Below are 144179 nucleotides of genomic sequence, written 5' to 3' on the forward strand. Positions count from 1 at the left end.
ACAGTAGTAAAGAGACAAACCCACCAGCATTATAGTAGCCAAATTCTTGTTTGTGGGCTGTATATATAAAATTGACTTGAAAAAGTTGCTGATTTTAGAGTACTGGCACCTTTTTCATTCCAATTCAAGCACTGGCTATATATATATGTGCCATCGGCGAAAACACGTGGGTTTGCTGTCCTGGCTCCAGGATGGTGGAATGAGCTCCCCATTGACATCAGGACGGCAGATAGCTTGCACATCTTCCGGCGCAAACTGAAAACTCATCTCTTTCGACTCCACTTCGAGCGATAGAACTATTAACGAAGCACTTTTATACTAATAAAGGACTGGCTTACCTAAAGCCAGTGGAGTAGCACTTGAAATGTTTTTGCTCTATGAAGCCTGATGTACTTATATGATTCTGTTTTCTTCAAGTTGTATTTTGTTGGTCGAACGCACTTATTGTAAATCGCTTTGGATAAAAGCGTCAGCTAAATGCAATGTAATGTAATGTAATGTAATATTGAGACCAGAGTCACAATCAATTAAACTGTAGTGGCACTAAAAGGCTAAGCAAGAAAACTATGCTGCACTCCTTCCATGCGAGCTTCCTTTGTTCTGTATTAAATTGCAAAATACTTTTATTACCACATTTTCACTTCTGCAGCGAGTTACAAATAGCACTACTGTGAACAACTATTAATCCTAATTGAATCCGTGAAATCGATGGTATCAGATTCTCAATCTCTCAAACAACTATGTATACAGAAATAGTCCTTCAGGTATTGGATGAAAGAAAAAGCATGTTAAATTAATTGGTAAACCTGAATATTTTTTGCAGGGGAAACAAGTTGTGAACACAAAATTGACAGAACAAGGAATTGTCATTAATTTGATGTCATGTTACTGGCAACATGGCAAATGTAAGTAACTCTATTTTAGCTATATGTTGCCAACTGTATCTGTCTGCTTTTTGGTGCACAGCAGGTGGAAAATAGCTTGAGCAATGATAGTGACCGGAAACAGTAACGTTTTGTAAGTGTATATTACAGCTGCATATTAAGTTAATTTAGCTTTACCTGTAATAAATGTATACATTTTTTTAACCCGTGGACAACGGCTGGTTAGCTGTTTATCTCTGCTTTCAGTATGTATGCTTAAACAAGCTAGCCCTCTGCTAACTAGCTGTAGCTTCACATTAACCGTTAGCGAAAGTTAGCTGAACTAGCTAGCTCTGGGCAAAAGGCGAATACAATATTTCCCTAAAAGTCAACAATGATTTTTAAACATAGTTTTTGACTTACACAGCTGTGTCTTTAGGGCGAATTTCTGCATATGCCTATTTACAGTGGTGGAAGAAGTATTCAGATGCTTTACTTGAGTAAAAGTACCAATAGGCTACATCATTGTAAAAGTCCTCCTTGCAAAAGCACAAAAGTATTATCAGCAAGATGTAGGCTACTTAAAGTATACAAAGTTAAAGTAATTATTTTGCAGAAAATTATATTGATGTGACATTTCTAGATAATATCGCTCATCAAGTATCATTTTACTGAAACAAGGTTCTGAAAAAAAGTTAATGTTTTAGAGATGCATTTTGTTAAAAGTAGCTTAAGCTGTTAATTAAATGTAGTGGAATATTTCCCTTTTAAATATAGTGGAGTATAAAGTAGCATTACATGGAAATACAAGTAAAGTACAAGTCCCTAAGTAAATGTAGTTACTTTCAACCTCTGCATATTTACAGTTAGATGTGTGTTTAACCAAGCTTCCACACATGATGATGAACCGTTTGGTGTGTTGCGTAACTGCAGCTATGATTACGCAGGCATTCATTGCAATCCACCTGCTGGTTTTATCCATGTTACATGAACCCTCTTCTCTTTTTCTATACAGAAACAGGTTGTATTCACGTTTCCACAAGCCACATGTGGTCGCTGTTTGCCATTACCAGAGCCAATTTCCCCTCTCTTCTCCTCCCTCTACACAGCGTCTCTCACCGCGCCTTGGATACCGTGTGATCAGCAGCAGCAGCCGCACTGAGAGTGGAGGAGCCGTCCAGCAAACAGCCGACCAGCACAGCCAAAATACAACCCAAACGATGACCTTCCTACAGATACGACAAAAGCAAACAATTATTTGACAACTTCCGACCGCACACCTTGCCTTCGCTGCTCCTTGCTGTAAGCGGTAAGTGCTCTGATTCAGGTTTAATTGCAGTCATATCGCAGTGCTCTTTTTCACAGGGCAGTGAAAGCACCACTGTACTCTGAATATTGCAATTAATAGCAGATGGTCAGTGATAGGAGAAGCATGGCTCAAACTGGGTGCAGTCATGTGCATTTGTCTGTATTGCTAATACATATAGGCCTGTTGTAGAGGCAACAGATTAGAAGATAAGTGTCATTTGGGAAGTCTTGGTTTCCTTTTACACTCGCCTTTTTAGCTTTAGAAGACTCAATGCACAGGTTGCAGTTTCATTCATTTGTCCTACTCTTTTGAACTGTTTAAAGAGATTGATAAAGTCATTCAAGATTATATAGATAATGCAGATTAAGCCTATCAGTAAGGGATTTTATTCTGACCTAAATACTTTTATTTTTACATTTTATAAGCAGGAAAGGCCTAAAGATTTTTAGATATTTAAATAGGCTCCACTGGGAATTTTAACAAAGTCACTGAAGTACATTTTTTGTCTGTTGATTCAGGTATAGGGACAAAGTTCAGCGTGTCAGTGGCCACTGTGTGCTGGTGATCTGTATTATGGTTGTTTGGGATCAAAAGCATAAAGTCACCTAGCTCACCTTTTTGGATGCGTTTGTGCATGTGAGCGAAGGTGATGGTAAAAGTAAGGGGAAGGGAGTGTGGGGCAAAAAGCAAGCATATTTTACGAGAGTGGTACTTTGCCAGCTCTAGGGTCAGGCCAAGTGCGTGCTGAGGTGTGAGATTATATCACAAACACAACAATGTCCAGATCTCAAGCTGTGCTCCCCATCTGTGGATGGAGGCAGAAACATGTGATGGGGCTCGAGATTCAAGTGTCTTTCTCTCAGAGTCTGAAGCTGTTTAATGTTTCTGGCGTGTTATTCATAGTATCTTTCAGTATCTCTTGGTTTCATTCAATCTGGATGCTCAAAGCAACATTGATTCCTGATTCAGTACAAAGGGTGCAGAGTAAAGTCACACTTTATTCATGCTAAAGACTCTTCCACAAGCGATGTTAGTATTTTTCAGTAAGTGTAACAATAACAGGTTACGTTTTTTTGAAAAATGCAATTGCTGCTTTTTACATAAATAACATTTGTAAAATAAGACCAACTGACTTATTTATTTCTCAAAAACTGTACACAAAATAACACTGCACAACTTCAAATGTATGTGTTTCTGTTCATCAGTAGCAATCTCTAGCTTATGTTGTTTTATTTATTTGTTAAATAACCTTTGTGAAGCGATCCATAACCTAAAAAGATAAAAAGGTCGATTCCTATATGAAAACATTTCCCCCACCTGTTAGGCACAAAGTGAGAAGGATAAAGTAAGTCCATCAAGTTGCACTGAAGAAGTGCGCCATCCTTGGCCCGTCTTGAGGAGAAAGAGAATAATTATCCATGTGCTTTACTCTTGAAAAACTTGATCCTCTGAATTATCAATGGAGACAGTGAAAGCTGGAGAGAGACTCAACCTCGTTCTGTTGAAAACCATGTTTCTTTATCTCAATTTAAGAATTACTCAAACATTTGAAAACAGAGGCCATATTACACAGTCTGCACTTGTTACTAGTGGGAAAAAAATCCCATTTGACATATTTAAAAAGCGCCATCACACAGCTCACATGGCTCTTTGTGTCGCAGCTTAGTCCTTTTTTTAGATGGGTGTGGGGCTACCATGCAGATATGAGATGTGCAGCTTCCAAGTTCAAAGGACAGGCAAAACCTTGTCCTTTTGAAATATACATCACCAGGGTGAAATATATGTGTGTGTCTACAAGTATGTGTTTGAGTCAGATTGTACCATATAAGCAAGCCACTCAAAGGGCCAGCCTGAACTATATCTCCTTCCATCAAAGAGTCTCTGCTCACATGCATACACACCACACACTTTTCACATTGACAGCTGGAAAGGGCAAAGGCGAGACCAGTGCTGCACCCACACACACTCACACCGCTCTGATCATACTTAAGATCTGTAGCTGGCAGCTGCTGGCCCTGCTCTTCTTTGAAATGATAATACAATGAAAACAACTAAGGTGAGGGGCTGACAGCCATAGTAATAAGCAGGCTTGTGTGTGTAATAATAATAATAATAATAAATGGTATTTTTATAGCGCTTTTCTCGAACCCAAAGACGCTTAGACGTGTGTGTGTGCGTGTGTGTGTGTGTGTGAGTCTAGGTGCATATTTGTATATGTGCGTGTGTTGCTGTTGCGACCATATGTGGCTGTGTACACTTGTAGACAACCATCTGCCAAGCACAATTCCCTTCTGGACTGGTATGATGAAGGAGAGAAGCGGGGATTGTTAGAAAATGAATGCTTGGTTACTATTCTTCTCTATCTTCTTCTTTAGTTTTTTATGAGATTATTTTTGCCCACTCGGATTTAACCGATGTTTTTAAAGTGCGTCTTTATAAATACAGTCTGGAGATTATCCACTTGAATTCCACTGTACAAATCACCAAGCTATTCCTGACTTTACAACAGCAGTCCTCAGAAAATCAATTCCCCTCAACACCTGATACTGTTGCTCCTGCAGCAGAAAAGGTGACCTTCATCAGATGCGCCAGTTACTCTCTTGTTAACCAACATCTTGTCTGATACAAAAGTCTGCTTTGCTTTCTCCTAAGATAAATTCTACAAAAATAAAAATGATATGTTAATAATTACAAGAATCGTCACAATCTCTAAAGTAAATTCTCAATTTGTTTACGTTGTTTTTCTCAAAATAGACTTGGATTAGGTGGGGTAGGTAATTCACTTCAGAAACACTTGTAGTTATATTCCATGGAATGCTCTTAACATCCCGATAGCAATGAATGTATTAAATGCTTTGACAATAAATACATTAAAAAAAGTCATCTGTGGAAGCCGTGGCACTGTAAAAAGCACGACCAATCATCTGAGCCGGCCCGGCTAAAATAACTGGATGGCCTACCTGCCTGTCAGCCTTCCATCGGGGCACAAACTTATCTCGTGCCCTCATTGGTCATGTGCGCGTGTGTGTTGGAGGAGGGGCTCTGTAAGGAAGTCTGAAGGAAGGGGCAGATTTTTTTCGGCTGCGTACTTTCAAATTCTAGCGCACTCGAGCTGGTTTCTCCATTCTTACCTACCCTACTTTTAACTTCAATAAGAATTTAAAGTGAAGACTTACTGAAGGAAATTTGACTTACTTTTTACTTTGTAATTGTTCATTATTTAGCGGTATCTGCGTTGAAAATGTACAATATGGCTGCAACGATTTTTTTCTTTACTAATTATTTGCTTATTATTTTCTCAATTTATTGTTTGATTTGGCCACGGACAGAAAAGTGAAAAATGTCCATCCAAGATCTCAAAGTGGAAAAAATATGGTGTCTCGAAAGGCATTTTTTGTCAGTAAAAAATCTAAAGCTAAAGGAGAAAAACTGGAAATATAGGCTATACATATTTGCATCATCAATTATCAAAATGGCGATTATTGTTCTGTCCATGAACTACTCGATTATACAACCAATCATTGCAGCTTTAATTTTACAATAAAGAATTAAAAAAAAGCTTCATTACACAGACTAGCTAATATGCTACTGTACCAAAATACCAAGTTTTACAGATCAACCAAACACGTAAGAAACCGTAAGAAACTCCAAAAAACAGGTCATATATAAAAAAAAGATGGGAGATATATGCATTAAAAGCCTATGATATCATTTTTAAAAACACAAGCGAGGGGAGAGATAAATGTACAGCTCTTATCTCGTCCTCCATTAGGATCTATACGTGCAGTGACGTGCTTCAGAGCGTTCTTTGGTTGACCCCTGCTGGCTCCCTACAGGCTTGTTTGACCTCAGCACATGCTCTCTAAGCCATGGTTTGGGGAGTGGGGTTAGATTATGTACATTTCCCGCTCCCGGTCGTCTACAAGCCTCCCAGGTGGGACGGAGAGATGGAGCAGGGTGGTTGAGGGGCAGTGAGAGAGATGTCACTGGCCACATTAGTCACCAGAGCAAGCAGGCCATGAGTCAGGAAAGCTCCCAATCTCATCCATCACGACCCCCTTAACCCACTTTCCTTCCAGTCCAGCCACTCTGGCTTTTTATTTTGCTATTTTCTGCTAGCTCTCCATCCCCCTTGCTGCTGACGGAGTAACTTTCCCCTTTGATGAAAAGGAGCAGAGCGCACAAAGGGAATGCTTCAGTGCCGGACGGGTGGCAGGAAGAGATGAGAGCCAGGAGAGATTAAATGACCACCTTTTGGAGTGCAGCAAGGGACATGGCTAGGATATGGACTTTAAAAGAGATATATTAGAAACATATATGAGTTTGTTTCATTCTAAAACCACCAGACTAAGACTAAGGGACATTTTCATCCCACAGGCCATAAGACTGTTGAACACCTGAACTTTTGAAAGAACATACATAACATTCATCTGTTTGCAACTCACATATATCAATATTCCAGTTACTGTGTATAGTCTATTCTGCACACTTTCTATCATATTCTGTTTCTATTATATTCAATTTGTATTTTATTTACTTGTTTTATTGTGTTGCGCTGTTAGAGGAGCCTGTGACCTAAGATTTTCATTGTCATAACTACACTGTAGCTATGTACACACATGACAATAAAAGCCTTGAAACTTGAAACTTTATCACCGTTTTGGAGACAAAGATGAAATAGTGTTTCTAATTTTCACACAGATTCCCTACAGTGGTGCATAGAGAGAAACACCGTGAGCCGCTGGAGGGTGATATGAGAGGTCACACTTCTCTTAAAGGTTGCTGGCAAAAACATTGTATTGCTGGCTCAGCTTTGGAGGGATTAGTGTGGCGAGGCGAGGAGGTCCTGGGTTGAGTGATTGAACTTTAAAATGATACTCCACAGTGTAGTGATTTATCGATGTGGCTGAGTGCCAAAAGATTTTGTGGTAGTTGTTGTTGTTGGCTTCCCAGATCTCTGAAGTCACTTAAGTGAGTGTAACAGTATTACATATTCAGTTTCTAAACACATGATTGTTTTAATTACCATATGTTAGCATGTTAACCACCACACATGTGTTTATATTAGCATAATAGTTTGGAAACTGCACATGTCTAATGTATGCTAACAAAAGTGAGTTTTATGTATACATTAAACTACCTACTTTTTTTAATGAAAAATATGTTGATCTACTTGTAAATAAATAAATAATTGAATAGGATAACACCAAATAAATGACACAATTAAAATGTCAGCTGTGCTTTGTATTTTAATCATTGCTGAATTATGCAAGTAAACCAATAGTAGTTATTGTGTCACATGTTCTTAAAAATCTGTTATCCATTTTGTTTGAATGACAAATGGTTAACTGTTATTTACCTTCAGATAAGAAGACATTACAGCTTATCTATCTGCTTGTTTACTGCAATCAATGTGTGCTGCAAGATTGAATTAAGCATATCAACATCAGCCTTGCATTTTAATCCCCCCCAGACACACTCATCTGACCGTTCAATTGCAGCTATAATTCGGCTGATTCACCATGATCCAAGCAATTTGTGTGAAAACATGGTGTGACGGATCGAATGTATGTCTGCTGTCACAAGGTGATGTAGAGAGAGAGACTCAATGACTCACCTCATTAAAGACTTTATTGGATAAAACATTTGATTGGGTCAATGGGAGAGGCAACGCTGCTTATGAGTTCCTTTTCTCTTCATTTCACGGCTCTTATCATCCAGAGTGTGTGTGCACCATGCGTACTATTGCTCAGCTAAGTGTGGAATGGGACATTTGTGAATATGTTATAGCGATGTGTCTGGTCAGTTCTTTCCTGATCCACTGCACTCGCTCAGCCAATAATATACAAAATCAATATGTGTCAGAGCAGAGTGTTACAGAACACTTGGATGCCTTTTCCAATCCGAGACCTGGGTGTTAACAGCCCTGTCATTAAAATATTTCCGCTTTTTTCTTCCGTTGCATTCTGGCGTGTGTGTGTGTGTGTGTGTGTGCTCATTAGCCATATGGCGTGTGTTCTGTTTTCTCGCCTTAAGAGACACCTTCTGATCAGACAGATCCATCAGCCCCAAACACAACTCAATGGCAGCGGGTGTGGGGTTACACACACACACACACACACACACACATACACACACACACACACACACACACACACACACACACACACACACACACACACACACACACACACACACACACACACACACACACACACACACACACACACACAGGAAGTGCATTACACTTACTGCCTGTTCTTGTGCACTGCCGGGGTGCTTGTTAATCATAACTTTATTCTTATTTTAAGATATATTTGACTATTGCACTCGATGTGAGGTGCATGTACACGACGTGACGGATATCAAAAGTTAAAGAAGATCTGTTAAATGAATTTTGCAGAAACATAGAAGTACAATTCCCATAACCAATTATATGTGTTAATTGGCCATGTTCTCACAGCCTTTCTTCTGCACAGAGAAAGCTGAGATTTGAGTTTTTACATAGTCATTCTTCTAAATTGGAACAGTATTTAATCTATTGTATTACATAGCTCAGATTTTTATACCAATTACCTGGGAGAAATATAGGAAGCCAACTTGGCCGGCAAATATAAGGTCCTTATTTCAACAAAAAATATGAATAGGGTTGAAAAAGGACAGCTCATATTAAATTAAGAGTTACATACTGGATCTTTTCATTGGTTGAAAGTCAGAAATAACATGGCAACTAAATAAGACTAGACAGATGTAATCCAGTATAATAAGATGCTGAAAATGTTCAATCGTCAAATGTCAAAATTGTAACAAATGACCAGTGTTTTGCTGATGGATACTTTGATTTTCTTATGTTGATTTAGCTTTAATTACCCAGATTAATTGCCCAGTTCACTCTTTACCGTCTTGGCAGCAAAACACAATCATCCCACAGCAAACACACAAAGTAAAACTAATAACACCAAAGGAGATGTATCTGTTGAGTGTTTCAAATTGATGTTGATATATAAGATTTACTCGCCTTGGCCCACTCTTACAGTATATCGTTACCATCTACTTTGCAGCTAAATTGTAGGTTAATTAACTAAGCAGCAGTAACAGTGTGGCTGCATACAGGGCAACTCTAAAGAGACCATTAATGGATCGCGCCGCCATATCTAATTACAGGGTTGCGGCCTTTGTGTTTATGGAGAAACTGAAAGGATAGGTCACATTTTTACTGTTTGATTCTCTGCGGGCGGTAATTATTGGCTGAAGTCCAAGATGTGTGATCTTCTACGCTGTAGCTTGCCAGCAGAGTGTTCTGCTAGAGTTGGTGTTACATTAAACTTTGGAAAGGATCCAACCATTGAGGGCATTTTTTCATTTATATGAAATGCACTGGGGCTTTCCCTTCCCAATTTAATCTGTGAAATATCGATCTACCAGCAGTTATCTGTTGCGTACATTTCTTATCAAAAGTTACTTGAAAGTATGGCATGTCCGTCTTTAAAGACTTGGTTGCAGCTAATGCAAGGCTCCTATGTAAACATTCATTCATATTAAAGGTCTCATATCATGCAAAATGCACTTTTTGATGTCTTTTATACATAAGCATGTGTCCCCGGTGTGTGGGGGAACTCACGCAGCGTCAGAAAATAAAACCCTCTCTCTTTTCCTCCGTACCCAAATCTCTAAAAACGGGGGAACAACGGAGCTGATCCAGATTTACATCCGATATGATGTCATATCAGAAATGTGGACCCACGGCCCAATCAGAAAGTTGCTATCAGAAACAATGCCCGACTGTTTTGGACGTAATATGGTCGGTGTTTACATTAGCATCGCTAACACTCAGAGCTAACCTGTACTGGAGAGAGTATGTGTAAAAAAGCAGGAAATATAAAAAGGAACTCACCTTGTGGTATAACCCGCAAGAGAAAAAGCCTTTGAGCTCCATACTGTTTCAGAGATAATCCTTGATGTGGTTTGGAACATGATATGGCGTTTAATCACGGCAGCATTTATCTCTATCTTTTGATATATCTGAGACCCATAATATATGCCTAATAATAGGAGAGCTTTAAGAGGCCAGATCTTACTCAGCATGGGTCAGAGTTGGGTGGACACCAGTGATGTTGAGCGGTGCTGGGTGTGTCGGGGGGGCCGACTGCTGACGGGAGGAGAAATAAATGAGCTCTGAGATGAGGAGTTAGGGAGCAGAGACACACGGCAGGGGAGCTGTCGTGCACAGAGATGAAGATTGATTGGCTGCGGGATGTTCCTTTAGGTCCAACAGAACACAATGTGGGGACAGGTACATGGTGGCATCTCCAAAGATTGAGAATCGCAGTGCAGTTGTTAGTTTGGGAATTTAGTTTGAATTCCAAGATTATTCATATCCATCATTACCACAAATGTAATACTAATTTTCCTCTAATTTAAGTTATTATGTTCATGGGTACTCCATTCTCTACTTTAATAAAATATTTCATTTTCTTCTGTGGCATTTTGTGTGTGTCCACAGTCTCTAGCTTCATGGTATAGCGTGCGTAGGCTAATAAGCGTGTTGTTGTCCTGTGGGCAAAGCGTATACGCTGTACACTTGAGTTCACCCGGTTTCACTTTTACACGTCTTCAGCCAAAGACACACACACACACACACACACACACACACACACACACACACAGACACAGACACAGACACAGACACACACACACACACACACTCTGAGGATCTCATCATTCAGAGGGGAGGAGGGTGAATGCATGTCTCCATTATTGTCACAATCAATGTCATACTCTTCTTCTTCTCTCATTTTCACTCCATCCTTCCTCACAGATCTGGCCCCGGCTTCCTGCAGGATTTTTCTGTGTGTCCATTCATTATGAAGCATCCTCCCCTCTCTCTCCCTGTCCTTCGCCTCCCTCTCTTGTTCAACCCTGTCCTCATGGCTCTCTAAAAGCAGAATTATTCTGTTTGTCTTCCTTTCTCTTGCAGCCTTCTCGTTCCCTCCCCTACCCTCATTTTATCCTGCTTTGCACGATGTGTGTTCAAAGTACAGACGCCCCCCAGAGAGCGGGACAGAAGTGCGCATGGGCCGCAATAGGAAAGATTGGGTGTGCAGGAAAGAGAGGAGAATAAAAAACGGGCATACGGGCTCATCTGAATTTCCGATTTTAAACCCCTGCCTCCTCTCTCTCCCTCTCTCTCTCCCCTCAGTACCCTTTTGCACACCAAGCAAATGCCACTGCAGTAGCTTTGTACTAAGCATGCATTCTTCCACTTGGCTTTTAGTATACGTTTCTTTCCAAAATGCCAAAATCTGCCCTTTGCTTCATAAGTCAACCGTTCCTCAAGAGCAGCCACTGCTGTTATTGTGGTTTTGCTAAATGAATCCTGACGAAAGGTGCCAGTCAGCAACATGTTTTGGGCTGTAAGCATTATGTCTGTATTGGTGTGACAAGCAGGGACCGATGGTGATTTAAAGAGACATCTGAAGCACAGGGCACTTACAGCCTCATTTGGAACGACGCATTAAGTGCAACTTCCCTGTACTGTATTTGTATTATTAATGACTTCCAGTCATGGGAGTGAGTGTTTCAGTAGCATAAAGAATGTGTGCTCCATTTCCTGCGATTCGTTGCGGATTATGTAAAGATTATGTTTTGAAGTCACGTTAGTTCAATCAGGAGAGACGTGATGTATGAGTACATGTTTATTATCGGGACACATGATATGCGGGAATAGTGATTGACGTATTACAACAAGTAACTGTAATGATGTTTTGGCGATTAGGCCCCGGGTTTGCAGGATGATCATTCAGGAGGGAAAGAACCGCTCTGATGAACCCCCCCCGGGGTCTAGACACTGGTAGTGGTGATAGTAGTTCGGTCCGATCTGAAGGGAGAAGGTTTCAGCTTGGCCCTGTATTAGGAGACAGGAGGCGAAGGGGAGGAGGAGGGTTGTGCGTTGACACCTGAAATGACAACTGACAGGGAGGGGAGAGCAGATTTAAAGGGGTTAGCAGGTGCGATGATTGGCTAGCCGGGGCGTGACGCCCCTGATCACTTATTGAGATAACGTGTGACACCCGATGATATTGTCTTCCTGATTGAACTTACGCTGAGCTACATATCTAGAAGCAGTCTCGGAAGATGGCATTGTTGGACTGCTATGACATTTACAGACATTCATAGTACCCACATGATGAATGCTACATATGTTAGTAATCTTAATTCCTATTCTACCAACATAAGGTTAACATATACAGTTTAAAAATTCTTAGCAACTACCAGATAGATTGCCATGAAGTTTAATCATTTTAAAGTAGGGATGAATTGTGATGACTTTGTTGATCGCATCTCTTTCTTGTGGAACCATCATCAAGTCCACATTTTAGTTTTTTCAATACTTCAGTTTATGACCAACTATCTCATGCAAAACTGAATACATCCCATCGGCCTCAGCGGTATCATCTAATGTTGATTAGCAAATGTTAGCATGCTTGCACACTTTAATAGAAAGCACAACTTGTTCAACAATATACCTGCTAAACGTAAGCATTGTCGTTAGCATGCTGATATTAGCATTTAGCAGCTCTAGGCACTGCTGTGGCCTCACAGAGCTGATAGCGTGTCTTTAGGTTCCTATTGTTGTTAAATGATCATGCATATAACGTGAGGTGAATCTTAGAATCAGCTGAACTGTGCGAGACACTCAACGCACAAAATACTGCATTGCTGTAATTTCTCTTTACACAAAGAAAAAAATGGAGAAATGTTAAAAGAGCCAGCATAATCTACATATTTAACTGCCTCAGTATAATCACTTTGTAAAGGGGAGAGAAGGAAAAGGGTGAAGGAGAGAGATATCGCGTGATAGAGGTGTCGAAAGTCCTTCTTTTCACAAAAGACATCTTGACATGTCACATTAGGAGAAGCACCGGTGCAAATAATACAATTATTTTTGGTTCTTGAGTTTCAGGGTCCTGGTTTTGTTCAAACTATCGCACTGTCAGTCCATTACTACTGAGTTCAATGAAGCCATCACCGAGTTATACGTAACCTGTGACATGTAAAAATACCTGCTGTGAGAATAACGCCTGTTGTGAGACTCTGTGTGCGTCAGTTAGAATAAGGAAGATGACACACACACACATTGATATTCTCCATGGATTCAGCCAACCAGTGATGACTCTGTTGTCATAGCTGTAAAGTTTATCGTGCGTCACTTTATAAGGTCAGACACAGAACAAGATATAAAAAACCCACACAAGAAAAATACCAGCTGACAAGGTCACCTCTCAACAGCAGGTCAGCCCTGACATTTGTGTTAGTGTGTGTTTCTTAACTCACTGGAACAGTCCGCTGCCATCTGCACTGTCCTCACTGGCTGAGCTTTTGGGTTCTTTGTTTTCTATGTTTACAAACTAAGACTGTTTAGAGTTTTCACTTCTGATGTTATGGTATAGGATGTCATTTATGCTGTCTGTGCAATAAGTGGATACCGAACTGTGGTTGAAATGTAAACTATGTGTCCTTCCCCAGCCTCGGGGAGTCACTGCAGCTGTAAGACGAGTGATTATCCTGTATTTCATCACATCAACATGTCATGATACATGAAATGAAATGAAATAAAAACAATTGGAGAGTAGCAACATTATCCTAAAAAGTGTACATAGCCACAGCAGTTTAAGAAGTACTTCACGTTTCTTTTCAACCAGATCGCTCTCATGGATTCCCATTGTTATTTCTTAGCATGTTTATCAAGATGTCCTTTGAGTTGAGCTGCTCTCTTCTCTCCTTCAACCCTCACCTTAAACGTATTTTTTCATCCTCTCTCCTTCTTCAGCCCCGCTCCAACTCTACATCCTTCCCCCCCAGCCTCTCGGCCCTCCAGCAGGACCATGATGCTCAGCAGCTCTGTGGAGGTGCCCAGCCCGGGTGGGATGAACGGTCTCAGCGGCCTCAGCGGTCTGAGCGCGGCGGCTCGTAACGTGGTGCGCTCCTCCAGCATCTCGGGGACGATATACAACGTGGAGAAGAGTCCCGGCGGCGGGGGGGCGGACTCCACTTCAATTGCTGGAAACAAGAAGCGGCGCTCCAGCCTCGGCGCCAAGATGGTGGCCATTGTGGGGTTGTCGCAGTGGAGCAAGAGCACACTGCAGCTCAACCAGCAAGGTCAGTTTACAGTCAGTGTGTTGGATGGGAACTTTTTAGATTAAGTATACTTAAAGGGATAGTGGAAATGGAACCTCAAATAGTTTCGTTTTAACTTATATACAAGCATAATTACGTACCAAAACAATCACACCTGATTAAAAAAATATAATAATTGCCTTACGCATGTTAGAAGCACTTTATTGCAGCTTCCCCGAAGTTTTTTAGAAACGAAATGTTCGACTCAGCCAAACCGGAAGTGACGAAAACTTAGGAAGACGATACGATAACAAACCATGGCGTCTATGCAGAATGAACGTGGAAGGGCAAATATACCAGACAAAGAAGAAGGATTGTACGAGGTATCCAGTGATGATAGCGAGTCAGAAACATCCTCTCGGCTTTCCTACGAAAATGTCGTTTTAGGAACTGAATTTGAATCCGGTTCAGTAAGCGACGATGGTGACAATATTGAGCCAGACGATGGACCATTACGTCCTTATTTGTTCGAGCCCGAGCCCGAGGTGATGGTTCACGGCATGGGCAATGGCGAGGATGACCAGGACCAGGCGCCAGATGATGCACCCCTACGCACAAATAATCTTGACTGGTAGGTCCCTAAGCATAGCTCACGCATCTTAAGATCACCTGTAGCCTTTACAAATATTAATCATTGTTAACCAGTTAAGCCCGAAGGTCCCCCCAGTGGACCCCTCCCACAGTTTTTTTTCTCTCACATGTCTCAGGGCTTCTTAACATTTATGAAACTATTAATGTTTCATACCCTTTTAAAGGTAAGAAACTCCGCTAACTGACAATAAGAACAATTGTTAGCTAGAAAAAACACAAGAGTAATACCAAGCCTTTGAATTAGCATTGAGCGAAACAATGCTAACTAATGCTAACGCTTTTTTACACACAACACACGGTAGAAATGCCCTTATTACTATCTTAACTGCACAAACAAGATATACGATTTAAAGCTGAGACTCCACAGATGTAATGTCATCACTGTAAGACCTCGAATTCCTGGAGGTATCAGCCAGAAAAGAGAAAGTAAACAACATCCGGTTCCAAAAATATTACAATAATTACGTCTTACCTTTTTTGATTTGTGATCAAAAGTTGTGTTCAACGGAATAAAAACGCATCTCAAGGTTAATCCAATGTCGTTGTGTCACGTAGAATTTTTCTGTCGCACTACAGCCATACAAAACACATCTATTCACCATAATAAAGGTCGGCTATTCACATGCAAGTGCTATTGAATGTCCGCCATTGTTTGTGCCCGTCTTCCTGAGCTCTCGTCATCACCCGAAGATTCCCGACGATTCCCGAAGTATTTCGTTTCATTGAGAGGGCGCAGTAAAATTGAAAATAAAATGAAACTAGGCGCATGAAATTAAAAAAAATTGTTTATTATGCTTCTTTTTAATAAAAATACATAAGTTAAACCCAAAATTCGCGGATTTCCACTATCCCTTTAAATAAGATGTTCTAATTTAATTCTCAAGGTCTATTTAACGAGATGCATAAGGGCATTCTGGGAAAGTGTGCTGTAAAAAAGTTGTTGACTCCCCATTTGGTTCTCTTTTGTTTAAATTAAATAATATCTGAGTTTTAATTACTTCCACTTCCAATGTCTCTTGGTAGTAGAAGTTGTTACTTACTTTTCAAATGTTTTCAATGTACTTTTCTAATATTGGGACAACCTCCATAAGTCAATTCATTTAAGTATTCAATTATCATTTGTTATCATTATGCAAAACAGGGTTGCACAACATAATCCAGTTGTACTTTAGGGTGCATTCACACCTACTAGTCCACTTATCTGGTGAGCACCAGACCACAGTTTGTTACATTGTTTCATTTTTCAGAAGGTTCGGTTTGCGATCACACGGGCAAAACGGACTATAAACTTTAAACACAAGTCATGTGCTCGGAAATGCTGGTCAACCATTGGTCAGACATTAAGGGGGTAAAAACGCAAATCCCGGCAATTTCTACCGGAGCCTCCGCCATGGAGCATCGGCAGGTTATTTTCATGCTGCTGTTAATCTGGAGAGCATATCAATGGACTCTAGTGGACGGTGTATGATTATAATCAGATAACGTGCGATAAAAAACATTATAACACATATATTAATGAGAGACGTTCTGCAGTAAGGAGGGGCGTTTCACCGACGGCAGGTGGCTCTGACTTTTATGTATAGTTTTTATTTAGATAGTTGTTTTTACTTTACACGACACTGTTCAACACTTCATTCTGCTTCACTCTTTCGCTAAAGAAATGAAGACACCCGCGTTCTTGTGACTCGTAAATACTACGCTTCCTATGTTTTGGTGCGGACTGCGTTCACACCAGCGATTAACCGCTCCAGAGTTCACTAGCAAGCGTTCCGAGACCACCTATTTTAGCGGACCAGAGTCCGGTTGTTTAGTTCACTTCAGAGGTCTTGGACTGCGTTCACACCGACCCAAACGAACCGCACCAAGCGGCTAAACGCACCAGGGTTCGATTCAACCGGACTAGGGCTGGTGTGAATGCGCCCTTAGTCTCACTCAGACCCGGCGGCAGACATACGGCTCTGGGCGGGCATTTGATTTACCAGGGCGGGCCCATCCGGAAACTTACATTTCCCGGGAAATCTGAATTGTCAACGGGGGGTCTTACACACACAACCACACACACACACACACACACACACACACACACACACACACACACACACACACACACACACACACAACACACAACACACACACACACACACACACACACACACACACACACACACAACACACACACACACACACACACACACACACACACACACACACACACACACACACACATACACATACACATACACATACACACACACACCATGTATACATCACTTCAGGGACATTACATTGACTTACATGCATTTCCTGGAGACTTATCCTAACCATAACCAACACATGCCTTACACACACACACACACACACACACACACACACACACACACACACACACACACACACTCACACTCACACTCACACTCACACCAACACACACACAGAGCCTTATTTTTCTCAGCTGCAGCTCCGCGGATTTCTCAGACAGCAGGACAGGGTAGATAGATATAGGCTACATCCATTGGTTGGTTTAGTGGCACATTTGTAATGCTGTGCCAACTTGGGCAAGCACGCAGGCAAACTTGAGGAGCGCACACAGGGTGGAGAGGTGGGGTGAGGTTGAGCGATGGAGAGAAAGGGAGAGAGAGAGAGATTGAGCGTGTACAGCGGTCTGCTTGCGCACAGAGCAGCAGTTTGTGAGAGAGCCGGCTTGAGTCAATTTCTCTTCAAAATATAATTGATTGCCAGCCTCCCTTGTCCCTGGCTGGCTTGCTAGCTCGTTGGTAACGTAACTGATGTCTTCTAATGTGCCTGCATCTGGCGCTGAGTTGCCATATTCCTTTCATGAACCACTTCCTGATATCCATTGTTTCAGATCAATATAAATGATAATAGCCAAACTAACCTAGCAAGAGTAAATTGACAGGCTGCTGTCAAAAACCCCTCGACTCAACCCAGTCTCGCGCGCAGCCTTTCATTCAGAATTTCATAGCAAAATAAAAATGATATTAAACTAATCTTTCAACATAATTTAAAACAAAAATAAATATTAGGACAAAGCCCTACAAATAACAACAATAAACATAATAATAAAACAATTAAAATGTTGTATTCAGCTCTGATTAAAACAGCGGGCCCAAATCCTGGATGGGCGGGCCCGGCCCCATGGGGCCCGCCCATGACGCCGGGTCTGGTCTCACTGCCAGCAAAAGTGTTGTTTCCTGGATTCTCCACATGACTTTTGAGAACCATTCAAATCCAATTTTTATCGGATTTCCCACATTTAGACCTTTTGACCTAGGTCAGTGTGACTTCTCATTCCTTTTGTACCTTTCCCCATTTAATTCCTCTTCATGCCTCCAGCTTCCATTCTTCTGATTCTCAGCATTCAGTTACCTCCCTTGTTTCTCTTTCTCTTCCCTCCTTGGCCTATGTTTTCTTCGAAACCTCTAACCCAAATTGAAGCCATTTTCAATTTGTGATTTAAAACTGCAAATCAAATTAATTTCTAAATGAAGATTGAATGTTAAGAAGTTAATCGTTCTACTCGGTTGGCTTTCAAAATGTTCCAACTCTGGTCTAACAGGACAGTGATAATCGGTTCAGTTTAAGCACAATAATATTAGCCTAATATACTCCAAAGGGTAGTTGATGCACTGCCTTTATACCTGTAATATCTAATTAAACAAGCTCTCACTGGCTTCACCTTCTGTGGCATTTGGTAATGAGTCTTTTTTAAAACCTGAAGCACCATTGTGTTGCACTCTGAAGTGGGTTTGTATCAGTGGCAGCTTGTTTGAATGGTAGCTGAATAGCAATGATAGTGGCACTATGTCCTACTATGAGTCTCCTGTGATGATAATTGCAGAGCTGCAGCTGAAGTGTTTCTTGCTTTGAAACACAAAGCCAGTGACTCCTGGTGGGATATGGGAAAAACAGGTTGAACTCAAGGCTTGTTAACGGCTGAGAGGCAGGGCCAAAAGGGACAGGGAATGTTTCTCATTTCAATTGAATTATATTATTTCTTTTTTTGTTGATAACGAGTGCTGTGTTCATCTCCCCATATCCTATCAGCAGCACACTAGGTCTCTCCTCCCGAAACATCGAACGAGTCTGCTTTTGTCTTTCTTTGCTTGTTCGATTACAGTTCGTACGTTTGAGGTATCAACAAATATTATTCTTTATTTAAAATGTCATTTCAATGTTTGACATTCATTTGTTCCAGCTTTTCAAAAGTGAATACTTGCTAAGGGTTTTTGTCATCGGTGAGATTACGGGGATTCCTTTGGGTTTCGGACTGTTGGTCAGACAAAGCGAGACATTCGGAGGAAGTCACCTTCCAATAACTTTTTGATGAGCGTTTTTCTTTATTTATGGGACATTTTGCATATTACACTGTTAAGAAATGGGACAAATAATCATTAGTGGCAGCTCGAAATCACACACACAACAGATTCTAACACTGTTTTGGGAAACAAATGCGAATTTATTTGAGAAATATAAGCAAGAGGAAAGAGATCACTTTCAAGGACAGTGTAGAATGTGAGATTACTTCATATGTGACCCGCTCTATCGAAATCAGTCGGAAGTCGCAACGGCTCATTTCAAAATCAACGTGGATTTTCGTTTTTCGGGGTTCGAGTGTTTTGTTTGATTTTAAATAAAAAAAGTCTTGGCTTTCAGAATATGAAACTTTTATTTCCAAAATCACACGATAAATACATTTTTGAAGCTTTTAAAGGGAAGATGACAGCTCTCCCTCGCTCTGCTGTTCCACACGCCGCCCCCCTCCCTCCGGCTGAAGTTATGAATGTAAGGCGTATAGTAATCATAGCTAACACGGCAGGGTCCGTTACAGTTTGTTTTCATCTGATTTCAAATAAACAAAGTCTTGGCTTTCAGAATATTAAACTTGTTTCGACAAATTCAGATGATAAATACAACTTTGAAGCTTTTAACGGCATAATTACAATCGGAGAACGAAGTAACTTGACGTCACAGCAGGCAGAACAACAGCCGGTGTTTGTCGTGAGTGTTTTCCCCGGGAAACAAACACAAAACACACACACATACATACACACATGCACACACTCGCGAGCTTCCCCCAGACCAGTAATCCAAACGAAAATATTTTCCCTCCGTTCTCCTTTGATCATTTGCTCCGCTAATAATCAATCAGATCGATCCAGAGAAGAGGAAACTTTGAAGGCCTTTTTCTCAAAATGATGACTCGGTGACAGTCATTATATAATGTGACATATTTAGCTTAATATTTGGAGTACAACAACAATCCTGATATCATTAGAAAGCTAGGAATCTCCTCTTTCCAACAGTGTATACAACTCAAAATGTGTCCTCGGGTCAATGCGACTGATTTTGATAGAGCAGGTCACATATATGTTCTCATGCCAGCTCTGACATGGTCGCCATATGGCTAATGGGCAGGGGGCACAGGGACACACACATACTCCTTCACACACACACACACACACACACACACACACACACACACACACATACACACACTCACCTAAATCCTGGATCATTATCTTGTAGCTGTACCTGTCGTTGGCTCCCATCCATCAGTGTGAGATGGCTGTTGCACCACACACACACACACACACACACACACACACACACACACACACACACACAGTGCACTGAGGCACAGCTGACACTTGTCTGACGCAGGGAGAGCTGTCAATATTTTATCCACGGGGGCTTTCATGTCTCTGTGTTGGTGGCGATGAGGAGAGCAGAATGGAGGGGAAAGGGTGGATGAGGAGGCTCGGAGGGGCTGACGATGAAGAGAAGAGGAAGGGCAGACGAAGGGTGTGTCTAAATTTAGATGTTCTCAGCCGAGGGAGGAACACAACATCACTCGTGGAACAAAATCACGGAATCATGCACCGCTTCCCTTTGTCTTCCATCTACACCTCGTCTTGGGAGAGAGATATCATCTGCAGCTCGTGGTTGATAGTTTTCTAGTGAGATTTAGTAAAATAAGAAACACTGGTATTGGATCTTGACTTAAAATGTGTGGATTTTTAGTTATGTTGGCTAAAATGTAAGTTCCAATTGATGTCAGGTCTACATTTAATCACAATCCAGTAGGGCTGGGCGATATGGACAAAGTTAGACATCGAAATATCTTTGACCAAATACCTCCATCGATATTGTGACGATAGGGCGGTGGTGGGAAAGTCCGTAGGGACTTGTGTTGGGAACTGGAAGGTCACCAGTTCAAGTAAGTAAGTAAAACTTTATTTATATAGCACCCTTCTCAACACGGATGTACAAAGTGCTTTACAGTATAGTACACAATTCACAGTACAACTATAAAAGGCATAAAACAACAGCAGGTAATACATAGGATAAAACATACGATAAGACAGCTACTAACTCACCTCCTCCGATGACCCAAAGGCCACAGAAAGTCCCGGAAAGACCAAGTGCTACCAAGGCACTGTTTCCTAGGCACTGTAAATACTACTCCTAACACAAGGATGGGACAAATGTCCAGTACCAGTCAAAAGTTTGGACACACCTTCTCATTCAAGGTTTTGTTTTTCAGCATTCTGGAGACAAACACTTCAGAGACATGTTCTGTATATATCTGAGACCTTTAATATATTGATGAAAAACAGTATAATAGGGGACCTTTAAAGTACATCCTGCAGAGTAAGAGACAAACTGTATCTCTTGTGGCCATAGATTCATTGTTGAATAACTTGGTGTTGAATATTAATCTGGTTGCAATGGGAACCTTGACGGAAAAGGACCGAAAGCACTCCGCAAATTGTATTTACTGCTTTAATTCAGTTTTTCGAGACATTATTCTAAATGCATTGCATCTGTTTTATAACTTTTGGGACCAGATCATAAGCAATCTGTTAGTAAGTGATTAAAAGTCAGTTTGTCCTACTCCTAATAATGTGATTTACTGTAGATGATTACACAGAAGGAATTGGGAGGTATAAAGAAAGTGAATAAACATTTAGCCAGCTTATAGAGACACAAATATGTACAAACAACAAAGTGAACTGAGACAGTGGGGGAATAAGTCAGCATCTCACTATTAAAGCGCTATTAGGAACTAATGTGGTTATGGTGTTGTTATTCTGTCAGGGTTCCTGCAGGCTACGTTCTAGCTGTGATCCATTTTGTGAATTGGATCCAGTCAGTTCCCAACAATCAGCAGAATCTGTTTCGGTAAATTCTTATTCAATCAGATAAGTGTAGACGTATCTGGGCCAATAACTGCATGTTTTTAAATATCATGATATCCAAAATGTTGGGGTTATTTGTAGGCTTTAACCTTTCGTCAACTGGCTTGATTATTGTCCGATAATCTGGCATTTTACAGTGGTCCTCATTTGGGGATATAACCAGAATGAAAACAATATATTAAGCACTTGCATAATCACAGCATCAATCTACACTTTCATTTCCCGGTGTACAGTGTGCGCTCAGTTTAAGCGCAAAAACAGAGGAGGAAATGTCTGAACTAATACACAGCATGCTGCTTTCACTGGGCCACACAAAAACGGTTTCTTAACAGCCTACAGCCGTTGTTAACATTTTTAAATAGCAGCTCAGACCTGTCACAGTTCTTACTGTTAACCCTTATGTTGTGTTCGGGTCTCCCGTGACCCGTTTCAAGTTAAAATGATATAATATATTATATATATATTTTTTTATCTGAACAAGGCTTCATGATATCCTCCGCTAAGGCTATATTAACACTACAAAACAGATTTTGACAATTTTAGCCAAGTCTGAAAGTCTCTTAAAAAAAAAAGTGTATCATTTGGGGTCTGGGGTCTGGGGAGACCCAGCAGAATTGTTTTGGGTGACTCGAGGTCAAATTTGGCCCAATCAAGATTCATCTTTGACTTTAGACGCCCCTCCCCCCTTCATCAACTGTAACAATAATTGTTCGCTACATGCACCTGGTCTCCACTCCCTCTGCCCCCCTCCCCCCACGGGAACTCACCCTTCTCACAAAGAATATGTACACTAACACTTGAACCTGAACACACACATGCACGAGTGCAATATGTGGTGTAATGTGTTTTGGGGCCATTCAATAAGATTACAACAGGATTGTATGGTTATGAATGCATTATAAGTTAGTTATGATGTAGTTAAAACAATATTGGATGATAGTAATTTTTTGTGTGTGTTTTGGACTGAAATAAATCATGAGTCAAAATTGACCCGCGAACACCATGAACGGTAACAGCTTTCGAACACAACACAAGGGTTAATGAATGACATAATTGTGCCCCCAAAAATTATAACCAAGATTAAATTAATAATAAATCCATTTGGCGTCTCATATTTTTACACTTTCAGGGTCCCCGCAGATCCTTAAAAAGTCTTAAAAGTCTTACATTGATACATGATATTCAAGGTCTAAAAAGGTCTAGAATTTTAGGAGGGGAGGTATTAAATTGTATCTGGGGCAGAATGAATGAGTGTGCAGGGGGTGACATTGGTTTCCATTGGTTTCCATTGGTCTACTGCCATACATTTTTGTTAATGCGAAGGCAGTCCATCCATCTTCTCCCGCTTATCCGTGGTCGGGTCGCGGGGGTAGCAGTTCCAGCAGAGCCCCAAACTTTCTTTTCCCTTTTTTTGTATTGGTATTATTTTTTCCTTTGAGAGGTCTTAAAAAGGTTTTAAAAGTCATTACATTTGTACTTAAAAAATGTGCAGATACTCTGACTTTCTATTTCGCTTGTCTCAGCAGTAATATCCCAAAGATAACTCTTTGAAAAAAGGTGTCAAAGCCAGGTTGAGTACCGCATCAAAGGATAGAGATGTAGGTGATAGAACAAACCCTATGAACAGCAGGTAGCTCAGAAGAAAAGGTTATATACTTTCCTTCATGTTGTATCGAGGTGCACTTTCACAGAACTGGGGTTTTATTAGAAGGTGTGTTCCCCCTAATAGATCCTTTTGATAAAGGCTATTTTCATGCATTTGTACAATGATTGTGTATTTCATACCGTTCTCGTGTAGTTCCTTTCATAGACTGTCTCATTGCGTCATTATTGACGGTTTTGTAACAGGCGAGAGTTGGGGGTGGCATTTTAGTTCTGTCAGTGCTATTTATTACGTGCTATTATTGGATTGGTACTGGTGAGGAGATAGAACACACGCACGGTTTATTGGGTGAGTCACTCCTCAGTTGAACATGGTCTTATCTCCTGAGCAGGTTTATCCAGGACTGTGAAAACAGGGGTGTGTGTGTGTGTGTGTGTGTGTGTGTGTGTGTGTGTGTGTGTGTGTGTGTGTGTGTGTGTGTGTGTGTGTGTGTGTGTGTGTGTGTGTGTGTGTGTGTGTGTGTGTGTGGTGTGTGTGTGTGTGTGTGTGTGTGTGTGTGTGTGGGTGTGTGTGTGTGTGTGTGTGTGTGTGTGTGTGTGTGTGTGTGTGTGTGTGTGTGTGTGTGTGTGTGTGTGTGTGTGTGTGTGTGTGTCTCCCAGCAAACTGTCAGTCTGCACGGTTGGACGCGGCTTGCCACTCAATCACCTCACCCTTTTCTTCTCTATTTAGATCCCTCATCTCACTCGACACCCATCCTCTTTAGTTTCTCACCCTCACTTTATAACTCCTTTTAAAATATCCTTTGTTTAAATCTTTGTCATCTGCGTGTTTATTTCTGTGGTGCTGTTGGATAGAAACCAGAGACAGAAAAGAAACAAGACACAGAAGGAAAAATGTGACACAGGAAGAGCATACTTGTTAGTTTGCTTATTGAAATGATTCCAACTTTGTTCTGGGACCAATAGCAGCCACATTTCTGCGTGTGCTTTCGTCAGGCGAATCATTTCTGAGTTGGCAAAGTGTGACCGTAGCTCCGACCTGGGAGTGGAGATTTGTGCTGTAGCTTTCAGCATTGCCAGTAATGTTATGAAACCCATTTTCCATTCTTCTGGCTCAGTTTTGTCTCTCGATAAAATTCTTATTTTTCTGTTTGCGTATTTGCCTGGCGTTAAAAACGGCATAATTCAGTTTCACAAACTTCAGTATGGTGCCATGAATTTAGTTTGTTTTTCAAAATACTGTAAAGTTAATCGTGAGCTTTGTCTCTCTTTTAAAAGCTAATTTACCGAATCAAAACTGTTTTTACTTCTACAGAAAAGCCTCCTAAACAGCTTTGAAAACTATGCTTGCAACCCAAAGCATAAAACATGCACGTTTTCTTACAGATATGTTTATAACAGATAAGCTGATACCGAGACAGGACAGAGTTTACTGAACTACAGTGTACATAAAAGCCCTTTGTTGTCATACTTTTCAAAGTGAACATTATGCTCTCCCACACTGAGATAGCTCTGCAGGGCTGGATAATGTTATGTAGATGGTAGATAGCTAGGAAGAGACTCTGTGTCTATCCTAACACTAGAAAGGCATTCGTAGACCTCCTACAAGTCTATTGGTATACTCCAATAGGTGATGACATTTGCAAAGTTTGGGCTTTTAGGTGCGACCAAACTGCTAAAAAATATTTCGTTTTTTATTTCGCAGGACATTTTAAACACGTTTATTCTTGTTCTTGAGTTCAGATGCGTTCAGTTCAGGCACATTTTCCAAGCTCGTTTTTACAATACTACATGAAGACAGCACATGCCTCTTTGGATCCATACCAATATGTAATGGGTTCTTCTTTGACCCATGCTACCCCCAAGCACAGAGTTTCATAAAAATGGGGCATTTGGTTTTTCTATATTCCTGCTAATAGACAAGTAGAGAGCTGTAAACCTATTGGATCTTGATAATGCTGTATCTCAACAATCCTAATATTTGAGTGGCTTTGATATGTAATCATTTGAAATGTATGATGGAGTTTTGTGTGGGTTAGAGAGACACTCAACAATGATACAGCAAAAGGCTACAGACTAGATTGTCCAGTGTTTGGAAACATTTAGCCTCCACTTGTCCCCTGACCAGAGAACAGACCTGGCATTTGAGTAAGCAGGGTGTTTTCTGGGTGACTCACTGTGTTTGTCTGTTTGAGTCACAGCTAGAAATCACACTTCAGGAATTTTTACATTGGAGAGCTTACTGTTATCCGATCCTCCGAGGTCAAATGTACCTCGAAAGAGAAATTCTTACAAATCAAGACAGCTTAGAAAAGTCGAAATAAGATCTGTGGGAAACGTACCTGTTAGATAAATGCACATTTTGTTCTACCCTACTTTTATCATTTTCTAATCATAAATCTATCGATTAGATTTATGATAGACTTTTGAAACTACAAGAAGATAAGGAGGACTTTTACAAAAGTAATAGAGATTTTTGTCCAGAAGGATAGGCAAATGGACTTCATCTTCAAGTCAAGGTAAGACCGCCATTTTATTGAAAATGGGATCTTACTAAGAGAGAACAATTCAATATTTAAATGATAAAATTACATTTTTTGGGCATCCTTTTGTTGAACTTTCTGTTTAAAAGTAATCGAAGCATCAGACAAAAATAGCTTTTGAAAATAATAGAATATTTTGATTTAGGTCCAAATATAATATTTGTAAACCTGAAGAGTCAGTGCCAGTGCCTCACCAGCCATGAACCTCACTGCACGTCACTGCAGAAGCTTATATATAAACATCTAAGTTTTTTGTGCCCCACCACTTTTGTACATATAAAAACGCCACTGAATAGAGAGCAATTGATTCTTAAAATAGCAACAATGGAAGCGGTGAATCACTGCAGCGTCTGACCCGTGGTAACTGTGCTATTTCACAGGGTAACTACACACGACAGCTATTCATATTCACTATGACTCATGGAAAAATCCTCCTTGAGTATTTCGAGCTGCTATTTCAGGTGAGGCGGCTGCTGTGTATCTCCCACCTCTTGCTCCACCACTTGTTTTTTCCTTGGAAGCGTATTGAGTCGCTGGCTCTCCTCGCATACAAACTGAAACCATACTCATGTCTCTAAAAGCTCTCTCCTCCCCACCGGTGCTTAGAGGCTACCAAACACCACCCAAGCTGGCCAGCGATCTTTTTCTCTCCTCTTTCTGTTCCTCATCCCTCCACTTACTCCCTTATCTCCCTCTTTTTGTCTCCCCCAGCTCACTGACATCTCAATTTTCTCTCAATCTCTCCCCCCTATCTTTTTTGCTTTCACTATCATGTTATCCCAATCTCGCCCACCGACTCCTCCATGCTCTATTCTTAGAGAGGCAGATGGGGAACCATTCAGCGGTTACTCTCCCCGTCTTTGTGCTGCTTGTAAACCTGTGTGTGTGTGTGTCTAGCTTATGCCTGTAAAACCCTGCCTTTATAAAAAAGTGTGAACTACTCTCACTTGTAAAATACTGCACCTGTAATCTGATGCAACCCTTAATATTCAAAAGGCATGATTTAACATTTATTGTAAAAATAAATGTTTGTGTGTACGTTCGGGGTTGGGGGGATGTCTGTGTGTAAAAGACCTATAATCAGGCTGATGAGGGTGTCATTACCACTCCTCTCGACATTCAGTGCACTAAACACACACTTACTGAACGTACACATCCTGCTGTGCTCTTATAGAAAAGCTGGACTAGAGAGCTGCTTGTGGTGCATAGGAGCCACACACACACACACACACACACACACACACACACACACACACACACACACACACACACACACACACACACACACACACACACACACACATGTTAAGATTATTTCCTGTATTTTTCTTTTTTTTAAAGTGGAATTGGCTGCATTATTCAGCTTTGAACTAAAGCCATCCTCATCTGAAAAAAATGAATTGGTATCTCTCATCAGACTGGTAGAATGTAATCAATCAAAGTGTATTTATATAGCCCAATATCACACATTTTACATTTGTCTCAGGGGACTTTACAGTTTGTGCAGAATATGAGTACGACTAGGACACCCTCTGTGCTTAGACCCTCACATCAGAGAGGAAACACTCCCAAAGAAACCCCACATTTAATGGGGAAAATGGAAGAAATCTCTGGGAGAGCAACAGAGTCCAAATTAAAATTATTTTTGTTGCAGTGTACAAGATGGTACCGTTATGTTCAGAGCTTAAAATGTAACAGGTGGTTTTAAAAAAATGCTTAATAGTTTTTACTCATCTCTTTCTTCTCTCCTTCAAATCATTCGGCCATCTTGCATCCTTCGCCCATCAGCCGGCTTGTTGAGTAATCAAGAGGAAATTGCATCTGAATTAGATTACTCTTTTCCTCATTGTAATGAATTGTCATTAGACAGGATCCCGTGTGGCATATTAACTCACTGACAGACATCCTGCCATACATGGAGGTTTTTTCGATTTCAAGAAATCATTTCCTTTGCAACATGGTGCTAAAGAGGCTAATCGCCTCTCATTGACCACTCCCTGGTTTCTGTCCCCTCCTCAGCTGTTAATGTGATAATGTCTCACACACACTGCTGCACACATCAAGACGACACAGGAGATTAGTTCTGTTTTCCTCCCTGCATTATCATTAAGGACCCTAACACTTAGCATACTAAGCTACACTTAACTCTCTGCTACACTTATTTGTTTTTGAATGCTCTATTGGAGTTAAATAACGGTCTAAAACACTTGCACACTTGCAATCCACTTTACTGTACACAGAGTTTACTGGCCCCTGGCAAGATTAATGTCAAGCAATGAAAGGTTTTGAGCTATTCCCTAAACTGTTGGCATTATTTTGTATTAGTATAATTCATTGTTTTCTTCAGATTGCCCTCAAAGGATTCGTTTCACATTTTGGGAAATCGTTTTTTTGGCTGCCTTGCAGAGAATTAGATGAAAAGCTTTACCTCAATCATTCTTGTTATTGAATTATTGTTGAGGGCTCTAGTGTGAGAACATTATGGCTTTACAGCAAACCTCTAACACTGAACTGTTGTTACCTTACTGTTAACAATGATACTAGCTTTTAAGAAACTGGACCGGTAGTGACATGGCAGCCTATTAAAGAGGGAATTGCTTATGAATTACTTACTTATCTATACTTCTGTGCCAAGCAATATGTGATAAATATTTCATTTGCGATTTTTGTCAACCAAAGCTAAGAGGGTATTTCATTTATTTATTTGGATGTGTTATTTTATTTTATTTTGTATTTGTATTCTGAAGAATTAATTGCTTTTAGCGTTTAATATGCTATTACTTGATCATGTGTGGCATAAAATGATCAAATAGGATTGTATATCACAATTATCTCTGGAACAATATATCTTCCAGCGATGGTAGCCGTTGAAACAAACCTAACCCTACCTCCATTGTCTCTGTATTTCCCCTCAGGTTAAGAGTCTGGGTGTCATCCTCGACGGCACACTTTCATTCAAATCTCACATCAGTAATATCACTCGGTCTGCCTATTTCCATCTACGCAACATCAACCGCCTCCGGCCGTCCCTTAACCCTAAGACCACCGCCATTCTTGTTCACACCCTGGTCACTTCTCGCATCGACTACTGCAACTCCCTTCTCTTTGGTCTCCCTCTCAAATCCATCCACAGACTTCAACTGGTTCAGAACTCTGCCGCCCGCATCATCACCAGAACCCCCTCCATTAACCACATCACTCCTGTTCTTCAGCAACTTCACTGGCTCCCCGTCAAATCCCGTATCGTTTTTAAGATTCTGCTCCTCACCTTTAAGGCCATCCATAACCTCACTCCTCTGTACCTCTCCGACCTCCTGCACATCAACACACCCATCCGCACACTCAGGTCTTCTGCTTCCCTCAGCCTCACTGCACCCCCCTTCCGTTTAACCACCATGGGGTCTAGAGCCTTCAGCCGCTCTGCACCCCGCCTCTGGAACTCCCTCCCACCTGACATCCGCAACACTGACTCTCTACCCATTTTCAAATCACGCCTCAAAACATATATCTTCACACTCGCTTATCCACGCTGATCATTATCCATCACACATCCTCTGTTTTATTTATTTGATTTGTTGCATTGTCTTGTTTATGTTTCTTATGCTGGTGTTAGGTATTGTGTATCTTGTTTTTTATGTGTTTGTACGGCGACCTTGAGAGCCTTGAAAGGCGCCTATATAAAATAAATGAATTATTATTATTATTATTATTTGCTGATTATTGATGAGCTTTACAGGGAGTTTTACCTTTAAACAGATCAAGGCTGGCTGTTTCCAGTTTTTGGGCTAAACTAAGCTAATCTGTAATGTACAGGAGTGGTATTGATCTTGTCATCTAAGTCTCTGCAAGAAAGACAATTCAGCACATTTCCCAAAATATCACACCTTTTAGCACTTAGTCAACCTGCCTCATCAGGACCCAGTGGGGGGGATTTTGTCAGATTTGATTGACAGTGGTGAAGCAACCTAAGTCATCAGCTTCTGATTCAAATGCTACATCAGGGAAACTCAGCCTGCTCAGGGTCAACTTTTGCAAAAGACAGGAGGCCAGCCAGACTAGCCCGGAAGTACATGGCGTCCATTTTCTCCCGGGTAACACACAGAAACACAGAAACACATAAATCTGTCATGTCAAAATAATAGCTGCATTAACTTTGGTCGAAGGCCACCCAGTTTACTCCTTGGCCCACCCTAAGAAAGCTTCGGTGTAATTTTTTATTATTATTATAAAAAAATGCATTCACCCATTGAGAATATCCAAGGATTCAAAGTGAAATTCAAGTGAACAAATATCGAGTTGAATTAATGTTGTATGTGTTTTATCCTCTGAACCGAACTCATTTACGGTAAAAACTGGTTGTTGGTTCCGGCGCGCCATAGATGAGAGTAACAAATGCGTCACTTCTGGGCAAAAATAACAGCTCCGCCCACTTTTGGGGGAAAACAACGCTGTCAGTTGAACGGCGGGCAATACAAATTCCGAAGTTTTTGCCAATCCGATCAGAAATTTAAGAAAACCGGAGATTTTTGGATCTTCAAAGAGCCCCATTCCAATGGCCAGACAGGTAAACAAATGCATTAAGCCATTAGAAATCGACGATCGGGCTCGATATATGGTTAAATATAGCAGTAGGTTATCGATTTTCATAGATGAGAGTAACATCTACGTGACTTTACGGCCCCGCCCACTTTTGGGGGAAACAACGCTGTCATTTGAACGGCGATCGAGCCTGAAGCCACAGAGCTCTTCTTTTACTGTCCTTTCTTCATAGAGGAAGTACAGAAGCACGTAACTCTGGATTATTTTTAATGTTTGAGGTGCAATAAACGACACAGCAGCTTTTTGGCATGATAAAACTATTATGTTCTGCCTCGCTCATGAGAGTAACAGCTGGAGAAATTACGGCCTCGCCTACTGATTTTAATTTAATCATATATCAAGACCGATTGTCGATTTCCAATGATCGAATGTAATTGTTTGCCTGACTGGCCATCGAAATCGAGCTCTTTGAAGATCCAAAAATCCACGGTTTTCAAACAAATTTGATCGGATTGGCAAAAACTTCAGAATTTGTATTGACCGCCATTCAAATTACAGCGTTGTTTTCCCCCAAAAGTGGACGGGGCCATAATTTTTGCCCGGAAGTGATGTAGGTGTTACTCTCATCTATAGTAACGTGAGAGAGGCAGAGAGCTGCCTGCAGGGATGCGCTTTTCTGTAAAAAGTACAGACATTTCCCCAGCCCAGGAGCTGAAGGTGCATTTACGAGGGATGGATATGTAGACTGGATGCACAGCGTAACTCGTTGGAGAGACATAAAAGCGAGGACCACTGCAAGTCCATGAGCAGGTTTGAATGCTACAACCTATTGTTGCTGTTACATAGTGCAATAAAAGAGTTACATAACGATTGTAAATAACCCAATTTGTGTTCTGTGAAACTGAAAAGGATATTACGTTGTTTTTGTTACTTTCGTTGCAGTTGTAAATATGTCTTAAATGTAATTTAGGTTAACTTCCTGTGTTATTTAGATGCTTTTATTTTGAAGGCGAGTTTACGCTGTTGACAGGAAGTTGTTGTTTCTATGGAAACAACGTGATGGAGAAAAGGAGCGGAGATTAAAGGTGGGGTATGTAATTTTGGAGAAACCAGCTCGAGTGCGCTAGAATTTGAAAATACACAGCCGTAAAAAATCTGCCACTTCCTTACAGAGCCCCTCCTCCAACACACACGAACGCGCACATGACCAATGAGGGCACGAGATAAGTTTGTGCAAAGATGGAAGCATGGGCGTAGGAAGCATCCTCAAAAAAGTGTGGGACAAGTTGACGGGGGGTGTGGGCAGGTGGTGGACCTCACCCCCCTCTAGGGGGGCATGCACCCCCGGGAAGATTTGTTTTAAAATGTTGAAGTTAAATGCATCAATCTGGTGCACTTTGAGAGCAAAGTTAGGGACTAAATCTATGGATACATCTCTCAACACCCATGTGAAACAGTACTGTTTAAAACAGACTTACTTTTTCACTCCCCTTTTAAACTGTATTTTTGTTTACAATTTACTATAGTATGAGTTGGAATTATTTCATACCTGTTATTCTCTTGTTTTTATAATGATCATATAAAAGGTGTGCCTTGGAAATACTTGTTTCCATGAGATAACTTAGACTAAAGTCAACGATCGAAAGACTCAGAGAGTCCTTTACCTCCCTGAGCTGACGTTATAAGATTTGTCTGACAGGAGAGAGCTCTCCTCCTCCTTGTTGTAGAAACAACTCCTTATTTACGTTAGCGCTCTCTCGTTCACTCTCTCTCTCGCTCGCTCACACAAAATGCGCTCGTCGTGCCACACACACAGCCAAGCTATGACACACAAAGACCCAGAATAACTTTTTATGCTCTATCCTATTCTTTTCGATGGCTTTATTGTATGATATGACAGGTGAACAGATCGCCACTGGGCTTACAACTAAAGACACAGCTACGCAAAAAACGCAGCATGTGTACGGCTCTGAGAATCTGCCTTGGTGCAAAGTAGCAGTGAAAACATGGTACGGAATTTAATTGATTCGGGCATTCTCACAATAAGCAAGTGGAATGGATAATGAAGCACTGACACAGCGCTCTACAAAGAGCGAGTGGATAGACCGATGCACGGACTTTCCACATGGTAAAAGTGGGGGGGTCTAAACTAATCATTTTAAAAGGTGGGGGGGACTTGTCCCACCCTCATATAATGGCTGTGACGCCCATGGATGGAAGGCTGAGTACTTAAGATATTCATTGCTATCGGGATGTTAAGAGCATTCCATGGAATATAACAAAAAGTGTATCTCAAGCCGGTTTCTCAAACTTACCTACCCCACCTTTAATCTACATATAAAGACGGAGAAAGTAAAGGATAAAGTTTATGTTTAAGTTTAGCACCCCCCAAAGAGGCACAAAGTTGTTATTAACTATAATATAAACATGTGGGTTGTGTCCTAATTTGTTTATATGCTGTTGTGTAGCTTTGCTGTCTGTTTACAGTTCACTTTTGGTAGTATGCTAAAGTGATTCTAATACGGATGGAGCCTAAATGTATTTGTTATTTTTGTGTCTTTATAGCTCTTATGTTGATATTGGAGATTTCAATGAATTCATATCATCAGTCAAGTCTTCGACCATTATTCGGAGGGAAATGCTACAACAATGCTTGGCAATGGGCATTATTATATATTATAGGCCAGGCGTACCTTAAAGTCATTTTTCCCCCTGGCCCACCCTATTTTCTACAGGCCCGCCCTAAAGTACATTTCTGCGCTACTGCTTTGAGCAAAGCACAGTTACAGTAAGGCTGCTGATTGTTGGCACTTATGTGTTCACAGTGTTATAACATGTCTTAACCAGAGGAATCCTGGATGGAAAAAGCATTGAAATCCATCTGCTTGTTTATTTTATTTGCAAATTGTAACTTCGTAGTACCTGCCGTAGAAAGTGCAGTTAATCTGTTTTAATTTCCCTAAAGCTTTGAATGATAATCATAGTTTAGTACCTAGGTGTATACATATACAAACGATTCAGAAAATGTACCATTTCAATATATTTAACTGCAGTCTTTACATACTGCAACTCACTTTTCTAAACTCTTATGTAACTGTATGATACTTAGCAAGGGTCCGGCGGTGAAGATACCACAACATATATTTCACCTGCTTAGTTACTGTTGCTAGGCATGGCGGATCGTTGCCGTCACCGGTGCATCCAATAGGCATGTCGGCGCAGCCAGGGAGTCTAAAAACAGCTTTCTATATTACAGCGGATAATGAGAAGGGCTTCATCAGTGTTCTCTCCAAATGTCAGAGCAGCTTTAATGATCTACTGAGGAACACACACACACACACACACACACACACACACACACACACACACACACACACACACACACACACACACACACACACACACACACACACACACACACACACACACACACACACACACACACACACACACACACACACACACACACACACACACACACAAGCTATATATCGTGCACCCTGTGACATGACTATGAAACGTGGGGCGTGCATCAAAAGGCTAATTTCAATGATTAACTAGTTATATTTTAACACACAAAAAGAAAGTTCTGACTGAATTATTCCTGGGCTGCATATTCATGTGTGTGTCTTCAGGGACTAGTTATTACTTATCATAGTGCAGCAAACAGCAGACACCCTACACAGCATCGTAGCAGAACAAAGACCAAGACCCCCTCTCTTCAAGCATGCTGAAGCACAAACGCTTATGTAATGTTGTATAAAGAGCATACATGTCAGACTACCTCTAATCATGTCTTACATGGTGTGTGTGTACTGTGTGTGCATTCGATGTTAACACTATACAACAAAGTTAGTTATCACCGTAATAAACCGTATTTAATTTCATCATACTGTACAATACTTAATTTTACATTCTGTTCTTGTATATATCATATTCATATTCATACGTGTAGACTTCTTGCACTATTTTGTATTTGTACTTTTGTATTTTATTATGTGAGTGCATGTATAGGGAAATGAGTATGAGAACGAATTAAAATAGGGTGGGAAACAACGAGAAGAACTAAATGCAAGAAGAGTGTTTTAACATTTGATTTAAATACACTAAGAGAAAAACAAGTGGTGTCTGTTGAAGTATGGAGGCTCGTATAGAGAGGACAATACGAGCGAGTAAAGACAGAGAGAGGGGAAAGGCTTGTGAGCGAACACACCAGCCGGGGCTCTTGGTGCAATGCAGACGGCATTGCCATGGAAACGGATGGAGGGAAAGCGCAGACGAGGAGGAGGGGATTAAATGGGAAGGAAGAGATCACTGCTTCGCACCGTGTGGGGGGGGGGGGGGGAGATTTGATGAGAGGGGATGGGCTGGTTAGAAAATGAGTAACAAGTATGGATGGGAAGTTAGATGAATTAACCACTAGATGTGGATGTCCCACTCTTTAGAGTATTTAAAGAAGATTTACCATCATTATAAACCCATTCGACCGTCATACTAAGAGTGTACACAGCTAATTATGTTTGATTAACTATTTTAAATGATGTATACTTGAGTGTACACACTGTATACTTGACAGGAAAGAGTTCATGTTACTGTTGCTGTGAGGATGTCAGTTCACGTTTCAGACGACAGTTCAAAAGTTTCAGTAACATTTTGCCTCTAAAAATAAGATTTGTGAGAAGAAAAAAAAGTGATGGGTTATGAGCCCGTCGCCATGGCGCCATTTGTCTCAGGTGGCATTGTCTGGGTCCAGATCTGAGGGCGGGTGTTGCCATGGCAGCTGGAGAGCATGGAATTTGTCTGTCTGGGTGTGATGCTACACACACACACACACACACACACACACACACACACACACACACACACACACACCACACACACACACACACACACACACACACACACACACACACACACACTGTCTTGGAAATCTTCTTGACTGCAGGATTATTAATAGAAGGCAGCACCCCTCTCCTCTCTGCCACCCAAAGGACCCCAATCATTCTCATCGTTCTATTCACTTATTTCCCCTCAACACTTGTCCTCTCCCTTCTGTCTTCATCCCTCACTCCTCTTGTCAGATCTCACCCCCCCCCCCCCCAACCCTCCTCCAGTCTCATCAAGTGGCTTTGTTTGCAATCTGTGTATCCTCCGTAGTGATGGTGATGATGTGGGAACAGTGAGGATGCTTAATGAGCTTGGAGTTGCACAATGCTAATGAAGTGGGACGGCTGTACCTGGGTGTGAGCTTCACAGAAAGCAAGATGGAGAAAGTGCTTGTTTAAAGTCTCCTCCCCCCATTTAACTAACCTGGATCCTATAGAGGAGAGACATACAGTACGAGCTCCTACAGCAACAGCTAAATAATGAGCTGTAGGAACAAAGCACTCAAAATCTGTTGGTTTTCTCTTGCTTTGTTAACCGTTGTAAAGTTTATAGATGTTTTATCTTCATGGTCTACTGTATATTTTATATTTTAATACTATTTTGAGATATTTAATTTCTAGAATTGTTTAATTTCTACTCTTTAATTTCTACACATTGTCTTCCTTTATTATTTGCCCCTTTTGTTTGTTTGTTTGTTCACCATGTAAACCGGCCTTGGGTCCCTTGAAAGGCACTATACAAATTTCATCTATTATTATTACTTATGTGGGATGCCTTGTTTTGTTTTTTATGCTGCTGCAACGCGAACATTTCCAGATTTGGGATCAATAAAGTACCTCTTATGTTATCTTATTTTACCAGTGATTTACTTCCAGATTAAAAAACTAAAGGGGTAAAGTTAGAGATGTCTGTAAGAAGGTTTAAAGGTCCCATGTCATGGCCATTTCTACTGATCATAATTCCATTGTTGAGGTCTACTAAAATAAATGTATACTGTGCAATTTTCCAAACTCACATTGGTTTCACATACAGCATCTCTGTATAGTATGTGTATTCACTCTCTGTCCTAAACAGCTTGTTGGAGCTCCTGCTCCCCCCCCTCCCTGTGAACCCAGTGGCCGCAGCCTGGCTGGGAGTTTGTGTGTGTGCCCAGGCTGAGTTCCGCGGTGTCTCGCTGTCTCGCCGACCCCACACCAGTGAGCCAGCTCACAGTGTCCCGCTCCTCGCAGCAGCGAGCCTCGCAATGTCCCACCGAGTGTGTGTGTGTGAGGAAGTCCGAGGATTGGTCCAAACGTAACGGCTCTGCGGATTGGTCAATTTGGACCAATCTGCAGAGCCGTTACGTTATGTCACTATACCCGAAATACGTCACTATACCCATGAAGTAAACAATGGAAAAAGAGAAATCCCCAACGAGGCGTTCTGGGGCAGCACAGACAGGTATTTTCTGTGTTAGAGTTTGACTCGTTACAGGGGGTACTTTGAGGGTTTGTGACTCTGCAGACCGTTTACATGCATAAAAAGCTACATAACACACAAGGGGACGGGTAACAACCAGAAAAGCATGACATGGGACCTTTAAGACATTTTCAAGCGTTTACCCCCTACTGCAGGATTTTAAAAAGCAGCTTAGAAAGCCCCGGTCAAAGGGAAGTCTGGGAAATAAGTACATAAATGTGTAGAGGTCTTTTTAAAGCGACTGAGAGCAGCTCTGTCATCCTCCTGTCAGACTAAACTGTCCTCATGTAGCTCAGACATGTGTTGACACTGTGTGAGAGAGTGTAAACAGAGGTGTGATTGTACAGACACTACTTTCCTAGTGTCAGTGTGGGAATGTGTGCACACGTCTCTGTAGAGCTTTGTGTTAAACAGCTCTGGGAATTTGAAGTTTTTATATTGCTTTATTGTTTCCAGTTGTAGACCTCGGGGTGAATAAGTGTTTCTTTTTTTGTCTTTTACATCTCGTTCCTCTATTATTTGGAGTTTCCATTAATGGTGAGAAGCTGGTAGTAGAACAATTAGCATCTTCTTTTAGTGTTCACAAGCAGTGTGTGTTTACAGTGTGGGTTTTTATTTAATTAATTGTTTTAGATTCAGGTTTTAGAAGATTTTCTTGATCAATTCATTATTTTGTCTTCAGAAAATATTTCGAATTTTCGCAGGATCCAAGATGATGTCTCCTACTCCAATAGTTGTCACTTTTCCTTGCACCAGTTTGAGTCTTTGTGTGACTGTTTGAAGTGATGTGTTTGCCTGCGGACGCTGAGATGTTGCAGTGAGGATAGCAGGACAAAAAACGGGGGTGATATTAAAGGGAAGGTTTTTCTGCTAAATCTGCATCAACGTGCAGTCATACATGTCACAAACCCTTAACCTAAGTGACTTTGACTGTGCCTCACTACTTAAAACTCAGCATGTCAAGACCCACAGAGATACAGTGAGTGTTTAAAGGGGATGATGCCCTTAAAGCTGTGTGTGGGGGTAGCCTCTCGCCTCCTCTGCAGAGCTGTAAAGCCTAAATACTTTCCCCCTCAGCCCCCCTTAGATCTGCCTCCCCACTTTCTCTCTACCCCACTATGCTCACTATTATTAAAGCTACCATTTTGCTTCTACCTCCAGAGACAGGCTCATAAGTCCCCCTAAAAGCTTATTGCACCGTACTCGAAACAGCTATTGTAAAACGTGCTTCCCATATTTGAAATGGGCCGTAGTAATACCTGCGAATTGAACATATTTTCCAATAGTGCGGGAATGTCCCAGTGGAAATTAGGCCAGATTGCCTTCTTGCCCGAGTGGACTTGCATCAAAATAAATATTGGAGAGCTGGGTGTGCTCAAAGCAAACCTGGATTTGTCGTTATTTCTTTTGAGTTTAAAAAAAAACAAAAAACACTGTTGATATTTCTTGTACAGCCAAGTCTCACTGACATAAAAGACATCAATCCTCCGTCTGTTTTCATGCAAACACAGTAACTATGAAACCGCATGACGACTTCTCGCCTGAGGAAACATCTGCTTTTATCATAACCTCTGCAAAACTAAATATGTGAGGATCCATTTATAACATATTTAAAGGTCCCCTATTACACTGTTTTTCATCAATATATCATAGTTCTCAGATATATACAAAACATGTCTCTGAAGTGTTTAGCTCGAAATACCCAACATGCATTGCAGCATCCCATAATCCCCTCTGTTTCAGCCCTGTTTCAAAAGTGCTGATTCTCTGTCTGTTACTTTAGATGAAAATAAGGAGCCCCTCCCCACGCCCCTCTGAGAGAGATTTGGTTACAAAGAACACAATGGTGCTCTAGGAGGAGGTTCAGGTGATAAGGGGGGGGGGGGTTATCTTGGTTGCTGATTGGCTAATGGTTACACAAGCCAAAAAATCGTTATGACATCATAAAGTGGCCAAAATCTGATCAGCTCATTTTCAGACAGGTTTTTATAGAAATGGATCAGGACAAAAAGAGAGAGAATCTTTGTTCCTGAAACTTTCAGAATCTCTTAATGCAGAGGGGACACATGTTGACTTGTTCATGTTGACATGAACAAGTGGATTTTGCATAATAGGTGATGGTAAGGCCACACTGATCCTGTTTAATACCTGTCTTACTTATCAGACTGCTCCACGACTTCATCTGATTATAACGCTAAGAGTATTATCACACTGAATAAAGGAAACTTATTTGGATCTATGAACTCTTTGCAGAAGGTGGGACGAAGAAGCTTCGCAGCACCATCCGACGGAGCACAGAGACCGGCATCGCCGTGGAGATGAGGAACCGAGTGACTCGGCAAGGAAGCAAGGACTCGACCGACGGCAGCACCAACTCCAACAGCTCCGATGGAACGTGAGTATCTACCCATGGGGTTACAGATGGGGTCCAAAACTAGCAAGCCACATGAATGTCTGGGAGCAAATACATTTTATATGCTACACAAATACGGCCAGGATCCGGAATATTGGGTTGCAGATTAGAATCTTCAAAAGGGGGGTTCGTTTAGCATGAAACACTTGAAATAACGAAAGGATAAGTTTAGAAGAAAGTAGAAAGAAAGTGAGGTCAAAGAAAACTATTTCTGCTAAGAAGTGAGCAATGATTGAGAGTCAGACTTAAAGATTTCAGATGTGTGTATCTCACACTGCACTGTCACTTTAATGCATGTACCTTTGATATTCATGTTTTATTATTATCTTTGCTTTTAAATGAGTGTTTTTAAATGCCATTATATAATATGTTTCTTAATGCTCTTAATGTCTTTCATTGTTGCAAGGCACTTTGAATTGCCTTGTGTTGAAAGGTGCTATATAAATAAACTTGCCTTACCCGGCAACTCCTCATGGCACACACGGCATACATATATTCATCATAACTCGTTGCTCTCTCTCAGGTTTGTCTTCCCTACAACACGCCTGGGCCCTGAGAGCCAGTTCAGTGACTTCCTGGATGGACTCGGCCCCGCTCAGATCGTAGGCCGGCAAACGTTAGCTACACCCCCCATGGGTAAGACAAGAAAGATCGATAACGGTGTCTCATTCTCATCTAGTATCGTTTGATTCTTTCTGAGATCTCATGAGATGCTTTGCACTGGGATTCATTCTTTTAACCAATGGAAATTAGACAGTTATAGGTTAATAAAGTTGTGAGACAAGAGTACATTTATGTTGGACTCTACTACGGCGGAGAATCAAATACAAATATCTCCCGCCCTACACCAGCATACTAACTGTTAAATGCACAGCAGCGTCTAAAAGTACTGCACAATACTAGTGTATTCAGCACGGAGGAAGTCATTCTTGCATGAGGTATGAATCTTTCATGCAAAAGGTCATTGCTTGTGAGAATCAACACAATTTGCTCATACCTGGCTGTTCAGGCGCGTTCACAGCTCTGTGTCGCCCTCTGCAGTTACATTCTGGCCATTGCAACCTTAGTGAGATTATGTTCTGGTTCTGATTATACAAGTTTCGGTAACACTTTATATTAAGGTACACATATTCACCATCATTTAGTTGTTAATTAACATGCATATTAGCAGTATATTGGCTGTTTATTAGTCATTATAAAATACTTATTAATGCCTTATTCTACATGACCATATTCTCCCAGTACTAGGCCATTAGTTAAGAGTTTTTCCTCAATAACCCTCTCATAAGTGCTCATTTATTGTAAGTAAGGAAGTTGTTGTACATGAGTTTTGTCCTTAACACAGGGGGTCCGCGGGATCTTGAAAAGTATTAAAAGTTGATAAATCAATTTAGCGAAAATGAAGGCTATTAAACGGTATTTTCCAAGGTATTACATTTTGTAGCTTGTTTTCAATAAGTCTATAAATGGTCCAAAGAGGTTGTATTCTACAGTCTGCCTGAATGTAATCATTGCGTAGGTGTGTAGTGTGATTCTGTGTAGTTTATTTATGGCATCCCGTTGGATCTGACGTCATCTGAACAGGACATCGCACGCTCACTGCTTGATAGCGCGAAGCTCCGTTTATGCCGGTTGTTAAATAACATCGTTATGGGGAAATGCAAGTCTGCGTCCAAATGGTTGGAAGATAAGGAGGAAGGACAATCAATACTGTATATAGGGAATGTGAGGTGAAGTGTGTCGCCAAGGTAACCGGTTAGAACTCAAAGTGGCGATGAGGTCTTAAAATGTATGGAAAGGATCTTAAAAAAGGTCTTAAAAGGTATTACATCTGACTTCAGGATTCCTGCATATACCCTGTAATATGCTCTGCTCAATATGGGCCTAATAAGGCAGCAGTACCACAAGAATATGAATTCTCCCATAATAAAACCAAACAAATATGATCAATTCTTATGTAACAAGAAATGAAACTACAAGTGTTACTTAACAAAAAAATAACAAAAAAACCTGTTGTTTCTAACTCAGAATATGTTCCCTATTTTAAAGTAAAGTCTTGTTCATAACAAATAAGCTAGTAGTTTGTCTCTAATATGTTAATAAACAACTAGTTGATGGTGAATAAGTGTACCTTAATATAAAGTGTTATCCAAGTTTCTATTGGGTTGTTATTGATGGTGTTTTTCCCTCCACAGGGGATGTCCATGTAGGCATGGTGGACAGAGGAGGGCAGCTGGAGGTGGAGGTCAACCAGGCCAGAAGGTTGACCCCTAAGTCGGGCTCCAAGAACACACCAGGTACTCACCTCACCCCCTGCATTCAAATGTATTGACTCCTTTGTCCGAGCTGTGTTCATGTGGGAGTTTCAATGTGTTGTGTTTCTCTGCTGCAGCTACCTACGTGAAGGTGTATCTGCTGGAGAACGGCATGTGCTTGGCCAAAAAGAAAACCAAAGTAGTGAAGAAGAATCTGGACCCCACCTACCAGCAGGCTCTGTTGTTTGATGAGAGTCCTCAGGGCAAAGTCCTACAAGTATGTGACTTCTTTCATTCCCTTCCTTGTTTTTTTAACTCTCGTGAATCCCTCTGTGGTTTCAAATATTATTGGGTTTTAGTATGTTTTCTATCCTCATTTAGTGTAAAATGTCCTAATGCACAGTCTTGCCATGTTCCTCATTACATTTGTATTTTCTCTGCCTGAAAAAGGAATAATGTGTAAGTTTCAAATGACAGGAATCAGGACATGTTATATTTGGTGTATTCAGAAGAAAACAATGTTATACTTTACAGAAAGATACATTTGGAGGTGTGTCGTAAAATATCTTACCATATTATTTATTAAGAATGTATAACTTAAAAAAATATGTGTAGTCGTGGCGCAGTCTTCTCCTTCTTGTGGGAGACTGAAATCTTAGTTACATTACATGTTACTTGTTAGACGCTTTTATCCAAAGCGACTTACGTACTCAATACTGTGGGCAATCCCCACAGGAGCAATTTGGGGTGAAGTGTCTCAGGGACACAACGACATGCTGACTGCAGTGGGGTTTGAACCTGTGACCCCCTGATCCGAACACCCTTCCACTAATCCACTACGCCACACGCCTCCTTAGTCTATGTATAACTTATTCTCACCTCTCCTCAAGGTAATCGTGTGGGGGGATTACGGGCGTATGGACCACAAGTGCTTCATGGGAATGGCCCAGATCCTTCTGGAGGACCTGGACCTGTCTGCCACGGTCAGCGGCTGGTACAAGCTGTTCCCTACCTCCTCTCTGGCAGACCCCAGCATCGGACCGCTCACCAGACGCCTCTCTCAGTCCAGCCTGGAGAGCGCCACCAGCCCCTCGTGCACCTAGACCCCCAGCAGACCCCCAGCATACCCCCAGCAGAACCCCACATGCACGGGCACAGAGTCATGCAGACACGGACACGCGTACTGTAAATACACAACGACTGTATTCCAAGTGCAAGACAGGTAGACACACACACACACACACATATATATATATATATATATATATATACCCATGTGCATCTGTGCAGGAACACACATATAGGTGCAAATACCTGATCGCCATATCCTTCAGTACGTCCATAATCTCACACACACACTGATCAGTATTTTAGTTGAGCAAATCTAACTTGAAGTAGACTTCATTTACCAGAACATGTAGCATTTCCCACCGTTCCCATTATCAACCTTTCCTACCATGACTCAGCAATTCTGCATTCCCAGATTTCATCCCAGGCCCATCCCAATGCCAGTTTCTAAACTCTCTATGCCAAACTAAGGGAAAAAAACACTTTATTTTTTAAAAACCAAAGCAATTGTAATGTTGTTATGATAACTATAAGTCGTAGGTGAAATAGTATATAATATAAAGTATGGAAATGTAGCAGAGTCGATGACTTAGATGTAATGCAAAAAAACACACACATTCTACACACACGAGCTGGGAGCGGCGGGCCACACACACACACCTGGGCAACAGGCTTGGATATTCACATAATGGCTATTATGTGAGGTAGCAACACTGCTATTCTATAATTTTCACACGGCAGAGTTTATATATAGATATAAATATATCATATATATATAAATAGATAGTTATATACTTACTTGTGTTTATGTATGTATGGGCTGCATTCTGCATGTTTGCTTGCAACCTTTTGTAGAGACATTTTAAAGTGCTTCAATATGTTTGATTTTGCTTGCTTCGGCCAATGTAACAGGAGCTGCTTTATTTTGCAATCCGTCCGGAGGAAAAAGCACCGAGTTAGTGAGGAGGGTGGTGATGAGGGGGGGGGGGGGGGGGGGGGGGGGGCGTCGTCACAATCTGCAGGAGAAGAGAACAAATGATTCAGCCAGCTACTCATTAGCTGATGAACAATATGTATGATCCTGCCTTCATCTTTAGAAAGGACTGTTGTACAGCACAAGGCATTCTGGGAAATGTGTCCAGCTCCAGTTTGGGGTTTCTTGTGTTCCACATCCAGGGGGTGCCACTCTCTCTGTATACCAGCAGCCAGACTGTCTGAACTTCCTGTTGATTTCCCCCTTCTGATGTTCCTAATTGATAAGGAGAAGGTGGTGAGCACACACAGCTGGTAACAACAAACCCTTCCTCTCTTCGGTACACACACTCTGTCTCACTACATGTTTCTAAACCTGTTGTGAATGTGTGAACACTTATTGGATCTTCTTTTCGATATCTGACTGTTTATGCCAGAGTTACTTTTCTAAGCAGGTTGATTGTTCACCTGCCATGTGCGCCAGTTTCAGATGTCACTCTTCATATTTCCAGTTTAAGATGGTTCTTTACTGTAATATTATGTTTGATTTACATGCAGTGGTTGACCACCTGTTTATTTATTTTATTTGATCAAACTCCAGTGTACATCTTTGAATCGATTAATTGAATGCCAGCATGGGCATGTAACAGGTCAGTTTCCCACAGATTTTTGACTTAAAGGTCCCATGTCATGGCCATTTCTACTGATCATAATTCCATTGTTGAGGTCTACTAGAATAGATTTAAATTGTGCAATGTTCTAAACTCACATTGGTTTCTCATACAGCATCTCTGTATAGTATGTGTATTCACTCTCTGTCCTAAACGGCTTGTTGGAGCTCCTGCCCCCCCCCCCCCCCTGTGAGCCCAGTGGCCGTCTGCGAGACACAGCCCGAAAGAAAAAGTGAAATCTCCAACGAGGCGTTCTGGGGCAGCATAGACAAGTCTTTTCTGTGTTAGAGTTTTACTCGCTACAGGGTGTACTTTGAGGGTGACCGTTTACATGCAGGAAAAGCTACATAACACACAAGGGGACGGGTAATAACCAGAAAAGCATGACATGGGACCTTTAAATCTGAACAAAAGAATAATGTTTTCTTGATCAACATTGGATTGCTCAAAAGCATTTTTATTTTGTCCGTAGGTAAACTTAAGGGTGTTTCACAAGCCAACTTTTAATACGTTTTAATGATACTAAAGGAAAATCATTTTATATTTGGCACGTGAAACCGAACCGGGCTAATAGAAAATAAACCAAGAGTATCAATCCGCTCTGATTTTGGAATAGCCAAAAGCTCTCTAAAGGGAGAAAGACAGGTCCCAAACACATCTAACAATTTGCTTTTGCATTTGTTTATTAGATATATTTAAAATGACCAAAAAGGACCAATGCCACTTTGTTCTAGTGAACTTTCTTTATAAAAAAAATAGAAGTACAAGTCTGACCTGGTTCAGTTAAGATGTACAATAGTTGAGTCTTCATTGAGGAGTAGCAGGTTCAAAAGGTGTTTACTGTAACATGTCATCATTCCCTTCAGTGTTTCTTCAATCTGTCTGTTTCAGGACCAACTCGGATAGGTTTTTAAGAAGTGTTAAGAGAGATAATAGTCCCAGTTTACAGGCTACTAAAAGCTTGTGCGTGTTTACAATCTCACATTTAGTTTTATCACCACCATATGTTCTATCAGCTGCGAAGAACTGCTCACTCCTCTCTTCCTGCAAAAAGGGAGACTCAGCGCTCACTGAACTTTGGATAAAGGGAACTCTGGCAATCTTGAATTTTTCTTCTGGAGGAGGATGAAATTAAATCTGACCCTCCCTTCATGTACACAAAGGGAGTTTTTTTGTAACCTTTTGCAGCTAGTCCGTGCTGGAGCTGTTACTGTATGTGTAGTAATTGATTTAATGTACCTTTTTTTTAATTTGTATCTATTTATTTTTTCTTAACGACTGTCATGATGTCAAAATGAGGATTATACTCTTGGTATTTGCACACATTTTCTTCAGTGTGAACAAAACAGCTTTGTTTGTGAGATGGAAAATACATGGAAAGAATATTTAAAAAGACATTTATAGACCTGTATAACTTTCCTAAACGTTAAGTAATTGGTGAACTCCTTAAAAATGTTTATTTCCCCATGTGATTCTTAATCTTAAAGGATAACTTATATTTCCCTTTGCTGTTTACTGAGTAGCCCTGAACATAAGCAGTTATTATGAGAGTAAAAGTAAAGTAAGAGACAATGCATTAGGAAGTTGAATTATCCTTTTAGGAGAGTTTTAACGGAGAGCATTGGGTTAGGGTTAGGGTTAGGGTTAGGGTTAACCCACATCTTTTGATTCCTGTAACCAAAGGGAAATGTTTCATACTGCCTTTCTTCAAAGTGTAGTTTGGGTGTGTGTCTTTCAATGCATTTACTGTATTGCGTGATGCTTCATAATGAGCATGTGACGGAGAGATTTAAATGTGTAAATATTTATTAAAAAGCCCCTTGTTAACTCAAGTCGTGGACAACAGTGAGGAGAAGATAAGGATCAGGGTTTTCACATATGACCATTAACACTTAGATTAGAGCTAGTATCACATGATTAAAATGCATCGTCTCATCACGTTTGACTTATGTTGACAACTGTTTTAAGTGAGTTTAAAAAGGGTTGCCTAAAGAGGGTTCACTATGGCAGGGCAGAGTATTAGCAGGTCGTAAGAGAGTATTCGACTTCTGTAAATGTGAATGCAGGCGAGTTGCAATATTGATGGAATGATCAAAGTGTCCATTAAAGACTATAGCGGTTTATTGGAAACAGCGTGGAGCATGTAGAGCTCGATAACGCTGTGTTTCAGATACAGGTAAAGATAGTATTAGCTCGATTTAGACCTTATCTAGCTCATCTAGGGTTTGAATGTAAAGATTGTAATGTACACCCATGATACGCTTGCTTTTTCCCCCTGTAAACCCCACAACTTTTGTCTTGTGCAAAACTTTTCTAATGTATCTTCAATCAACCTGAATTGTCTCTTGAGTGCAATGTTTGGAAATGTATTTTATTTTTGTAAGGAGAGCGTTATTATTCAGAAGAGGAGAGAGAGTCAGAGAGGCACAAACCTGCTTTTCGCGAAAATGAGGGCTTGTTCGGTTTACAATGGCCTTATTTTGTGTAGGAGACATTGCTTCACTATTGTAGCACACAACTGAACGTTTTGACAAATGTATTTTGCTTGAAATATTCTACCGAAGTTATATATGTGTATATGTATAGTTTTATGAATGTATTTCTTAATCCTTACACCAGAACTGAGTGTACTTTGTTGTCATCTTGTTGGCTATACTGTCTCTTTGAGGACTTTCCAGGGATCTCGCCTGCATTGTTTCAGGCTGCCCCTTCTACTGTATACTGTATGTCCTTTTCTTTGTGTGTTCACTTTAAAAGAACAGCTCTGTGGTTGAAACAAGCATGAATTCTACGTGGCGAAAACGCACTTTTGATGTATTTAAAATGCCACGATGGGTTTAAAACAGAAAAGATTGCTATTCCCCTTGTAACTGAAACTCGATTTATCTATCAAGCTGATTGAGTTATCATTTCTGTGCTTTGAACTTGAAAATGTTTGCTGCATGATTAACACTTTTCCTGTATTTAATCTTTATGATGGTCTGATTACGATGAAAATAACTATGATAATGACACATGTTGAGGAAGTCAATTAGACCCAGTACGATGTTAATTCATTGAGATGCAAAAAGAAAATGCTGTATCTTCAAGTAGCATGGTGTTAGCTTTCCACTTTCTGAAATACTTCTTGCAATAACCATTTGGCTGTAGCCTTTTGTCACTCATTAGAGTAAGGTTGTGGGAACCTCAGGCCAAATTTGTATCAGCTCACAACCATAACAAATATTATTTTTAAGTCAGATCACAATTTCAAGCACTAGAAGCAATGTAGACTCAGCAGAGCATGCGTCGCATTGTGAATAACTTTCTGAAAGCCGCCATGAGCAACAAATTCTTTTTTTTAAATTTCCTTTCCTTTCCTAATGAAGCATGCATTCCAAATATCTGTTTACAGATGTAGCAACGGTCAACAAGACATTACTGCTGAGCTGATGGGCAAATGGGTTTGTCTTCATCCACGTCTATAAATGTTGTTGATCACAGCACAAGTCTCCTTAGTAGCCATCCTGTCCTTTTTTAGATATTTGTCAAACTATATTAAGACCACTGTAGCTCCCCTCGCCAGTATTAAGACAACCTTCATCTTAAAGCCCAGCAAAGCACATTTTGAACTTCCAAAACGTAGGGAACAGCTTTGAAGAGCGTTGACTTTAATGGAGCACATATTGTAAAGATGCCTAGAACACAAATCTGAAGCTGCAGGAAAACATTCAGCACAGTTCAAATTGGATTGCGGGTGATGCTGGATGATTGGTTGTCTTTTCTAAACCGGCCTTAACCTTTTCACCGAGGAGTGTTCACAGAGTACATTTTAAAGGGCAACGCATAGCTGACCGTCTATTGAAAGGATGCTTATGAAGAGGAAAAAGGGAGCTGTAATTTTATACCTGTGCTTTGTAAATGTTTTCTATGTGCAGTATTTGATAATGTAAAACTGGTATTTTTGTGGTTTGTACGCTGCAGAATTGATTACTTAAGGTGCACGTAGTTTTGTAAGAAAATAGAATCAAACGGAGAACAAAAAAAAACTATTTCTGAATCAGAAGCCTGTATTTGCATGCCCTTTGACATCTGGACGCAAGGTCAATAAAGTTTATTTGAATCACACATATTTGTCAGCTGTGTATTTTAAGATATTCTGATTAAATAATGTGTTAAATGTATTTTTTTATTAATCTGCCTCATTTCATACATTAACCTTAAAACAATTGGGTCAAACTGAACATCTTTGAAATCTCAACAATATATACAATTGAATCAAAACAATATTTATTTTTAATATTTTCACAGAGACAAGTATCACATATTCTCAAATGAAAGTGACTATCAAATCAAAAAGGGGCAAAGCATGTGGAACAAATGCAGAACTAATATACATCACGTTTATCAATCGTGTTACTTATTATACAGAGACATTCTGATAAAGAATAAACTACACAATATCTTGATTAACAAGTACATCAAAAGATACATTCCTTTTATTTGCTTTTATTTCACAGAAAATATACCAGACAAAAGAAGGAACTGAAGCATACTAAGCCGGTAGCCCACAGGAATGTATTTTTACTGCTTTTTAAGAAGCTTCTCTGACAGATATGCTGTAACATGGCAGATATTGCTCTGAGCAGAGAAAGTGACTGCTGCTCTCACACTGTTGCCTCGACTGCCACCAAATGAGATACAATTGAAAGAAATGCTCGAGGGAATAGACAAAATTCTGAGTTTTTTTAAAGGCTGTACTGCTTTTTTTAGTGGCAGCACTTAATTGTAATCTTGTTACACAAGAGTATATTCATTTAATTCTCTTTAAGCTCTCACATTAGAAGCATTTCTGTGCTTCTACATGACAAAACAGAAAGACATTATTTACACTAATGGCTTCATGCAAGGGTTATTATAAGAATGAACAAAACAGCAAGGACATAGAGATGGCTTAGAAGTGAGTGGTCGTACTATCACTTTTCGCTTCACACTCCCTCGAGTGACCTGATAATGTGTCAGCCTGGTCACAGTTGGATCCTAATTGGACGGCAGGACATTAAACCTTGGTTGGAATTCAACAATTCACCAAAAACAGACAGGACGCTGTTGACCACAGGACATTCAGAAGACACAAGTGTACATTGGTTGACAGTAGAATATCAAAAACAAACACACGCCAGTATTACTGAGGTGTGTATTCAAAATTAGTCAAGTACATTGTGACACATTCAAGACGCGCAGTCGTTTAATCATTTTGTTGGTCTTGGTCGAAGCGGATCAACATGTAGAGAGAAACATTCAGAGAGACACATTCAGATATTTTGAAAAACATACAATCAGAGTTAGATAAACATTGTCCTCATGCAATTCAGTGGAAGAATCTGAAACATGATCTGTACCTTGGTCGTCTTTTGTCTCTGTCCTTCACCTCCTTCTCTCTTATATAACAACAACTTTTGAGGCCTCTATTGTACAAGGTAGATTAACTTGAGGTGTGTGAGTGTTATTTCAACATGTACATGCATGCAAGTGACTTTTTAAGTGTCCCACCCTGTCTGAGGAAATAGCACAGTGAATTGATATGCCCAGATATTCATTGATTAAGAGCAGGTTTGACCAGACTGTTAAAGGATTGCTGACTTAAATGTTCTACTTATCATTAGTTATGTGGCTACAGATGTAACAAAGCATTGCAATACTGTACAACCATAATAAAGCTAGCGTTGATCTTTGGTCTCCCAAAATCCAGTTTAGGACTTTAGACAATGAAGTCGAGTTTCAGTATGTGTTCTCAAAGAAGCCCTCTGTAAATAGAGTAGAAGAGATCATAATAATGGCGTTAGGTTTTGTAGCTGCTATAACTTGTGAGACAAAGGATCTAAAAACCTAAACGATTTTCCTAAATTTGATTATTGTAGGACGACTTGATTGTTTAGGAAGGGGATACAATGTTTTTTGAAAGATTTGAAAAATGTATTTCTTCCTTCGCAAAGCCAAGCTAATTCATTAATGTTTATTTACCCCTCCACGTGCAGCTTGAGGGGTGATAAAATAATAGATTAGCATAGCCTAACCTAGCTTGATTATGTTCTAGTAAGAATCTACTTTTAATCCCTTTGTTACCTTACTTTGAAAATCTTTACCCCTGTGCGCTTGGAAATGGTTGCGGCTAAAGTTAAGCTAATTGTTGGATTCTGATGTGAATTATTTGTTAATACAACGTTAAAACAATAGTTCGACATTTTGGTTTGACATTACCTGAATGCTTATCCTTGCCAAAATGTAGCTTAGAAAATCAATACCATGGTATTTATGAAGCTAACCACAGCAGTCAATTAGCTTAACACCAAGACTGGAAATGTGTCTATTCTCTGTCTATTAAAAGGTAGAACAATCTGCCTAACAGTACATATAAAGCTCACTGTTAAACATATTATATCTCATTTAATTAATGCTTACAAAGTTAAAGTCTTTAGATAAAGCCATGCTTGTTGTTTCCCCTGTCTCTAGTCTTTAGGCTAAGCTAAAACAAGCTAACCAGCTGCTGGGGGTAGCTTCATATTCGTCTCACTCACAGCAAAAAGAGGCAATTAGGCTCATTCCCATGAAAGCAAACTATTTACCAAATGAAACAAAATATTAGCCTTCACTTTTAGTCTTGAAATAATGTATGTCTCCATCCTTTAAGGGAAATGTGTCTTCTTACAAAATAACCTCAATATTCAAGCACATCAACCAATGGATTTAAGCTAGGTACGTTTTGCATTTTCTTCTGATTATGATCAATTGTAAAATAAATCAAATCTGTTCTTTTAAGTCGTGCAGTTGGTTAACACCCACACATAGCTGATGTGTACAACGCTGGCACATAGCCTACAGGCTACAAACAACGATGTGTAGTCCTAACCAGTTAACCTTGAACCCTGTTGTCTTGGACATCATGCCAAAGTGTTCTGAAGGCAAGAATGGGAATATGCAAAACATGGCCATGGATGGAAGAGAGAATAGGAAGCCTGGGCAGAGAGGAGAGAGAAAGAGGTAGTTGTGGTTTTCGAAACCTTCAGCTATTTCACACCTTTCTCCTTCTCCTCCTACTTCATCTTCTTCTTCTTCCCCCTTTCATTCGAAAATGTCTCCTGGAGAGTGATTGAAAGGTTCGTACAACTCAGTCCCCCTCTTTTCCCAGGGTTATTGGCATGACATCACATATTTGATAGATGAGATCATTTCCAAACATGCGCCGTCATGTGCGCTGAGCTTTGAGTTGTCGAGCCCCGCATTTGTTGACTGCTGTATCCTATCTTGCCACTGGTGTTGCTGACATTCACACCGGCCATATGCTGAGTCATCTATAAACCACAAAACACATGTTGTTATTAACAGAACATTTGCTACCTTGAAATTAATTTAGTACAAAGCAAATACACACACACACACACACACACACACACACACACCTGGGTAATGTTCCACTGTAGCTGCTGAGTTTGTTGCCCTCCGTACACCTGCTGTTGAGGTAAACCTCCAACCTGCTGCTGTCCCATCAGCCCATTCTGTTGATGTCCCATCATCCCATTCTGCTGCTGCTGTCCCATCATCCCATTCTGTTGATGTCCCATCATCCCATTCTGCGGCTGCTGTCCCATCATCCTATTCTGCGGCTGCTGTCCCATCAGCCCATTCTGTTGATGTCCCATCATCCCATTCTGCGGCTGCTGTCCCATCATCCCATTTTGTTGATGTATCACCATTGCGCTTTGCTGTCCCATCATACCCTGGGTCATCCCTGTCATATAAGGTGTGCCACTAGGCTGTGCCATGACACCCTGAGCACCCATTGGGCCATTCGGCTGTCCCATCATGGCCATCTGTGATGTCATCATGGGGCCTCCCATTCCACCTGCCTGGGCTAAAGAGTGGTACGATCCATATGGATGTGTCGGGTATCCTATTTGGTTCATGTACAAGCCTGCTGACAGTTATCACAGAGAGAAAGCGGCCATTTTAGCATTGGTAAGCACTCTATAATCGGAATTCTCTAATCCCTTTGATATCAAATGAACACTAAGGAGACAACAACAACTAAGAGAAAGTTTTCCAGTTCTTACCATGAGCAGACATACTGGCGTGTACTGATGGGGCGGAGGCGTACAGGGAGAGAATCGAGTCCTTGGACAGTTTCTTGACAGCGCCCCCCTCTGCTTTTTGTGTCCGATCCAGGAACAGACTGAGGTTTTCAGGCACAGAGGCAGTCACTCTACTCTGGGGCATAGAGCTGGAAACAGGCTGGAGAGGACAGGGGTGGCGGGAATAGAGAGACAGAGAGGATACATGTATCATCAACAGTACAAGGGTGCAATAACCACGGTGTTTCTGTGCAAATATTATCTCGCAAACCACTCAAACTGAGAACATGTCTAGTCTAGAAAGTGTGCCTTTCTATTGTAGCCTTTTACAAAAAAGAAATGCCACCAAAGAAGCGTAGGAATTAGAAAAGGGTTAAGACGGTTTCCTCCAAAAAGAAGCAAGTCCACCTCAAAGCTATAGGTACATCTATATATGTATGTATATTCAGGGTTGGGAGGGTTACTTTGTAAATGTAATCAGTTACTGATTACTGATTACATGGCTCTGAAAGTAATCCGAATACAGTTACAGTTACGTGTCTTAAAAAAGTAACGTAATCAGATTACTTTTAGATTACTTTTGGATTACTTTCTTTTTCCATCACAGATGGGTATGTTTTGGTGTACAGGAGACACAAAAAGCAAAAGGAATGTGTTTTTACTGTTTTAATGGCTTATCAAGAGCACAACTGAAACACAACATCTGAAACGATGTAACAACATAATTAACTTTTTGGGGATGCAGTTTGGGATGTGAGGAGTGAGGGACACGGCTTATAACGAGCGTGTCGCCTTCTGTCCTGCCAGTGTTGGCAGGACATGAATTAAAATGTCAAACTCGGACTTCATTTTAAGGACATTACGGCCAGGGGTGTAGTCGAGCTATATTTGTTTAACCACCAGATTGGCAAAACAGGAGAGTGTGTGCACCAGTCTGCCTTGATCTATGAATTCATGTCCGTGACTCTCACAGTATCTGCTGCCCGCAGCTGTTTTATAGAAGGAACACCTTCTTCACTTCATGAAATCTCTGCAGCACCAGGAGGCAGCGGGAGGGTTAACTCAGCCTCTGAGAAGACGAGCACGCAGTGCCTTTCACGCACCGCCTTCACTGTGTTTACCTTCAGAAATAATCATTAGTAAGGCTAAAGAAAGAGCGACCGCAGGCTGATGTGTTTTAACCACACACACACCCGATTTAAACGCAGACTTGTGTTCCTCCATGTTTCGCTGTTATTGTTTCACTGAGCGGACCCGCGATTTTTTTTCAAACGCTTTTTTGGTCCATCTGCGGCGGTAAAAGGTTTTGTGGGCTGTGATGATTCGGCTGTACCTTTAGTAATGAATATTACATGTTGTGAGGAAATCTTTCCACCAATAATTCCAATAAGTAATCCAAAATGTATTCACTTCAGGTTTACGAAAGTAACTGTAATCAGATTACTCGTTTTTCAAATGTAACGCGAGCTGAATACAGTTACTTGATTTTTGTATTCTGTTTACGTAACGCCGTTACATGTATTCCGTTACAACCCAACCCTGTGTATATTTATACCATACATGTTAAAGAAGTGTCATTTCTCTCTGTCATGGAGTGGGAGGGTGCATTGGCAAGATTATATTTAGGCCTAAAAGTCCATATTCACGCTATCGGCTCTATAAGGCCAAGGGCTCACAACGAAAATGCTAACATCAATGTTTAGCAGCTATGTTCACTTAGTTCAGCATGCTTTTGGGACCATGAATATCTGTACAAAATGTTATGGCATCCATCCAAGAGTAATGGACATTTTTCAGTGTGGACCAATTGCCGTCCCTAGAGGCCCGCTGATAGCAGAAACATTAGGGATTCTGTGAATAGCCCCCTGTGATGTATTTGCAGTGTGTTACCGTGTTTCTTTTAGAGGAAGCAGTGGCCGGTGCTGACAGAGAGCTGAAGAGATCCAGAGCAGAGTGTGCCAGAGCCGGATTGGACACCGCTGGCCTCCCATTACTGTCTGAAACACATCCTCCTCCGTTAGACACTGCAGGACTTGGAGCAGGGGCATCTAAGAAAGGATAGATGGTAGATAGTCTGATTATAAGAGATTATTATCTATGTCTATCTCTTTCTCTTGCTGTAAATGGGTGTTAGTGTGTGCATATGTTTGAGCTGCATTACCTAATCCAAGCAGGTCTGTGACAGCCTGGGTATTTGTCTTGGGGCTGACGTCTTTTTTCTGTCACAACAGAGAAAGCCGATGCAAGTAATGCAATATGTCTGCATGGAAAAAATGAGCTTGAATCAAGAGTCCTTGGTGGTGAAATGACCTTCCTGCTATCGTCTGACCAGCAAAGTTACTCCCAATCTCCCTCTACTGGCTGAAGATTGTTATCCTCATGATGTGCTTCCTGTCGTGGCACCTTCTCCTAACACACTAACATGCTCTTTACTTTTTCTTTAGCACCTAATCTTCCTCTAGGTAAGAATGGAGAAACCAGCTCGAGTAAGCTCGAATTTGAAAGTACACAACCCTTCCTTCAGACTTCCTCACAGAGCCCCTCCTCCAACACACACGAACGCGCACATGACCAATGAGGGCACGAGATGGAAGGCTGACAGGCAGGTATAATAATTGGACTTGATTTTTACAGCGCCACGGCTTCCACAGATGAAATATTTGTATATATTTATTGTCAAAGCATTTAATTTATTCATTGCTATCGGGAATATAACAAAAAGTGTTTCTGAAGTGAATGACCTACCCTACCTTTAATGTTACAAATCTAACAACATAGGGACAACATCAGTTCTCTATCAATGCTGCACTCACCAATTTCATCTTCTCAAACACAACTGGTTCCTTGGGTATATTGTCGCAGCTCTTTTCTTTCTGTACACAGAAACAAATGGTTTTGTTTAGCAAACAGACACTAAAGGTGAAATGGCCTTGCTCAAGAGGGGGTAGATGATGAGGGAAGAGACAAAAGAAGGAATGTAATTCAGGCCTTTTGTAATGATCCTGTCGAAGGCACAGAGCCTTGTTTGTGTGTGTGTGTTAGGACTCACCCTAAGCATCTGGATGTCAATGACTTTATCGATGTACTTCTTCTTTTCATACTTGTCTCTAATAAACATCTCTGCTAAATGGTCTGTCTCGGGGCGCTGGAAGCACTCAGGTAAGAAAGCTTCGTAGAGACGTCTGGCTTTGGCATTTCCCATCTCCTGAACACACTGATGACACCAAATCACAGAAAACATGTTAACATTGTTAATCTCTCTCTGATATAGGCAGAGTCCAGTGTATAAAACAAAGGGAGTTCATATTGTGGATCATGAGACTATAGAAAAACGTCCACAAAAGGGAGATTAATGCTGACTGTCTGGCCCATCAGACCCAGACAAGATGAGCTGCATACTGATGAGAAAGTACTTCCTCTCCTGTATGTGAGCATGCAACATTTAAAAAGCCCCGACAGACACAGCTAAAGCCACCAGAAATGTTTGTTTACTCTGTCGAAAAGAGGAATATATGAATCTCAATATGGATAAAATAACCAGATCCACTGACCAGGCTTTCCGTACACAACAACTATACAACTATAGCAGCTTTCCTGTTTGGGCATTTTACGAAAAGCACTGTCCCAAGCATAGTCTAAAGCATTAGTTTGTATTGTACCTCATCCATAAGTAAAAGCACGTACAATGTCTATCCAAAGCTGGTATATGCTGTGGTCTTATGTTTAACCTGTAATGTCCCTTACTAAATAAATATGTACATGTATCGATCCATTAATGATTGACACATCCCTGATTTATCCAAGATTTTTCCACCTTTTCTACAAGAGCACACTACTTTCAAACTACATGAATCTACCCACGTATCGGTGAGTACGCTATCATTGAGGGATGTAATCAATACATGTGAAATAAGCTTATATTTGACTTTAAAGTTCTGCTTATCGGCGCCTCTAAAGCTAACCAATTAACACATTGTATCCTATTTACTTGAAGCATCTATAATTGTAACGTAAAGGCTTACATTACAGGTAAAGTAAGGTACGTTTATTCATATAGCACATTTTCAGACACAGAGGCAATTCAAAGTGCTTCATCATTAACACTTAATAAGAAGACAACAGAAAGGAATACAATACATAAATATAATGGAATAACAGATTCATAAAAACCATGCATAAAAGAGATACAGAATAGTTTAAAAACAACATTGTAAATACGGTAGGTGCTAAAACAAGTTAAAAGGCTTCTGGGTAAGCAGCTGAAAAAAGTCATGTTTGTCAGACATTAACATATCTTCTCTATTTATTCGTATCTGTAGTGTGACCTCTGACCTGGACCTGCTCCTGTGTCCATTGGTCCAGATTGACCGACTTGACCTTGGAGATGTGGACCCCCAGGTTTCGATGGATACCAGCACAGCGGATACAGATGAAGATGCCCAAATTCCAGGATGACCATCTTGGACCTGGCAGAGAGAGTGAGGTAATGTTTAATATTTAGAGAAAACAGTCTTTAGAGGAGGCTAAAAAAAGTAATTGGGCGGCAGAACAAGAACTAACAAGAGAGATGAAGATGTAGAATCAGTCTAGAAGTACAACAGACAGCTAGAGTAAGCAGGCGAGAGGATTGGATGCAGGATGATGAGAAACACTCTGATTAATTTAAGTCCAATTATAGAGAGACAAGCCTGAAATTCAATAATTAGTTTGAATTCAGCTGGGAATCGGCTAATCCAGTGTAAGTCATGCAGTGACACATAATGCGATCCAATAGGAGAGTTAGCCTACATAACTGAGACTGAGAGGGAATAGAACGGCGCGCACACACACACACACACACACACACACACACACACACACACACACACACACACACACACACACACACACACACACACACACACACACACACACACACACACACACACACACACACACACACACACACACCACCACACACCACACAAATACATGTATACATCACTTCAGGGGACATTAAATTGACTTACATGCATTCCCTGGAGACTTATCCTAACCTTAACCATAACCAACACATGCCTAACCCTAACCCTAACCCTTACCCCAACCCTAATCCTAAACCTAACCAAGTCTTCACCCTAAAATTAATGATTCCCCTCATGGGGACCTCCAATTTGTCCCCATAAGGGAGACGAGTCCCCACACGTGACTGTGTAAACAGATTTAGGTCCCCACAAGTATAGTAATGCTAGGCCACACACACACACACACACACACACACACACACACACACACACACACACACACACACACACACACACACACACACACACACACACACACACACATACACATACACATACACATACACATACACATACACACACACACACTAGATACCTGCAGGGATGATTACTCATATGGTCATGAGTCTGTGTATGTGGGTGTGTGTCATATAAGTGGGCCATTTTGTCTATATTGCTGCCATTTCTGTCTTAACGGTTACATTTTAGTGCCCCTAGGTTTTTATAGGTTTCAAATATATCTTATGTTGTCTGTGCTTTGCTTTCCAGACCACTCCGAGAGGGGGGGAATACAAACAACACCGTCAGGCTATTTTCCTGCTGAAATTATGCAACCGTCCTCTTCTGAGAATACAGTCAGCTTCAAAGAGAATACTGCTGCTTCTCTCCCCGTCTCTCCTTACATCTCACTCTCCTCTTGCCCCCCCTCCTCTTCTCTTTCCTCCATCTCTTCCTGCTCCCCCTCCCTGGATGAACCCAGCCACCCTCTGCCTCATCTCTGTTATGAGTCCTTGCTTGCAACCTTGCTACAAGTTGGTGCACTGTGGCCTTTACACCACTAGATGGAAGAGCAGCTTGCAAGTTGGATCACTCATTGGCCTCTCCTGTCCGCCAAAGTCACCGTGCAGTGTTACGGAAAGGCCATTATATGCAAATGAAAGAGGAAGCTTCAGAAGAGAAAACATGCAAAACCTTCCTCTTAAAGACAGCTGCAGAAACACTGTATCTGGGTGCAAGTGAGTCAAATCATAGCTCCTTGTCTTGGCTGCATCCTGCACTTTAAAGGCTAAAAGGGTTATTCTGTTTGAAGCATTAGAAGGCTATCATAGGCCGTGTTCTGCATGTTTAAGTGTTTCTGGTTTGCAGAGCTTGCAGGCTACATTTTTTTTAAAATGAGTTAAAGGGAAGACATCAAGGGACAATAATGCAAACAAAAGTACAGAAAGCAAGCAATAACAGAGGGTCAGCAGACAGACAGAGGATGTCCATCAGCCTGAGCGTCTGGCTGCAGCATTAGCTCTGACGGCGGCTAATCACAGTAGCATTACTCTGCTCAGTCGCTGTCAACATTGGCACCGACAGAGAGAAAGAGTGAGATTTGCAATTGTGTTAAACTCCCTGTTGTGCTGGAATGAGTTTGTCTTTATTCTAATGCTCCGCTGTGTCCTGGCCACCATTTCTTATCTGTCTCATTCACAAACGCTGCCTCCCTCCTCCTCTCCCCTGCCTGTCCATATCTCTCGCTCACAGTCCAAATTCTCACTTTCTCAGACTTTCCCCACCCTCACTTTCTGGGGTTTTGACTGATTGCTGCCAATGTTTTTTGTTGCATTTTGTGGTAGCTTTTTTTTAAATCTCTTTTGAGCCAGGCAAGTGGCATGGCTCTAGTGCTGGCAAAGTTGGTCTAGTGCTTTTGTCCAGACTGAAGTATCTCAACAGCTATTGGATTTGGTTCAAATATCCATGGTGCCCAGAGGATGAATGCTATTGACTTGGATCACCCCCTTCCTTATCCTCTAGCACCATGAGTTGACATTTTGGGCTAATAGTGAAATAACTTGACAACTATTTGATGAACTGCCCTTAAATCTTGGCGAATCTGTTCATAGTTTGTAGACGATGTATCCAAGGGAACTTTTTGTTTCTCTAGTGCCACCATGAGATTGGCTGTCAAGTCCCATAAACAAATGCTAATGTGACATGAAATTACATATGGTCATATATTTTACTTTCCGAAACCTTGTGTGTCCATGTGTCCAGTGGTGTAAGCATCAATGTAATCTCCTAACAGGGTATTATGGATGTTTGGAGTCCTGGTGCTCAGGAGGGTGGCGACAAGGAACAGCGAGCAGGAGAGAGTTGAAGGCTAGTTTCTTTTAAAGGGAAACACACCTGCACACTGCACCATAGTTCCCTCTTTAGTTCTAATCAATGCAGTGCCTGAGTAAGAAGAACCCATATACAGCATATGTCCAGCATCAATGCACACCTACAGGTACTTTGAACAGACACAGAGAGTAGGAGGAATAGACTTCTAAAAAAAGGAAGGACAGATTGGATGTACAAATCAGATTCTCTACCATGTTGCAATGCACATTCCTCCACAGTTGAGTAAGAGCTGTGAGTAAACGTCCTCTCTTCTTTTGTAATCAAAAGAACACATGCCAACAAACACCTTCTTTTGAGGTATAATTAAACACTTCAGGTTTGACTTATACATCTTTCCACGGTTGTTATAGGGCAAACTCCAAAAGTAGAGGGTTTGAATAGCACATTGATGAATCATCCTGGCGAGTGTGGTTGTCAAACATGCAGCTTGAAGCACATCAGGGGAGGAGAAGGCAGAGGAGCCAAAAAGAGACAAACAAGAGGGGATTTTTATAGTCATCAAATGGTGGACGTTAGCTGTTTGATGGCCTGCTGGGACGAGCAGCGAGTGAGAGCAAACTGAGATCTATAATGAACCTCTCTGTCACTCACCCACACACATTTATCTGTATTTGTAACACTTGTGAGGACCTTTACTCACTACATCCATTTTGTATATAACCCTCCATTACACTTTAATCCATGATGTAACATTTGTATGGCCAGTGTAATTTAGAAGCCCGGCTCCGCATCTTAGAAAGTAACTCAGCTACAGTAAAGCCCATGTTAGCCGGTGCGGACCGGCAAAAGGTAGCTCCTCTTAACCGTCCCCCGGCAACTCCCGAGCAGCAGGGAGACTGGGTGACTGTTCAGAAGGGGCATAACGCGAAAACCCGCAGGTCCCCACCAACCCGTTCACGTATCTAACAGATATTCCCCACTCAGCGAGACACCCGCTGAGAAGCCAACTCTGGTTATTGGTAGCTCTATTATGAGACACGTGAATTTAGAGACCGAAGCCTCCACAGTCACATGCATTCCGGGGGCCAGAGCGGGCGACATTGAGGCGCATCTTAAACTGCTGGCTAAAAATAAACGTAAATACAGTAGGATTGTTATTCACGTCGGTGGTAATGATGTTCGTTTACGCCAATCAGAATGCACCAAACTTAATGTGGAGTCGGTGTGTAGTTATGCTAAAACAATGTCGGACACCGTAATCTTCTCTGGTCCCCTCCCCAATCTGATCAATGATGACATGTATAGCCGCATGTCATTATTTCAGCGCTGGTTGTCTTGGTGGTGCCCAGCAAACAATGTGGGCTTCGTAAATAATTGGACAGCCTTCTGGGGAAAACCTGGTCTGATTAAGAGAGACGGCATTCATTCTACTTTGGAAGGTGCAGATCTCATTTCGGCAAACATTTCAGGGCTTTGTGGACGTTATCCATGACAAACTGGAGTTGAGACCAGGAGGCGGAGTCGCAGTCTTACACGCTTCTCTGCGCTCTCTCCTAGGCAGTCATCCATAGGAATCTCGAACCCAATAAAATACCCAATATTAACGGTGTGTGTGTCTGCCCAAGGACAATTTAAGGTAAAACCTAATAGAGGTGTCATACATAATAACCTAATAAAAGTAAATGTAACAACTACTACAGTGCAACAAAACAGGAAGATTAAATGTGGTCTCTTAAGGCCCTGACACACCAGGCCGATTTCGGCTGTTTTCGTAAGTCGGAAGACGAAGCGTGTCCTGTCGCCCAAACTCAATTTGGTGTGTCCCGCACCGTCGACCGTGACCGTTCTGTTACTAACTGTATATCTGTAGACTTGGTATGTCTTAAATGTCCGGTTAGGATGTATTAGAACGAAATCTAAAATGAAAATTGTAAATAAGGAATCTGTATGTAAAAAACCACCTGTATGTAAATTGTAAATAAGCCATCTGTATGTCAAATATGTCTTATATGTCTTAAATGACATGATGAATTGGAAATGGGGGACCCTGATGTAAACAAGACGAAAGTCTTTCTCTGGTCTGCATCCCCTTAACAATTGTATGTTTTGAGCTGTACTGTACTGTACCCAATATACAAGCTGTTAATACACTTTTCAATCAATCAATCAATCAACACGCCTTATTTGGACTGCCAGACCAAACAATCACTCTGATTGGCTGTTCAGCTAGCGAATCAGTGCATGAGAAGCGAAACGGAAGTGAGGGACGTAAACAAACGATTTAAGAAGGCACACACAGACTGATATTCATTTTCATCTCATCATGGCGATCTGGAATGACGCAAACGAAGACCTGCTCATCACCTTGATCCAGGAGAGGCCAGCTCTGTACGACATCACAGAGAAAAGGTACTCGAACCGAGTAGTGAAAACCGGACTCTGGCGAGAGATTGAAACGCAACTTGGTTTCTCGGGTAAGATTATCTTTTTCATCAATTGAGCTCTTTAGCAGATATTGTTGGCTTTTTATTGTTTGCCAGCGTACAGTGGCGTTAATGTGAAATGTAATTTGTTATTTCAACCTTGTGTTTTGTTGTTATCTTGTTGCTAGAAGGTACAGGAGACTTGCCCCTTCGGGTAGTTGTGGAGCACCAAAGACGGGCAGACAGCAGTGGATCATAACCAGGCTGCAGTTTGCACACGCTATTTGTTGTTGTTTATATCACGCAGTCTGTTCTTCTTCTCTGTCTTCCGGTTGTTGCCTATTTTTAATGACGAATACACACTACCGCCGCCTGCTGGTAAGGAGAGTTATTGCCACTCACGCACTGAAGTCTTTGCGGTGTGTTCCCGTGCGACACATGGCCAAGACGCAGGAGAACACCGCAACGCAACAGCCGACGTCGGCGTCGGCGAGTCCTCTGGTGACTGCTTGGTGTGTCAGGGCCTTTAAACATAAGATCTCTAGCATCTAAAGCAATATTGGTAAATGATTTAATATCAGATTATAATATTGATATCTGCTGTCTCACTGAAACTTGGTTGAGACATGAAGAATATGTCAGCATAAATGAGGCCACTCCACCCAGCCATATCAACACTCATATTGCCCGAGGCACGGGCCGAGGAGGTGGAGTTGCAGCAATCTTTGACTCAAGTTTACTTATCAATACTACACCAACATTTAATTATACCTCCTTTGAAAGCCTCGTTTTTAGTCTTACGCATCCGACCTGGAAAACTTTGCAGCCAATCTTATTTGTTACAGTGTACCGTGCACCAGGTCCTTATTCAGAATTCTTATCAGAATTCTCTGAGTTTTTATCAACTTTGGTTCTTAAAACAGATAAAGTAATTATCGTAGGTGACTTTAATATTCATGTTGACGATGATAAAAATAGCCTTACTGTTGCATTTAACTCTATATTAGATTCTGTTGGTTTTTGTCAGAGTGTAAATAAACCAACCCACTGCTATAATCACTCTCGACCTTGTTCTGACTTATGGTATTGAAATTGAGCAACTATTAGTCGAACCGCACAATCCTGCTTTATCCGACCATTTCTTAGTAACTTTTGAAGTACTGTTACTAGACTACAAAGCATTAGTCAAAAGCTCCAGCAGCAGAAACCTATCTGTTAGTGCTATAGCCAAATTTAAGGAAGAGATTCCACCAATACTTAACTCGATAGCATGTCTGCATGTAGGGGAGGAAACTTATACAAAATGTACACCACCCCAAATTGATCATGTTGTTGATAGTGCTACAGATGCGCTGCGAATAAAATTAGACTCTGTTGCTCCTTTGAAAAAGAAGAAAATGAAACAACATAGATTAGCTCCATGGCATAATGCCGAAACCCGCAAAATAAAGCAAAAGTCGAGACAACTTGAAAGGATATGGCGTTCCACTAAACTTGAAGAATCTTGTTTAATTTGGCATATTACTCTCAATGAATATAAGAAAGCACTGCGTAAAGCGAGAGCAGCTTACTACTCTTCATTAATAGATGAGAATAAGAATAATGCAAGATTTTTTTTCAGCACTCTAGCCAGGCTGACAGAGAGCCACAGCTCGATTGAGCCTTCTATTCCCATAGCACTCAGTAGTAATGATTTTATGTGCTTTTTTAACGATACAATTGTTACTCTTAGAAACAAAATTAATGACCTCTTGCCTTTGACCAGTATAGTGTTATCAACAGCTCCCGGAAACGTAAGTTCTAATATTACACTAGATAGTAAACTAGAATGCTTTTCAGCCATTAACCTTGAACAATTAAATTCAATGATTCTCTCTTCTAAACCATCAACGTGTATGTTAGACCCAATTCCAACTAAGCTGTTGAAGGAAGTTTTTCCATTAATTAGCACTTCTTTATTAAATATTATGAATATGTCTTTATTATCAGGCTATGTTCCACAATCATTCAAAGTAGCAGTGATAAAACCGCTTTTTAAAAATCACAACCTCGATCCAGAGGTTTTAGCCAACTATAGACCTATTTCTAATCTTCCGTTCTTCTAAAAAATTCTTGAGAAAGCGGTCGCAAAACAGCTGTGTGATTACTTAAAAAACAATGGTTTATTTGAAGATTTTCAGTCTGGCTTTAGAACACATCATAGCACAGAGACAGCTCTGGTTAAAGTCACAAATGACATTCTAATAGCCTCAGACAAGGGACTTGTCTCTATTCTTGTTTTGCTCGATCTCAGTGCTGCATTTGATACTATCGACCATGATATCCTATTGCAAAGATTAGAGCACTTAGTTGGCATAAAGGGAACTGCTTTAGGCTGGTTTAGGTCCTATCTATCTGAACGCTCTCAGTTTGTACGTGTCAACGATGAATCTTCCACGCAAACCTAAGTTAGCCATGGAGTGCCACAGGGCTCAGTGCTCGGACCTATTTTGTTCACATTATATATGCTTCCGTTAGGCAATATTATAAGGAATCATTCTGTAAACTTTCATTGTTATGCGGATGATACTCAACTATATTTATCAATCAAGCCTGATGAAATTAATCATCTAAATAAAATTCAAGACTGCCTTAAGGACATAAAAACGTGGATGACCTTACATTTTTTGATGTTAAACACGACCAAAACTGAAGTTATTGTACTTGGCCCGAAGAATCTACGAAACAAATTATCTAAAGATATACTAACTATGGATGGCATTAATTTGGCCTCCAGTGAGACTGTAAGGAATCTTGGTGTTATATTTGATCAGGATTTATCCTTTAACGCCCACATAAAATCAATTTCAAGGACCGCCTACTTCCATCTACGAAACATTGCAAAAATCAGGCATATCTTGCCTCAAAACGATGCAGAGAAACTAGTCCATGCATTTGTTACTTCAAGGCTGGATTATTGTAACTCCTTATTATCAGGGTGTACCAAGAAGTCAGTCAAGTCGCTTCAGCTGATTCAAAATGCTGCAGCTTGTGTACTAACCAGAGTTAGGAAAAGGGACCACATTACTCCTGTTCTGGCTGCAGACGGCAGACACCCTATCCGTTTTTAAGAGTGCGCTTAAGACCTTCCTTTTTGATAAAGCTTATAGTTAGGGCTGATTAGATTCAGCCCCTAGTTTTGCTGATATAGGCTTAGTTTGTCGGGGGACATCTTACTTCTTCCTTCTCTCTGTCTATACCTGTGTACCCTCATGTTCCGATTAACCCAGCTTCCCCAAATTTCTTTCTTTTTGGTGTCTATATACGCCGGGATCCGGAGTCATGGATGATCCTGCGGTCCTGTGTCCTGGATCGCGAGCCCTGGATCTTGAGTCGTGGCTGTGGTCCTGGATCATAGGTCCTGGATGGATATCCTCGTGGATTCATCTTCCTATTATACACACATGCATTTCCAAACATTTGGACTACCTATGTTGCAAATGTATTATCTTTTCAATTACACACGGCATCTATTGCACGTCTGTCCGTCCTGGGAGAGGGATCCCTCCTCTGTTGCTCTCCCTGAGGTTTCTCCCATTTTCCCCTTTAAACTGTGGGTTTTCTCCGGAAGTTTTTCCTTGTACGATGTGAGGGTCTGAGGACAGAGGGTGTCGTATTGTCATACTGATATTCTGTACAAACTGTGAAGTCCACTGAGACAAATGTAACATTTGTGATATTGGGCTATATAAATAAACATTGATTGATTGATTTACATTTTTATTGATATTGCATTTTGATTGCATGTTATCCACCTTCATGGTTTCGATTAATTCCCATCATTTTTTCCATTTAGTTAATCACCATTAACTCTTGAATATATATAACTATAACTTGTGTAATCCACCATGGTAAATGTTAAATCTGCATACTTTTTGGTCGATGTAAAACTGGAAATAGGAACAGTGAACTTAAATACTTCATAATGACAATGTCACCTTGTCCAAAAAATAAAACAGACTAACTGTTCACACTGGTAAATTATACAACTAAAGCAAATTGCAACAGCCTGATAATAGATTTTTACCATTTTTGATTATACACGGAAATAAATTACCTAAACCGGGAAGCATTTATCTAATTACACAAATGTGCATTAACACACACACACACACACACACACACACACACAATATATCGTGTGCATGCAGTGTCAGTGTGTGGCTCTTTTCGGCATTGTTGGCGTTTTCAGTAATCCCACCTTTCTTTATTCCCACTCATGCTTTTAATTCTCTCCACTGAAGCTATTCATTCTTTCCATCCCCATCACGTTTCTCATTGTAATCCTCTTCCCTGTGACTCAATCTGCACATGCCTTTAAATGTCTGGAAAAACAACAAATGCCAAAAGTTCCAACAGTTCAATTCAGAGTTGTACATACTATTATTGGAGAGAAGCTGCAAAATTTGTCAAACACCAATTTGGTAATCTGCCTATCATCCCAACCCAGGACCACATGGAAATAACTTGCCTGTCATTATTGTGCATTAAGTGAGATTGTTGTTGTTGGATGTAAATAAGAGAATCCTACAATATTGCACACATATAATTAGCATGAGCTCTCTGACTCCGACTCTGACAATTATGATGACACATAGGACTGCAAATGTCACACAGTAACATACGTATTCATGCACACAGCCATTGACATCCACACACACACAAGCAGGTGCATATGGCTCATTAGCCTATATCCCACATGGATAACAGCCTCTCTGCTGCATCTAGTTAAATCCCACAGAGCCTCAGTCATCGGCGAATCCTACGCCCTCCTACACCAGCACACAAACACACACTCATCTTAACACACACTTGTCCCATGCTCAAGCCCCTCAGCATCTAAAACAATCCAGAAACCCTGAGGCCAAACAGTGACCCAGAACCAGTCAGAGCTACGCAGATGGACCCTATTGATAATTTACTAATACACACCCACCATCTGTGTTACAATGGCAGTGTCATGACTGTGATCCTGCAGGTGAGTCACTGAGGTTTGAATTGCTCATACATGAAAAGATGAGTAAAACACGCCGTCACTGTAAGCTTTAAATCACATTTTTAGACATGATTTTATGCTTCATTTAATCAGTTTACTGACATTATTGTTATTTTAATCTCTGTAGTTATTTTATTGCTTGGTTAAAGACAGAGCATTCTTGTATTGAATATACATTTTGAACAACTCTCAGAGAACTTTGTAATAAAAATGTTTTATTATAACTATCCTTTACCTTGATCTATAAACATTAAAGATTAAATAATTCAATGCCCAACTTCAACTAAAACACTACCCACAGTACTCTATATACTTTTTAAAACTCTGTTTTTCGCTTTACTGCCACTGACACCAAAAGGGAACAATATAATAATAGGTGTATTGTTGTTGTTTACATTTCACTGTAAGACAACCCTTAATGTGAGATTGAACGAGGTACTTATCATTTGCAATATATTCAATTGCATTCGACATTGTGCCATTAAAACAATGTAGTGATGTCGACGGTGGAAGCAGCCAATTGTGTTTTGAAAAGGCCCACCAACAAGAAAAAAGAATACAACTTTTAGTGTACGGTATAATTACCATAATTAGAACATTTTCACCGCTTTACTCAGCTCTCAGACATGATTTTCTGACAGGGGAATGAAGCTGTTAGCCACGCTCTTATCAAACCCACCAGACACCATTGACAAAAACAGTCATGTAACCTCTCTGAACACGATAGTTGCTGGTTTACTAACGCCTGACCGGTAAGTTTGTGGCTGTTATTGTTGGACTTGGTTTGGATTCACAAACGTATCTTCTTCACTCTGCCCACTATACGGTATACATAGATTAGGGTACAACCCCATTTCAATCAATCCAAACTATTCTTTTAAAGGGTTCCTACTATATTACAATGTGTTCAGTCGCAGTTTTAGGGCTCTGTTTCAAAATGTAATTGAACGACTTTAGGTTTAAACTATGATTAAATCAATATATCCTAAAGTTAGGACCATGTTATAATTCAGAAATAATGTCCAAACTGCACACAGAGTTGAGGATTGAGGGAAATATAGTAATATACAGTATACAGTGCATACAGTATACAGTGCACACAGTAATATATTGTACAGTACACGCTGTCCTTGGTACTCTGAGTCTGAACTCGATGACAGCCAGGGCACACAAACAACCAATCACCTGATTGTTACAAGGTAAATCCCTGCTGGCGTCTGATTGGATGAGATTAAAGGGTGAAAGGGGGGCGGGGGCTAAGTGTTCGTGGAGGGATAAAGCTTGATATCACCAGGTGATATCTCCACGGCAACCAGGGCCCGGTATGTACGTAAACACAAGTACAATGGGGACATCAATGGAGGGAGGCTTTATACAACACACACACACACACACACACACACACACACACACCACACACACACACACACACACACACACACACACACACACACACACACACACACACACACACACACACACACACACACACACACACACACACACACACACACACACACACACACACACACACACACACACACACACACACACACACACAGCAGCCTCTTGAGATGGAAGCCAGAGGTTGAAGTGTTGACTACATTATGCACCTGCCTCACCCTCTCTCTCCCTTCTTTGCATTATTTCCTGGCAGTTTTGATTATGTACAATGAAGTGTCACATTCTGAGGAAGTAATACAAAAAACAAATAATACAGTACGTCATGCGATATAGGAGAAATTAGAGATGGGAAGTTGTGCAGACCTGGCAGTAAGCTGCAGTCAAAAGGCAGAGATATGGTTTAATTGCTGCAGTCTGTATAGTAAGCATAGACAGTGAGGATCTAATAGCATTGCTAATGTGTTTGTGTGTGTTTTCATGCACTGGTGTAAGCACACACTTGGCTCCACACATCTCACCACTTCCTCTTGAATCACAGCGAGGGAGGAGGGTGATAAACCCACGGAGATCTATGTCAAAGCAAACAAGATTAGACCGAACCTCATCACAGGCCATATGGTCAAAGCCTTTGGAGAAGGAAGGGAGGGGACAACCGATTTAAGGGTGTGCACTATGTGTGCACACGTGTGTAGTTTAGTGAGAGTGTGTGCTAATCAGGTATGAGATGAAACACATCTCTTCAAGCATTAACCTACATTACAGTGCCAGCTCATTAGCAGAGTTACGTGAAAAAAAGGTGGGAAGTGAGAGTGATGTGTGACCTTATCAATTGTAGTATGGAGCCACATGTTATGAAATGGTTAAATAATAAATGCAGAACAGGCTTCTGCTATACCCGCCAGCAAATTCGCTTCAGATAGTGAAAGGTCCCTGAATGTTCAAAAGATATTTTTTCTTCAAGATAAAGCTACAAATAAAGCTGTGTGTGTCCGTGTGTGTCCGTGTGTGGCTATTTTCTCCACTAACTCCTAATCTCATCTGCATTTGGACCAGTCTGCTGCACTTTAAGGTCAAGCCAATCAAAGAAGCGATGCAGGCATGCCTGATAAACACCATTTGATTATTTGAATACATCAATGGCAACAATCAAACCTAAAGATTTTAAATGTCTGTTTTTTTACATGTCTCTGATTTGGTCCAGAAAGGTCCACCACTGCACACAATCAGAAATAATGCCTCATCATCTGTGTTCCTCTGCTTTTGTCGATGTTTTAGACGAGCAGTCACATTTTTACATAAGCTGCAAGAGTCTGATCACAGCGTGCTTTTTTAAAATTGACTTCTGAACAGTCACAAGTCTCTTGCCTGAAGTCTTACAGCTCCTGAAATCCTATTTATATCAAATTAAAAATACCATCCACAGGCCATATACTAAAAAAAACAAGCACTGTGTCCTGCTGACGAAAGCAGTTTAAACCCAACCAAGACCTTGAAATCACAAGTCAACTCAAAAGATAACTGTAAAAATAGCCACTAGATATGTGCAAGTGTGTGGAAGCAAGGTTTCGATAAAACATGGAGAATCAATCTTTAAAAAGGGTATATGTAAGAAGGTATTGCTTTTACAATTGTCACAGATGAATTAAGTTATTGACTTACAAAATACTTTTTTAATTGAGGCTGTTTGTAGGCTAAGGCAGTCAATTGTGCCAGTGAAATTATGTTGTTCTAGTTTACGTAAGAAAGCAAGTCCAGAGAGAAAACCACCTGATGTGATTTTTTAATAAAACATTTGTGCTGCGAGCATCATCACCCTGGATAATTTCCTAAAAGACAAACAGACTTAGTATTGGGGAGGCAGACGAAGACAAAGAGATGTAATCAAAGATGCAGAACAAACACACAGGTAGTCATGGCCCAATAACAATCACAATCTGAGTTAGCACCAAGGCTAAGGTCAGCTAAGTTACTGGATGTCAAAAGGTCTGTCCGTCTGTCCTTATGTGCACCAAACATAAGAAATGTTTCCCCCTAGGAGCAACCATGGCACACAAAACAGCTACTATACAGTAACTTATTGATTTTGTACACATCAGATTTCTCTGCGGTTGTTTGCCTGTCCATTTGTCTGTTTGTCTACCTCTGTCTGTGAAGCAAACAAGCTCAGATCCAAACCTGAATGCGGCCCTACAGAATACAACATAATCCTTGTAGAATACGGAAAGCAGTTTACTCATATAATTCATAACATTTTCATGAGGAATCCCAAGGGTGTCTCCGGTGTGACCGCCTGCAGGGATTTACGTACATTAAGCCTTCACTCGAGAATTTATGACTGAGGCGGGAGCAGTTTCAGTCGTGTGGAAGTGGAAACGTGACATGTAGCTTCCCTGTTCAATCCTCTCTCTGACATGGTGTGGACAGGTCAGTCTTATCAATCTAAACAGCAGCAGTTTAACTGAGTTGCATCAAAACCAGTTTGGAATACTGCATGGTACATCTAAAGGTTTTCTTTAAAAGTTTTGACATAAGTTGTTTACGTACACCTGCGTGTGGTTTTGTGTGCATTTATCTGCCAATGTATGGACATCTAGTGGCATTTTGCATTCACAGATATCATCAATTCATAACAACTTATTGACAGTTTATCCTAAAACAAAATTAAGGCAAGTAGTGTGGGACTCCGTCTCAAACTCAGTGTATTTGTGACCAAAACATCAGTGTTTATTGACCAGCATGGCCAAACAGGTTCATTAAACAGCATGAGGCAGCTACATAGACTGAAAGTTGCACAAACACTGGTTGTGATCGAGTTAAACAACTATATACTAATCCTATAATACAGGTTAGAATGATTCAAGGATACTATACCAACAATCTCTCAAAAAGTAAAAAATGAAAGACAATATGAAGCACTAACACACCAATTACTCAAATTACTTTACAATAACATTATAATAATAAGTGAGGATGACACGCTTATAATCCATCCACATTAATATTGTCCCTGTAACCTGTCTGCCCTCAGATGGCAGGAACATGCTGTTCAGGGTGACTCAAAGTCAGTACTGATGTTGTATCTATCTGTGTTTCCATCCCTTCTACCCCCGTGGTTTCCAAACTGGAGTTCAGGGAGCCTCAGGTGTCTTGCAGAGGTCCCATTAGTTAGACTGATTTTTACACATGATCTCATTTACTCGTTCCTTCCTGTATTAAAGTTCCTTAATTCTCATCATTAACAAAAACCTTATTATATGAAAGGTATTCCACATTAAATATGCATATATAATAACGACTTGGTGATAGATACACTTTGAGCTCCAGCCTTGTGAGGATGTGCTGCCGTGTCTTGCAGCATAGTGCAAGGTAATTGGTCGAGGAAGGATGAATGCACCGCCGCATTTTCTAGCGTAGTAAAGGAGCAAGAGGGTCGATCTATGCCCTGGCTATTTACCGGCATGGACTGGACTGGGAAACATCGGCAATCACTTACCTTTTGATTCGCAGTCAGCGCAGAATTTATTATCTTCCAACGCCAGCAAAGAGTTGAGGACAGCCTGGTATCTGTCAACGTCTTTCACAGATCTGCCCGTCATCATTGCACTGGTCCTCCTCCTCCACAGCCCCTGCGGTCCGAGCCGGCTTTTGTCAAATAGCTTCTTATTTGATAAATTGCAACACAGCAGTGTGTGTAAGAGCCGATGCACTCCCTTCCTCCTACTCCTCCTCCTCTTCCCCGGAAAGCAGGGCGAGTTTGTTTCACAAGATTGGATGATTGTCTCTCAGCCAACCGGCATGCGGGTTATGCAAATTGTCTACTAATACCGATCAATACGTAACCTGGAGAAAACAACTTCTGATTGCCAAGCTGTAAAATGTAATGCAAGGTCGACTTTAAACCGCATCTGTAACCCAACACTGACACTGACTCTCTTCCAGCTCTCAGACCGTCCTCTCTCTCTCTCTCTCTCTCTCTCTCTCTCTCTCTCTCTCTCTCTCTCTCTCTCTCTCTCTCTCTCTCTCTCTCTCTCTCTCTCTCTCTCTCTCTCTCTCTCTCTCTCTCTCTCTCTCTCTCTCTCTCTCTCTCTCTCTCTCTCTCTCTCTCTCTCTCTCTCTCTCTCTCTCTCTCTCTCTCTCTCTCTCTCATGTATATGAATAGTCACTACTTTATGTTTTGCATATACTATGCTATATTTAAAAGCTGTATTTTCGCTTTATCAAGAAAATACCAGGTCGTTTGGTTTATTTTACTGCCAATATGTTACATATACTGCCATCCTGTGGTCAACTATAAGAATAGTTTTAAAAGTAGAGTGCCTCTTTTCCCCTCCCTCCAAGACGCAGGACGGCGATGAACACCCTGCAAACAGCCGAGGAAATGTTTGGTGAGACAGCTGACATAAAAACTAAGTTTGTAAATCTACCAAAGCATTACCGGAAGTACATTCATTCAGACTTCAAAATAAAGTTAGCAATGTGACAAAGGAAGCAAAAAAATTGACCTTTATAGCTATATGTAAGGAAATTGGACCAACAACTGTTGTTTGTATTGAATGGAATTCGTTTCCCCTTCATATCCATGCTTTGTATCACTCATGATATCTAAATAAATCTTTTAGTCTGAACTATGACCGGAAGTTGTGGATTAAACCAGCTATATGATACTTCTGGTTTTGCGTCTACTCTGGTGATTACGGAAATAACTGCTACGCCAGAATCAAATAAATAAAGGATTACATTCGAGTCGCTATCTGTGTAAGCCTGTATCACTGTCCACAATGTCCAGGCAATCCAACCGAACAACAGACAGCAAGAAGATGGTAGGCGACTCCCGCAGATTCAACGTCAACCAAACCTAGCTAACTTAGCAAGCAGAATGCTAACCGTAGCCTTGTAGCTAACACACCAACTGTCCATTCTCTGCAAACTCTGCTAGCAAAATAACCTGTCAGTCATGTGTATTTGTTTGACAGATGTTTCTATATATTTAAAGCTTTTGAAACTGGTGAATGAGTTCTTCATTCATTGTTAAGTACTGCTAACTTTGACAGGAAGTGTTACGTTAGTTCGTTGTAGCACGAGCTAAATAGTCTCCCTAAAGTTAGCTTTTCATGCTCCCTTTGCAGCCATTGTAATATTTACGATAACTTTCCAAATGAAAAAACGTATACCTTTTTAACAAAACCTTGTATATATTTCTGTTTTCATGTTCAGCTCAGTCAATTCAGTTTTATTTGCACTGTTAAAAGGGTTGACATTAACGTCTTATAGCTGCAGTGTAGACTCAAGTGTGTGAAGAGTCGACTAAACATGTACGCAAGGGTGTAACTTTGGTTTGAGAAGTGGGGGACACACAAAACAGCGGGTCCTCCGCAATGAAACATTGTTCTCGATTTCATTCAATTTCCTGCCTTTCTACAAATATATATTATTGACTATGGTGTTAACTAATCCAAGAAAAATGTGTAGTGTATATAATGAGTGTGCAAATGTATCTATCCATATTTGTGATGACCTCACATCCTATAGGGGGGTCCGGGGGCATGTACCCCCGGTAAGATTGTTTTCTTTAAATTGAAGTTAAAGGCATCAATCTGGTGCACAAATTAAGAGATTTATGGATACAGCTCTCAACACTCATATGAAACAGAACTGTATATATTTCAATACTCCAAAAACCATTAAATATGCTCACAACCAATAACACATCATTGATATACTCCTCTCTCCTATCTTTATCTTACCTTTCAAACTGTGTTTTTAATTTTTTACTGACATTGGAATGATTTAACTTATTTTTAACAACTATATTAAATAGATGGAAATATTTGTTTAGACCAAACCGTTTGAGACCCACTGAGATAACTTAGACTAAAGTTTACAATATAATCACTCAGCGAGTCCTTTACCTCCCTGAGCTGATGTTATCTCAGCTCTCTCTCTCCTTATTGTTGAAACAGCTTCTAATCTCCGTTAGCTCCGAGCTAGCACCAGATGCTAACAACAACCCCCGTAACTCTCTCTCTCTCTCTCTCTCTCTCTCTCTCTCTCTCTCTCTCTCTCTCTCTCTCTCTCTCTCTCTCTCTCTCTCTCTCTCTCTCTCTCTCTCTCTCTCTCTCTCTCTCTCTCTCTCTCACACACACACACAGACGCTTCTCCGTGACGATGGCCACTTGCGTTAAAAAACAAACATTTGAAAAGTGTGGGGGGATACAAACGGGATTTTGAAAAGTGGGGGGGACATGTCCCCCCTGTCCCCAGTGGAAATTACGCCCATGTATATACGTCATGTTTATTATTCAAAGTGTACAATTATTATTAATTAATCAATTGTTTTATTATGCAATCACACGTCATTTCAGCACCAGACGCTTTCCCCAGTATGATCTGTTACAGACATGGTGCAGAAAGTAGCCCTGTATTTGAATGCACCTCTACACATTAGAGGAATTTATTTATAATTGACTAGCATGCTTCCTGCTTGTTTAACTTTAGCTGTGTCATGATATAAAAAATAGAATCAAATAGCGGTATTTACACAATTTTTTTTACCTCATTTGATCATTATCTGTTTGTCACATCACCGTCAATATAGATCTATGTGTTATTTAAGGTTTTCCCCAGGTAGTTTTCCCCATTCAACAAGGAGGCTGACTGTTTTGCCAGACTCTATCGGTTAACTTTTATGCCCTTATTCCAGTGTGATTAATTTGATTTTAGCAGCAGGAATAAAATAAACCTTTTCATTTCCTGTTGTAGAACTCTGAGCTGTTCACCCTGACCTACGGGGCCCTGGTCACCCAGCTCTGTAAAGACTACGAGAATGACGAGGAAGTCAATAAACAACTGGACAAGATGTAAGTACCAACATTGCGTGTCATTTACTTGTGTTTGTATTCATGTAATTTGACAGCGAGAATGCAATTTAACATTGTTTCAATTCAGAGAACTGATGTGCATTATAAAAAACACTCGGACAACACACTTCCACGGTTACCACATTTAATTTGACATTTCACAAAATGCTTACTGCTATTTTTGCCTTTCAGCAAGCAATACACCTTTGTAGTAAAAAAGTGTACATCTCTGTGTCATTATTGTGACTTCTGTTGGTAATGTGTTCCAGTGTTTTAAGCCTTTTTAATGGTAAATTAGGGTTAATGATATGTTTTGTTCACACCCAACATTAGTTAACGATGTAGATGCCTAGCAAGTTAGCAACCACAATAACTTTTTGCTATATTTTATGCAAACAAAGCATTATATTTTCTTATCCCAAATTGTTTTATTAAGTGCATTTGTCCTTACTTTATTTAATATATTTTGTTGTAGTTATTTGTGTATGCCAGTAAAAGTCAATTTAATTTTTCACAAGGTAAGGTTTCACATTACAATACATATCACATACCAACTTCAAAATACTAAAGCACACCAATACCAAAGACAGTGACACATACAGAACTAGTGTATGTTAACTATTTCAAGATATAACCTTTCCTCTTGAGTACATAAACTGAGTTAATTTATTTCAACATGTAAAGGTTTATCGTTTGCTTGTTGAATCAACAGAATGGAAGGGATTTTTCTGGCCTCTTGGATCTCTCCCTTTAAGTTGCACCTTAACACTGCTCTGCCAAATTCTGCTGCCCTCTATTCATAATACACACACACACACACACACACACAACACACACACACACACACACACACACACACACACACACACACACACACACACACACACACACACACACACACACACTCACAGTTCTGTGTCAAAGGTTTCCCTCTGATCTTGTCATTTTGAAGTTCATGTGTTTTTTATGAGAGAACTAAATATCTGGAAGGCAATGTTGCATACTGTCATCCCGCAAAATAAGATTAATGAAATGGATGGGTTTTATAACTCAGGTATTCAAAACAGTCTGTCAAGCTGACAGGACTTTGGACTTGATGTACTTTTCTTGTTGGTTGTGCGTCTACCCTAAGCTCTCCCCAAGCTTAGAGATGATGAGGATTGTCTTACCTGTCCTTAGAAGGCAGTGAGTGCGCACGGCCCACTCTGCCAACCTGTCAGATTCAGACCTTTTTAGGATCGGGATGCATCAGTTGTCTCTAGATTCTGTATTATGTTAAGTTGACTTGACCTTCTATTACCACAGTTATCATCATTTGCCAAGCATATGACTCTAAAATGTTTGGAGCATTTGGAAATGTCTAATATCTCTTTTACTATAATCTCCTCAGTACTTTTCTTCTACTATGGAAAGGAAAAATGACTTCATCTGTTTCTTTTGCTAATCCCTCTCTGTCTTCATAGGGGTTATAACATCGGAGTGCGTCTGATCGAGGACTTCCTGGCGCGCTCAAGCATTGGCAGGTGTCAGGATTTCCGAGAAAACCGCAGATGTCATCGCTAAGGTAATTCGTAAATGTTTTCGGGCCAATCTGATCGAGACTGTGGTCTTGACCCAAAGACAAAGGTAGAGAGGGAAGGAGGGAGGACAGATCCAAATAATTGATGAAGGAAAGGATGTTGCTAGAGGTTGGAGGAAACTAAAGGTTGTGAATGAGCAAAAAAACTTAAAGTCCCAGTGTGCTTCCTTCTAAACTTGAGGCCAAGATCCCATTCCTCTTTGCTTTGGTGATAGTATCCTTTACATTCAGAAGGCCAAGATTCACTTACATGTGGACCAGGGTTTCCGCTAGGATTTTTTCTCGCCGGTCAAATGTCCGGGCAGAATTTATTTTACCGGACAAATTTGAAACTTACCGGTCATATTTCACTAATAATAATAAGAATTGTGTTGCAGAGTTTCCGTTAGCACGACTAATTACCGGACTATGAGCAGATATGCTGATGTTTAAAACATTTTTATATTTTTATATTTTATACTTTATATAGTTTATAATCGTAACAGATCGAAAATTCAGATTCATTTTTCAATAAATTATTCCACAAACAACAAACAAAACATAATTATTACATTTCAAACAAACTACTTGTAGTAGATGAAGACGTACATTATTCAAAGTTTACATTAACTTTGAATAATAAACGGGAGAAACGGATGCCTCTTCTTTTCCCCCTCTCCCTCCCTTTCTCTCTGACAGCCGTCAGTTTCTCATGCAGCTCGCTAAACAGTGGGCGGGGCTTCAGGTGATCATGCAGAGCTGCGTGTCTCGGTCTCTGACTCAGCAAGCTGATCTGATCTCTCTCTCGCGTCCCCGGTTATACTTCACTCGCGTTTATGTCCATATCGATACGATCCAGCTCTCCTGATCGGCCTTTATAGAGAGCACCGATCAAATCTATTAAGAGTGAATATCGGCCGATAATGACCGGCGGCCGACCTATCGGAGCATTCCTAATTATTACCAGACATTTTGACCGGCAGGTTTTTAATTGACCGGTTTTCAATCAATTTTACCAGCTAAAAACCGGTAATTACCGGCTAACGGAAACCCTGATGTGGACTGACATTTAATATCACTCTTCAGAAAGGTGATGCACATTTAGTGACACCCTTTCTCAGTAACACTGTCAACATACTCCGGAGTAATCTGCGGCCGCAAGCTGCTATGTGCCATCATGACACGCATGGTGTTCTTTTTTTATATATTATAATGAAGCGTGAGCTGTGTGCTCGAGTCTTCCTGCCTGTCGGCTCTGCTCATGGATGTATAAAAAGGCTCTGCTGCTCCACGATGAGTATCTAGCTTCAGCAGCTACATTACCTACGGGTGCGTTCGTTAATATTAACTGTGTTGTCCGGAGTCACTGTGGCACAGACTGACCGCTGGTGAACAGCTGTTAGAACGGGCCGTTCAGGAGTCCAGAGCAGAGCTCCCTGTCGGAGCAGCAGAGCGTGATGTGAACTGAAACGTTTTTCTGTCGCAATATTATCGTTGAGCTAGCTAACTAGCATACATTGTCACTATCTGCTAACGTTAGCTTTAGCCTTCATTTTCGAATAGTTTTTTTCATAGGCTATAAACGGAGGTGGTATACGTATATATCTTGTACTTGAGTTAAAGTAGAAGTCCCAGAATGTAGGAACAATCCTGCAATCAAAATGTTCCTCAAGTAAAAGTACAAAAGTATTCTCATCAAAATATAGTGAAAGTAGCGACAGTAAAAGTAGTCATTGTGCAGATTGGTCCATTTCAGAATAATATATATGATATGTTGTATAATGATTGATCATGAAAGTGTTCTCAAAGCTGGTGAAGGTGCAGCTAGTTTGAATGACTTTGTATACTGCAGGGTAGCTTGAGAATTTACTCCAGGTGGAGCTAAAGTCTGATTTAACACTTGATTATATTTCACATCATTCATCCACATCTGTGAAGTAACTAAAGGGATTAAATACATGTAGTGGAGTCAAAGTACACCATGTACCTCTGAACTGTAGAGGAGAAGAAGAACAAAGTAGCAAAAGAAACATTGAAATACTTAAATAAAGTACAAGTATCTCAAAATTGTACCCAAGTAGTACTTGAGTTTATGAACTTAGTTACTTTACACCAGTGGCTATAAAGATAGAAAGACTACGCCTTGCACAGAGGCATGACAATACATTTCCAAAATGCTCAACAGTGCTGCCAAAATGATAAACTGACTGCTACACAATTAAAATAAATGCTTTTATATATTTCTATTAGATGTGACTCTTTGGCGTTTCTGTTATTATTACCTGCTGCTTTAGTTCTTCTGACTGCTAACATCCTGTTATTCCTCATTTTAAAGCCGATATTCCGTGGGGTCGGGGGGCTCGGATCCTTGTCACCTTTTTCATACCTGATGAGGTTGCATCCCTGTATTCCTGTTATGAGTAGGGATGCTCCGATCGATCGGCCGATTCTCACTCTCTGCCGATCGATCGCTGCTCTCTAAAAATGTAGATCGCGAGAGCATGACGTAAAATGATGACGTAAAATAATGACGTAAAATACATGGCACTTTTCTCTGTGCGCGGCAAAACAAGCTCGCTAAAATGGCTTCACCAGTCTGGCAGTATTTGAAGGTGTCCGAAAAAGACAGTAAAATAGCGGTATGCAACGTGTGTGAAGCAGAAATCCTGCAGCTCCGCCCTCTGACGGACCGGTGAGCGGAGCAAAACACACACTAAGAGTTAGACCTAACACACTTAGCTATTTGATCTACCTCTGGAACTAGCTAAACTAGTTATACATATATTTATTCTTCACTGTCGGGTCACTCAGTACTGGATCAGTGAGCTGCATGAGATACTGACAGGCTGTTTTAATCAGGGCTGAATACCACATTTTTATTGTTTTATTATTATGTTTATTGTTGTTATTTGTAGGGCTTTGTCCTAATATTTATTTTTGTATTAGTTTAATAGCATTTTTTTTATTTTGCTAGGAAATTCTGAATGAAAGGCTGCGCGCAAGACTGTTTTTTCGCTGGGTTGAGGTGTGTGGGTTTTTGAGTGAGATGCGGCACAGCAGCCTGTCAGTTAGTTTACTCTTGCTAGTGGATCACGAAAGGAATATGGCAATTCAGCGCCAGATGCAGGCACATTAGAAGAAATCAGTTAGGCCTATGTTACCAACGAGCAAGCAAGTCAGCTGGCAATCAATTATATTTTGAAGAGAAATTTACTCTCAAGCCGGCTCTCTCACAAACTCCTGCTCTGTGCGCAAGCAGACCGCTGCACAGGCTCTCTGCCTCGCTCAATCTCTCTCTCTCTCCCTTTCTCTCCATCGCTCAACCTCACTCTACCTCTCCACCCTGTGTGCGCTCAAGTTTGCCTGCGTGCTACACGACAATGTAAGTGTCGTGGTGGGCCCGCCCTGGTAAATCAAATGCCCGCCCAGAGATGTATGTCTGCCGCCGGGTCTGGACAGGCTGTCAGGAGAGAGGAAAAGAGAGCGCTTCCGCTCATTTCTTCCGTGTTATTCTCCAAAGTTAATGTAAACTTGAATAATGTACTTCATTTGAATGTAATAATTATGTTGGTTGTTGTTTGTGGAAGCGCCAGTGAATGAGCCGCATTAACTGAGTTTTAAACATCACTTTAAATGGAAGATCCCCATAGGCCCCGCCCACTCGATCGGATCGGCGATCGGTATTGGCCGATACTGATTCCGGTGATCGGCCCCAAAACTGGCGATCGGAGCATCCCTAGTTATATGTTGCACTTTAATATTTCTGTCTGTATTAATCCGGCCTGTGGATTTGTAACATATCCATGTCTGGCTGTGCAAAAGTGAGACTCCCTTTATGACTGATGAACACAAAGATGCAGGCAGACCATGAAGCAGGCCCCTCTCATGACTCTCCAGCTGTTTTTAAGGTGTAACTGCTGCCTTTTTAGTGGAGTTATTCCACAGATGTAACTCCACACTAGCTCAGGGATCTGGCTCTTGGTCATGAAGAGAAGGGTCATGCCTGTAAATGGAGGACCACTGAGGGACAGCGGTTTGGAACGTGCAGCGATAGCCCTGCCCGAGGATATCTTATGAGCTCTAGCCAAACTCTGAAACCACCTCAGAGTTTTGTGTGAAATGTATCTGGAGGTCTGCGGTCTTCAGACTCTGGCCTGCTTACCACCCCCGCATCACCTTCGGGGACAGAGCCTTCAGTATGGCAGCCCCCACCCTCTGGAACGCTCTCCCTGCGGAGATCCGCAACATCCCCACACTTGACGCCTTCAAAAGGGCCCTCAAGACCCATCTGTTCACTTAGGCCTTTGGCCCCTAATCTATTTGTTGTTTTGTCTGACTGGTTGTCTGACTGCCTTTTGTTTTGCCCTGTTCTTCCTTGTAAAGCGACCTTGGGTCTCATGAAAGGCGCTGTATAAATCCAAGCTATTATTATTGTTCAAAAACAGATTTTCATTCCATTTCATGAATGGTTTATTAAGTTGTGTTGCTACTTCTTTAGCTTCAGTGTGTCTAAAGAAACTGTTGTCTGCACTGCGGATTCAGACTATTTAAGATAAAAAACATCCGCTCTGTCAGTGAATATTTTAGCGCGAGCAAACTTTGTGCTTGCATGAGGAAGCATGCCGACACATCACAGGGACAGAGTGCTGCAGAGGAAAAGAAGCAACAGAGACCAAGTTATCAGATATCAGGTGTGTGTGCGAAAAAGACGAGGCATTTGAGTTAATTTAATGTGCAATCCAACATTATTGCTTTCAGTTGAGTAATCCTGGATATTCTCTTTGTTTCATCCACTTGTGAACGTGTTGTGGTTGTTTTCAGGTTGCATTTAAGATGTACCTGGGAACCACCCCCAGTGTGTCCAACTGGAGCCCGGCAGGAGATGAATTCTCTCTCATCCTGGAGAACAACCCGCTGGTGGACTTTGTGGAGCTGCCGGATAACCACAGCACGCTGGTCTACTCCAACCTGCTGTGTGGAGTCCTCAGAGGAGCCTTGGAGATGGTAAAGTCAACATACTCAATGATTTAAACGACACTTCAGATACATCAAGTTGTCTTAAAAAAAAGTAGGCAATGATTTCTGAGCTACAACAATGAGATGGCAGAAGAATTCCCTGTTTCTCTTATTTTTAAATCTTATATTCAACTGAACATTTTAGTTTTGAAGACCGACCAAACAAGATATTAAAAGACATCATCACACTGGACTTTGAATAGCTGTGATGGACATTTGTCACACTTTTTATTGACCACGATTAATCGATAATTGGGAGATTAATCAATAACAATAACTCAATTTCTAATAGATTTCCTTTGCACATTTAGAACATATGTTTTGCATAAAAATGTGACCTATTATTCGTCTGATTTAGGTCCAGATGGCCGTGGATGTGAGATTTGCTCAGGACACTCTGAGAGGAGACAATGTGACAGAAATCCGCATGAAGTTCATAAAAAGGATCGAGGAAAATCTCCCCGCAGGAGACGAGTGATCGGAAAAGAGATCCTTCCCTCCACTTCTTGTGTCGAGATAGCGGACTGAGTCATACAAGGAACAAAATCAGACAATGAACTGAACTCAGAACATCAAGATGAGTGGTACATCTCAACTAACATTTCCTTGGCACCGATCTGTGCTCCAGTTTGAGGGAGAAGTGTTGTAAGGCTGGGCCATTTATCCGTCGACATCCCTCTCGAAAAGTCACTTTTTTTTCTCATTAAATGTTAAAATATTGAATCTTTCTTGAAAATAATGATGGCTTTTCATTTGTATAGACTTTCTTTTGTTGGTGCATGGCTGGAGAGCCTTACCTCGTAATGTCTTTGTTTGTCTTGTTGGTTATCTCTCTTTTTTTTTTTTAAGAAATCACACTTTATCGCTGCCAATTATATGGCATGTTAATTAATTTATGTAGAAGGATATGTCAAATAAAAGCGACGTATTTAATGATGATTTTTCTCGTGTGTTTGAGTGTAGAGACTTTATGACACACACACACGCACACACTCTGTGTCCTCTGTACCACCCTGTCAGTCCTGCTTCAGTGTACTGTGGGACTGTTATTTCTTGAGAGAACCGCAGACGCTTTCCAAAGGCAAACAATAACAGACCTAATGCCTCTCTTATGTTTGTTCAGGGTACATGGAAGTAATCTGTGTGTTTGTGGTTGTGTGTGTGTGTGTTTGTGGTTGTGTGTGTGCATATGTGTGTTTGTATCCCCGGTGCTTGGTTCTCGTTATCACACCTGTGAATGGCTTGACATCACCTTGAAGTAATGTAACAGAACTTCTCATTTAGACCTACTGCACACCTCGTCAATAACCGAAAACACAGCACACACACACACACACACACACACACACACACACACACACACACACACACACACACACACACACACACACACACACACACACACACACACACACACACACACACACACACACACACACACACACACACACACACACACACACACACACACACACACACACACACACACACACACACACACATCCCTGGCCTTGCTTTAGAAGCAGAAATCTGGTCTGAATACACTGAGGACATTAGCCATGTTTTTCTTATTTTTGTTTGTTTTATTGTAACAGAACAATAAAATCTGAACCAAAGTCATCAATCCGCTGAAAGCACTTTGAGGAAGAGATTGTCAGATACAGATTTCCTTTTTGCAAAAACCTGTCAGCTATTACTTGCTGGAAACATTCGAGCTCTACACATCCAATATTACAGCTGCAATTAAATGAACCCATTTCTGCTTTCACTGTTTTAGTATCCAGGCAAGCCACCAGAGGTCGCTGTTTGCATTCAGCTGTAGGCAGCATCATTCCCAGAATAAGGTCTAATTGGGCATTGCAGGAAAAAAACATTCACTTTATGTGGGAGCTGCCAGAAAATATAAATAAAAGGTTAATTTTCAGATTTTAAATATGGGAGGAGCAGAACATTTGCAGTATTTAAGCAATGGAGTGGACGATGCCAATATCTTTAGCTGGAGATTAGACAAACCAAAACAACATGCTGTCTTTATTTCAAATGGCAGGGAAGATGTTTAAGGATTTCATACTTCCATTTCCTATTTTTAAGCATCTGCCCACTCTTTTCTGGGGGTAGTGCTCATTTAAAAGGATAACAAATGGAAAGTGGAAGCGCCCTGACAGCAATAAGCCTGGTGGGCCATTAGGCGAGCTCTCAACACATTACGTACGCATATCTATGCACCTTGTAGGCCTCTGATGTGGATGTTGGATGGAAAGCGAGTAGGAAATAGCTTTTTGTGCAGAAGCTCAATGTAAATTACTTGGCAGAATTAGAGCCGTGTATCTAGGGGATGCACAGCTGGGTTTGTGTACTTGTGAAAACCTGTATCACTCTGCCATATGCTCGCAGGAATTTGACTTGACAAACACACATACATAGTGTACACAGAGGCTAAAGTGCACGATGAATTTATTACAACCTATCTACTCACAAATAGGTGTTGTAGTGGCCAAAATCCCCAAAAGTTTGTCTTGTAACCTTCACCTCAAAAGTTATTGTTCTTGGCCACATGTAGAGCTTGGGCCTCGGAAGCAGTGTCAGACTCGCAGTACACAATCCACTGGACGTTTCAGTTGCTTTTCAACGTTTATTTCCAGCTAAACAAAATACGAAAACAATATTTAACATAAACTTAAACAGCAGATCCTAATAATCTGTATTTGACTAAGTATAAGGTTGCGTCTGCGTGTCAATGACGGTGCTTCCTGCTGCTCTCCCGTCACACACCGCACCTCCAACTTAAAGCCTTAGCCCCGCCCCCTTCACCTGAGCAAAGCACACTTCTCACTGAAACAGAAAAATGCATTAATAAAGGTTCAAAATAAATCAAAACAAAATAAACTTAAATGCGGCTCCTACAGGTGTTAATGCACACTAGAAGGACCTTGTCCAAACAGGCCGTTTTACTGTCTCCCAGCACTTACCCATAGGTCTGGTGAGAGATCTGTTGATTGTTTCTGCAGTTTTACCCATTAAACAAGAAAGTATGAAGACCACAAACTAGCTCTGTTATGACTTCACTCCTCATAACATGTCCATATGTGATTTCCATTCTCTTTGCAAGACTGCAGATGTGTGTTGTGGCAGAAAGAAAACACCATAGAAAAAGGAGTAATTGTTAAGACTATCTGAGCCATGAGGAATTGCTTTGAAGATGCTATTTTTATCTATTGTGTACATACATGAACTCTGGGTTTCTCCCATTGGCACATGCATCATTTTGTATTTTATGTTTTTATCATCAGTAATATTTAATGCAGTTGCCTTATATTTAGTATAAAACTCTATTAAGACGGACCTGAAAAACAAGTAGCAAATGTTGCGAGCCGAGACAACGTGCGGCGATCTGCTTTAAGTCAGCTAAACGTTTCCATGTGGTCTTTATAGGAAACAAATGGTGAACGGCACGCTGTGACAGTAAAGCCCAGCACACAGCCTGGTATTGACCTGATCTTATTGAATACCGCATCCCTTTCTTCTACCTACACTCCATTTTCACCGTTTCCCCACTTTATTGTCTTGTTCATTGTTTCAGCCACTCCTCCTTCTTTCCATTTTCTTACCCTTCGCAATGTTTTACTGATTTACTTGAGGGAATCTAGCAGTCTCTAAATCAAATGAAGGATGTGTGATAGTCAAACCTTTTGGGAAATGTGCTGTATCTCAGGTGAGGAAAGAACTGACTGGGGATGCGCTCACCCCGGGTTTCCAGAGGTTTCCGGAATGTGTGTTTTGTGTCAGATCAGTGAAAAAGGAAGACATTACAACAGGATGAACAGCACTCATTCAAATCAGAGAATGCAGTCAGCAAACAAGTCTGTCATGATCAAAAAAACATTTTTATGGACCTAATAATGCTCTCTGGCAGTAAAGCGATGGGAAAAAGGTGCTTGATTTAATGAACTTGTGTCTGTTCTGCACCTGAACGGATGCTCTCGTGACCATGGGAGTTGTTGTTACATAAGTCACACTTGTCTGTTATGAAACATCCTGTTTGTGGTGAAATTGAGTTTTAGGGGGATGTTCTTTTGGGATTTATGTGCAGAAACACCTCATCAAATAAACATGGAAGTGGTTTTGAGAGGTAATTATGAGTCGATATGGTATCCAGTCACATTATGTACCCACTGAAATTGCTACAGCATCTGCAAGCCATTTGGAATATGAATCACCAACCACTTACAGAAAAACTCTAAGCCCTTCTTATAACTCTAATAAATCATGCTCAATCTTTAACATTGACAGCTCAACCAATAGAAAGTGAAAACATTTTTTAGGACTCCTGAAGTTGTCTTTTGTTCATCAGGAGTGTTGGGTGACTTCAAAGACAAAAGTATGGATCAGATCCAGCTAACATGCTAAACAAAATCTTGGATTGCAAGTGTCATAAAGGACACCGTGTTAACAATGAAATCAGGAAGACATGTCAGTTTGAGAATCGTCTAGTTTGTGTCTCAGGAGTGAACTGGCTGGTTTCATCCAGAGTCCTGGACGCCGCCGAGCCATTTAATGCCTTGTTTTGAGTTTTTCCTCCTTGCCTTTCTTCCAGGCTTTTTGGATGGGAGCTGCTAAGCTGCCTTCACTCTGCTTCCAATTTCCTCCTGCTCTTTTGTTCTTCCTCTTTTCTCCAGGATCTGATGGAGAGGAGTTTTGTAGACGTTCCTGATGATTCAGGTTTTACCCGTTCCAGATCCTCTTTATCTTTGAGCCTCATTTTCCCACAATACACTCAGCTTTTTGTCTTCTCCCGCTTTTCTTCCCTTTTTCCTGAACCCTGCAGCCGTTTGGAGCTGGAGTTTATGTAACAGCCGCAAACTTTCCAGCTTGGAACGGCCTCACTTGAAGATGGAGAATGAGTGGGGGAGAGAAAGAAAAAAAGAAAGTGTCATGTGATATTACACTGGCCAGTCCTGAGGGCAAACGACACCTCACCTTAGACTTCATTATTCCAGGGCCTTTCCCTCTAAAAGCACATATGTAAGCATATATTTACATCGCTCTCCCAGGCAGTAACAAATACGATAACTCCAATTGAAAAGCAGGAATGTGAAAGTCCTGGTTTGCCCTGGACTAAAATCAAACCAGGCTTCCCAACCAGAGCACAGGGCTGCCTAGAGGCTGCACACCAGCTGCACTAGACGGGATATCACCGCTCGCCACTGCCAAGCAAGACCCGAGCGAGTGTGTGTATCACATTAAAAGTTTGGAGTGACAAAACACACACCATACATTGATTAGAACAAAGCACTACCGATGACACATGTCTCCCTAGCAGGTCATCCATCTAACTTTAAGAGAACGTTATCCGAGCTATTATCACAACATAAATCAAGAAAGCACCCCAAAGCTTTTATGTCTTCAGCAATTCATTTTTTATCCACCCACTTCAAACACCTTTGACACTAGGCAATGTGATTGTAAGGGGTCTGGGTGTCCCATTGTCCTGGCTACTATAAGTGTGAGTTTCTATATAAAACACCTCAAGCTATCACACTGGAAAAGACTGAAAAGTCACACTGACTGTAATATGCTGACTGGAGGTCTATGACAAAGTTCCCAGTGTGGTAAAGGCATTATTAGATACATTTCGATTCATACTGTTGTGTACATTTTTAAGCACACTTGGAAATGTTTAGTAATATAACCCTTGTTTTGTGTGTTTCCTATAAAGCTAATAGTTTAACCCATTCTAATGTAATTTAAATACATTAAATAGCAAAAAAGCAGAACAAGTCTATTGGATTTTGTTAAGGGCATGACTGCAAAGGTGACATTCAGTTCATTGCAATCTGTCTAATAGTTGTTTAATCATAAGCAGAAATGTCAACATGCTGCTTGGCCGGGACTCGATTAAACAAATTAATCTAATTAATTAGAGGCTTTGTAATTAATTAATCGAAATTAATCGCATTTTTAATCACATATACATATTTGACCTGAGAACAGTGAGAAGCCTTCCGAGTAATTCGCCAGAACGCCGACACCTCCTCATCTCCACCGCTCCCATGTTTTATTTTGTGTTGCCATAAGTTAGTCTCTCTGCGTTTCTGCGCTGGGCTAATGCTAATAATGCTAATGCGAGGATAATAAAATGGCGGCTTCACAACACTTTTTGGGAGTTTTACGGGGCGTGGTTTGCAATCCGCCCAGCCAATCAGAAATATAGCTCTTTTCTCACAAGAGAGCCGTACGAAAGTCCCTGCTCTCTAGCAGCTCTCTGCTCTCTAGCAGGGACTTTCGTGGGGGTAAAAAGGTTCTCATGAACTAATTTTAGTACCGGCTCTTTTTGGTGTGAACGCGATAAAAGAGGCTAACGTCCACGCTAGGTTCCACGCTAGCTGCTATATGTTTTGCATTGAGGTGATACTTGAGGCTTGATGTGCTGCGGTGATATGCGAATTTCTTTTTGCATAATTTGCACACAACCGTGCTCTTATCGACGCTTCCATCCGTCCGTTTTTTAAAACAACATTTCCCACTGTTGTTCACTGTGGTTTGTTGTTGTCTGAAGTCATGAACGTTAGTTGGTGCTCCAGTATAATCGGTACGCCTGAAACTCATCCAGTGAGAAACGTTCCGCGGTGCAAAAATAAGTGCGATTAAAATGCGTTAATTTTTTTAACGCGTTAATTTTTGTGTAATTAATTAATCTTAATTAACGCGTTAAAGTCCCGGCCATAATAATTAAGAACAAGTGTTAACTTTAACTGGTATTGCTTGTTGAAATATTTCAGTCTGGACGAAAACAGGGCATTGACTGCGGCTGGTTCAGCTAATAAAATGTGTCTTTTTAACTATACTGATCGCATACTTCATAATCATTTCTGCTCTTTGACCTTTTGTCCCTGATGAAAAAGTCAGCAAAGTCTTCACATTGCTACTCTAGGTATTATTATTATTATCAGGTTTAGTGTTTCTCCATCCCATTATTGCTGGAGTCTGTTGTGTGTCTACCCAACTGTAAAGCCTTCAAAGTCTTTCTATTGTTGCCAAGTAAAACCTTTCTTAACCTGCTCGGCAGTGAAACAAAGGGGTGATGAAAGATTTATGCATTGGGTCGTATTCATCCGACAGGGCAGTATGCACAGAGCAGGCCTCTTTAGTGATCCATAATGCTTGTGAAAGGTACAGTACTCACACAACATAGTACAGCAGGAGTAATTTTCTCTGTTGAATGTTAACCTGTCATAAAAGTCCTGTGCTCTCAGGTGTAAGACGTTGCATCTGCACAGTTTTAAAAGGATCTAACTGCAGTATGATTTATGCTAATAATGTGGGTTTTTCGAGCAGGGCATTAGCATAAGTAACAATGTATCTCTCTGTACAGCACTTTGATCCGGAGGTTTTAAAGTGCTATATAAATAAAGTTGGATTGGATAAGAGAGCATGTTGGTAAAACAGGAAATTATTTGTACTTCACTATGTATTGTGTTTTTGTCTGAGAGAGTGCAAGGGGACATATGCGTGTATTCATTGACCTTCAAATACATGCATACATATGTTTGGCTGTATAATGGGATTCTATTTTCAAATGGCCTCGTCGTGCCAAACACGTGTAGCTTGGATGTTCAACTTTTGCCTTTCCCATTTCCTCGCTCATGCCATTCAGTATTGTAAGCACTACGCCAAAAGTTCGTCTTGATTTTTAAGGCATGGAATTTGTGATCTCTGTGTGCGTGCGTACATATTGTAGAAGGTTTTCTCCCTACATGTGTACATGTGTTCATCTGCTTAACCTATGGGCCTCCCTTTGTGATTTTGTAACTCATTCAGTGCAGAGGTGTTGAAAGCGCTCTCTGTGGGCCTCATAACGCACAAACCTTTTTCCAATTAGGGCGGCCAGGTTGGGCTCAGTGGTGCTTACATCTACTGTAAATCTGACCCAGACACAACCCGACTGGGTCCTACTCCAAAGGGACGGATGCAGAGAGGAAGAGGGAGGAAGCTGTCAGAAGCTGTGTTTCCGGGCCTCTCATGCTAGAGGTCAGAGTCTGGCCCTCTGACTGTCAGCATCTGCATCAATTAGCCAGTTTAAGGACAGCCATATGGTTTAATGCAGGGAACAATTAAAAAGCCAGACCGATTCGGATCTCTCTGGCCATGTTACAGCCACACACATGTCCACATGCAGCCGCAAACGGTCCCTTACGCAAATATCAAATATTCGGTCTAACGAGAAGGAGGCCTCATGTCAGAATAAAGGTCTCTAGCATTTATTTGTAATGATTGGGTCTCTAAAGGCCCCTACACACCAAACTGACACCAAAGAACACGTCCCGACGGAACACGACTGTTGTCGCCTCACGTCTCCTGCGTCTTGGCCAACAGTGGCACTGGAACACACTGCAAAAACTTCAGCCGACGGCCAAGTAGCACGTACGAACTGCGCATGCGTGAGTGGCAATAACTCTCCTTACCAGCAGGCGGCGGTAGTGTGTATTAAGGGGGAGGCTGTGGCTCAGTAGAAGTGTGCTGGACTTCGAATCAGGGGATAGCAAGTTCGAGTCCCACTGCAGTCAGCATGTCGTTGTGTCCCTGGGCAAACACTTCACCCCAAATTGCTCCTGTGGGGATTGTCCACAGTACTGAATGCTTTGGATAAAAGCGTCTAACAAATGACATGTAATGTAATGTAATGTATTCGTCAGAGGCAACAACCGGAAGACAGTGATATAAACAAACAACAAATAGCGTGTGCGTTCCATTTTCGGTTTCTTCATTCCAGATCGCCATGATGAAAAAGAAACTCTTGCGTCCAGGTGAGATGAAAATGAAAAAGAATAGCCGTCTGTGTGTGCCTTCTTAATCGTTTGTTTGGGTCCCTCACTTCCGTTTCGCTTCTCATGCACTGATTCGCGAAGCTGAACAGCCAATCAGAGTGATTTCTTTGGCCGACGGCCTTGAGCCGACAGCCTCCCGATTCAACATGTCGAATCGGCGGCGGAAGGTGTCGGCACGGCCGGAAATACATGACGGTGCGGGACACACCAATCTGAGCAGGGCGACAGGACGCTCATCGACAGCCAGACATCTGTCGACGGCCAAAATCGGCTTGGTGTGTCCGGGCCTTAACTGTCACTGAGAGAAATTCTCCTTGTGCTTGTTAGTCTTTCCGGCCATCATCTGAGCACAATGTGGTTTATGTTTCACAGTAACTATGAACCGATTTTGTTGATAATATGCTATGAGACTATGTCATTATTTCCGCGTCTGTAATTCCATCAAGGCGATCCTTTGATTCAGAAATGTAGCTATAATCAGTTAAACCAAAATGATATTCCAAAGAAACAAAGGAAAGACGAAACATGATAACTGAATACAACCCATTTTCAGAATACCACATTTGGTTTCTTTTGCTCTCGGTATGCACCATGGAGACATTTTTAGTGGATATAAAAGCCAGTCTAGCCGACTGAATGAGACTCAAATGTCCTCAGAGATGTGCTTTGGAAGAAAAAAGTATGACTCCAACTGTAGAGAGCATCCAACATTCACATTTTTCTCTTCACTTTTATCTGTTTTTTGTCCTCTGTTTTATTTCCTTCTTGGCAGGTGTGAATGACTTCAAATCGATGATGCTGTGAGTAAAACAAATGAAGATTTACCGTAGCCACTTTCTTAGTTTCTCAGAGCATTCATCTGGCATGAGTAACCAGTTCATGTCTTTGTCCACATGGTAATGAATCCAAGAAAACCTTTCTATGCATACTATTCCTTCCACAAATCAGAGCATTGAACAGATGATTAAACACTTTCTACATTTTTTTTGGATTGCCAAAACATTATGTGCAGACATTGTCGTCCCTGTAGGATATATTTAGTTTCCGTTATCCCATGACTTTGATACATTACATTACATTACATTACATTGCATTTAGCTGACGCTTTTATCCAAAGCGACTTACAATAAGTACATTCGTCCTGGGCGCCTCCCTAGGGAGGTGTTCCAGGCACGTCCAGCTGGGAAGAGACCAAGGGGTAGACCTAGGACCAGGTGGAGGGATTATATCTCTTCGCTGGCCTGGGAGCGCCTTGGGATCCCCCAGTCAGAGCTGGTTGATGTCGCCAGGGAAAATAAAGTTTGGGGCTCTCTGCTGGAACTGCTACCCCCGCGACCCGACCACGGATAAGCGGGAGAAGATGGATGGATGGACATTCGACCAGGAAGACACAACCTTGAAGAAAACAGAATCATATAAGTACATCAGGTTTCATAGAGCCAAACATTTCAAGTGCTACTCAACTGGCTTTAGATAAGCCAGTCCTTTATTAGTATATAAGTGCTTCGTTAATAGTTCTATCGCTCGAAGTGGAGTCGAAAGAGATGAGTTTTCAGTCTGCGCCGGAAGATGAGCAAGCTATCTGCCGTCCTGATGTCACTGATACCACCATAATGGTCACTTTGTGGGTTTCAAATTTGATTCCTTGACAACTAGTTGATTTATTGCTATAGATTGCACAAGGGGCTGATTGTCTTTCTCAGGATGATTCATAATCATTTTGGGAATCTATTAGCTTTTCATTTAGCACCATTTCCGTATATGACCAAAACATGTTGCACAAATGATATGCGAATCAGCTTTATCATGTTATTCGCATAAAGTAAAATGGTAATCATCATCTGCTAAACATAAGCATGTTAACGTTTGCAGCAGGAACTTGACATTTAATTTAATTTTAATTTGTTCCGTTCATGGTATGCACAACTTAATGTATAATAATTGTTTATAAAATATGTCTCTGTGAACACACCATTGAGCGAAAAGGAGCAGGGAGAAGAAAATAATCTTATATGACCCGCCCCTTTCTATAAAAATAAATAAACAGTATTGTAGGAAAACAAGAGAAACACAAAAACTTACTACAAAAAATACTTAGTTCCCACTTGACAGTTAACGGAAAGAGACATTTGACATTTATGTTTGGATTTATCCACAGCTTTTACACCGTTTTCCCAATAGAAACTATTAAAACAGCTGATTGGTTTGTATATTGATCAAAGTAACTTGCGCAACACTAAATAAATCCCAAATCTTAAATCCTCTTGACAGCAGGTTCAAAACTCTAATGGTTAAAGGTGATTCATAAGTGATCTCACTGATGGTGCTGTGGTAATGGAATATCCTGCAACCAGAATTCAGTTGAAACACTAATTGTACTCCAACACCTGAGGCCAGAGACCGCTACCATCCTGATGGCGACACCTCCGCCATGAATGCTCGATCCGCTAGGCTGGACCTGGTAATGGTGGCTCAAAGAGTGGACTGTTCAGAGACACAACCCCCCATTCACACCCAGCTCCGGTGCTGCATGGTCTGGTTCAACTTTACAACACGAAGGGGGGGGGTCTTAAAAACATGCCCTGTCACTACTCAACCTTCAAAATATGTCACTGATTTTAACATATACACACACACACACACCTGCCCACATGGCTCACCAATCGTTGACATGTGCTGTCAGAAGGGTGGGGCTGTAGGCTCAGCAGCGTTTTTATGATGTCATGACATCATCAGGCCAGGTGATGGAGTGCTGTGTCATGCTTTGTTTGGTTTTCCAGCTCTAACCGTTTTAGCAACAACACCAGATCTGGGAAAACATGTCAGTGGGGGGGGGATATAACGGAGTTTGGCGGACACCGGTGAGGAGAGGAAAATAACATAAAATAAGAACCCAGGGGGTGAATGTATTCGGAAGGAATTTGTGCTTGAACGTAAGTGTGTAATTATAACAAGGTGCCTTCAACTACAGTTTCACCTCCCTAAACCAGTGCCTTTCACACCTCAGTGACCCCTGACCCCCCTGCATGCAACACAACACTCACATTGTGTTCTACATGAGGCACCTCAGTAGATTCATATTTAACATGCTGTATAATCATAGCATATACGCCTTAGAGCATCGTGAAGTTTGAATTTTTCTACCATTGGTGTATGCTGCAAAATAGATATGAAATGGTCATCTGTCACTGTGGACGTTTATCATCTCTATTAATTAATTTATTTTGAAAAACTTACATTGTGTAATAATGCCATTTGCAAGCAGGCTTTGTACACTAGATGTTAATAATGCAACACAAATGCTTTGAACACATTTGCTAAATGTTCACAATTTATCGATGATAACACAGTTGCTAATAAGATGCTTTTTGGCAGACACATTACTTTTTGACAGAGCTCACATGAACATGTTTTTACAACAGAACCTGAAAAATGTTGCTCACAGTTGGGTTTAGTGGGAATGATTATATTAAGCAAGTGTAATATTAGGAAGACATTTTTATAGTGTCCAAATATTAAACTGTAGGTACTTATAAGGTTAATAGTTTTTTGTGTTTGCTATAATAATAAAAAAAAATCCAAAATCATTCAATGTTTTTTTCCAGTCTATGACCAGGAACCCTTCAAAGAGTGGAACAAGAGAGGGTTGTCGAGTTAGAAACTGAGAATAAGCATGACCACCAATATTTTTGGCTACTACATAAATAACAGAATGACTGTGGTCAGTAGTGTAAGGTGTGGTGCTTGAATCAGCAAGGAAAGAATGACAAGTGCAGTAGAGGGTTTCACGAAGAGTGCGTCATTCATTAGCACCTCTTTATAGAGTTGTTTACCTCCTTTATAAAAGGTGCACTGTATCTAAAAATAGGAGCTAGTGACATGTTTGGAAAATTGCATCTGATGTTTCCATTTTCCCGTATTTGGCATTTATGTTAAGTGTGTGGTGGGCTTGAAACTAAAATGATGGTGGTGTGATGTGAGCAACACCACCTGGAGACCCGCCCTTGCTACTGGTGATATAAAGGACAAGTATGCTTGTAACACTAACCAGCAGCCCAAGGAAACATTTTCAAAATCTTGATAGATCCATATTTGTTCTCTTTTTGTGTGTCCATATTTTTCAGTAATATGGAATCATCAAACATCTTCATATTTGAATGTATATTGCAACAAGCACGCATCAGTTAACCTTCAAAAAGCCACTTACATATTTGAAAGTGGGATGGTACCAATGTTTCCGGTCTAATGTTGCTGTTTTAGGGCATCGAGGGACTGGGAGATGTGTGGATGCCTGCCACAGCTGACAGTTGAGGACACTGTAGGAAAAAGGAAGTGGGATGCACTTGTCAACATGGCGTAGGAAATGTGAATCGTCATGTGTGGCCAATTCAGATCAGTCCAATTGCGTAACAGCATAAAAGGACTTTGTAAAAACGATCCAAACCTAAAGTAATACATTGTGGAGCCTAACTAGGTACAACTTGTTATCTTTGGACAGTTGGCACAACTTAAGACTGGTTTGCATAATGAGTTTTTAGAAAGCAATCTTAGATTAATGGCAGCATATTTCAAATTAGGACAATTGTAGAGCACACTATGCCTTGAGATCGTTCATATTGTTAGACTCTTTTAGATAAAACGTACAGATTGAGTTGAAATATTTTGACAGCTTTACTATTTTCGCTTCAAGAGACACTTTTTTCCTCTTGATTTTACAAAAATACATTTTAAGATTCATCAATCTAAACTAATTGAGGGTTCCCAATTGGTTTCTCTTGAAAACTTTGGTGGGAACGGATCCCAAAGATAATTATGAAGTCGCTGGCCCAAGATAATTGGCTTCTATTATTCTTGTCTGGATGAGTGAGGGCTAACAAAGCTTTTTCTGGAGAGGAGGAGAACATCGGTCATGACACTGCCCAGATTACCGTAGCCACGTTCTAAGTGAAACTGGAGAGACAAATACCATGTACACATATCTAAAGATATCACGTATGGGAGAAAGTTGATTAGAGGAGATATGATTTGGCCAAATTGAGTGAAATTGGTCTGAGGTCTGCACTCAGTACATGTAGAGAAACCACAGCAAAGCAAGTCTCCCATTACTCATTTCTTAGCAGCATAATTTGCCTTTTTTAAATCTTGCTCTATCCACATCTCCAACTCACTCAGCTTCTCCTTTCCATAATTTTCTCTCCATGGTGTTACAGTTTCAAAGTGATGATTCCATTCTTTGCCATGGTTTGGAGAGCATATTTATCTTTTACTGGTCTTCAACACAGATGTAACGCGGCATAGCAGGCCTAGCCCAAACGCACTTTCCTTCATAAACCTCTCGATTCCCAGACTATTATGCTTGCATATTTCAATCACCATGGAGCGCAAGTGAGGGGTGGAGGAGGAAGGGAAGGGAGAGAGGGAATGAGAGGGGAGGAATGAAAAACACAAGGTCAGCGAGAGAGACATTTCTTTCTTTCACACCATGTGTTACTGTAAGATATTCATTTCCTCTGTGATTCCTCTCCCTCCCTCCAGCGCTTTGTTTTTCTTCTCCATCACTCTCAGTGTGCACTGGCTGAGGTAGTCCAGGTCGCATCAAGTCCACTTGATCGTGTCTCTATCTTGGATCCCTTCCTCCAAATCGGTTTCCCAAGTTGTGGACCGTGCAGAGTGCAGCTGTGGAAACCCGAGAGTTTTTTGTTGTAGTTCTGCGCTGCCAAAGGCCATTAAAAATGAGCATGTTTGACTTCTGAGCCTGGTTATGTGATTTGAACTAAAGGGACAATCTTATTTATGAAATGTAATCTAGATAGCGATCTGTTGTCTTCCTGTGAAATGTCTTGTGAGGATAGGATTGACTGAAAGATAACAAGGCAGCAACACGACAGGTTATTAATTGTTATCAGGCAGTAATCAATACATTTTTTATTTATTTAGGCAAATGGGAATTTCCATGTTTTTGTCTACTTCTTTTCTAGTAAGCCTGAAGTTATTATTTAACAGCGCAGTATGGCTGAGACTTAAGACATACTTATCATCAAATCATATAAACACGACTGAGGTTGTACTTCCAAATGCAAACCATTCTGGCAGACAGAGAGTGGACATAAGTCGTTCCATGTGGAGGCCTTGCTAAGTGTCACATGCGGCTGTTGCAGCTCTTTGGTTCCCGTGCACAGTAGCCAAGGACCCTCATTACTCGTGTGTTTTCATTTAAGTCTAAATGTGCTGTCACTAATTGGATACATCATAGAAAACTGAAAATCAAATTAAGAAACAGGATGTTTATCACATCTAGTCTGATTCAAATGTAAATCGTCTTTGTACAAGATGTACCGTGATAAGCAGATCAGAGTTCATGTAGACACAGGTGTTCACAAACGCTCTAACAGTGGTTTGTTTAGCTGACAGGAAACTGAACTCAGGGTAACCATAAGGTACCATGCCCTCATGTACTTCTTGTGAACTTTCATTGTGGTCATTTGAGGATGTGTTCTTTTTGTATGGTTGATAAGACTCATGTCAGTTTAGCATTTCTAACTGTTAGGTCCTAGTATAGTTGCGGAGTTGTCAAAAATAATAACCATTGTTCAAGCTCCATCAGTTAAGCTAGTCATCATTTAAGTGTAATTTAAGAGCATTCAAACGATGTGTCTAACAACCACTGCTGTAATGTAGGAGTTCATGAAGGTATAAAACAGTTATTAGAATAGTTATTATTATTATTATGAATAACCGCAACCATGAGAGATCCTTGAGCAAACAGCTACAACAGCCATCGATAAAAATGGCCTTATGGCTCAGTTAGCAACCCTTAATGTTTACAGTCGGTCCAAATAGGCTCTTACTTTTCAAACCAACATTAGACAGTTGGTTAAACCCTTACCACAAACACTGATCGTCCAAACCTAGCTTAGCATCCATAACTAGGCACGTCAGGCCTGTCAAGCTTTGTAAGATTTATTTTAGACAAGAGAGCAAAAGTGCAAGGAATGCATTAAACAGTGTGTTTATTTGCTCTATCTTACTGTAAATATATGATGCAATTGTAAGCATGTCCGGCAATGACTTCCTTAAGTAATAACCATGATTTACTTTTAAGTACATCATTTACTTACCACATTTGTCCACTCTGTAGTATTTCCCAGGCGGTCCTTTGCAATTGCAGTTTGGGTAAATGTTAGCCTCTCTGTCCTGCTCTTTATTGAAATTGGGATTTTTTTAGCATGCTATCATGTATGTTTCGATCAAGTGCATTCTTAAAATACCTTTTAAGGGTTCATAATTTAAAACAAGTTAGTGGAAAACATTAAACATGTCAGCTGGAGACAGTGTTTTCATCTAGGCTACTCATGGAGTAAACGTTAGCCTAATTAGCTTGCTAGCTACAGCTGATAAGCTGATCAGGTTTTCAAGTAGTACATCTGCCATTGCTATCATCGTAAACTTCATGTCATTCGGAGGAGTTCATTAATCAAAACATAGCATTTGTCATCAGACGATACCTTCTTGTTTTCTGAGGACGTCACCAAAGCATTGCTGGGATAATATTTAGCCAGGTGCTGAATGTGGATTGGGAGACGTTTATAGAGCTGAGTGCTTTATGGAATCCATATCCCTCCCATAAGCCCTCTTCCGGATCAGAGCACTAATGCAGAGGTCTGCCAGTGTCCTCCAGAGAGAAAAAGAAAGAGAAAAAGATGGAGTGAAGAGGAAAAAGCAGGACACAATGATGGAGAGAGCAGAAAGAAAGTGAATACCAGATATAAACACATACAAATATTACATTACATTTCATTTAGCTGAGGCTTTTATCCAAAGCGACTTAAAATAAGTGCATTGGACCAAGAAGATACAAACTTGAAGAAAACAGAATCATATAAGTACATCAGGTTTCATAGAGCCAAACAATTTAAAGTGATACTCAATAGGCTTTAGATAAGCCAGTCCTTTGTTAGTATGTAAGTGCTTAGTTAGTATATAAGTGCTTTGTTAGTATGTAAGTGCTTAGTTAGTATATAACTTAAACAAGTTTCATTTTATTGCTCGAAGTGGAGTCGAAAGAGATGAGTTTTCAGTCTGCGCCGGAAGATGTGTAAGCTATCTGCTGTCCTGATGTCAATGGGGAGCTCATTCCACACTTTTGGAGCCAGGATAGCAAACCCACGTGTTTTTGCTGATGGGAACTTGGGTCCCCCTCGCGGTGAGGGTGCAGCGAGCCGTATGCAGAGCGGAGTGCACGTGCTGGGGTGTACAGTTTAACTATGTCCTGGATGTAGGAAGGGCCAGATCCATTCACAGCATGGTACGCAAGTACCATTGTCTTGAAGTGGATTCTAGCAGTTACTGGAAGCCAGTGAAGCCAGCGGAGGAGCGGTGTGCTGTGGGAGAATTTAGGAAGGTTGAAGACCAGACGAGCCGCTGCATTCTGGATGAGCTGCAGAGGTCGGATGGCACATGCAGGTAGACCAGCCAGGAGTGAGTTGCAGTAGTCTAGGCGTGAGATGACGAGAGCCTGGACCAGAAGCTTTCTGGGTCAGGAGGGGACTTATCCTCTTGATGTTGTAAAGAGTGTATCTGCAGCAGCGGGTTGTTGCAGCGATGTTTGCAGTGAAGGACAGTTTGTTATCTAGGGTCACACCCAGATTCCTTGCAGTCTGAGTCGGGGAAACAACAGAGGGGCCGATGTTGATTGTTAGGTCAAGAGTGGGACAATCTTTTCCCGGAAGAAAAAGCAGTTCAGTCTTGTCAAGGTTGAGCTTGAGGTGTCGAGCAGACATCCACTGAGAGATGTCAGCTCGACAAGCAGAGATGCGTGCGACAACCTGGGTTTCAGAACGGGGAAAACACCAAATGAATTGAGTGTCGTCAGCGTAGCAGTGGTATGAAAAACCATGCGGGCTCATGACAGATCCGAGCGAGTTTGTGTACAGAGAGAAGAGGAGGGGATCGAGGACAGAGCTCTGAGGGACCCCTGTAGATAATTGACAAGGACCCTCTCCAAGTTACCCTGTAGGTGGGTCTTTGAGGTAGGAGGTGAGGAGGGAAAGTGCAGAGCCTGAAACTCCAAGTTCTTGGAGAGTGCGAAGGAGGATCTGATGATTCACCGTGTCGAATGCAGCAGACAGGTCCAACAGGATGATGACAGAGGAGAGGGAGGCTGCTTTAGCAGTGTGTAGTTCCTCCGTGACAGCGAGGAGGGCAGTTTCTGTGGAGTGACCTGCCTTGAAACCAGACTGGTGCGGATCAAGAAGGTTGATCTGATGGAGATAACAGGAGAGTTGTTTAAAGACAGTGCGTTCAAGTGTTTTAGACAGGAACGGGAGGAGAGAGACAGGCCTGTAGTTTATAACATCGGACGGGTTGAGAGTGAGTTTCTTTAGGAGAGGGTTTACTCTTGCCTCCTTAAGACTGTTTGGAAAGTGACCAGACGTTAGAGAAGTATTGATGAGATGGGTGAGAAATGGTTGAATACCAGGAGCGATAGTCTGAAGGAGGTTTGAGGGGATAGGGTCCAGAGGACAGGTGGTAGAGGTAATGAGGGTAAGAACCTCACTTGGAGAGAGAGGGGAAAAGGAGGTTAGTGTGTGGGTGAAAGGAGGGTCTGGTGACCCAGTGGTGAGTAAAGGTGAGTCAGAAAAAGAAGAGCGAATATCATCAACCTTTTTTTTTAAAACTAGTTAACAAAGTCGCTTGGAGGAGGGGCAAGGGGCTCTGGGGGGGTCAAGGAGGGTGGAGAAGATAGAGAATCGTTTTTTGGGATTGAAGTGGGAAGAATGGATCTTATCTTGAAAGAAAGTGCTTTTTTCCTGAGAGATCGAAGAAGAAAAGAGGAGAGGTTATCAGGGTGTTTGGATTTCCACCATTTCCGCTCAGCTGCCCGGAGGATGGTTCTATTAGCACGCAGTGTGTCATTTAGCCAGGGAGCAGGAGGGGAATGACGAGCCTGCCGGGATGTGAGAGAACAGAGAGAGTCCAGAGAGGATGAAAGAGTCGAGAGGAGAGTTTCTGCAGCAGAGTTTGGAGGCAGGAGTTGGAACGAGTCAGAGGAAGGGAGGGCTGAGAGCACCGATGAGGCAAAGGTAGAGGGGGAGAGGGAGCGAAGGTTACGGTGGACAGGTGCAGAATTAGAAGAGATTAGTTTGTTATGTTTGGAAAGGGGTAGAGAGAATGAAATGAAGAAGTGATCGGATGTGTGGAGCGGGTTTACAGAGAGGTTAGAAGTAGAGCAGTTCCTTGAGAATATGAGATCAAGGACATTGCCAGCTTTATGAGTTGGTGGGGATGGAGACAGTGAGAAAGCAAAGGCGGTTAAAATAAATATTAATTCAGATATCTTCTCTGTTTGGAGGTTGAAGTCTCCGAGAAGTACAGCGGGAGGGCCAGTTTCAGGGATGTGTGAGAGGAGATTAACTAATTCCTCCAAGAAGTCCCCCAAGGCGCCTGGTGGACGGTAGAGAACAACAATGGTTAATTGTATAGGATGGGTTACTGTGACGGCATGGAATTCAAAGGAGGAAGGAGAGAAGATTGGTAGTTGGTAGAGGGAAAAGCTCCATTTGGAAGAGAGCAGGAGACCAGTGCCACCTCCTCTGCCAGTGGGTCTGGGTGTATGGGTGAAGGAATATGCTGAGGAGGGAGCTGCTGGTGTGGATGTGTTGGATGGAGTAATCCAGGTCTCAGTGAGAGCAAGGAAATCCAGAGACTGCAGGGAGGCGTAGCCAGAGATGAAGTCAGCCTTAGGAACAGCTGACTGGCAGTTCCACAGGCCACCTGAAACTAGATGTTGGATCTCAGTGGAGCATGTGGGATAGACGAGAGCAGGCTGGTTACAACGATTACGAGATGCACGGTGCCAGTAACATTTGCAAGAGGACACATGAACAGGAATGGAGAATATACACATGTCTTAGCAGGAGGGGACAAAAACATCAGAGATACTTAGCACAGTTAAAGTAGGATTGCCTCCTCTTTGCCTCCCTCGTGACTCCAACAGGACTCTATTGTCTTTGTCTGTCTGACGCTGAAGCTGACGCTCCAGGAAAGTGCTGCCTAAAATGGACACCAGTCCTGATTGCTTTAATTAGTTAACTCTCTGCAGCTGATGGGCAGCAATAGGACGTTGAAACTGGATCACTCCTGAGTTCTTAATGAAACGTTTTAGTGACAATAGTTTACAATTACATTAAACCCTAGCTAATAAAGTTATGAGGTTATCCCTGTGTCTGACAGTGACAGTTAAACCCAATACCCTGCAATGCTGCAAATTAAGCTTTGTACCCTGTACCCCATACTATTTCCAACAATTTGTCAGGGATATTATCGCATTTTGGAACAAAAGAGCTCATGCCACAGAGAAGTAGAACTTAAGAGCTTGGCTAAATTCCTGTCTTTGGAATTTGGATTCCTGTGTTCGGAGACATATGCTTTATATACGAGCCTGGACTGGGCCCACGCACTGCTTTATTTTCTTAACCAGACACCCACTGACATGTAACGTAACTGTGGTCAAAAACACGGAGAGGTTTCAGCAATGTACAGACCCCACCCCATCCGCCAACGTCCATTCAAGGCGTCCCACATGTTCAGCTCACTCTTATGTGTCTGTGAATGTGAGAGAGGCTGAGAGATTCAGGAAAGAGAATAGTAGGATTTGGACCCTACCAGAAGGCCACCTCGATGGCTAGGGTTACCTCGGCTCATTCTTCCCTCCACTCTTCCATCCTTTTTTCCACATGAACAGGAAAACCCAGGCTCTCCCTCCCTCTGAGAAGCAGTGTGTAACTATATGTCTATGAGAGAGAGGTGGGTTGAATTGGATCTGCTTGGCCTTGGGAAACCACATACTGCAGTACACCTGGCCTCCAACATGTTTCCCACAAAGATACACAGATCAGGGACGTTCATGGCCCCTCATAAAAATCTGCACCCCACTTTCATCTCCTCTAGGTCTTGCTTTGTTTCTTAGCGTCTTGCCTCTGTTCTTTCCTTCTTGTTTTTCTTAGGTTTCACTAAGTTTAGAATTCTTTCATTCCCTCTTTCTTTTTCAATTGTGCAAACATGTCAGTGGTAATTCATGTTGATAGCGGCCTTTTGTCCAAATATTTCCACTGTAACTTTAACCAAGAAATCAATGGTAAATCCTTTTAATCGAGCTGTTTGCTGAGGTGGCCACAAAGTCGTGCTTTTCTTGGCTACTTGGCAACGACCTGTTTAAACATACAGTACGCCCCTTTCTCTGTTTAGAGTGGAGTTTTGGATTTAACCCCTCAGTCAACCAGTCATCACACTGCAAGTGTAGCATATGTGTGGGTGGTGTGTATGTGGAATGGATATACAGTGTGTCAGTGTGTGTTTGTATTGTGCTCATGGTTTGAGTGTGATCAATGTGCAGTGTGTAGATGTACACACAGTACACTAAGTGTGCTTCTATAGTGTGTACATGTTTTTCTCATTTGTCACCTCTATACATGCAATTACAACTTTTTTGTTAAGGTTTGAAATTATTGGTCAAGTTTGAGAAAGATTGTTGTTGTAAGATCAAAAGATGGAGGTTTTAAATCAATGGTAAATTAACCTCATCTACATGTAGACTTCAGGGCTGGGGATCGAATCACAGACCTTCAAACGAGTGGATAACTGATCCAGCTCCTGAGCCACAGTGCTGCTGGATAAATATCATCTGATTCAGCCTTTGCTACTCAGAATGGACAGTTTTTATTTGTTTGTTTACAAGAGGTCACTTGTCACTTTAATATTCACCGACTTTAACTTTTAAGCAAGCAACAAATCCAGTTGTTTCTATAGCAGAAAAAGTGTATGCCTTTTAAGCATGTCTTTATTTTTTCATTTTGTGTGGACAATCTGTGTGTGTGAAGCCTTTTTTTTTAGCTGCTACATATTACCACTAGTAGACTGCACCCTTGTACCATGCATACATACTTAAAAGTCTATATTAAAGGTTGCAAGAACGGGTTAAAAGTGTTGAATGAGGAAAATCGCTACAGTGCCATAAGAAAAAATCTATTAGCCTTGCAAATTAATCTGTTGCTTGGTCAGTACTATTTGTCATTGCTTTATTTGTTTTCTTTTCTTATGCATGTGTCTTTTCATATTGACTTTATTAATGAAAGGAACCATACCAGTAAACTTTCCTTGCCTTACTGATGAACTATCGACAGCGATGATGTTCTGAAAAGGAGAATTAACAGTTAAGGCATCACAGACACGCACACAGTCCTCTTGGTCTATTCACGCATGTGATCCCAATTATAGAATGATATACACAGCCTCACTTTCCCCACTGACTGATGACTGTAGGATTTTAGAGAATCAGCCTTGATGGCACACACACTGACTAATACTTGTAATTTGGTGTCTACAGAAGGATACATGTTACGCATACATGAACTTAAATGCTGTTTGACATAACTCATAACCTACCCACCTATTTCTTCAACCACACACAACCACAATCTCTCTCTCACACACACATGCACACACACACTCACACACAGTGCAGTCTGTTCTCATCTGCGGGCCGTCCCAGCCCACAGATGTTCCCTCTCAGGGTGATCTCCAGGATTTGGGGAGTGTTTTGAAGCGTCGGGCCAATGACGCGCTGCAAAGCCCCCTAGATTTCAGTGGCGGGTCCTAAAAGAGTATTTGCCCTACCTGCTGAACTCCACAGAGATGCCAAGCTTTGACTAAACACAGTATCTGAGGGGACAAAAATGAGCGTGCGCTTGTTTGTATGAATAGAAAGACTAATTAATTCTCTATTGTAGGAATTTTAGTTCTGTGGACCTCCCTTATGTAAAGATTTCTTGTTGGCAAACTGCCTCTGATACACATGTTTTCTGTTCCCTCTATATTAACATCCTAGTTCCCCTGATAGTTGATATATTTTGTAATGTCGGCCTCTCATATGTATGGACCAATGGAGAATGTTCCCAATAAAGCCCTGAAAACCATTTGTATACAAATCTGCATTTGTTTTGGTCTGCTGCTCACTTTGAACTTTTTTCACATTTAAACGTTTTATTTATTTATTGACCAGCAAACATGATGGCAGGTTTTGTCTTTTATTATACTCTGGAATAGTAACAGTCAGTGTTGTTCTTCATTCTTTCCCTGAGGGCGGTGGATGAAAACACTTAACCAGACAAAATTAGCACCATACTGCAATGTATTTTTATCTGTCATCATGTGTACACATCCAAATGGTTTTGCTTTGATAGATACCACACATCAGAAGGATACAATAATCAGAAAAACATCAAACTAGTCCAGACTCAACAGATTGTCAGAAACATTTCACTTTAATTAGTTTACGGAAAAAAAACCTGTAAATGCTTTGTTAATTTAGTTTTAGACAGATTCATATAAATGTGTGTTTACTACAACGTTTTTCATGTTCATTGGACAACAAACACAGTCATGCTTTTCCAAACCATGACCTTTCCAGCACAATTCAAAACTCTTTTGTGTCCCCGATTTGGTTTGCAAGAAACGTTAGTGTTGTCCAACAGGTTTTCTTCGACAACCTGCTCCTGCAGATTCGTTCTCCAGCAGGATACGCCCAATACTTCCCAGGATAGGGTGAAGTTATGTTCTAGGCCCTTGTCATATCAAGCCTACATTTCGGCAACTCTTATCTGGTGTGCCTGGTTGTTCCAAACAACCTCTGTTGTTCATGTAGAATACAGGTAAGTCTTCAACCTACCAATGTTCTTCCACGCTTCAAGTCTCCTCTGATTCCTTCGCTAGATCCCGGTTGCTGCTCAAATCTGATTCGAGAAATTGGTTGCTAGCTTAACGTAAATGGTGGCGACCCATCCTGCATCCAGGACCAGGAGTGGAGTGCACCAGCTGGGCGTAAAACAGTAGGTCTTAACTCTAACGTCGGGCTTAGCTACGTCCAATTTATACCTCATTCACACCAACGCAACTCCGGTTCAAGCTCCGTGCTAGAGCTTTTCAGGTTCAGAACCGGTTCTTCGGTTTAGCTCCGGCTCTTTTCACACGTAACCGTTTGCGTGCCTGCTTCATAAAGCCAAACCGCGCGGAAACCCCTCACAGCTCACACCGACAACAACAACAACAACAATGGCCGATTGTGCTCCAGCTTCCTCTGTACCTCTTCGGAAGACCAGATTCCCAGTAGGTAGCTGGTCTCTTCAGTGGACCACTGCTGCTTGTTAAGTTTCTCCATCGTTGTGTACAAACTGGATAAAACGCAGGCTTTTTGTTGTTGTTCAGGAGTTGATCCCGCCCCTACCCCTGCCCCCGCCTCGACGTAAGCGTGACGTATGCGGTGCTTTTGCTCTAGCCGGACAATTTCTTGGTGCTTGAAACAAACCGGATTCCGGAGCTAAGAGGCTGCTCCGCTGCGGTGTGAACAGGAAAACCCGGTGCTTTTCAAGCTCCAGCTCCGAACCGGCCCTGAAACACCGTTGGTGTGAATGAGGTATGAGTAATTGGAACACTCGTGGCATAACCATGCAACCGACTTAACAACTACGCTCTGCTCTTGCCAATCGTCTTGCCGTTCTCCTTATTTGAAGGGGGCACTGGCTACCGCTCTACTAAGTCCTGAGTTTGCTGCACATCGACTGTCCCGGACTGAAAACACAACTGTTCAGAGTGCACCGTAGCCCTTGAAAAAATAATAATGATAGTAATGATAATAATAACTATACAAGTAAAACATACTTTCGCCATCCCCTATTGTCTCTAAATGTGGCACTTGAAGTAACCACAAACATCTCTTGGCAATCCTTCCAATAGTTGTTAAGCATTTAAGATTGGTCATGGACCAGCCAACAAACCAACATTGCCATCGCAAGCCGTCAGTCAGTACCATCGAGTGTGTTTGATTTTGAGTGTGTCTCATTTTCAATTGAGTGACTTGGGCCTACAGACTGCCTTGATGGATCATGATATAAAAATGACACATGTTTAGTGTCATTGTGATTCAGCCTTATGGTAAAATCATTTCTGCTTTGACTGTGGGTTTATTTTAATCTGAGGCAAGCGGAATATGCTTCAATGCAGTCCCATTTTGGGGTTTCAGAGTTTGTGGTTATTTTGGCTTTTTTCCCTTTGAATTGAGAATAAAGAGGCCATTAATGATTTGATCATTCCTACCATTACCATGGGAAGACGAATAGAAGTGGTTGTCCAACTGTGGTTGTGCTTTCACATAGTCGAACTGACGGTGCAGGGCCTATTCCAGATCTTGATTATACACTGCAAACTCCCCAAGAGGAGCAGAATATTAATGGCAGATAATTGTAATTCAAGCTTTCAGGAATGGAGATCTCCAGGAACGTGTTTTCTCTCAGCTAAAAGTCATATCTGTGCATTTTCATTTTGATTTGAAGCAAGGCTGTCACAGAAATTAAACGACCAGGGGCATTTTGTTGCCCTGAGCTTCTTGGTTTTGCAACTTTTGTTATGTAACCCTTTTGATTCAGCAGTGCTCACTGCAGATGAAGAATGTACACAACTAAGAAGGAGCTGGATCTTTACCAAGCTTTCAATATTTTTCCATTTTGATCCTCTGAACCCACACTGGAAACACAAAGCTTTGGCCAAGATCCTTTTTGAAACAAGCGCATACGAGTGAATGTTACAACTTAGAAACACGTTTTTCTTTTGGTAACATACAGAATGGAAAAGGAAATAGCAGAGTACTTAAGGACTTACTATAAATGACTTTTTTGAAATAGATCACCTCCTAGCTGGATCAGGCTTTGCTGTTAGGAAAACAATAATTTTGGTCCACTTATTTTGATGTTGTTTTGTGTTTGATGTCTATAAAAATCCCTTATGGGGTTTGTTGTTAGAATGTTTGTAGTCAACAACTATTCCCCAAAACTTAGTCAACTAGCCCATAAATCAAAGGAGATTATTATTTTACTTTTTTACCAAATAAAACTCATACATTTCGGTCAAATACAACTAGTAAAAGGTTACCAATGTTGGGGGGACCTGATTGGCGTTTTGTGAGTGCTCGATTGGCTTTGAGTTGCTGTTTACAAATGATAGGACTAAACCCCCAGGAAGTTTGTTAGAGCTGGAGGAACCGTTTTGAAAGCAGTTACAAAGTGGCTGCTTTCTTGTAGGGAGAACAGGAGTTATTATTTCTCTCAATACTTCTTATTTTACCATTTTCAAACGTTAAAGGTATGTCAACCATCAGTTCTACAATGTTTGTTGTAGTTGGGCATTTAAACGCACAGTGACATTGCCTTCTGCCACTTGCTGATTATGCTGTTGTCTGTTGCTTCAGCGTCCCCCACTTAAAGTCACAACTATGACTTGTGTTTAAGTCAAAAACAACTACTCACAACACCCTCAGTTGGATGTCAGCTGTAGTTGTATTGACAATGATTTATTATGCTACCATAGTAAACAAAGAATCAAGCTTTTGTCTTGTGGGTTTTCTTACTAGATGTGCAATTCGCAGTAGGTTGCGTATAGGCCATCACCCCCCACACACACACATTTGATGACACAATTTGGTGTTGTGGTTGGTGGGATCCCATTGCAAGATGGTCATGGTTTCCAGCTCTGATTAATGCTTCAACAATTCATATTCAAACCAAAGAAGAGTTCATACAACTTCATGATCAGGACATTGCAATGCCTTGCTATGACTTAGATAAAGATGATTACAACAATGAGTCACATGATGGTTGGAATTTATGAAATTATATACTAATAAAGGACTGGCTTATCTAAAGCCAGTTGAGTAGCACTTGAAATGTTTTGGCTCTATGAAACCTGATGTACTTTATGATTCTGTTTTCTTCAAGGTTGTGTCTTCCTGGTCGAATGTACTTATTGTAAGTCGCTTTGGATAAAAGCGTCAGCTAAATGCAATGTAATGTAATGTAATGAAACCTCTACATGAATAATAATTGTTCATGAACCAATCACTTGATATGTATGAGTTCTATTCCCTAATTATACAGAATGCCTTGGTTTCTGTGGTTCTGAAATGTTCCACTGAGTCAACACAGTGTGTAACCATCTCTCCAGGCCATGGTGGATGTGTGTGTCTGTGCGCTTTTGAAGGATGAGGATGGTATTCATTGAGGTTTGAAATGGGAAACAGACTAGCAGAAACTCTTCCAGGGGTGATTATATCTGTGGGATAGTGGGGTCCGTCCAAATGTGTGTGGTGTCTTTGTCTTCGCCTGCTTCCAAATACCCCTCGGAGGTCCAGAGCTTCATACCTGTGTCTCTTGATATTCAGTGGCAAGCGACTTCAATGACTCTGGCCTTTTGTCTGTGGATGGAACTATATAAAATAGAAGACTGCCCATCGTCAGACCTGATATTAATAAGAAGAGATCATTAGAATATTACCAATGCCAAAGAAAACTGATAAAATACCAAGAAGAACTCCCACGGAAACCACATATATATGACTTAAGGATCGAGATTATCTCAATAAAACATGAGTAAAGACATGTTTAATGGGAATATGATACTCCTGTATCCTTGCCATGTTAGTGGCAAGGATAGTTAGTGTGGGTTTGCGTGCATGTCCATTATTCTGAAACACATTAGTAGTAACTTCCTGTCTGTTTGCCCACATGATGTTGGTGGTCCTGTCTGCATGCTGGTGCCTCCTTTTTGCTCTGAGTTATGTGGAATTCTTTGTTTTGTTTTCTTCTAGATCAGAAACAGGCCCTGCATTCACCCAGGCCCCTATTAGGAACAAATTCAGAGACTATTTCGCTTTGATTACTTCAAGATGAAAATTTGGGCCAAATCTGTTACCTGTTTATCAGTGGCGCATTAAGACCGCATAATTAAAATATGGAGAATTTGTTCTGGAAGAGGTGTGTCTCAGCCGTTATTCCCTTTCAAGTTATGAAAACCATGAAAACAACCTTTCCAGTTCCTTATTAACATGACTTCAACACACATGATTAGATGTTGAAACATTGAATAATTTCATGTTGTTTTGTGTATACTGTTTGCAGATGACAGCTGGCTTTTCCAAACTGTTTATTTAAAAATCAGATGCATGATGACCCTGCGCAGTGCAATGTGTAATGGAAAGGCCCGCGGGGGGGGACAGGTTGTGTTTTGTAAATGTTTTTTATGCAAGATGCTTCCCCACAGGAAACAAACCAACTCTCTAGAGCAAGGGTCATCCATTTTCTTTAGGTCAAGGACCTCTTACCTGAAAAACAGACGGTGCAGGGAAACACTCCATATAAAACTGAGTAGCATATTAATCTAGGCCAGTGAAGTGTAGGGTGGCCAAAATGACATTTATAATGAACAATGCCCGGCCCCCCCACTGACACTTTACCTCAGCCACATCATAGACTCTATGCATTACATTAATGCACACAATGTACAACATTATTTAGTATTACAGCTGATTTTTATTCCATATTTTATTCCTCTATTTCATTCTATGTAAATACTGTTATATTTTACTATATATTTTTTATAATTTTTCTAGTTCTCTACCTGTGTTTTTAATTCTTGTTTGAATACACCACGACACCAAGTCAAATTCCTCGTACGCAGGGCCGGACTGGGACAATAAGTCAGGCCGGGAATTATACACCCAGCCAGGCCACTACCAGTTTTTTTTTGTGCCATTTTGCTGGATTTATTTGTCAATATTTACAGCGTTGCTGCCCATAGTGATAGCCCTATAGTTTAAATCTACTACACAAAAATAAACATATGGACATGGGTCACTATTTAAAAAAAATTGAAAATCTATTTAGGAATCTATTCATGTGCACATATTTTAAGTGGGGGTGGACCGCAAATCCTCTAGGGGGGTCCGGTAAGATTTTTTTGTTAAATGTTGGAGTTAAATGCATCAATCTGGTGCATTTTGAGGGGGAAATAAAGGGACTAGATCTATGGAAACACCCATATGAAACAGAACTGAATACATTTAAATAATCATAAAATCATAAGAACATGGCCATAACCATACCATTTCCAATATTTAAAAACATTTGAACTTGTTTATTTATTTGTTTTTGGTTTATTTATGAAATTCCCAAATGTAAAGCGTCTTTGGGTTCAAGAAAAGCGCTATAGAAATATAATGTATTATTATTATTATTTATAGTTGTGAGTGTGTCTGGGCTCCTGAATCAGCCTCTCCTGTCTCCCCCTTTGAGGCAGAAGCAAAGACTAGTTTTAGCTCTCAACAAGTTTTAAGAGTTTATCTTACATTTTTTCACCTATACATTTGTTTTTAAATTATTCATGCATATTTCACTAATCTCACTCCCCCCTCAAATGGAAATATGTGTTTACATAAATGGTGACCAAACCGTTTGAGACCCACAGAGATAACTTAGACAAAGTTAACTATCTAAACACTCAGAGAGTCCTTTACCTCACCTGAGCTGTAGTTATCAGTCTCTCAGTCGGACAGGAGAGGACTCTCCTCCACCTTGTTGTTGAAACAGCTCCTTATATCCGTTAGCGCAGCTAGCTATCACCAGATGCTAACAGCAACAATACACGTAACCGGTGCGCGTGCTCTCTCTCTCTCGCTCGCGCCACACATACACACACCCTCCCGAGCTTGAATGACACACAGAGACCAATCGAGGGCTATAGTGTATGATCTGTATGAAAGTGGCCATGTCACCAGGCCACATCATATAGACAGCCACTGTGAGGCAGAGGCCACATTTGCGCAGCGTTGCGTTCACAATACATACATAACAAAAATAATCCTCAGGCCAGCAGGCCACTTAACAGGCCAGGCCATCGGGAAACCTCCCGGTCCTCCCGATGGCCAGTCCGGGCCTGCTCGTACGTGTAAACCTACCTGGCAATAAACCTGTTTCTGATTCATTTTAATGGTGCATATACGACTTGCCATATTCAAACCAATTTCAAATAAATATTAACAGCCTGCAGTAACTCAGTGAATTCCTGTGGAAGACCCACGCTCTTGAATGCTGGTCAGCGTGGTTACGTTTTGTTTATACAGAGACCTTTGTGCTGTTTGCCTACTGTTGTCCTACGATGCTAGTTGAGCAGAATGTCTATGCACCTTTAAATACCTCCAGCCACAGATTGCCAGTTTTCTTGGATGAACACACAGCTTCTCCCATTAGGATGTTCATGGCATCGAGTCATAATCCGAACCGCATGTCGGAGTCTTGGTTCCATTTGCTACTATCCTCATTCCTTTCTCTTTGATTCCCACTTCCTCTTACTCTCTCTTCCTGACCCTGCAGCTGTTTTGAGGGAATATTTTCTTTGTTTCTTTCATTCTCGTTTTGATCACACTGTCTTTAAATATGACCTGGTTGAAGAGGGTATGTGATGCTTATCTCTTAGCCTCTGATCCTTTACCTTGTTTAAAACCTCTCCCACTGGCAAGCAGAGGTGTGTATGTGAATATGTGCACGTGTGTATGTTGTGTACTAGGTCCGTCCACTCTATTCAGCACATCTGTGCCGCAGCTGAACACTCCTTCGGGCAACGTCTGCACTGTTTGGTTTTCAACATCTTGTATGTGTGTATGTGTGAGTAGGGATGTGTGTGTTTATGTATACTCTATAAGATAAGACAACCTTGAACAGGATAAGTGATTTAGAAGGAGGATGGGTGGATGTCTTTCATGTCTAGGCATGTGTGTTTGTGGTTTTTTCAACTTAAAAAAATCATGATTATAGTGTGTTTGAATGTGTGCATGTTGCATACATGTATGTAGAACACAGGTGGACGTCAGTCCTTTATGAACCCATTCACCCCTACTTTGATATGTCTTCCATACCGCTCCAAGGGCCCTGCAGAGCTAATATTTTGTTAGGTAACCAAATTAAGCCAATATGAGGGAACTGTACATTGCAGACATTGCAGTTTCTTTTATTTTTAGCTTCAGGATCACACCAAGGTCCACAGACAGCGATGATGGCTGTTTTGGGGAACTTCTCATACACGGTGCCTTCAGACTCTCATGCAAACTTTAAAATACTTGGCAGGCGTCAAGGCCTGTGTGAGCCGTGCCAGGTGATTGTCTTTTTTGCCTGTGTATTTTCTCAATATTCAGGTATAAATATTTATTATATAACGAAACAGAACAGAAGAGGTTGTTTGTGTTCTCTCCCTCAGATCCCAGATGGATAATTTGTTCATCTGTTATGGTTTTAATCGATAATTCAGAACTTTGAACATCATTTTAAAATCATATTAGCTGTACAGAACATGGGGTTTTGCTTTTCTTCACTTACAGTATGAAATTCAATACAAATATTAAAAAAATACTTTAGTGTGCTGATTTGGGATTCAGTGGGATGAAATTAAAAAAATAGCTTTCTCATACGAATACACATGTGCCTTGTTTGCTTCCTGGCTGAACTACTGAATTGTTTTGCACATCAACACAGTGTGTGATTTTCTGTGATTTGTTTCATTTCTCACACTTTTGCGTTGCCTTGTAAGCAAATGTCTTCAGTCCTCATTTGACTGCTTACAGTACAAGTTTGTCATCAAAACAAAGCTGTTGCAAAACACATCTGTATGTGGGAACATTTTCAATCGTGGTTAAGTTTTGTATTCCAAAGCTCTAATCCTATTTGGTTCACTGGCCTTTTTTTATTGTCCGTATTGTTATTTAATTAGAGGGATTTCTGGGTGGGTGGGCATGACAGATAGTGTCTTATGTCACCTCAATTTCAAAGGCCCTACAGGCAGTTAATCAGCCAGGATAATTACTTTATAAGCTGTTACTTATCAAAGTCAGACTGAAGCATCCTTTGTGCTCCAGTCAATCCTCACAGTAAATACAGAGCTAAATCCCCAACCCAGTCTCACGGCATTTCGTGTTATAGTCACGACATTTAATCAATTGATTCGTGTTCACCAACACGATTTTCCCCTTTTTTTCGTGTCAGAACGATTTTAAAAGCAATGTATTTCTATTGGTAGTATGTTTCGTGCCTGCACCACGTCTTTTTGTCCGGTTGGGTCTTGGAAGACCGGAAGCTGTGGGGTTCATAAACACATGTTCTTACTCAATATTTTGTTGCCGTCAGCGGGGAAAATAAATGGGGCTCAGAGCCTCAGAATACTGAAATCTGTATTTTTTCAATCTTTTTTTCCTTCTATTTGTTATTCTTTTCTAAATAACACACTGTTATTTACTCAATAAACAATTATCCTTGTTTTCATTTATTTATTTGATTCTATAATCTCGGGCTTTTTTGGCGTCCGTCAGGAACTGAATTTCAAAATAAAATAACCAGAAACAGATACACAGCCACTGAACTGATTACCCAAGATCCTCAGCTATGGTTTAAGCTCGGTGATTGGATTGTTTAGCCGCAATGCACGTAGGAATATGGTGTTTATGCGATATGAAGCTTGATTACCTGAGCTCCACGGCTTGTCTCACCGGAGTCTCTCCATCCCGGTGTGGTCAGCCTACCTGCTCTCGTCCCCTCCTCGGGCTTCCCCCGCTGACACTTTCCCCCCCAGGCGGTCATCGGCCAGTGGCTATCAGGCTAGCTAGCGGGCTAGTCGCCCGGCATCCATTCTCCGCACGGACGTCAGTCACTCCTTTCCACCTCTCCTCCGCAAACCGCTGACATCGTCCTCCTGTGATGCTGTGGATTATCCTGTGGCTTATACCCGGGCTCACACCACTTCTTCTGCCACGGTCATCCGGCCCCTGGTTTCCGGCAACAGCTAGCTCTGTGCCAGCACCACACCCCCCGATCATGCCACCGCTTTCCTCCGCTTCAGACCTCCACTCTCTGAATAACCACCTGCCTCCCGATTGTATGGATATCCTCAAGGAGATGGGTTTACTCCGTAGACGACGGCCTCCACACAGAGGCTCAGGCCGTACGTTTTTCTCCCACTCTACGTCTCCACACTCCATCCCGTCCATCTGGTCGTGCCGCACTTCCGCATTACGTCACAACAACAACACGTGAATCTGACCAATCTTCAACCACTTCCCCGGTCCAGCCATCCAATCACAGCGCAACGCCCTCTAAAAGCGGCCCTCCTCAACACCCGCTCCATGAACAACAAAAGCCACATTCTAAACAAATTCATAACGGACAATAACCTGGATTTCCTCTTTCTCACTGAGACCTGGCAAAAACCTCTGGACTATTTCTCATTAAACCAAGTCACTCCATCAGGATTCACCTATTTTGATAAACCACGTCCACAAGGACGGGGTGGTGGTATTGCTGCTATTTTTAGGAAGGATGTGAAAGCCACCACCATCTCCATCCCTGATGTTCTCTCATTCGAGCACCTGGCATTCAAGCTCTCTGATCCCACCCCCCTGGTCACAGCCATCATTTACCGCCCTCCAAAACAAAATCCCACCTTTTTCTCCGACCTCTCTGACCTTCTAACCCAGCTATGCGCAATATCTCCATATGTACTCGTCATAGGGGATCATCGGATATCTGGAAACTCTACAATGCTTCAACGTTACACAGCACATCAATTTCCCCACACACAGCCGTGGACATATCCTGGACCTAGTCTGCTCCACTGGTCTCACCGCCCACCACCTATCCAGCCTCGACCTTCACATCTCCGACCACCTGGCCATCACCATGGACATTAATATCCCCATCCCCATCCAAAAACACAAGCGCACAATAACCTTCAGAAACCTTAAATCCCTGTCTCCCTCAGCACTCTCAGCCTGCATCACCTGCAAGATGTCCACCTTCCCTCCCCCCACCTGACAATCCATGTCAACTGGTGGACTACTACAACACCACCCTCTCCTCCTGTCTTAATGAACTGGCCCCCCAAAAAACTAAAACTGTCTCTTTCACACACTCAGCTCCCTGGTACACCCCCGAACTCCGCCAAATGAAAGCACAAAAACGCCAACTGGAACGCCTTCATAAGAAAACTACTCTAACAGTTCATCTCCATGCCTACACAGACTACCTACATCAGTACAATAACGCACTCAAAGCAGCCCGGTCCAACTACTACTCACAACTGATACACTCCGGCACCAGCAACCCCAAGGCTCTGTTCTCCACCATCAGCACACTTCTTAAACCCTGTGACAACGCCACCCCATCCTTCACAACCGCACAGTGCAATTTCCTCTCATTCTTTCAATCCAAAATCGACAGCATCTATAGAAACCTGACCTCCTCAACAGCCCTCACCATTTCCCCTTCTGGCTCCCCCTCTTCACCTCACAGCCCCTATCCCGGTTCTCCCCTGTGACCCCAATGCAACTGTCCACCGTCATGACTGGAATGAACTCCACCTGCACTCTGGACCCCATACCAACTAAATTTGTCAGGGAATCCCTCCCTCCCATCTCCCAACGCATAACCACAATCATTAACTCCTCCCTCTGCTCTGGATCAGTCCCCCCCTCACTCAAACTGGCTGCTGTTACACCCATACTGAAAAAACCTGGACTCACACCTGACGTCATGTCCAACTTTCGGCCCATCTCCAATCTCCCCTTCTTATCAAAACTACTCGAACGTGTTGTAGCCTCCCAACTGAAATCCCACCTCAGCTCCAATAACCTGTTTGAACCCTTTCAATCAGGATTCCGCACAAAGCACAGCACAGAAACAGCCCTCCTCAGAATCACTAATGACCTCCTCCTCTCCTCAGATTCCGGCAATCTCAACATCCTCATCCTCCTCGACCTCACAGCAGCGTTCGACACCATCAACCATACCATCCTGCTGTCCCGCCTGGAATCATCTCTTAACATCACTGACACTGCACTCTCCTGGTTGAAATCATACCTCATCAACAGACCACATAAATAACTGCACTTCCTCCACTGCCCCCTCTGTCCCAAGGTGTCCCCCAGGGCTCAGTGCTTGGTCCTCTCCTTTTCATCCTCTATATCCTCCCCCTTGGAAAAATCCTCCGCCGCCACAACCTCCAGTATCACTGCTACGTGGATGACATCCAACTCTACATTTCCACAAAAACCATCACTGCCACAACTCACTCCACACTCACCAACTGTCTCACATAAATTAAATCCTGGATGCAAACAAACTACCTTCAACTGAACAGCGACAAATCCGATATCATCATAATCTGACCCACATCCCGCACCAACACCACCCAGAACTTCAACCTCACCCTTGACAACACCACTCTAACCCCCTCTCCTCACATTCACAACCTTGGAGTAATCTTTGACAGCCAGCACAAATTCGACAAACACACAAACCATATCACCAGGACAGCCTTCTTCCATCTGAAAAACATCGCCCGCCTCCGCCCCTCATTCTCCTTCCCGGCTGCTGAAATCCTCATCCACGCATTTATCACCTCAAGACTGGACTACTGCAACAGCATCCTGTATGGCTCATCATCCAAAATTCTAAATAAACTACAATACATCCAGATCTGCGCTGCCCGCCTCCTCACCCACACCCGCTCCAGAGACCACATCACCCCGTCCTTCAAAACCTGCACTGGCTCCCTGTCCGTCAACGAATACACCTCAAAATCCTTCTGCTAACACACAAAGTTCTCAATAACCAGGCCCCCCCCCTACCTCACCGACCTGATCCACCACTACACCCCCTCCCGCAGCCTTCGTTCATCAGAAGCGAACCTCCCCTCTATCCCCACACGAACCAAGCTCCGAACCTGGGGGGACAGAGCCTTCTCCATCGCTGCCCCCACCCTCTGGAACTCCCTTCCACAACACATCAGAGACTGCACCGACCCCCTCACTTTCAAAACACTGACCAAAACACACCTCTTTAGACTGGCTTTTAATTTGTGAATTATGCTGTGTTGCTGTTTTAATATTTATTTATTTTTTATTTCTATTCTTTATTCTATTTTATCATGTTTTATCAAACCCCTGTAAAGCGTCTTTGAGCACCTGGAAAAGCGCTTTGAAATAAAATTTATTATAATTATTATGAAATCAGAAAAACATTTAAAAATAAATAAATAATAATACTTTAATCTGAGTGTACTTGCTTTTCTCTTTGAAAGTCATCACATAACGGCATTGTAATTCACGGTTCGGCTGCATTAAATATTACACATCTGCCGTAGTTATTTATTTATAGAGCCCTGATTAGAAGACTTCTAGACAAACTGGAAGAAATGCCGCCGAAACTGAATACGTGACGTGGATCATAAATATATCAGCAATTAAACAACATCTTCAATTTCTCTTCACACAATACGTCTCCTTGCAGTATCAATAGTAATTCGGCTGGCTTTTATATTTGATCCAATAGAGTGCCACAGTGACGCGTCCTAAAACCCGGAAGTAAACTCCTTCCGGTTCCTTCGACAAAAACCAATGCAATTTCTCTTATTTCGAGCTATTTTCCAAAATCCTATGGAGAAATTGCATTGGTTTTTGTCGAAGGAACCGGAAGCGGTAAAATGCTAACTTACTTCCGGGTTTTAGGACGCTTCACTGTGGCACTCTATTGGTAGATATATTATTTACACCATAACGTAGATTATATTTACACCATAACGGTGCACAGCTGATAGAAAAGGATTTGTAGTTTTTAAAGATATTACTGATTTTATTTGAATTAAAGAATGTAAATACTGAGTTGAGAGAATAGTCAGGGGTTTTGGGTGATGGGGTGATTTCAATAGCTTACATGACGGATATACCTTTCTGTCTGTGATGTTTTACAAATCAGATATTAATGTGTAGAACTACAACATGTGAAATAATATAGCAATATGTAAAATTATGTGAAAACATGAATAAAACTACACATCTTCAGATGTTATACATACATAAGTGTCCTACACTAATAATACAAAGTTATTATGGTATTGTATGCTGTGTGTACCTTGTGTGCACCGACTAGTGAATTATTTTTTTAATATGTTATATTTGATAAAAAACATTAAGAGTACATACAAACAAAATAGGGGGAAAGTAGAAGGTCAATGATAGGAATATAGAATACAAAAAATCAAGAAGATACTGTAAGTGATCTCTACAATAAAACAGTTTAGTGCCGGATGTACAAATATATTAATATGAGGATGTGCAAAACAGACAAACTAATTAACCGTTATTTAAACATTAAAGAATACTTTAGGTTAAGGTCTTCTTTTTTTTAATTGATTTTTTATTATTTATTCTACTAAAATCATACAAAAACAAAAACGTATAATTCATACACACAAATGAACAAAATTAGTAGAAGCGGGAGGGCTGAAGCATAGTTTATGGGGAGTAGCCCTCCCGTGCATCATCATTAGCATCAATATAATAATGGCACTTATTTCGTCAAAAACGTATAGAAATTAAGGAGTACAAAAAAATAAAGAGATAAAATAAATGCATATATAAGTAATACTGGGAATATCAAATACTTGTTAGCTGGAGTAATCTGCAAATATAATTGTTTTTACTTTAGTTTTGAATTGTTGATGACTAGTAATACTTGAAAGGTCTGGGTGAAGTCCATTCCACGTTCTAACTCCGATTATGGATAAGCTGTGTGATTTGATGGTTGTTCTACAGGGCTTGATACACAACCAGTTAGGATGCCTGGTTGGGTATTTCCTGACTGTGGTTTGGAACTAAAACTAAATAAGAAAAAAGCTTTGGGGGTATTTACAGATAAATATTAAGCCTGACAAAGTACTTAACGTCTAATATATTGCTTTCTTGCAATGTTAACTATGTTGAAGCACTTATTTTTACTGATATTATACATATTAATTATACTCATATGTATGTAGATAGTATAAGAAATGTGCAGAATTTGACAGTTTAATGGTGGAGGTATACACACATATGGATAGATGTCTTGTAATGCACTGTTGAGGAACCTGTGACCCAAGTTTTTCATTCATTGCATAACTACACCGTAGTTGTGTAAATGCTAGGCCATGACAATATGTCAATAAACCTTAGAACATCTTGAAATCTTGAAAGGGATGTGCAAAATAGTCATTATATACAGTCTTTAATTAACTATTAGTAGAGAATAACGAGTAATGAATATACTTTATAGGGACCTGCAGATAAATGTTTAGTCTTCTCAAGCACCAACTAATATCTCGCCTGCTTTTTGGCACTTGACAATCACCTTCCCTGAATTGTACTCAGGTGTAACTAAAGTCTGATTTAAGGGTTGTTTATATTTCACATCATTAATCAGAATCTGCAAAGTAGGTTAACCTCTGAATTGTAGTGGAGCAGAATTACAAAGTAACAATGAGCTGTCAGGTGGGTATATATTAATGCTGCGCGTTATGAACACACGCAATTTTCACCCATTTATTAATTATATGTTTTCAATTTGATATCACCAATGTGTTTAATACTGACAACTTCTAATTGTGGGAAAAATGAAAATGTTCCCAGTAGACGTCCCCTAGAACATTTTGCCAGCATGTGTAGTTCTGGGGGGGTGGGGGGGGCTCCCATTCGAGTCCAGTTTTGGATAGTCTGCCATGGTTTCGTTCCATTTCAAACAGCTGTTTGACGCTCTGCATAACCTTGGCGCACTGCCACTCCAACATCCAATCCCAGAGCTTGAAGATTAATCACAGGGTTTTCAACCAAAGGGACTGTAGTCCCAAACGATATCTGATGATTATGGGTAGTGTAGTGTCTTCGTCCATCCTAAACTCGCATATCGCATTAACACCATATCCCAATGTGTATTGCGGTTAAAACATCCAATCACCGAGCTTAAACCATAGCTTAGGATCTTGGGTAATAAGTTCAGTGGGTGTGTATCGCAATGATGCTCGAAATGTCCCTTATAGGCCTACGTCTGTTTCCTGTTCCTTTATTTTGAAATTCAGTTCCTGACGGACGCCAAAAAAGCCCGAGATTATAGAATTAAACAAATAAATAAAGACAAGGATAATTGTGTGTTATTGTTGAGTAAATAACAGGGTGTTATTTAGAAAAGAATAACAAATTAGAAGGAAACAAATATTTAAAAAATACAGATTTCAGTATTCTGAGGCCCCATTTATTTTCCTCGCGGATGGCAAAAAGTATTGATATTGAGTAATAACATGTTTTTATGAACCACACAGCTTCCGGTCTTCCAAGACCCGACCGGACAAAAAGACGTGGTGCTGGCACGAAACATACTACCAATAGAAATACATTGCTTTTAAAATCGTTCTGTGTGACACGAAAAAAAGGGGAAAATCGTGTTGGTGAACACGAATCAATAGATTAAATGTCGTGACTATAACATGAAATGCCGTGAGACTGGGTTGAAATCCCAGATCAAATGCACGCTAAAGGCTCTTTGAGCATGTTTTCTCTCAGTGATTGTGCTGTTATGTTAAATGTTTGTTGTTTGTTCTTCATGTATTGTGTCTTGATATTTGTCCATGTTGATGTTACACATGGAGCTGGAGTGATGCATGTCAAATTTTAGACTTGATCTGACGAATAAAGTATTATCGTATCGTATTATCCCCATCTGTTATTTGAGCCTCCTGGATTCGGATCACCGAGTAACATACAGTACTGAGGTGATAGGTCTTCTTGATTGGACGCACTACTTTGTAAAATGTATGACAGACACAACAACTGTGTGTGTCGGAGCTGCCAATCACTCTGCAGGTGCTACATTGGAAATAGTGCTACTAGCAGGCTAAGCTAATCCTTTATTTAATCAATTTTAACCTTTTGTTCGATTTCTTTGTATGGGAGCCTTACAGTGAAAAACTAAAATTGTAAAGATTGCCAAAAAAAAACTATAGAAACTCAACCACTTTCTTCATCAGATATACACTGAACAAAAATATAAATGCAACACTTTTGTGTTTGCTCCCATTTTTCATGAGATGAACTCAAAGAGCTAAAACATTTTCTATATACACAAAATAACCTGGTGGACATTCCTGCTGTCAGCATGCCAATTGCACGCTCCCTCAAAACTTGCAACATCTGTGGCATTGTGCTGTGTGATAAAACTGAACATTTCAGAGTGGCCTTTTATTGTGGCCAGCCTAACGGTGTGTCCACACAGCAGCTTTGACCAAATCTTGAAAATCCTGGAGCTGGGCGTGTCTGACAGCTTGGGGATTTCGCGACCAACAACCAATCACATGAATATCACATGAATATCCCGCCCCCGACATACAAAGCAAAAAAACCCGGTTCTTCTACACTATTGTCAAATAGGAAGGGCTATGATGAACATTTATTTTTTTAACATTTTGAACATTTATGAGATTAATGTTTATGGTGCTATTTTATGCTAAATTCCATGCTGGCTAATGATACTGTCTATGCTTGCTAGCAACGAAGTAAACTAGCAACGAAGTAAACTGGATATAAAATCCCCAAACAAGCGAAAACCTACCAGTTTCACCCACTGCCTCTGCCACCTCCCTCCATGCCTGGTTCCTCCGGTTTGTATCCCGGTAAGTAAATAGGGACTGGTCATAAAGAACCGGGTGATTTGCTACCGCAATAACTAAGTTCTCCTCCATTTTTGTGGAATATAGAAATGAACTGCGGGTCTGGTTCTCCCAGCTTGCACGCGGTTTGATTGGCTAGCGCTTGAACTGTCAGATTTGCATAAACGGATCTGATTGGCTGTCGCTTCCAGCTCAGCCTCAAAAGTTGAACATTGTTCAACTTTGGAATCCTGAACATCCTGGAAATCCTGGAAATCTTCGCCTCGCCCCCCCACAATGCAGTTCGGCGACAAGCGAGGGAAAGTGACGTCATCCCCATTCAAAGTCAATGGGCGGAGACGCGCTGGAAGCGGTGGACAAATCGCCAAAAGCTGCTGTGTGTACGGGCCGTAAGGCACACCTGTGCAATAATCATGCTGTCTAATCAGCATCTTGATATGCCACACCTGTGAGGTGGGATGGATTATCTCGGCAAAGGAGAAGTGCTCACATCACAGATTTTTTCAGATTTGTGAACAATATTTGAGAGAAATGGTTATTTTGTGTATATAGAAAATGTTTTAGATCTTTGAGTTCATCTCATGAAAAATGGGAGCAAAAATAAAAGTGTTGCATTTATATTTTTGTTCAGTGTATATGACTGTTTTGCCGGAGGACTTGAACTAGTCTTAAGCGTAGTAGCTCCAGTCTCAGAGTGGAGGCTCATTGGCTTGAAATTGAACAGAATGCTTTGTGCATGGCAGGGTCTTTCTTTTTTTCAAATCCACACTGTTGAAATGTGTTTAATTTGCCGTCCTGTTTCTTACTTTGTCATGTATACAAATTTTACGCAATCTTAACTTTTCTTGCTCCTGTGGCAAAACAAACTTGTGGAGCGACGGCTGTAAGTGCAACGTTGAAAGAAGGACAGGAGACAGAGCCGAGGAGAAAAAACGTTGTGAACTTCCTGAAATGATCCCTTATGCTTTCCACACATGATTCCTGTGATTAATGGGCTGGGGGATGAAGTGATTTGGTGTAATAGAGGTGGCATGGAATGTTGCTATATACACCCAAATTGAGATTAATGTGGGGAATTGATATACATTCCTGAAAAGGTGCCCTGCACTACTTCATAGGGTGGCCGAGCTGCTTGCCAAGATTCTGTTTGAAACTTTAAATGTGGTATTTTAATATACATTATTGGCTCTAGCGACAATGCATCAGTGCATGATACTCATATGTGAATTATTAAATCCCACACTCTTATTTTCACATTTGCTAAAGTACATTATGTTTAAACTGTCAGAATTATAAAAAAATACAAGTACCTGCCACTATTAGCATTTCAGTAAATTGAATTACTTTGACATCCCCTTTAACTTTTTTACGTGTTCTTATCTCTAACCTTAGCAATATAATATTTCTAAATGGTCCATTTCACAGGTTGATTGACACATTTCTCTTTTGGTTAATCATTCAGTAGGAAGCTGGAGTTAGATGAGTGAAATGATTGACCTCTGACTGTAAAAGGAAGCTGCTGTATGAGAAATTGAGGTGGACACACACACACACACACACACACACACACACACACACACACACACACACACACACACACACACACACACACACACACACACACACACACACACACACACACACACACACACACACACACACACACACACACACACACACACACACACACACACACACACACACACACACACACACACACACACACACACACACACACACACACACACACACACACACACACACACACACACACACACACACCTTTTCCTTTATCACTCTGCGTGTCTGATGTCAGCATGCTTCTGAGGTCAAGAAATATATCACTCTCAGACACAATTTATGACACAGTGAGTTTACTTTAGTCATATCAGTAAATCCCAGGTGTCAGACATTCAAACCTGCCAAAGCATCACACCCACAAAACTTTCACCGCAGGGAATGGGTCGGGAATGCAAAACCAAAACGAAAAAGATTGATTCTGGTAACAAAAGGGAAAACAAGCCAACAAAGCAGTAAACTGTAAATCAAGAGCGGGTTCTGACCACTGGATGATGGATGCTGGCTGCAGTGTTTGTGTTTACTGGGGTATCGAATGCTGTTTATGAGCCAGATGAGATCAGAGCACGGGGGTTTCCATGGGAGCAGACAGACCATCCGGGGGTCGTGTGACGGAGGCCTCGGGCACTCCGTCATCACCGTGTGGAGCTCTCTGCTTTGATTTCCTTTATTAGCTCCCATGTGTTTGCCTCTGTGTCTGCGTGCATGTGCGCATGTGTTGGTCCGGGTCGATTCACTTCACGGGTGCTTGCGTCCTCGATGATTAATTGAACTGTGGAATGTTATCCATAAAAGTTGAGTGATATGTTAGAGCATTGTTACGTTTTTTTAGTCGCAGTCCTCCTGGTTTAATCTAGGGGTTTTGGGCTCTAATCACACTTTTAAGTGTGTGACAGAATACAGAGCAGGCCACTCCTGACACACAGTGCACTGTAGGCTGTGGTTAGTACAATACATGGGCCAAAGTCTTTAACAAGCTCAATATTGCTGTTTTGGAGTTGATGCCTTTGTGTTGCCTGGTGCTAAAAGCCGGATATGAATTCATCTTAATGGAATTGCGGAAAAAAAGTTCAACATTGGTAAAAAAAAAAGAGAGAAATGGAAAGTCCAAAATAAAGAAGCTATTATATTAGTTGTGTTGCATCATCCAAAGTTATATGAACCTACTCTGTAAAATGAGACGCAAGCAACAACAGAGCTTACCTTTTTGAATGAATGTTTCTATGTACATAACTAACCACAACATACGGTACCTATACTTTATGAGTTAAATTAGTGACTCTAAGGCCAGGGCTCACGTACCCTTAATGCGATAACATAGAGAGGTTTAAAAGGGAGGGACTGAAAGATACCTTAACACAGGGGCTTCTTATATTCATTAAGACTATATTCTAGACAGACAATCATAAACCCCCAAATTAAGTACAAAAGTGACATTTTGATAACAATTGCACTATAACCCTTCAATTTCAAATGTTTTTTTACAGTAAACATCACCATGAAGTATTTCAATTGCATCATTCAGATATGCACATTCTTCTTTCATAGAGTGTGGCCTTGGCTGAGTCATTTTTATTCAAAAATGAAATTAAGGTTACTAGTTTATCTTTCAATCACGTGGCATTACCAAAAGACTTAGGATGTGTTAGCAATTACTATAACATGTAATTAGAGTAAAACTGTAACCATATTTATGTAGTCAACTAAACAATTAGTTTAGAAGAGCCACACTGTCAAGACTATTTCCAAGACATTGAATTATATGGTAAAGTTTCCATGTAATTGTTTCCATTTTATTCCAAAACATTTATATTTTTGCTGATAACTTTTCCTATACAATTTGCCAGTCTGAACATTTGCATTAAAAAAGCTAAGACACTTTGGCACCACCTGTTGAGTTATATCCCGACTAATGAGATCACTTTTGCCTCGGAAGCAGATTTGAGATATTTGTGTAACTAAACGTCCAATCTGCAGTTTGCGCTTCAGTGCAGACAGGATATTATGATAAGCCCACTTTCACAAACAGGAAGCATTTTAACGCAAGCGTCATTGTAGTTTATTTTGATTATAGTTTGATTAGACGTCCACAACATTTTCCCCTACAGTATTGTATGCAAATGCTGGATTTATTTTGATACGCCTGCTTGCTCCTCCAGGTGATGAAACATGGATGCATGGATCCATTCAATGTGCCGAAAGCTCTTATTTTTTCAGGTTCTTTATCAGGCAATGTTTGGGTTTCTCTGAGTATTGTTTTGACGTATAAATCAAACCAATCAAGAGTGGAAAAAAACACTTTTTATCTTGTAAAACATGTAAATATGTGATTGATGGATGACATTTGCTTTACACAACATCAGCTGTGAAACAGAAAAGGCTGCTGAAATAAAATCCTTGAATATGTTTGTTCCTATAAAATACAGAAATTCCCATGCATAGAAGGCTTTCTTTTTTTTTACAAGGGACTTCCTAATTACTTTAATCATGCTATTCCACCCAGGCATTTTATGCATGTTTGTGTTTCTGCTCTGCTTCGCACCGTTTGCGACATTTATTTCCTCAGATTGTCTCATCACACAGCGAGAGCAGGAAGCAGGAAGTGCTTGTTTCCCTGGCTTAGCGTGAACCTCATGTTCTGACAAACACTGCCCAGTGACACTTGGCAGAGAGCGTTGTTTCTGTCTGGGCCGCCCTGCAAATGCGCAGACGCGTGTGCGTGTGTCCGCGTGTCTGCGAGTTGTTCTGCCCCCTTAATGTGTCGCTTCCTCCGTCTATTTGTCTTCTCACAGACGGGCGGCTGACTGTGCACTCGGTGATCATGGGAGATAAACTTCAGGGGCTGCAGCGCGCTCATAAAGCACTTTCCTCGTTGACAAGTTCGTTGAGATGTTTTCTAAACCCTCTCTCTTCCGTACATCACCACATTTTATTGCTAAGTAACACAAAGTAAACTAATGTGAGATGAATGACAGGAATATGTGTAATTCAACACATCTCTGGCTTGGAAATATGCTAAAAGAGCAGCATTGATGCTACAGTATAACACATCTGACTGGAGTACGGCTCAGGAAGCTATTGCAGGGGTTATGGGCGCCACAAGGAAGATGGATGAAGAGTGAGCCTGCCTCCCCTCCAGCACCCCTCTCCTCCTTATCCCTAGGAGTCACCCCTGACAGAGGCCCTATTTGTCCAATTCACATTTGCTCTTTGTCAAAAAATGCAAGGAACGATGGGATGAAGTGCCGGACAGAGGCTGTGTGTGTGAGAGCGTTATGTAACAGCAGCACTTTGATAACTGCCCCCATGAGCCTAATACAAAGTAATAGGCATGCTCAAGAACACAGGCTGTCAAAAAGGGCCTTTGATGGCAGTGACGCTGGCTAGTGTCATGTACCTAGTGTGGGTGTATGTGTGAGGTCGACAGTCTCAACTACCGACTGGGGAAAAGAGACTTTAAAACCGACCTGTAATCACCTGTCACCCCACAATCCTCTAACTGCCTCTGAGGTCACACGACCATGTGTGTGGTTTTCAGTCAAAGGTGTAGACCGATACAAAAGATGTCATTTGTCATCGAAGTTACAAAACAAATGCTTGGACAGAATTAGTATAAGCTTCTAATTTTTTGCTGGACCGCAGAGTGCAAAGTCAACGAGCGTCTCTGAAAGCATTTGGAAAGTATAACAAATGTTTCGGGCGCAGTTTTTTGTGTTTTTACATTCCAGACATTTATTGATGAGGGTCATTTGTCTTATGTGGTCATTTGTGTGAGTGCCTGAATGTGTGTGCGTGTACAAATGCGACAGGGCGGAGCATGTAGGGTGGGAAACAAAGTAATCCTGACCGAAGGATTAGGTATAAATGGGTGCACTGCGAAAAAGACAGGAAAAACTAGGTGAAGATAGATAATGTGAGAGGGTGGAGTGAGGCGGAGAAAATTAAAGGAAAATAAATCGTGGTGTAGAGGCAAGTAGAGATGCGGAATAGGATGGAAAACAGTGGAAAACATAAGGAGGGCAGGAGGGAGCGCTGAGGGCCTGAGGGTGTGGCAGCGAGGGTCGTTGGAGCGAGAGGAGAAGGGGCTTTTGGAGGGGAGAGGGACACTGTGAAATGTTGAAAAACCTCACAATTGATGGTGTTTGATTTCCACAGTAATTACCATTCCTCTGGCTTCTTGCATTCCCAATCTGGGCCTATCTTATATCCACGCCACATTCCGCAAATGATTAGCTGGCCCACTGCTTCTCCCTGCTGCCCACGGACACAGTTTGCGGGAAAGACAGTGAGAGTTGGAGTTTAGATGTTCCTCTTCGAAACAAAAACAGAGACAATTTGCAAAATGCCTTCAAAACCCAGCAGTCAAATTCCTAATACACACAGAAACACATGTGAACATCTCTTTAAAACCCATTGCTACCTTTGAATATTCATGGATATGCCTATACTCAACACAAATGTAACTAAGGCTATCCCTAACAGCTTGTTTTCAGGGTATTTAAGGTCCTTGCTCTTGTGTTGAGAAACGTAAAAATTAAAGAGAGAACACGAGAGTGATTGCCAAACTAATTCCTACACAGTTCCAACTGCAGCCATGCTTAGCTGCGTGAAAAGAACTGGCTCCAGTCTCTCAGAAAATGTCCGCTTTGCTTTCCTTTGTTGACAATTATTCTCTAAAGTAGAGTCATAGTGCAACGCCAAAGTACATGGAGAACTGGAACATTACACTCAGTACAGAGCAGCTCCCCACCAGGTGTGTCTCCCTCGCCCCTCCCAAACAAAATGCTCACTCAGTTTTCCCTTCCGGCTGCATAACAACTAAAAGGGAGATGTATTAGTCTTGTATGACGCCTTGCTTAAGTGGAGCATAACAATTAGGTTCAAAATGAAACCAAACTTTAAAGGTCCCCTATTATACTGTTTTTCATCAATATATTATAGTTTTCAGATATATACCAACATGTCTCTGAAGTGTTTGGCTCGAAACACCAAACAGATCATTACAGCATCCCATAATCCTCTCTGTTTCAGCCCTGTTTCCAAAGTGCTGATTCTCTGTCTGTTACTTTAGATGAAAATAAGGAGCCCCTCCCCACGCCCCTCTGAGAGATATTTGGTTAAAAAGAACTCAATGGTGCTCTAGGAGGAGATTCAGGTGATAAGGTGGGGGGGGGGGGGCTACCTTGGTTGGTGATTGGCTAATGGTTACACAAGCCAACACATCATTGTGACATCATAAAGTGGCTAAAATCTGATCAGCTCATTTTCAGACAGGTTTTTATAGAAATGGATCAGGACAAAAAGAGAGAGAATCTTTGTTCCTGACACTTTCAGAATCTCTTTACACAGAGGGGACACATGTTGATGTAGAAGAGACATGAAGAAGAGGGGACACGTGTTGATGTAGAAGAGACATGAAGAAGAGGGGACACATGTTGATGTAGAAGAGACATGAAGAAGAGGGGACACATGTTGATGTAGAAGAGACATGAAGAAGAGGGGACACGTGTTGATGTAGAAGAGACATGAAGAAGAGGGGACACATGTTGATGTAGAAGAGACATGAAGAAGAGGGGACACATGTTGATGTAGAAGAGACATGAAGAAGAGGGGACACATGTTGATGTAGAAGAAGAGACATGAAGAAGAGGGGACACATGTTGATGTAGAAGAGACATGAAGAAGAGGGGACACATGTTGATGTAGAAGAGACATGAAGAAGAGGGGACACATGCTGATGTAGAAGAGACATGAAAACATGGATTTTGCACAATAGGTGACCTTTAAGAGTTCAAGGCCATGACAAGCAAAGCCAATTGTCGGAAATTACTCTTTCTACATGTTGATCACGTACGGCCGGTTAAGAGGAGTGAGTAGTCAGCAGTGTAAGACACTCAATAAAATAGGTTTTGTTGAAGGGTCCAGAAAGATACAAACATGTATTTATGAGTGGCAGAGATCAGAATCTGGCACTGAATATGGGATCCTGTTTGTATCTCCCATCCCTTGCAGTACACTGTATATCTTCCCAAGTCTGCTTGTGGTGTTTATGAGCTTGTGTGATATAAAGTTGGGGTGTGAGAGATTTAGGGCTGCCTCATGCAGGGGAGCAGACTGTAGATCAGCGGGCCCCTAGACTCCAGATCACCTGGAGGTCTCGATGATCTAGCGGCTATCCCATCAGCCCCGCCATCAATCAATGTCCAGTTACACAGCAGGGGGCTTCGCTGTACAGTGGGTCCCCAAGGCCTGCACAGCAATAAAGACATATTTCTCAGCATTGAAAAAAGCAGCATGTGAATGATTGTGTTAGAGCTTAGTGAGGCTTAGACACAGACATACGTACATGATGTATAAGCGGACACAAACAATAACTTGCAAAACACATGGAAATATCAACCAGGTGCAAACAGGATGACCTTCTCGAGTAACAATGACACACTAACGACTGCTCCCAGGTGAATCTGCATCACTGCCGTGTTGACGGGGGTTTATTCATATATTTATTGTCAACTGTGTTTCCCAACTGCTGGGTCTTGGACTATGAGTGTGTGTGGTCCCCATTTGACCTCCCTTTGCATGTCAAGGGACGTAGAAAGGACCGTAGCTATCCCTCACTTAACGCTGAAAAAATTCAATATACATTGTGAAATAAAGTTCTGGCCTGGCTTGAAATCTAGACTAAAAAGCAAAGCAGATGATAAAGTACCCCAATCAAGCACCAGATCTTGATAGAACACGTAGAAGCCAGAATAATCTTTAGATTTGTAGTCCTTGAAATGCTTTTAATGTTTTTTATATATCATATTGGTGCACGGTTGCAGTGCTTCTTATATCATGAATTACCTATGCACTTTGTTGTTGTTGTTTTTTTTTAAATCTTGTGTAATTAAATCAAAGAGTTTGGAAAAATTGTAAACACCATCTCATTACAGCAAGAGGTTCTTTGGTTAGACTTCACCAACTAAAGGTCCTTACACACCAAGCCGGTTTCGCCCGTCGATAGATGTCGATAGATGTCTGGTCGTCGATGAGCGTCCTGTCGGCCTGCTCAGATTGGTGTGTCCCGCCCCGTCGTGTCTTTTCGGCCGTGCCGACACCTTCCGCCGCCTGTCGGTAAATGACCGTCGGCTAAAGAAATCACTCTGATTGACTGTGCAGCTAGCGAATCAGTGCATGAGAAGCTAAACGGAAGTGAGGGACCCAAACAAACGATTAAGAAGGCAAATCTGAGATTTCATTTAACTCCAGCTCTCGACACAGGTTCGGGAAAGCCCCGTGAGCTTCTCGCTGTAGAGTGAAAATGGAACGCACACGCTATTTGTTGTTAGTTTATATCACGCAGTCTGTTCTTCTTCTCTCGGTGTATCACGCAGTCTGTCTTCCGGTTGCTTCTTTTGAATGACGAATACACACTACCGCCGCCTGCTGGTAAGGAGAGTTATTGCCACTCACGCATGCGCAGTTCGTACGTGCTACTTGGCCGTCGGCTGAAGTCTTTGCGGTGTGTTCCAGTGCGACTGTTGGCCAAGACGCAGGAGACGCGAGGCGACACAACAGTCGGGTCCGTCGGGACGTGTTCTTTGGTGTCAGATTGGTGTGTAGGGGCCTTAAGGGCTAAAATAATGGATGGACAAACAATATAGATGTTCCTTTTTTCCCTCTGAGGAGACACTGGTGTAATCCTATAAATATTCAAACATTTGTTCTCATGAGAATATGTTCCTATTTCCAATAATAAGGCATTTTGTTGAATATTGTAATATCACTGAACAAGGTGACCAATGTTTTCCAGCTTTCTTTTTAACAGCGTTATTCAGTATTTTCTCAGTATTTTCATTTTGTTAGAAAAATATTTAACTTTGTGTTTCCTTGAAAAAAATGCCATGTGAGTGTCTGCATTTACTAACAATGGAAACACGTTCATGAATAACTAATCACAGCGTGTATAGCTCAGTGTTTCCTGATGGACCTTTTTATCATTTTCATTGTCTTTGCCAGTCAAAGCCCACCTAATACACATTACATTGTTTTGTTACTTGTTTTTGAAAGATTGCCTGCGCAGCTAAATGGAAACATGATTATAGATGACTTCCATCCAGCCGCAAACATTTCTGCATTGGCTTTTGTGTTGTTGATAATTTCTGACCAAGAAAATGACCAAATATGTTTATTTTACTCATGAAGAATTGCACAATAGAACTTTCTTCAATGTTTTTAAACAGACCCAGTTAAACCCAAAGCTGTAGATTCCTGTATAAATGGTAAATGACGGATGAAAGAGATGAGGTTGCTGCTGTTGGAGAACTCTCGGGCAGACTTTCAACATTTCTTCTCCCTGAGACATTGAATATTTGTAGAAGTGACAGTTGTGTATTTGAGTAAGGATGAGAAAATTTGTTTAAGCCAAAATAGAGGAGGGAAAATGAAAGTGAGAAAACAAACAGTGAATCCGGTTGCACACTTCAGTTGTGCAATGATTGCAAATATAAAATACATTTTCCCTTTCTCACTGTTCAAGGGCAAGCTCACGTGTCCCTGCTGCCTCCATTTGTCTTTCTTTTATTTCTCTTTTCTTCAACCCCACAAAGCAAGTTGTCCACCTCCTGTACGGGGGGGTAGAATAAATATATAGTATTTCCCTGTTCCAAGCTGGTGTCCCATTGTATCACATGCTTCTTTTCCCCCCGCAAGTGGTCACAGGTGTGTAGCAACGCTGTGGAAACATTTTCCCACAACGAGGTTTGATCGATATATCCGGAAGAAGCTCGGAGCGATGCCACGGTATGGGATTGCACAGGATTTTGGAATTATCCGCTGATGGGTTGCAAAGGGTCTGTTGAAACGCTCCTCAGCTGCAGCCTTTGATCAGGCGCGCTGGGAGAGGACAGGAGAGGCTGACCGTATATGTTTTGACTGGATATAGTGGAAAAGAAAGGCTGCCCAGCAATGGAGAAAATGCAAAAAGGGACATTTTTGGTTTCAGAATTAGATTTTCCTTCACTTGATAATCATTTCTGTCCATTTTAATTACATTGTACTCCCCAAGGTATTTACTAAATATTAGAAAAAAGGAGCTTTTGAAGCAGATGTGCTCGATGCGATGTCCTGGATTTCCTTACTCAAAACATGGAAACTTTCTTACTGTCTCACTCCCAGCATACCAGAGTAGTTTCATTAAGGAAATGACTGCAGTGATAAGCCATGTATTGCTCTCTTAGGACAGCTTCATCATAGAAATAGACAGCGTCTGTCTTCCAATCACAAACTATTCAACAAATCACGCCGAATGAATATGTTTGTTTTATCAGACAAACACTGCATTCTTCTGTCTCTCTTTGCACTCCTCTTTTCACGTGCCAAAATCTATCCATCATAAGCTTCCAGGTTTCTTTCCTCCACTGTAAACTATGGCAAAAATGTGTCTGTGTGATCCCATTTTAGGAACTGGAAGGAATGCTCCCATCTTTCTCCCTCTTTTTCGTTTTTTCCCCCCCCACCACCATTCATTTACAAAAGAACCGGCAGTGATGAGGTGCATGTCTAGACATTGCAGAGATAGTAGTAAAAATAAATCTGGGGGAGATTCACTGGAACTAGACGAGGTGGAAAAGGTAAAATGGAAAAGGTACGCCACTATTCGACTATGAATTGCTCTGTTGTGAAAGGAACGGGCAGTTAGTGAATTGTTGGCATTGTGGAGAGAGCATGGCCAGACCTCAGGGGATTCTGGGACGATCAAATAAATCCCCCAGTCATTCATCTGTTTGCTTTCTCTCCAGCAAACAGTATCGTCATCCAAACTGGACCTGTTAAACAATAGTGTTGATAGATTTCTTTATTTTTTTCTCTTAAAGCCAGTGGAAAACAATGACCTTTACTGCTTAGAGAAAGGGAGAGGGAATGATATTTAAAAATTCAGAGAATGAGAGTACGGGAAAGGACGTGGAGGTGAAGAGTTGTGCTATCTATTCTTTTATGTAGCTCAGGCAAGGAGTTGGGGAGGGAGAAAAGGGAAGCGGGAATAACGTGTATATTTGTTTTAACTGGCAGGTCAAATACAGGGCAAGGGTCAGATGTATTTGAGTAGCCTGCAGGCATTTCTTACTGAAGAGGAAAGTGATTTGAGCAGGGTGTAACAGCACCTCCAGTGATATTTTATTGCCCGAAAAAATGTTTGACCTGCCTCCATCACTCAGGGACTCTCAAAGGTAGTCCAGAGGACGCGGAGATGGTGAGAGGAGGGGGAGAAAATAGGGGTTAGGTGGAGTGTCTGTAAGCTAGAAAAAAACGAGTTTCCACTACCATATCCTGTTCTACTATTGTATAAATAAAGATGCAGTGTTCACCGTGCTGTACGTACTGTAGATGCCCTTCCTACCTGTGTTACATTAGGTGTAATCCTCCGTGGTCCTTGTTGCAAGATGCTATCAATGGCAACAAATTCCAACCTCACCTCCTGCACTCTGCGATCCAATCTTAGCAATTCCTCCACATTTTCGGCATTCTTTGCCCACGATGGCATATCTCGTGAAACATGTCCCTTTGACAGGGGGAAAAGCCGAAGAGCGGTCACTAGAAATTGGAAAGGAAGTGCGAGCTGGATTTTCAACAGGAGCAGAGAATGTTATAATATAAAGACATGTTAAAGTGCAGGTTATACAAGACCCTTGATGCACATGCTCAGACGTATAGGCCACAGACCTCAAATAAAAAGTATGAAAGTATGGACATCGTTTCCAAATGATCTAATGCAGGCCTTTTTCTGCCTCTGAGCAGGCAGGTATTTGCCGTAGAAAGGTTCACGGCTCATATTAGCTACAAGGACCTATAAAATGTGGTATGTTATATGGATACACCTGGCTAAGCATTTGCAAGTGTGCATGCCAGTGTGCATAGTTCAGTTTGCGTTCTTTCAAATGTCCTCCTTTTCGTTGCATTTGGGCTGCTGGTTGTACGGCTAAGTTGAAATGCGGTGTCAGTTTAGACTCAGTTTTGACATTTTGACATTAAAGCGAATCACCTCTTCGTGAGACCAGACTCCTAACAGCACTTCATTAAAATATCATTATGGCATTAGCTAGTCAAAACTCCACAGAAATTCACAAGACACGAAACGTACCCTTTCCAATGAAGCAATGTTAAAGCTCCAAAAGGAATAAATGTCAAATTTGTTCCAAACATTTTAAATTGAAGCTGCACAATTGCGTGCAAGAATTAAATAACAATTTTTTGAGTGACTGCTATAGAAAAACAAGTGCAATAATCAGAGCATGAATACAAAATGGCGTTGAAAATGGTAAATGGGGCAACCTGGTGGCCGAGGCGTTTGAGATATTTACTTTATGATCGGACAATCTATCAAAGTTGACTAAGATCATAACTAAAAGTGACAATAAACCCTACAAAAAATAGGCCCTAACAACCTTTGCTTTGTGTGAAATCAGAATTACCCACATACTTATGATTGTTGACTCTTAAAGTGCTGCTGAAACCAATAGTTATTCCATACCTTCAAGGAAAGTCAAGAAGTTGACATCAAATTTGATTAACAAGGGTTCCTGGCAGTTCACTTTAAGTAAACATTCCTCTACTTGACCTACCAACTTTTGACTCCAAAAACCATCAGGTCGATCCAGAGAGATTAACTGTTTTTTTAAGGTGGTGATTTGTTATTTCAATCTGACATTTTTGGAAATGTTTTGTCTCCCTTTCAAAAGAGCTGCAGTTTAATTAGCTTCCAGACGTTTCTCAAGTTCTGAGACAATGATACTCTGCAATGGTGAATGTTTTCATTCAGCTTTGGCCTTTCTGCTGTGACCTGACAAGCATGAAAATAAGGATAAGGATTGGAAGTTTTACTTTGGACTCTGATCCTTAAATGCATTCTGTAGATATCCGGTTGTTCCATTTTTGTAATGAAAGACATGTTTCGGAAAGAGTAAAGAGGATGTCTGATGGGAATCCCATTTTCCTTTATTGGAACTTGGCTTCCAAAAGATCAACAAAGCTAGAGTAAGAGTATTTTTGCATTATATCGGGTTCAAGTCCCTTGCTGTCTGATCAGGACAAGCTCAACTGTCTGTCATGGAAGATACACATCTTTTTTCTTCTGAGGAAGGGAACTTGCCCAACAAGCAGCATAACACCTCAACCAATGAGGTCTTTGGCACTCAAATTGTTTTCAGTTAAATGTTGAATCGATGATAAGGCTTTTCCGTTCGTCGTAGAGCCTGAGTGGGAATTCTTTTAGCAGCTTGTCATGTGTAAATGGTGTTGTTCTTTCATCCCTGAAAATATATAAAGAGATTTAAGCAGAGGGCCCACACTACAACAAAGAAAAGGCAAAAAACGGTGGACTTCCAACTCAAATTATGGTGTCAAGCGTCCTCTGTATGGCTTTTGATCAGGGCATTCGGTTATACTTTTAGCTCCTCTTATTGTGAATTCCAGTTGTATGACTCTGCCCACCGTGTCTCCTTTAATATTTCTGCATACACGCACACACACATTGCCTCTCAAACACACTTTACAAATTAAGGAAACATCAGGAGATATTTGGACATGTTTTGTTTAGTTTTTTCCGTCAGTTCAGTGTCCTTTTGTTTGCTAATCAGAACCGATGCGTAAAACACACCAAGAGGAAAATCTTGCTACTTTGGTGTGAAATTATTTCTCTATATCTGCAGCCTGAGCAGCTTTGGTGGCCACATCCAAACAAAACGCCAACCAAGTTTTCGTCACATCTTCATCATGAACACTTGACATGTTCTTTGTGATTTCACCTGGAACATTCCTCGTAAACTATGCATACACAGAAGACATGAAGTAGGTAACGGTCGAGGCTGCAGCTGCATACTCCTGCACAGTTTCCCGTGTTTCAACCACCTTGTCTTTCCTCATGTCACCATACACCAATCCCACTAATGAGCTGGCTGAAGACATGATGATGGGATGGAAGCTGCTTGAGAAAAATCTGTTCTGACACAGCAAAAACTGGAGCAAGGCATTTCGCTATTTCCATTCACATGATATAAAGTGTAATGTATGTGTTCTTTGTGTGATTCATTCATGTTTTTCGGCCATGTGCTTCATGGGTTATTTTGCATGTGCCTAGTACTAATTTATGCATGTGTCAGTGTTCGTGTGTGGTCCAACCAAAGCACATGTGGCCGTGGTTAGAAATGGATTATTTCCATTGTTCAAAAATCTTAAAATGTCTTCATCCTCTACCCTGCCCTTCCTTGTCACCTCAGCAGAAAACAAATGGAGTCTAATGGCATTCTTTGAATTCTTGGTGTGCAGAGCCGCTGTTTCGGTATTTCACGGATCTGAATGGTGTGGCCCAGGCAGTCTGGAATTTTTGGCTGGGAGATCTGAGGCCTTGATTTATCAGGATGTACTCTCTGTAAGGTGTGTTCATAGGGGAAACTCAGATAACAGTGTACGCACACCTGCACACACACAATTAAGTTCTTTGACACAAGTGTGAGCCAGAGCAAAGCGTCTGTCACCGGGAAGTGTCGGAAACAGGGTTTTCTGGCATCAGTGTGGTCACTTTCTGGAAGGCATTTGGCAAGATTTGTGATTACATGTGTACACCTCAAGTGTGCTGTACACCAATTCAGACGAGAGAGAACTGTGCTATAAACAAGCAAGCAATAGATTTGGTCCAGGGAACCAATTTAAGGGTTTAGTTGCTGAATGCAAGATATATATTTCTACGTCTTACATTTCCATTGTCTCAGAGACAGATGAAACACTCACGTTGTGAGTGATTTTCTGTTTTGCCTTGCTCAAACCTTTTTTGTCATCTCTTAAGAGTGATCTTCTTTTGTTACCTTTTTTGTGCAAATAAAGTATCTTAATTGTACTTTACCTTTGGCTCCCGGGTCGTGCATTTGAGTCCTTATCCTTGTGTAACCAAGTTCATAACAGAACGAACTGACCACAATGGACTCAGCCGACCCAAAAGCTCTTCACGCCGCCCTGTCAGCCCAAGGCGCGAGGATTTTTTATCACGAGGAACAGCTGGGATTAATCAGCCAAGGAGTGCAGACACTGGTAGGAAACCAGGCCGAACTTCAAGTTTCCGTCTCTGCACAGATACAACAGCTGACGAATCAGATGCAACAGTTCATCACTCACCTTCAGACTGCTCCGCCGATGACGTCAGTCACAGCTGACCGCCTGCATGTCGCGGATCCTGTTGACGCTGTCAATCCAAGCCAGGCTGTGTCTTCCTCACTACGGCTGCCTCTCCCGGAGAAGTTTTCCGGTGATTCCATCAATTGCAGAGCTTTCCTGGTGCAGTGCGACCTGCATTTCCAACACAACCCAGGCGCTTTTTCATCAGACCATGGTAAAGTGGCGTTAATTGTGTCCCATTTAACGGGAAGAGCTGCAGCCTGGGCTACTGCAGAATGGTCCAGAGACACGGAACTATGTTACTCATTACCCGACTTCACAGACACTATGAGTCGTATTTTTGACCATTCATCACCTGCAACAGAAGCCAGCCGAAGACTACTTCAGATGCGGCAGCATAAGCGCCAGGTGGTGGATTATGCTATCGAGTTTCGCACGGCAGCAGCGGACAGCGGGTGGAATATTCCGGCTCTTCGCAACGCTTTTCTGACTGGATTATCAGATCCAATCAAGGACCAGCTGGCTCCCCTGGAGGTACCCCGGGACCTGGAATCTCTCATCGCCGTTTCCATTCGGATCGACAACCGTCTTCGGGAAAGAGAGAGAGAACGTCGACACAGCCGTGACGGACATCCCAGTTTCCAGGGCTTTTCTCCACGAGCCTTTCCACCAGAGGAGGTTTTCCAGCCAGTGGATTCGGTCCGTTGGAGGACAGCACCTCCGCCTGATGCAGATAAACCCATGCAGTTGGGAAGGACCAGGCTTTCCATGGAGGAGAGACAGCGCCGGCTACGAGAAGGGTGTTGTTTCTACTGTGGCCAGCCGGGTCACCAACTCGCGTCATGTCCGGGAAAAGAGCAAGCTTGCCAGCCAAGAGGAGGGCGCTGGTGAGCAAGTTTCCCACAGACTTTCCTCCTCGTCCAGTTACCAAGGTAAACATTTTTATTAATGATCAGGTCATTACCCAAGGAGTGCTAATAGACTCAGGAGCGGACGAAAGTCTTATGGATTGGGGCATAGTCAAACAGCTTGGTATAAAGACTGTTCCTCTATCTTCCCCCATTAACGCCAGTGCTTTAGACGGACGTTTGTTGTTTACAGTCACCCACTGCACAGAACCTATCCAGATCACTGTAAATAATGACCACACTGAAGTTATGCAGTTTCACATTTTTGAATCGGCTCAGCATCCGATTATTTTGGGTTTTCCGTAGTTAAAAATCCACAACCCACACATTGACTGGCGCTCAGGAAAGGTTAAGGAGTGGGGAGAGGATTGCATTAACAGGTGTAAACATTCACGCTCTGTTAAAGCACCAACAGACCCTAGTAGGATCGTCATAGATCACCCAGACTATCCTGACCTACAGAAAGTACCGTCATGTTATCATGATCTAAAGGAAGCCTTTAACAAATCAAAAGCCATGTCGTTACCTCCTCACCGACCTTTTGATTGCCCCATTAATCTCTTACCGGGGGCTCCCATTCCCAAGGGAAAACTGTATTCGATCTCAAGGCCAGAGAGAGCGGCAATGGACGACTACATTTCCTCTTCTCTTAAATCAGGGATTATCCGTCCTTCATCTTCCCCAGCTGGAGCGGGGTTTTTCTTCGTAGGAAAAAAGGACGGTTCTCTGAGACCTTGCATAGACTACAGCCCTCTTAATGACATTATGGTGAAAAACCGCTATCCTCTGCCACTCATGTCCTCTGCTTTCGAGCTACTTCAGACTGCCAACATTTTTACCAAGCTGGACTTAAGAAATACATATCACTTGGTTAGAATAAGGGAAGGGGATGAGTGGAAAACAGGGTTTAACACTCAGAGCGGTCACTATGAATACCTTGTGATGCCTTTTGGACTGTGTAATGCACCGGCTGTGTTTCAGGGTTTTGTGAATGAGGTTTTGCGGGAGTTTTTGAATGTTTCTGTGTTTGTGTACCTTGATGACATTTTGATTTTCTCACCAGACTCTAAGTCCCATGTTCACCATGTCCGTCAGGTTCTGCAGAAACTACTCGAAAATCAATTATATGTCAAGGCAGAGAAGTGTGAGTTTCACGTAGAAAAGGTGGCCTTTCTAGGATATATAATCTCACCAAACCAGATGCAGATGGAACCTGCTAAAGTCAGTGCAGTTTCCAAGTGGCCAACACCAGACTCCAGGAAGAAGGTTCAGCAGTTCTTAGGGTTTGCAAACTTCTACAGAAAGTTTATAAGAAACTTCAGTTCTGTAGCTGCTCCTCTGCATGTTCTGACTTCTTCCAAAGTTCCCTTCAAGTGGACTCCCCAGGCTGACTGCGCTTTCCAGCTCCTCAGGGAGAGGTTCACCACAGCTCCGATTCTCACCATTCCGGATCCCCAGCGCCAGTTTGTGGTCGAGGTCGATGCTTCCAATGAGGGAATTGGAGGCATTTTGTCCCAAAAATCCTTGAAGGACAACAGGATACACCCATGTGCCTTCCTGTCGCGGAAGCTGACGACGGCAGAGAAGAACTACGATGTGGGAAATAAGGAACTGTTAGCTGTAAAAGCTGCTCTTGAGGAATGGAGACACTGGTTGGAGGGGGCAGAACAGCCGTTCTTAGTTTGGACAGACCATAAGAACCTGGAGTATATCGGAAAGGCTAAATGCCTCAACTCTCGGCAGGCCAGATGGACTCTATTTTTCAGTAGGTTCAACTTCACTCTCTCTTTCCGCCCCGGATCTCAGAATCAGAAGCCTGATGCCTTGTCTCGCCTTTTCGAACCAGAACCCTTTTCTGTAGAGCCCAATACCATCCTTCCATTAAACCGTATGGTCGGAGCTTTTTCCTGGCAACTAGAGTTGGACGTTAAACAGGCTAACACATTAAACCCAGTACCTAGCAAGTGTCCAAACCACCTGCTCTTTGTTCCTGTGTCTCTCTACTCCAAGGTCATCCACTGGGCCCACACGTCGGTGATCTCGTGCCACCCTGGAGTTAAAAGGACTATGTACAGGATTAAGCAGCGTTTCTGGTGGCCAGCCATGAAGAAGGATGTGCAGGAGTACGTAGCGGCTTGTCCGGTGTGTGCCTGCAATAAAACCTCGTCCCAGGTCAAGATGGGTTTGCTCCAACCACTGCCGATTCCTCAACGTCCCTGGTCACATATATCTATGGACTTTGTGACAGGTCTCCCCTTGTCCAGAGGCAAAACTACGGTTCTGACAGTGGTGGACCGGTTCTCCAAGATGGTTCATTTCATTCCGCTAACCAAGATCCCCTCTGCCAAGAGTACCGCAGAGGTCATGATGAACCAGATATTCAGGATCCACGGATTTCCAAATGACATTGTTTCCGACAGGGGTCCACAATTCATTTCAGCCTTCTGGAAGGAGTTTTGCAGACTCATAGGCGCTACTGTCAGCTTGTCTTCAGGTTACCACCCTCAATCAAATGGACAGTCGGAGCGCCTGAATCAGGAACTGGAGACTACACTACGCTGTCTCGTTTTCCAGAACCAGACCAACTGGAGCGACCACCTCACTTGGGTGGAGTTTGCCCACAATACTCTTCCCACGGCGGCCACAGGTCTCTCGCCTTTCCATTGTGCCAATGGTTATCAACCGCCGCTGTGCTCAACCGACGAAGGGGAAGTTACGGTACCATCAGCTCACGCCTTGATTAGACGCTGTCGCCGAGTTTGGGCTGGAGCTCGCCAATCTCTGCTTCGAAGTTCGACTCGGATGAAGGCTGTAGCAGACGTCCACCGCAGGGCCGCTCCCATCTACAAACCGGGTCAAAAGGTGTGGCTTTCCACCAAGGACCTACCACTTCAGGTGGCTTCCAAGAAGTTGACTCCAAGGTTTGTGGGGCCTTTTCCGGTGTCAAGAGTCATCAATCCGGTGTCTGTGCGCCTAAGACTTCCCAGACCCATGGGGGTACATCCTACATTCCACGTCAGCAAGATAAAGCCAGTTCATGAGAGCACGCTTATTCCCGCCTCCAAGCCCCCTCCACCACCCCAGTTCTTCGAAGGTGGCCTAACGTACAAGGTCCGCAAGTTGCTGGAGGTCCGCAATAGGGGTCGAGGAAAACAATTCCTGGTGGATTGGGTGGGTTATGGTCTCGAGGCAAGATGCTGGGTCCCTGCTAGGTTTATTGTGGATAAAACCCTGATTCAGGATTTTTATGATCGGCCTGGGCCGTCAGGAGTCGGCCCTAGAGGGGGGGGGGTACTGTTGTGCACCGTCAAAAGTGCTAGTCAATCATGTTTCATGTTTATTTTGTATTGTTTTTCACTTCCTGTTTTGTTTTTGTCACGTCTCATTTCAGGTCCCTTGACTCCCTTTCCTCATGTGTTCTCCCGCCCTCATCAGTATCAGCCCCGCCCCTGATTGTGTTCACCTGTGTCTTGTTGTTGAGTGTTTAAATTCCCCAGTCTCCCAGCGTTCAGTGTCAGTTCGTCTTGTCCTGTCCTCATGACAGAGCTATGCTCTTCAGCTCGTTTTGATTCAAAGCCTATGTTGGCTCCTGAAACTTATTATAAGTTTAGTTCCTCACGTTGTGAGTGATTTTCTGTTTTGCCTTGCTCAAACCTTTTTTGTCATCTCTTAAGAGTGATCTTCTTTTGTTACCTTTTTTGTGCAAATAAAGTATCTTAATTGTACTTTACCTTTGGCTCCCGGGTCGTGCATTTGAGTCCTTATCCTTGTGTAACCAAGTTCATAACAGTCTCAGCTTCCTACTCTGACATAGGTTCAAATTCCTCCACTCCTGCAGTGAGACAAGTAGCCATAAGCAGTGTTCCTGTTTCCAGACAACCTAGTGTGTCCTTCATGTGACACTTTGTGTATATACAGTATGACTTTGTTCAGGCCTGAGTATCGGTCCATCCAAAATAAAGTACATAAGCCAATCAGTGTGGTTAGCTTAATCTGCATGAAGGCAAATTACCATGTTACAAAACAATCATGACATGGCCATATTAGTCTTTACTATACATCGATTCATAAACAGTGTATATGCAGGGTAATGACATGTGATTTTAGCTGATTATTTCTTTAGATTTGTTCTGCCAGATGAAGTCAATTTGGGTTAAGTGCTTCAAGAAGCATGCTCGCTTTCGGATGTATGTTTAAAGGCATGGTCCAGATTTAGGGCCACATTTTGAGCCAAGATCGCCCAAATAATGATGTTGTTCACAGGGTAGTCTCACATTTAGGGACTGACCATGTGAGTATAAGCTTAAACCAAATCACACACTGTTTTATATCTAAGTGAGCATCTTAAGCTAATATCTATGTTAACTGAAGCTCTGACAAAGAGATATTTCATGAATAAGAGGTTAAGCCATTTTAGTGAACTTCCAGTGCCAGCAAAGGCTCATTTTGCACATGAGTTCAGCCCCAGGCCTCTCCAGCATCAAAACCATTTAATTTAAGTGAAATGCTTTCAGTTTTGCTTTAGTAATTTGCTAAGGGGGGCATGTCAGTTGTCAAAAAGCTCTCTTGGCAGCTGAAATGTCAAAGCATTCATTTAGATTGGGACCAACTTTGATATGTGTCCCCTCTAGGTTGAATACAATCAACACAGTTATGATGCTGGGGGCAAAATTAATCACAAGTTTCCATACAGGAAGCCCTTTCATTCATACAAGTCATGAGGTAAATGTCGAAAAAGGTTCTGGCTGGGTATTTTGGGAAAAAACAAGCTCTTGACCTTTGAGGATTGACGTAGTTGAAAATGATGAGGGTAGCAACTGTGCACTTTGAGCTGTTATTTTGTTACATTTGGGAGAAGTGGCTTGAGCAAAGAGTCCTAAGTGGTGTTCTGCAACATTTGCTTGTGTTTGCTCTTAATGTCAATGACAGTTTTGACATTTGAACACATGCCCTATTCGACAGTTTCATCATAGTAAGTGTTGTTTTTCTGCCTCCAGAGTGATATATAGAAGTGCTGAGTCATGGTTTTGAGGTGGTTGAATCTGTAAAAATCTCCCATTCACCTGTGGTACCCAGGTCCTAAACCCAGCACTATTATTCAACTACAACCACATGTCTGAAAGCGCACTTTAAGCCACAAAAGTTTGTTAAAATAAAGACTGAACTTGCTTTAAAAGCCCCAGATGTATAGCTCCCTTCTGTTTTTGCTGACGACCAGAGCCAGTCTTGAAACACCTGCGGCTTTCA

The 144179-nt window shown here is 41.5% G+C and overlaps 3 protein-coding genes across 6 annotated transcripts; 2 read left to right on the top strand and 1 right to left on the bottom strand.

The window, feature by feature from the left end:
- Positions 1 to 1973: 1973 nt before the first annotated feature.
- On the top strand, positions 1974 to 48728 carry rims3 (regulating synaptic membrane exocytosis 3). The gene is made up of 7 exons (XM_034236671.1): positions 1974 to 2172; positions 14003 to 14331; positions 39443 to 39584; positions 40126 to 40238; positions 41798 to 41899; positions 41995 to 42134; positions 42748 to 48728. The coding sequence occupies exons 2-7, from the start codon at positions 14058 to 14060 to the stop codon at positions 42958 to 42960; spliced, it is 984 nt and encodes a 327-aa protein (XP_034092562.1). The 5' UTR covers positions 1974 to 2172; positions 14003 to 14057; the 3' UTR covers positions 42961 to 48728.
- A 92-nt stretch (positions 48729 to 48820) lies between these two features.
- On the bottom strand, positions 48821 to 72596 carry smap2 (small ArfGAP2). 4 transcript variants are annotated; one of them, XM_034236668.1, is made up of 10 exons: positions 72144 to 72596; positions 57009 to 57142; positions 55726 to 55890; positions 55490 to 55549; positions 54838 to 54895; positions 54567 to 54724; positions 52659 to 52836; positions 52140 to 52522; positions 52008 to 52088; positions 48821 to 51899 (listed from the first exon to the last, which is right to left on the bottom strand). In XM_034236668.1, exons 1-10 carry the CDS (start codon positions 72247 to 72249, stop codon positions 51774 to 51776), a joined length of 1449 nt encoding a protein of 482 aa, XP_034092559.1. In that variant the 5' UTR covers positions 72250 to 72596; the 3' UTR covers positions 48821 to 51773. The 4 variants fall into 4 exon arrangements, with proteins under 4 accessions (XP_034092559.1, XP_034092558.1, XP_034092557.1 ...); XM_034236667.1 differs by having other exon boundaries at positions 52008 to 52519; XM_034236666.1 differs by having other exon boundaries at positions 52008 to 52522.
- Positions 72597 to 73299: 703 nt separating this feature from the next.
- Positions 73300 to 83015, top strand: trappc3 (trafficking protein particle complex 3). Its single transcript, XM_034236757.1, is given in 6 exon segments — positions 73300 to 73470; positions 75410 to 75507; positions 76971 to 77049; positions 77051 to 77071; positions 81887 to 82069; positions 82440 to 83015. Coding segments are annotated over 6 exon segments (543 nt in total). The 5' UTR covers positions 73300 to 73428; the 3' UTR covers positions 82560 to 83015.
- Positions 83016 to 144179: the final 61164 nt, after the last annotated feature.

Source organism: Gymnodraco acuticeps, unplaced genomic scaffold, assembly GCF_902827175.1.
Source record: "Gymnodraco acuticeps unplaced genomic scaffold, fGymAcu1.1, whole genome shotgun sequence".
Lineage (NCBI taxonomy): Eukaryota > Metazoa > Chordata > Actinopteri > Perciformes > Bathydraconidae > Gymnodraco > Gymnodraco acuticeps.

Excerpts from the sequence above, each read along its gene's own strand:
- rims3 (XM_034236671.1), top strand. The coding sequence starts at position 14,058 with ATGATGCTCAGCAGCTCTGTGGAGGTGCCCAGCCCGGGTGGGATGAAC. Across the intron at positions 14,332-39,442 it reads ACTGCAGCTCAACCAGCAAG|AAGGTGGGACGAAGAAGCTT; the intron begins GTCAGTTTACAG and ends AACTCTTTGCAG. Across the intron at positions 42,135-42,747 it reads CTCAGGGCAAAGTCCTACAA|GTAATCGTGTGGGGGGATTA; the intron begins GTATGTGACTTC and ends CCTCTCCTCAAG.
- smap2 (XM_034236666.1), bottom strand. The coding sequence starts at position 72,249 with ATGATGACGGGCAGATCTGTGAAAGACGTTGACAGATACCAGGCTGTC. Across the intron at positions 57,143-72,143 it reads CGCTGACTGCGAATCAAAAG|GTCCAAGATGGTCATCCTGG; the intron begins GTAAGTGATTGC and ends TCTCTCTGCCAG. Across the intron at positions 55,550-55,725 it reads TTGACATCCAGATGCTTAGG|AAAGAAAAGAGCTGCGACAA; the intron begins GTGAGTCCTAAC and ends TTCTGTGTACAG.